The sequence below is a fragment of the Eschrichtius robustus genome, chromosome 13 (assembly GCF_028021215.1).
Source record: "Eschrichtius robustus isolate mEscRob2 chromosome 13, mEscRob2.pri, whole genome shotgun sequence".
NCBI classification, from domain to species: domain Eukaryota; kingdom Metazoa; phylum Chordata; class Mammalia; order Artiodactyla; family Eschrichtiidae; genus Eschrichtius; species Eschrichtius robustus.
In genome coordinates this window covers 103,045,032-103,168,200 of record NC_090836.1, presented here as the reverse complement: position 1 = coordinate 103,168,200, position 123,169 = coordinate 103,045,032, and the positions used below count along the sequence as shown (strand labels likewise).

The 123,169-nt window shown below is 57.6% G+C and overlaps 1 protein-coding gene across 1 annotated transcript; it reads right to left on the bottom strand.

Annotated features, from left to right (window-relative positions):
- Window positions 1-12,661: 12,661 nt before the first annotated feature.
- On the bottom strand, window positions 12,662-76,312 carry LOC137775878 (uncharacterized). The gene is made up of 10 exons (XM_068561992.1): window positions 76,186-76,312; window positions 75,692-75,761; window positions 75,525-75,591; window positions 75,168-75,319; window positions 69,948-70,111; window positions 25,882-26,009; window positions 23,583-23,655; window positions 19,726-19,788; window positions 14,020-14,074; window positions 12,662-13,656 (listed from the first exon to the last, which is right to left on the bottom strand). Exons 1-10 carry the CDS (start codon window positions 76,310-76,312, stop codon window positions 13,536-13,538), a joined length of 1,020 nt encoding a protein of 339 aa, XP_068418093.1. The 3' UTR covers window positions 12,662-13,535.
- Between the last annotated feature and the right edge of the window lie 46,857 nt (window positions 76,313-123,169).

The following is a 123,169-nucleotide window of genomic DNA, read 5'->3' as shown; positions in this document are numbered from 1 at the left end:
ATTCTGGCCGGTCTGCAGTTGAAGCTGCCCTGGACCCTGAATCACTCCCTCTCCACTGCCAGCTAGCCACAAGTGCCCGAGATGCCAGGACTTGGGGATGCCTGGGTACAAGTGTGGGAGCGGAGAGGAAAGAGGGCTGCCAGGAAGGTTCCCCAGAGGTGAGAGAGGCTGCACTCCTGCCTCCAGAGAGGGCTGGTGGAGGCGAGGCTCGGCGTGCTGGGGTTTGTGCAAGTCTGCCTGGGGCCCCGGGCACTCCTGAATGGGCGCCTTCCAGGCTCTGGGGGCTTGGGCAGGTTTCTCATCATTGAGATGGAGGGGAAAAAAATAACACCCACAGGAGGATCAGATGACAAGACAGTGCCAGGCACATAGTTGGTGGTTAACAGAAGTTGGGGTGGTGGCCCTAACGGAAGGCCCAGTGGGGGTGACTGGGATGAAGGGACAGCAGGAAGGGCGTGCCGGGCGGAGGCCTAGTGTGAGAAGAGGCTGGGTGCCATGTGCTCCAGGTGGCAGTGGCCTCCGGTGGCCGGAAGGAAGCTGGTGGGAGAGGGTTGCTCCTGCTGGGAGTGAGCCCCCCAGAGCAGGGGGAGATCAAGTCAAGGCTGTGACCCAGGTGGTGGAGGGCCGGGGGATGTCAGGCCCCAGGAGCTTGCTCTCTCTGGGCGGCAGGCCCTGTCTAGGACCCAGCCCTGTGCCAGGTGGGACAGCGGCCCAGGCTTGGCCTGCTCAGGACCACCTTGCTCAGGCCCAGCAAGGCTGCATGGCCCATGGCCTCCCAGACAAGCCTGCCTAGCTGAGCACCGCCCTGGCCACCAACCCAGGCCCGGCCCAACTCCCACCAGGCTCCCTTGAGGCCAGGCCAGCAGCCGTCCCCACCCTCTACCAACGGGGCAATCTCACCCGCTGGGCCGCCTGCCCCCCTCACTGGGTCACGGGTCAGCCAAGCTAAATAGCCCGTGGCTCCCATGCTCCGTGCGCCCGGCTCCCATCAGCTGCCAGGGACGGCGCCTGCTCGGCTGCCCAGGGGTAGTACCTGCCCACTTCTCCGTGCCCTTCCTATGCTCCCTGCCTACGCGGCCACTAGTCTGTCCTTGTGAGCCCAGAGCCTTGGGGGGCCTCCTTACGGCTGAGTGACACCCCCAGGACTGCTTTGGGGGTGGGGCTCCCTGAGGGTCTAGGAGGGTGCTGACTGCCCAGGGCCACTCAGCAGTGACTGTGCTGGTAACACCAGTCAGTGTTTACTGCCCACTCTACTCCCGTGGCTGGGCTCACAGGACACAGAGGCGCGTGAGGGAGGCCCCTGTCCCCAAGGGACACCGCTGTGTGACCCTGGACATGGTGCTGACCTCTTCGGGTCCAGGGTTCAGGGATGGGAAATCGGACTCAGCTCCTGTTGTGGGGTCAGATGAAACCACCGCTCCCCACCCCTGCCCCCGGGCCTCCTGCCGCCCGGCAAGTGGTGGACAGCCGGGGCTTTCATCCTGGGCCTTCTCCTGCAGTCCAGCCCCTGCGGGGTGTGACCTTGGCCACACAGCTTTCTGCAGCCTGGGACAGGTGGCACCCTCCACTTCACAGGGCGGCCCTGCTGGGGATACCCCCATCTGCAGGGGCTGGCACACGGGGCGGGGGGGAGGGGGCAGGGGCAGAGGGGAGGGGGAGAGGTGGTTCTTCTCTGTTTTACAGATGGGGAAACTGAGGCTCAGAGAGGAAGAGGTATGTGGTCCAATGCCACAGCGGGGGTGAGTGCGGACAGACGTGGGGTCGGACCCCAGCCCAGTAATCGGACCCCTGTCCAGTGCCTGGACGGGGCAAGGGGCAGCAGTCCTCCTGGTGGCCGAAAGGGGGGATGTCCTCCACCCCCCATAGCCACTAGAGCGCTGTATCCCCCCGGGGGATGTTGCGAGGGGAGAAGAGGCCGGGGCTCCTGCGGTGTTGGTGGGCTGATGCTGAACCCATCTGCTGCCCGCCCCCCTTGTTCTTGACCTCACAGGCTACTGGGCCTCGGGACTGCGGGGGTCCCATCCAGGCCTCATGAACCCCCGCCGCTGGTGACAGAGAGGGGGGTGATGGGGGGTCTGGGGTTCCACAGGCCGCCCTTCTCCAGCCACAGCTGCGCTTTTCATCTGGTGCAGGGCGCCACCTGGTGGTCACCCCAGGCCTCACCTCAGAGGCTGGACCAGAGCCGACCCATCCTGAGCACACAGCTGAAAGCGGTCTGGACCTTCAAGTTCAGGCCCATGGGGAAACTGAGGCTCACGGGGGGCCAGGAGCTCTGTGGGCCCCTCGGGGAGGCAGGGCTCCTGATGCCGGCCCAGTGCCCAATTTCTCTCTGGTTGTGCTCAGGGCCCCTGGCAGGGTGGCCAGGCTAAAGTGACTTAGGGCACATGGGGACCCAGGCCCAGCCCACAGGGATTCAAGTCACAGCTGGGCTTGTGCAGCCCCTGCCAGTGGGTCTGGTCTGTCTGCCCCGGCCAAGCCAAGACCCCACCCTGCTGTCCCTAGCACGCTTCTCAGAGCCCACTGTTGGCTGAGATGGAGGGGGAAACACCCCCCAGCTTGTGACCACAGGTGAATGGGACTGGTATTGCCCAGTCCTGAGGCCCAGCTGGCTTGGCCACCTGCCTGCCTTGCCCTCCCTGAGCACAGAAGCAGCAGGAACATCGGGTCCTGTCGCGCCTCGGGGCTTCTCAGAACATCGCGGCTCACCGCCCAGCTCTAAACCCTGTCCTGGGGCCCAGGGGGCCTGGGTCCTTGGGCGCTCCCCGCCCCCGCCCCTCTCAGGGCTCTGCCTCCATGGGGTTCTCTCCCCTCATGGCAGCCAGAGAGACCTCTGGCAAATGCAGAGCTGTTCTGTGGGACGGCCACTGGTGTGACTTGCCCAGCTGGGATGCTGTAGTCAGGCCGGTCTGGGAAACTGCGAGCTAAACCAAATCCAAGAGGTCTGTCTCCTCTCTGCAGGCCTTGTCAGAGCCTTTAATGGGCTCACCGCAGTGTGACTCCAGAAGAGGGCACTGTGGGCAGCAGCTCTGGACATATTCATCCGGAGTCCAAGAGCATCTCAAGATCTTTTCAGGGGACAGCCAGTCCTCTCCTCAGCCTGAGCCCTTAGGGTGCCCAGGTACTACCTCTCCTGCCAGCTTCCCTCGCGGCGCTGGGCTCCACCCCACCAGGCCCTGTGCTCACTCTAATTCATTTGTTCTTTCAGTGGGCATTTACTAAACACCCACTGCACCAGGTACTGGGCTAGGTGCTGGGGATACTGCAGGAACAAGATGACACAGGTCCCCGGAGCTCAGGGCCTCCTGGGGCGGGGGATGGACCACACCCGGATAGATGAGGAACACGGGAGTGGGGCTGGGTAGAGCTTAGAAGGAAAGGGGGCCTGGCAGCCGGGAGCAGCCTGGGACATCAGCTGGGCCTGGCCGTCCTCCCGTGGACATGAACAGCTTCACAAAACACCAACACCCCCCCGGGGAATCGGCGAACACAGACGGCAGTGCGGACCTCTTCCAGGCCACAACAATGCTCAGACCTCCCCCTTCCCGGCTGCAGGAGCGACCAGTGCTTCCCTGGTGAATCACAGCCCCCGCCAGCTCCAGGCTCCCCTCTGCCCACGACGCCCCTTTCTGAGCATCCGACCTGAAGCAAGGTCGCCTCCTCAGACCCCCCGGCACCCAGCGCACCTGTGGTTGAGACACCCCGTGGCTCTCCCCGGTTGCAAAGACCAGTGGCTGGAGGCTTATGACAGCTCAGTCAGAAAAGCAGAAAAGCAAAGTGGGTTGGAGGAGAGACAACAGAGAGACACAGGGAACAAGTGTGGGCACTGTTGGCCTGGGGGTCTGGGGAGCCTCTCGCACGTCTGGGGGAGGCCAGGCGTCGGGGGCTCCGTCCCGTCCAGCAGCGCTGGACCCTCATCTCCTCGTCCCACGGAGCCTGCCTGCTCTGCCCGCCTGGCCGGGACCCCGCAGTTCCTGCGAGGGCCAGTCTTCTAGTCCTCAGCCTGGGTGAGGAGATGGGCTCAGAGGGGGGCGGCCAGGGCTTTGCCCCTGCTCACACAGCTGGCGTGCGGCTGAGCCGGGACCCTTCTGCCGGCTGGTCTCCCGATCCTGTGCTCCTTCTGCCACACCCTGGGCCCCCTCCATGGTGGCAGGGGCCTCCCCAGTGCCACCCTCAGCTGTGGCACGTGGGCCCCTGGGGGGGTGCCTCCATCTGGGGGTGACCGCAGACCACCTGCAGCGTACCTCCCCCGATCGCCAGCCCCACGGGGGCCCCTGCTGGGTGCACCCCCCTCTGCGCGGTGGGCCACCTGGCTGGGTCCTCGGGTGCTGGGGTCCCTGGGCCTCTGGAGACCCCAGCAGACAGGGGCTTCCTCGCTCCTGGAACTGTCACACCCCACTTGCCCTGCCCCCGCCCTCTCTGAGCACATCCCACACTGAGAAGGGGGCTCCGCTCGCTCCTACCCAGTCCCCCATCTGCTGTGCTGCTGGGCACCCTTCTGCGGGCGCTTCCTCCTCCCGCGAGGGCCCCCGCCCGCCCAGGCTGGCCCCAGGGCCCTTCCTCCCCCGTGCCCTCCCTCCAGGTGGTTCCTGCCCTCCCTCCTCAGCCTGGCCATCAGGGGCTCCCAGGGCACCCCCCACCCCGCCCCCAAAACCCTCCCTGCTGAGGCGCCTTTCCTCTCTCCCCCTTTCCTCCCTGTCCTCCGCCCTGCAGGTCTTCACCTCCTTTCCACCAGCCACCGCCTGGGCCATGATGCCCTCAGAGCACAGGCCAACTGCTCGGGCCTCCCCGCCACACGTGCGGGGACAGAACACCCACGCGGAGCCACGGGGACCTCTCGGCTGACCCGGGAGAGATGTGAAGGAGGAGGAGGCCTCATGATGTGGAGGGCGCGACGAGGGGAGGAGGGGAAGTAGAGGGAGGGAGGGCAGGGAGGGGCTGAGGGCTTCTTCAGGACACACTGCCCTTTCCTGTTGCGCCCCTGGAGAGCACGGCCGGCAGCACGCCTTGCTCACCACGCTGGGCTGCACTGCCCCCCTGGGGCTTGGCCAGAGGCAGGACCAGACACCCAGGACTTGGGAAGGAGGTGGAGGGTTAGGGTCCAGGCCCGCCAGGAACTGGCCCCACCATCTTTGAGCCGAGGTCACGTGGGCGGGGACAGAGAGTCGCTTCCTTCTGAGGGGCCAGACGTCCGGTGCACAGGCGGCCACTTTGCTCTTGTTAGGGTGGACTCTCACGTGCGAGGCCGGTGGCCGAGACACCTGGGAGAGCCTGGGCCTGGCCTGCTTCCTTGGCTACAGGGAAGGGATTCCAGAACTCGTCTCTTCTCTGCACCTCCATTCCCCCTCCCCCACCACGGGCAGGAGACACCATGGGGGTGGCAGGACAGCTATAGGCCCTGGAGTAGACAAACTTGTCACCATTCCAGCTCTGCTCTGGCCTGCTGTGTGGCCTTGGGAAAGTCACTGTGTCTCTCCGAGCCTCAACGTCCACCTTTATGAAATGGGCTCAGGACAGCAGCCCCTCCCTGAGGACCAGAGACGTCGCCCTGGCACCTGGCGCCCCAGCGGGGGCTGACTCAAGATTACTTACACCAATGGCTGGAGCCCTCTGCTGCCCTCCCTGCAAAAGTCACCCCTTCCACAGAGTCCTGGTGGCCAAGTAGACACATAGCAGCTGGGGCCGCCTCTGCAACGGGCAGCCCAGGAGGCTACAGGAGCCTTGGGGTCAGGGGCACTTGCTGCTGTCAGTGTGGACGGTGAAGTTGGGCCACCAAGCAGGAAGCCTGAGGGAAGGAGACAGCCTCAGGCTCTGGAACAGCTGGGGCTATGGTGGGATTGGAGCCCCTTGAGCAGGCCAGGCCTGAAGGCCCTCCCCTCCTGGCCCATCTCAGTCCTCCAGCTGTCCAGGTCTGACACGTGTAACCTGGTGCCGCCCCCTCCCCTTCTAGAGAGAAACAGGCTGAGCTCAGCACCTCTAGCCTGCTGACACGGGGACGCCCCCAGGTCCCCAGGCCCCCAGCCCACCCTGGCCCCTCAGGCCCTGCCTGATCCAGGAGGGACAACATCAGGGAGACCCATCTCTGCTAAATGACACTGATGGGCATGAAGTCTCTGCCAGGTGGCCACGGGCCCGCAGCAAGAGCGAGACCCTGCCTTCTTCGCCTGGTGTCTGAGGCCTTCACTGCGGCCCCAGCTTCCCCTTCGGGCTCCTCTGCCCGGGCCACCCCCAGCTCGGGGTTTCCAGACTACCCAGCGCCCCATCCTCCCAGGCTTGGGGACCATCTCCCTTCCTGCAGAAAGCCTGGCCTTGGGCCAGCAGGCGGTGCCTGGGGACAGATGTGGGTCTAAAGCCCTGGCAGGGGGCCCTTGTCCTCATGGGTCTGCTGTGGGTGTGGCCATGAGGAGGGGGCGCTGATGGGGGGCAGTGGTGCTGGCAGTGAGCAGGAGGTTGCCAGCTGTGTCACCTGGGGCCATGGCAGGGGTACACCCGGAGCGTGGAGGAGCCGGCAGGGGGTGCGGGGTGAATGCCGCTCAGTTATTAGTCTGCAGTTCAGGCCCCGCACACCAGAGGAGCAGGAAGCGCTGCTGGGGCCCTCTCCTCTGGGCTGACCTTGAACCCGAGGCTTCCGGCCCAGGAGGGGTCATCCCCTTCCACCGCCCTGGCTGCGGGGGGGGGGGGGGTGGGGGGGGGGGTGGGGTGGGGTGGGGGGGGGTGGCGGCTCAGAGCTCACGGCCGCCTCTTCCCGCTGCCGCCACACGGTGTCGCTGTCGGGAAACGCAGAGCCCGATGGCAGGGGCCGCCCAGCTGGCCGTGGCCCAGGTCCCCCGCTGGCTGGCCAGGAAAGGGGGGACTAAGGGGGATGAGAGCAGGGCTGGGCCCAGGGCCAGTGAGGCTCCCAGGACACGGAACTGAAGGAGGCGCTCAGCCTCTCAGGGCGGCAGGACAGTGGCCACGTTCGTAGGCGGGGCCCAGGCTGACTCGTGGGGTGGGAGTTGGGGGCACTCTGCCTTCCTGGGTGTTTCTTCCATAAAACAGATTACAGAACATGTTTTATGACCAGGTGGTGCAAAAACGAATATAATCCAAGCTAGTTTCATTATTATGGATGCTATATGTTATATAGTACAAATTATTACATACATTCGCTACATATATTGTATATTACATGTAATATACAGTCAATATTGTTGTATTCATTTTTCCTTCAAACTTTGAAAGGAACTGAAGCGAAACTGCTTCATGGGCCCCTAATAGTATGTGGGTCTTGGCTCTGTGCCCACCGTGCTGATGGGCAGGCTGGAGGTGCCATGTCACCCTGAGACTGAGGGCCCCTGAGATGCTGGGCCTTTGCCACCTCGCCCTAGTCCTGGCCCTGGGTGACGGCCTGGTCACTCCGTGCCCACATGGCCAGGCGGGACCTGGCTCAGCCCCGGTCTGTAGGGTCTAGATGCTGGACTGGCTCTGCCATCCCTCCCCAGGGGTCCAAGGTCAGAGGTGGCCCTTGTGGACCTTAAGGCCCACGGCCTATCAAAGGCCCCACCTTGGACACCCCAGAAGTCCCTCGAGTCTCTCTGATGAGTCACCTCCCAGGAGGAGCAGGGACATGCAGACCTCTCTCCTGCAGAACACCAGCGGCACCTCGGTGGCCCGTCTCAGCTGGGAGGGGGCCGAGGGGGCCCGGCTTCTGCATGCCTGGGGACGGGGACCACCTCCAAGGTCTTGGACCCTCGCTCGCTCCCTGGCCTTGAGCTGAGCCGCTCTCAAGTTGACTCATCCACATCTCTGACCGTGGTCCTGGCCTGCCTGGGGAGCGCACAGTCTGGGGGTGCCGAGTCCTCAGGGCCCCCCAGCCTGCTCTCCACCCTGCTCACCTGCTGACCAGACCCAGGGCCCAAGCCGAGCCAGGAGCCACTCCCTGGCTAGGCAGCAGGTGGCACCAGGCGCCCAGCCTCGGGCCAGGGCTCAGGTCTGGCGGCCGGCTCCCCTGCCATTCTCGCGTTCCCTCCCAGTGCCTCCCACACACCCCTCCGCCCCCCAGCTGAGTTCTCTCAACCGCTATCTCCTGACACCCAACAGCCCCCTACGACGTAGGATGGGGAAATCGAGGCTTGGTGAGTAGAGCAACTGCCCCAGGCCTCTGCCCCCAAAGCTGGGCCTTTTCTGCCGCCTCGCAGGGCCCCGCAAACGAATTAGCTGCTTTGACCGTACTGACTTCATCCAGTTTGTTTTGGGATGAAACTGCTTCCGCACATCACTGGTGACCAGATGATGGGTAGCACCCTGCCCCCATGCCCCTCGGGCCCACATTTGGTGTCCTGTTGGTCTCTAGGGTCGGCCAGTTGGTGGCAGAGGAGAGGCTGGAAGTTGGTTGGCTGGAAGGTGGAGAGGGTCACAGGGTGAACCAGGTGTCACCTCCTCCAGGAAGCCACTCCCTGACTGCAGAGCTGGGTCCAGGACTCCTCGGGGCTCTTCTAGACCCTGGGTGGCCCCCATCATGGCACTGACCATGGCAGTGGCTGCTGTGTGTCCGGACTGCTCCCCACCAGGACATGAGCCCGATTACAGGGCCGGGCACTGTGGGAATGCCAGAGGAAAGGCTGAACTAGGGGTATAAACGGTCATGGTCAGCTCAGATAGACATGGGCTACCGTGGCCCAAGGCAGTGCTGAGCTGTGGGATTCAGAGGAGAGGGGCTGTGCGTTCAGAGCCATGATCAGCAGGAGGGGCGGGGAGGGGTCCAGGTGAGGGTGTACACAGGTGTGAGGGCAGGTCCGCTCACAGGGGGGCCCAGTGCCCCCTTGTGCCCAGAAGAATGGCAGAGGGGCTGCTCCAAGAGGCTCTGAGGTCTGGCATTGGGAGTGGGGATGGAGAGACGTGAGGGACAGAAATGATGTCCAGGGGACACAAGTGGCCAGATTCTGCCACTGACTGACCACAGGGCGAAGAAGAGCAGGTGGACAGTGCCCAAGTTTGTCACCTGCCTTGGTCCCAGAGGACGATGGGGGAGGAGAAGATGGGGCACTCCACTGCAAAGGTCTCTTCTTTATGACTTACACAGCCAGGAAACTGCAAGCTGCAAACTCCTACACAGCCGTCAAGACCCAGCTCAGATGGCCCCTGCTCTAGAAAGCTCTCCCTGCCCCTCGGGACCCCTGCTCTGGGCTCCCGTGGCCCCTGACCCACGGTGCAGCAGCAGCTCCTCAAGGGCAGGTGGGCCACGGATGGGTGTCAGGTTGGGGAGGGGGTGCTGGACTGCACAGGTGTGGCCATGCCGGGCTGGGTGGGCCTGCAGAACCCAGGCAGGAGGCTTGCGATGGGTGGGGGCTTGGGCAGAGATAGCAGCTTGGGGACAGTCATCATGGTGGGAGGGGAGGAGGGTCCCTCCAAAGCTTCAGGCTGCTGCACTCAGGGCTGAGAGGTGCCCAGCTCAGCCCACCTCTCCCCCCTCTGGGACCCTGGCTGCATCAGGAGCCTCCTCTGGCCTCTGTCACAGGGTCCCTGTCCCAGACCACTGCCTGGGACCTGGACCTGTCCGAGCCCTGTCTGTCCCCTCAGGCGGTGGGCACTTGGAGGCTGCAGTTGTGTTCCGTTCTGTGTAACCCGGGTCGTTGGCAAGAGCCAGCCTGGAGTTCCCTTCTGCAGGGGGTTGTGGGGTGACGGGGGGGGGGGGGCTGGCCCCAGCTGGGGCAGGTGGCACCTCATTGCGCTCTGTGGGCACAGGGACGGGGAGCGGACGCAGCCGTGGCAGCACCTCCCCCGGAGGGTGCTCTGGGCGCTGGGTCAGACACGGAGGGGTCTCTTCTGACAGCCAGGCTGTGACCGTGGGGACGGGCTTCAGCAGCCACCAGCACGAGAGCCTAAGACCCCCGGCAGAAACGTGGGTGAACATTTGGGATGGCGGTCAGCCCAGGATGGACACCCGAAATAAGGGCTACCCCGGACACTGTCCTAAGGGGGCTGGGCGTGGCAGGCGGGAACTTCCGGGCTCCGGTCAAGCACTGGGTCTGGGGTGGCCTCGGGGACCGCGCCCTGGACTGTGCTCTGAGCTGCTGACTGGGGTCCGCGCCACCTGCAAGGGGGCCTCTTCACCAGTGTGCGGGCCGAGTGACGCCTCTGGGGCCTGGGTCCCCCAGCTTGTGCGCAAAGCGGGTGTGAGTGGGGTGCAGGCTGCGCTGGGGGCCCGGGTCCAGGGCTGAATCCATCAGGAAGGCCCTAAGACTGCGGGGACAGCCGACTAGGGCGCGGTGACCCCCCGTGGCCCAGAGGCGGCTCCCCCGCCAGGCCACGCCCACGCCGCCCACGGCAGACGGCAGACGACGGCAGACGACGGCAGACGCGCCCGACACCGACAGGCACGCCCTCCATCGCCCCGCCCCTGGGCTCCCAGAACAAACGGGCAGACGCCAGATTCCCATGACAGCAGCTTTTATTGAGATCCGGGTGTGCACACGGCAGCCTCCCACCCGCCTGGCCTGGGCTCAGGCCCCCGAGTCATCTGCCGCGTCCCCTGCGGAGCGCGCGGGGGCGGCCCTCCCGTGGGACGTCGCTGGGCCCCTCAGGGAAGGCAGTAGGTTGTATAGTTATCTTCCGAGGGGGCAACATCACTGCCCTGAAACCACACAACCTACTACCTCACCCCGCCGGTGCCCGGGTTTGGGAGGGTCCGCCGTCCTGCCGCTGCCCCCGGCCCAGCCCCGGCCCCTCCTGGTGGTCTGCAGCCACCAGAGCCGAGCTGGAGGGCTGGGCAGGCGCAGGGGAGGAGGGACGTGCAGACGGCGCCTTGGTCCCCCCCGCTGGCCAGTCCCGCTGCGCTTGCTGGGGGTGGAGCGGGCTCGAGGACATTCCTCTCACTCCCTGCCTGGGAGAGGGGAGCCCTGGCCTCCGTCCCTCCGCTGACCAGAGGCCTGACGCTGAGCTGGGCAGGCCGTGGCCTCGGGGGACGTGCTGATCGAGGCCGACCCCGTGGGCTGCCCTGGGGTGCTGCCCTGCAACGCCAGCCAAGCCTCAGTTGGCCCAGTCCCCCTCGGGGCCCGAGGCTACTCCTCCTGGTGCCCAGTGCCGGCCACAGGAATGCATCTGAGGGCAAAGTCCAGGCTGGGGGCCGCCCAAGAGCCTGATGTGGGGGAGGGGGATGTGGACGGGGGAGGGGTGGGCTGCCCAAACTGCCCGTAGGGTCCGTCAGCGATCAGCACAGCGTGGGGAGAGGGAAAGGTCGACTCTGAGCCCTGCCCTCCTTGGACACTTCACACGGTACTGCCCTCAGCCCTCATCTGCCCCATTTCACAGATGAGGAAACTGAAGCCCAGAGAGGTCAAGGGACCCGCCCCAGGTCACACAGCAAGTGGAACCTAGGCCCGTCAGACTTCTTACCACCCGGCAGCCACTGTGCCCACCCTGCCGAGGCTGCGTCCCCACCCCCCCTGCCCACCGCACCCCCCTCCACCAGCCAGGGTCCTGGATGCTGTCCACTGTCGACATTACAGCCACTTCAGGAAAGACAGTAGATTGTATAGTTATCCCATAGCAGGGCAGAGCCCCAAACTATACAACCTACTACCTCACCCCAAAGGGCCGTCAGTCTCAGCGCCTGGAGGGACGTAGTGGCTCCCAGAGGCATCTCCTGGAGGGGGAAGGAGGAGAGCAGCAGGGGGACGGGGGTCAGGGTTGCGCTGGGGCGCTAAGGGCACGGACACTGGCAGGCGGGTCAGCAGAGGGCCCGCATACCCCGGGGAGCAGCCCCACAGGAGAAAACCACCAACCAGGGTGGGAAAAGGAAAGAGGGAAGAGGGAGGGAGGGAGAAGTGCAATGTGGCTTTTGGGAAAGCGTTACAGGTGATGGGATCGCTCCCATCTGGACAGGAGTGGACAGGAGTGGCCATGGTGTCCCCAAGGGACTTCTCCTGCACTGGTGACACTGGGAGGAAGGCTGTCATCTGTTAGAGGCCAACCCATGTCCAAAAGGGGCTACGCATGCCCACCTGGCCCCCACCTCTGACAGCACCGCCCACCCCCGGCTCCCTGCTGCCCCAGGACACACCTCCACCCACTGGACAGGTGTGGACTCCCTCCCCCGTGGGCTCTGTCCGATTGGTCTGGTCCCGCCATCCAGGGGGACCTGGGCTTTTCCCATCTCAGGAGAGGCTATAGAATATTCTTTCTTTCCAAAAGGGAACCTGGCTCCCAGGAAAGGCTGGTCTGTGCCATTTGGTCCTCACAGGCCTGGTGAAGCTAGGATCACTGATGCCATTTCGTAGTGAGGAAGCTGAGGCTCGGATGGGCCCCCGGCAGGGGGGCAGGGCTTGCTCTCGGGCTCTCCCCGGCGTGGCCTCACCCACCACTGCAGAGGGGGCCTCGTGCCCAGTCCCAATAAACAGGGCAGCTGCTGCTTCCTGAACCCCGAGGGGCACGAAATGGTCCCAGAACCCTCCGCTAGTGACGAGGACACCAGGGCCCACACCCAGCACGGGACACTGAAGTGCAGTCACCTGGGAGTGGGGCCAGCAACGCCCCAACGCAGCCTGCCTGCCCCCCAAGACCTGGCTGGCCTGGGCTCACTGGCACCCTGTCTGTCCCTGAGGCCCCAGAAGGAAATCTTCACGAGAGGGTCTTGAGGTCCCGTCTCCCGGCCTCCACTTGGACTCCTTGGCTGGCGGATAGGACCAGGGTGTCCCTAAGGACTCTCCAGGCAGAGCCAGCCAGCCTCTAGGACGGGGGGGGCGAGGAGAGGGTGACCAAGGGCCTTCCTTCGACGCACCCCCATCCTGGCAACGATGCGTGGTCCAGGCAGGCAGATTCTGGCTCGGTTTGGGGACGGGCAGCCTGGTGCAGCCGCCCTGTGGGGTGACCGGCTGCCGTGAGCCTCATCGCTGGGGAGGCCGAGGACACGGCGCCCAGCCCCGGGTGCTGCCGACTGTCTCAGAGTGACTCTGAGGAGGCCCCCTGAGCGCGGGCTCTGGCTCCCAACTTAGCCCCCGAGACCCCCAACGGCCTCAGGCTGCAGGGACCACCTGGCTCTGACCGCTGGCCCTAGCAGGCTGAGGGCGGCACGGGGCAGGACAGCCCAGCAAGTGGAGCTGGCTGCGAAGCCGGGCCGGCCTCCTCGCCGTGCTTCTCCGGACACCTCTTCTGCCCTCGTGGGCCTGGACTTCCTCACTGAGAGGCGGGGTCCATGCAGCAGCTGCTCCCAGGGGATCCGAGTGGCTGCCAGGCCGCCCGTAGTTAACACTGGGCTGGAACCCACGCGTGTGCCACTACTCAGACCCGCCTGCCCTCCCCTGGGCCGGGGCTTCAGCTCCAGAGCCTGCGGTGCTGACCCCACGAGGGCCCCAGCCCCGCCCCGGGCTGGGCTCCACGGGGTAGGGATGGGCAGGGAAAGAGAGGGGGGAGACAGACACACACACACACACACACACCCGGTCCTCCCTGGCTGTCACCACAAGCACCCCCGGACCCCCAGCCCAGCCTAGGAGAAGCAGATGTGACGGGTTCCCCTCATTCAGCCTTTCTGTTCCAGGCCAGACTCACCCGTGTGCATCTCAGGTCGATGGCAGCGGCCTGTGTATTAGGATCACAGCGGAGGGCTGGAGAAAAGGGGGCGACGGGTCCTCACGGTGCAGAGGGAGACAGGGCCCAGCGCTCCTCTTCCATCCAGACACCCTGCGGCAGACCATGGCTCCTTCAGGCCACGTCCAGCCTGAGGTCACAAGTGTATCGTGGGACACAGCTCTGACCACATCCCTCCCCATTATAAACTCCCCCATGACTCCCTACTTCCCAGAGAAAGGATGGTAGGAAAGGCATGCATTGCAGATGTCACCCGTGCTGTCGTGTGTCCTGTGACAGTCCTCTGGGCATTCAGCAGGGGTGGCCGTGCACCCACACCGAGGCCGGGGGTGGGCCTGTCTCCTGCAGAGGGCCCAGGGCGAGGCCTCCTGTGGGCTCTGGCTGGGCTGGGAAGAGTGGGGCGGCGGCGAGGTGCCCCCGCGAGTGGGGACGGCCCCGCCCTAACGCTCAGCTCACCGTTGAGTAAGGCTGGCCTCGGATAGAAGCTCCCATCTCAGTGCCACTTCTTGACCTGTTTGGGTTTTAGAAGAAAGTCACAGGCGTCAGGTTTGGAAGAGCCGCAGCTATGCCCCTCCGGCGGCTGCTCCGTGCCTCCTTCCCGGACTCGCCCGGCCGCCTGCTCCAGGTCCCGCATTTCAGCCCAGCCTGTCTCACCATGGCCTCTCGCCTGGGGACACACCCTGTGCGGAGGCCTGGAGAGAACGGCCCCTGTGGCTGCCTGTGCTGGACGATGCTGGGTCAGAGGTGAACAAGACCCAGGCCTCGTCCTTGAATGGCCAGGGCCGCCGGCGCTCCCGTGCTGGGTGGCCAGCGCCCCACCAGGCTCGCACCGACGCTCTGGGGCCTGGAGGACGGGGCGCCCAGGGGAGAAGGGACGTGTGCCCACCTCCTGGGCACCTGGCACTTAGTGGGACCCGGGAGGAGGAGCCAGACTCCCCACTTCACAGGAGGCTCCCGACAGGCTGAAGCTCCTGCCCCGGGGCAAGCGAGGCCTGGGATCGTCCCAAGAGCAGAAACCCCGGGGGAAGGGGCGCCCAGGACCCAGTCTCGGAGGCCTCAGCCAGCGCTCACTCAGTGAATTGCAACCCCACCTGGCTCCGGCCCATTCCGGCCAGGTGCCCTCCCGGGACCAGCACAAGGGAAGGGACACGGGTGTAAGACGAGCACACAGCCGGCCTGCTGGCCAGCTGCAGAGCCTCTGAGGCTGAGCCCGAGACGCTGGACTTGGAGCCAGACCTACTCGGGTCTGTCCAGCCCTGTCACGGGCCGAACACCGAGCCTCAGTGTTCCCGGCCACTAACAGGGACGGGAAGAGTAGCCCACCTGGCTGCGGTGGTCCTGTCCTGGCCCCTCTCCCTCAGCGCTCCAGAGGCCAGACTGTCCACGTCACCAGGGCTCACGTCTCTGTGCTGCCGCGCCTCTGCGCCCCGCCCAGCCTGGCTCCCCTCACGTCCCCCTCCAGCCTCCCGGAGCAGAAAAATGCCCTGGGCAGCCCTCCCCCACCCTCCCCACCCGTCTGCCGCCCCCCGCTCCCCGCACCTCTCGGCCCTTGCCCTGGCCTGTCCTGTGCCAGGAGGGACCGCCCCATTGTTCCTCTCCTTGCCATGAAGACCCTGTGCTCCCCACACACGTGCCCCTCTCTTACTGCCCATCAGGAGGCCTGGGGAGGGCAGTGGTGCCCAGACGAATCCTCGCTCTGCCCTGGTTCTGGGACTGGGCCTTGCGCTCCTAGGCTCCAGGCCTCACACCTGGACACCCGGACCCGCGGCAGGCATGTAGCTGACGTGAGCGGTGCCCGTGAAGGTGCCCACGGACGGTGGGGACTTCCTCTCTCCATGAGGGCCAGGCGGGCTCCTGCACATTCACAGCCTATCCAGGTGACCAGGAGGCAGATACCATACCCCCGGCAGGGTCCCCTGAACTCTGGCTTTATCCACCAAGGCACAGCTCCCACACAACCTGGCTCTTTCTTTAGCCAGCAACCCAGGTTTGGGGGGAAGGAGGAGCAATGACATTTCTGGGTCTGTGACCTGATCGTGGAGACATTTATGAGCTGGGAGGTGGCCCCAATTCCATGTGTCAGGGGACATAATTTGCTGGCCCTCCTGCCCCACAGTCTTAGAAGCGACCACGGGTCTTGGCCCAGGGAGGGACGGCAGAGACCTCCCCTCTTCCGGTGGGATGGCAGGGGTCTGAGAGCTCCAAAGGGACCCTTCCCAGTCAGCCTGGACAGGGCGGTGGCAGGAGCAGGCAATGCGGCGTGAAGAGGGCTCCCTGAGCAGGGCTGCGGGGAGTGAGCAGTCGGCAGTCGCCCTGCCATCTGCCACCGCCGGCTCAGCCCCAGTCCCCAGTGTCTGCCTGTGGGCAGGGCGCCGGGCAGGCCCGGGCTGGGAGGAGCCAGGCCAGCCGGGGACAGGTGTGTGGGAGGCCTCAGTGGGCAGGTGGCCTTTTCAGGGCCAGGCGGATGTCTGGAGCGAGCGAGGCAGACAGACGGTGTCACCCTGCAGTCACCTCGGGCTTGGCTTGGGGCCACCGGGAGCCGGGACCCCCCCGTGGCTGGCCCCCACTGCTGCCCCGATTAGGTTTCTCCCCATAAAGCGGCCGGTGTTTCTGCTCGGCAAGCCGTGCCAACAGTGGAGTCTGGGAAAAAGGCATGGGGGTGGCATCCGGGGGCCGGGTCTCCCTGCGAGCACGGCCCATAAAGTCAACGAGACGTGCGCACCGGGCAGAGGCCAGCTCGGGCCGGGCAGGGGCTGTGTGCCCGTCACGCCCCGGGCAGGGCCGGGCACACACTGAATGGGGCACCAAAACTCAGGAATCAAGACAAATGTTTCAATATAAAATTTTTTAAAAATGCAGAAAGGCCCATGATATAAGAATATCAAACTTAAATAAGGGCACAACGGATGGTTACTAACTCCTCCTTTTGCCTCAGGTTCCAACAGCTCAGCTGAGCACGGGGCCCAGTGGCTTCACTGCCTTCCAAGAGCACCCCTCAGAGACAGAGGGGCAAAACTAGAACCGGAATCCAGATTTCTGACCCCAGGCTCTTCCCATGGCCCTGCACACCTCTAGGCGGCGCAGGCCACGCAGGTGGGGAAGTGGGGCCTCCAGACAGGAGCCCCTGCCCCAGCCCCCTGGGGTCCACCCCAGGCCTGCCTTCCTTCCCAGGGGCCCAAGGTGCTCTTTTGTTGGTTCCCTTCCTGCCCAGCCTCCCCGAGACAGACGCCCATGTGCTCTGGGTCAGGGTCTCCCATCCCGGGAGTCTGTGCCCCGCCCTTGGCTCCCTGCTCTCCTGGTCCCCAGAGAGCTCCAAGCTCATAAGTGGAAGGTGGCCAGGCATGGGAAATGTCCACTCCCCAGGGAAGGGGCCAGACACGTACCTGGAGCCGAGTGTCACTGCCCACAGATGTGTGAGTCTGAAAGCCCACAAGAGTCCTAGCATCCAGGAAGCTGGGGGCCTGGTGCTGGCCGGGGAGGCCCGGATGGCCCAGGCAACGGGATCCAGCCCTGCTCTGCAGACATACCTGCACCCACGGGGGCCATGGGCATGGGGTGGGGGTGGGGATAGATGGTTCTGGGAGCTGCCAGGCCACAGTTCTGACCCCTGCTTTGGCCCCAACCAGCGATTGGCCTCGGGCAAAGTTAATCAGCACCTCTGGCCTCCACCGTTTCCTCTGTAAAGTAGGGCAAGGATGCCAGGGCTGTCGGGAGGAAGGTCCAGGTGCCTCTGTGCCCGGCGGGGGGAGGGGGGGAATCACCAGGGGAAGCTGCTCTTCACCGCTGCAGGGTTTGCTCAGAGTCTAAAGGGAAAAGCCAGAAGGCAGAGCCTTTCTGAGCCTGTGGGTGTGTCCATCTGGTGCTTAACCATTAGGCAACAGTTTTAACCTCAAAGGCGTGTATTTATCTGAAAATATTCTCAGTTCAAGCCGCATTCTGGGTCACAAGGCGAGGAGAGGGAGGGAGACAGGGGGGGACCAGATGCAACCACATCATTAAAAATGCCCGGCGTGAAACCGTGTTCTGGGGCAGCCCCACCTGGCAGCAGCCCCTCAGGAGGGCCCTTCTGTTGCGGGGCCCCCTGGCCCCCCGGGAGGCTCTGGGCCTGGCCTGGCGTGTGGACCCGTGACTCTGGTCTGGGCATTACACCATCCTGTCCTTGGCTGGGTTTCCCGGGGCCGGGGCCGGGGAGCCGAGCAAACCCCACTTCATGGTGACGGAATGTTCTCTCCGGGAACTGCGAGGCGAGGCTGTCTGGGAAAAACCTGGGCCTCGTCCCGTGACTGTCCCAGCCTGGAAGGCTTGGCTGGGCCGTAGGTGTCTGGGGAAGCCACCCCGCCGCTCCTGAGGCCCTACTGTGCGCTCTTCTACACGTCTGCTGTCCAGCGAGGACCTGACCTTGGTCACCCAGAGCACACAGGGCAGAACTTGCCCCCAGTCCACCTGGCGCGCCCCATGCTGCCAGAGAAACCGGCGCAGTCCCTGTGAACCCACGCACTTTCCTCAAAGCCCCTGCTTCTTTACGCGGACGTTTCCGCGAACACGGGTGGCCCTCGGAGGACCTTGTCGCGGGGCCCTGCCCTGCGCTGGCTCCTGGGGCAGTGGCGTCTCCTCTCGATCGCCCTCCAGGCCCTGCAGCCCAGGCTCCCTGGACGCCCCGGGGCTGCTCCGTGCACTGCTGCACTGCTTCCCCTGCGATCGCCGGGTGCTGTCGGGCGGCGCTGCTTCACGCCGTGCAGGCTCAAGAGCAGCGGGCGGGCGCGGCAGGAGGCAGAGGGCTCCGCCCTGACGGAGGGGATGGTGCTCCCAGCCTGGCCGGCGCTCTGGGGGCCTGAGGTCTCAGGGTCTGGTCTGCGCAGGCACCCCGATCTGCAGCCCAGGCCCCAGGGGAAGCGCAGCTGCAGAGCGCCGCCTCCCCCAGGAAGCCCCCGCCCCCGCTTCCTAAGGACAGGGGCCACTGGAAGCCCGACTGAACACCGTGAGCCCCGGAGCCCGGCCCGGAGCCCCGAGGCCCTCAGGCAGGAAAGGGGGTGCGAAGGCCGGCAGAGGCCCGGGGCTGCCTCCGTGCACGGCGTGTCCGGGGGCTCACTCCCCCCGCCCCGTCATTTCTAGAACTGTCCACACTGGCCGCCAGGGACTCCCTCCGGGGGTGTGGCTTTCACAACGGCTCTCCTGGGGGTGGTCTGCAGCGTCTCCGCCCGCTTGGCGGGGAGGTCTGGGGCGGCAGGGTGGGGGCTCCCAGACGCCTCACCGAGACGCCGGCGGGTGCCAAGCCCGGGGTGGCCACGGCCGAGGCCGCGCGGGGCCAGCGGGGAGCGGTCCCCTCCCCGCGCCGGCCCTCAGCCTCGCACACAAGAGGGCGGACGGCGCCGGGAAGACAAAGGCGGCGAGGAGGGCAGGGCGGCCCGGCAGGATGCGGAAGTCCACCTGGGAAGCAGCCCCGGCCTGGAGGGCAGGCCAGGGAGAGGGGCAGGCAGCACCCTCTTCAGAACCGTCCTCGCGCCCGAGCTGCCAGTCACCCGCTTGCCAGAAGCCCCGTCAGCCCTTCGGGGGGCTCCGGGCGGTCCCTAGGAAGGCTTATGCCCGAGGCACCGGCCCTGACGCCCTCCTGCCTGACGGGGTATGTGTCCTCACTGGCCTGAGAGCGGGGCAGCGTCCGACCAGGTGGCCCGAGGCGCCGTCCTGTGTTCTGGGGCCATCCCAGCACAGCCCACCCCGTGGCCCAGGCCGGCACCTCCTTTCTGTCCAGCAGTGCAGGGGGCACAGGGGCGGCTGCCGAGGGACACGGGGAAGACCCACCCCAGGGACGCAGGGCCGGAGCCCTCCCGACCCCCTGCAGCACCGGCCACTTCCCAAGCCTCAAGACTCCTGCCCTGCTTGCCCGCCTCACGTCCCCTTCTGGGGAGCCCCCTCCGCACGGCCCCAGCAGACAAACAGCATCTCACTCAGAACCCCAGATGTAAGGCGGAGACCAGAGACAATGCTCTGGGTCCAGCCACGGCCACCCCTCCCAGCCTGTGCAGGGCGAAAACCCAGGATCAAGACCAATTCCACTTGAAAGACGGGTAGACAGGCCCAGGGGGTCGCCGTGCACTGGCCCTGGCCGCGGGCAGCAGTGGGGCCCTTGAAAAGCAACCGTCAGCGGAGACGCTACTCACGCACCGGGGGGCACAGCTGGGCCTTGCGCTCTGACGGAGACGGGCAGGTCAGGAGCCGGTGCGGGGCCTGGGTCAAGGAACAAGAGAGTGGAATTAGGGGGGAGCCCATGCCTTTTCTACAGGGTGGGGGAGCCTTGGTGACACAGCATGGCATGGAGCGCTGGAGCCGCTGTCCCCCTCGCTTGTGTGACCACAGTTGTACTGACAACTCCCCAGGCACGAACCAAACAGCCGTCCTCACCCAAGACCTCTCCCAGGAGCGGCTGCTCCTTGCGGGCTGCCCCACGGGGTGGGGAGCTCAGTGGGGCAGAGCGAGCATCCCAGCCACAGGGCTCGGGGTTCGAATCCCTGTTGGCCCAATACTGCTGCAAATACACATAGCAGCACTTCCTGGGCACGCACTCCCCGTCGGAAACTGGGGAGGGGCAAACCCCCTGCCCCCTGGAACGCTCCACGCGCTGACCTGAGCCCGTCGCACTGGGTAGCTCCGTCAGTCCTCATTACAGCCTGATCTGGGGGTGAGGGAATGCACGCAGAGAGGCTAAGTTATTTCCCCACGGTCACACCGCCAGCACAGGCGTTATCGTCCTCCCTGGCGTTACAGGAATGAGGGAACGAAGACCCAGAGACGTCTCCATCTACCTGCCTGAGGTCACGCAGCTACTAGCTACTAGGAGAGACCAGAGCCCCCTGTCCTGGGTAACCCCAGGGAGCCCCCCATCTGAGACATTCAATTTCCCTTCCTCAGGGTGACGGCCAAGGGCCTTCTGGCTCCCCAGTTCTCCCAGGCCAGCCAGGCTGAGCGGGCACAGTGTTCCTGGAGAAGGGCAGCTCAGAGCCGGGCCCGGGGGACAGAGTGGGGAGCCTGCTCTCCCCACCCAGGGCTGGACACAGCTGAGCTTCCAGCTCAGTAACGTCTGGGGAACAAGGCCTCCGACAGGGGAAACGTCTGACGGCAAGCGCCCAGCTGAGCTCAGGCCGGGGCAGGAAACCCGGGCTGCAGCCCCGGTGTCGCTGGGTCTGAGGGCCTCTTGGCTTCACTCCAGCAGGGAGACCCCTTATAAACCCTCTGGTCCACGCCGGGGGCCATCCCAGCCCTCCCCCAGCCCCCGCTCAGCCTGCCCCCTAGGGAGGCGGCCTCTCAGGATGTGTGGCAGCCCCGACACCTCGGGGGCGCCACGCATTCCCAGAGCCCGGAGGTGTTTCCACCTCCCCTGTTGGGCGGCTCGCTCCTGGCTCAGCGGCCCGGGGCTGGCCCTTGACCTCCCTGAGCCTCAGGCCCCGTAGGAGAGTGGCACTGAAAGATGCCCGTCGGCGGGGCTGTCGTGAAGACTGTGACCTGCGTGGGAAGAGCGTGGGCGCGGGGCCCGGCCCACAGGACAGGAAGTGCTTCGCGAGAGACAACCAATCAAAGTCACCTCGTCCAGGTGTGGCTTTCAGGGTGGGCATCCCTGCCCCCGTCCGGGGTCCACTGCACCCAGCCAGAGAGCACTACTCAGAGCCAACAGGTAAGCCCTGAGCGAAAGCCATCCTTTTGCGTTTTGTCAGTATTCTCACCGGGACCACAAAGACCAAGTGCCAGGTATTTAAGGCCTTAATTTTTGTGTCTGGGTAAATAAAGAAAGGACACTTGGATGTTCGATGTTAGAACAAACTCCTGCCCCTTTGGGCTTGGGCTTGGAGGCCCCCTTTGTCCACGGGTGAAAAGATTAGGTACCACGTGTGTATCTGCAGAGCAGATGGGGGTCGCGTCTTGGCATCGCCGTGGGGCCCCTTCTCCAGGCTCTGGCCACACACACGGGGCCGTATTAGGCCCAGCAGATACAGCTTCTGAATGTGGCTCTGCCATGGGGCGATGGGCCCACCGCCCAAGCCTTGATTTCCCGTGAACCCACATTCGCGCCAACTCCTAAAGAACGAACGGGGTAGCCTCTATCCCAGGAACCCAGGGCGCCAGAGAGGACAGGGACCATTCCCTTCAGAAAACTGGCCAGCACGGGGTGCTGACTGGGCCCACGGGGCTCCCGTCTGCTGCCCAACGTGGGTGAGGCACCAGGGCACCGGGGCAGGGAAAGAGGCCGGGGCGCCGCCCAGGCCCAGACCTCTCCCGTCCTGGGCCGAGTCCGGGCGGGCTCACAGGAGAACAATCACGAGTCAGGGCAAAAACAAACCCCTCCAAGTGAGCCACTGTCCCCCTAACCCTTCACTGCTCCCCCAGCCCAAGCCAGCACCCCAAAGGGCTCGCCTGGCCCCCACAGAACCTCCAGAACCCCAGACGAGGCCGGAGCTGGGCTGCTCCCAGCCGCCGAGCTCCCCTTTCTGGATGCACAGGACGGTCCCGGGCGGGACGAGGACGGTGTGCATGCACGGAGGGGCGGCCCTCCCCGCCAGCCCCGGGCACGGCTCGGCCTCGCGGTGACCGGGCCGTGTGGTCGTCCTGGTGGTTCCTCCGGTGCTGCACGAGCCCTGAGTGAGCCCCAACCGTGCGCATCGGCCCCATCTCCCATCCGTCGCACAGCATGTCCTGGACCTCGGCCGCTTCACACAGCCACCATCGCCCTGGCCCGGGAGCCCCTCCCCACTCCTGGGGACGTGCCCTCGTGGCCTCCTGCGTGTGTCCGTCAGGGCCTGGGGCTTGGTCCCCGGTTCACGCTCGGGTGCCCGAGCCCGTGTGAGGGATGCACCTCTCAGTGCCTACGTTTCATCTGGACCCAGGAGGCTGCCACTGCTGCCCGTGGGACGTTGAGGGGATCTCCCGGTGGGCGCCGAGGAAAGCACCTGCGCTAGACGGCCTTGGGCAGAGCCCGGCAGGCCCTGTCTCCCCAGACACAGCCGCGCGGTCAGTCCCTGATTGCTCTGCTGGGTCTCCTTTCTCCCTGTGCCCAGCCCTGCTCTCTGCCTCTGCTCTGTTCTTCCTTTCCCATGCTATACCCCCTCATGTCCCCCTTTCCCCTCTGTCCCTGATGTCCCCGGGGGGGGGGGGGGACCTCCCCCCTCCCTACCCGCGTCCCACCCCACCCTCGGGCACCGGCTGGCGCATGCCCTGCATGCAGACACAAAAGCCCCGGGGCGGCGTCTGCGGAGTCTGGCGGGCAAGCTGGACCTGTAAACACATGAGACCCAGATGGCAGGGGGGTCCCGGTCCTCTCCACACAGCCCTGGGAGGCAGGCCTGCCCCTGGCCATGGCAACAGAGGGGAGGGAGACGCCGCCAGTCTGGCCCCAACCCTCACGGCCCCACAGACTCCCCAGGAGGCTGCAAGCAGCCAAGTGGGCCTGACAGTCTGCACCGGCGGGCTGGCGCTCGGGGGCGGGGCGGGGCGGGGCGTGGACGGGGGGCCCAGCAGACTCTGAGCACCGCAGCCCCATCAGGGCACGAGGCGGAGGGGCAGGCTGGGACCTCCTCACCTGCCGAGCCCCCGAGCTCTGCCCAGTAGTGACTGGTCCCCAGCGCTTGGCCCAAGCCCTCCCACCACGGAGCCCTGCGACGGCTGCCTCCTTGCAAAGGGGGGCTTCGTTCAACTTATGTGCAGGGGGAGCCGGGAAGACGTCATGGGTCCAGCTTCCCGGGGTGAGACCTGGGCGAGCCCCTGACTCCTTACTGACCCTGGTCCCTCGGCCGCAGAAAGAGGCTGGTGGGAGGGCAGAGCCGCGGGGGGAGCGCCTGCAGCTGAGCCCGAGCAAATGTGCGAGAAGTACCCGCCCAGCGATCCTCCAGAGGCCGTGTGGGCATGTGCACGTGTGTGCACATGTGTGTGCGACACATGTGCATGTGTCCTTTCAGGCATGCCCAGCCCAGGGTGGCGTCTGGAGGGAGGGGGTGGGGAGCTCTGATTTTCAACATTCGAAACGCTGCGCTGACCTGAGGGTGGCCCAGTCGTCCAAGCTCCAGATGTCAGCCAGGGACCAGGGTGGCCGGGAAGAAGGGGTGAGACCTGGGAGGAGAGAGTGATGCTGGTTAAGTCTTGGGAAGGAGCCCCCGGGTGTGTGCGGGGTGCACGCCCTGCATCTGTACCCTGCTGGCTCCGGCCCACCCTGCCCTAAGACTCCGTGAGGCCCAGCACAGCTCAGGGGCCCCTCAGAGCCTCGCAGGGGGACGTTACCGGCCAGGAGACCACTGCATCAATGCGACTTTGTGCCCAAAACACTGGGGCTGAAACACCCTGGTTTTCTGGGGTCACCTTCTCCAAGGGGCAGCAGCCGTGGCTGCAAGAATGTAGATCTCGGGGACGGAGAGACACAAGGTCAAAGTCAGGCTCAGAGAGGGCTGGGGGTCCTCACTGCCGCTCTCTCAACCTAGGTTCCTAGGGTTTGGGAGAACTAAATGAAACAAGGCGTGAGACGTGCAGGATGATGGAGGGGTGCAGCTGTGCTGAGCATGAGGGAGTTCCCTCCCTCTCTTTCTCCCCGGCCTCATCGGGGCCTCTGGGGTAACCCTGAGTGTCTGCACCAGGCAGCTCTCTCTCAGCATCACTATGGAAGACAGGACTCCCTAAACAGCACTTCCTGCAAGGGATAGTCTTTCCCTCTTTGCTTTGGCTGCTAGGAAGCTCAGAGCTGAACTGACAGAACTGGGAGGCGCCTACATGACATGGATTCTCTAGGCCTACCTGCGATTCTCCCTTTGCCCCAATTTCCTCGGCTGTTTATTTTTACCCTCCTGCATTGTCAATATTGCTCTAAGCTGCTTCACGTATATATTTCTAATGTGGCAAGACATAAACAAAAAAAAAACAAAAAACAAATAACGCCTTAGTTCCCTTCCTGCCTATACGACTGGTGAGGGCCGTGTGTGTAGCAGGCTTCATCTCTGCAAGTGGTGGGCTGTGATTGGTCCCGAGCCAGACCCCCGCTTCTCAGCCAGGTTTGGCATCCCCTTCTGCTCTTTGGTGTCTGGTAAGGAGGCAGGGAGAAGTAGGGACGCCCTTTTTGCAAACGAGAAAACAGAACCCCAGGCAGGGGCCATGGCTTCCCTACGATCACACGGCAGGGAAGGTGGGGTGAGGCTGGGGCCCGGCAGTCTGACCCTAGGCTGTGGCTTAGTCTTCTGCTACAGTGTGGTCATTCCCACGAGCCCTCGGATGCTGTCCCAGGAGATGCTTCGTAACACTGACAGAGGACCTCGGGGGTCTGGAATACCCCCTGGCGGGGGGGCACCTTGTCCCGGTGACGTGCAAACAGACGCACGACCACCCGTGGAGCTGCTAAGACCCTGAGGCCTCAGAGCGTTCGCCTCTCCCTACTCAGCCACCTCTGGCAGCGTCCTTGCTAACAGGGCCACCTCCATGCCCTCCCCAAGCCTGTGAAATTGACCCGAAGCCACGTGGCCACAGCAGGCCTGGGTTCCTGGGCCACTGAAACCCTCCTGGCTGCCTCAGAGATGCTGCCAAAAAAGCCCCCTAGCCACTTGGAGCGGAGGCTGCCCCAAGTCCCCATGCTGCATGGCGCAGGAGCTGGCTTTGCCTCGACCCACCCCTTCCTCTCACTCAGCACCCAGCACAGTAAACCCCAAGTAACGAACAGCAGGCCGGGCCCTGCTGAGCTCCGGCGAAGGGAGAGGAGGCCAGGAGAGCGCCACGTTGGGGAGTTTTCTGTCTTTCGGTGGATTACAAACCCCTGCTGCTTCTCGGGGGCAAAGACTGTGTCCCACCCCCAGGCCCTCACCGAAGCCACGGGTGTTCTACGCTGTGCACCCCCAAACTCTGCTAGGAGGTACTCCTGCCTAAGTCTTACAGATGGGTAAACCGAGGCTCAGGCCACCAAAGAAGCCCATCCAGCCGGACAGCTCGTCAGAGGGGGGCTGGGGGCCGTGGGCGCTGACAGCACCCTAGCACAGAGCTGGTTCAGGGGAGTCTCTGCGCCAACGAACTGGGTGGGGCCTCCCTGATTCCATCGGCTTCCAGGAGGCCAGCCGGCCGGCGCCGTAATCGGGCCACGGGGCAGGCGCGGGGCTTGGCGGGACCAGAGTGGACAGGGAATCCTTTGCTCCGGGTGGCGGAGCGGAATCTCTTCCACCTGCCGGGGGCCAGGCCGAGCCCGCCCCTTGGGAACTCTGGGCAGGGTGGGCCCGGCTGGCTGCAGGTTGGGGCCTGCGAGGAAGGGGCTGGTGCTGGGGTGTCCCCAGACCGGGTCCATGTTCCCCTCCCGGCCAGGCTGCTCACCTCCTGGGCTGCCTCACCACCCAGACGCAGGGCAAAGACCATCCACCTGGCCGTGTGGTCCTCGAGCGTCTTTTGAAGGCCACGACAGGTGTGCACTTTCTTGGGGGTGCTCTGGGACCAGCCATGTTCTGCAAGAAATAAAGTGACCAAGGAGTCAGCTCAGCAGGTCTGGTGGCTCACGGCCCGAGCACGGAGGGGGGCTCGGTGCAGCCTCTCCCCACACCTCTCATTTACCCCCTCGTGCTGCATCTGCAGATGGGCCTAGCCTGCTGCGTGCTGCCGCCGAGCTGCCTCGGCGCCCAGAGGTTAAGGGCCTTAGGGGCGAAGGACCGCAAAGAAAACCTTTTCTGACCATCTGGCTGCCCCACTGCCACCCCTGGTGCTGGACTTACACTCAAACCCCGACCGCTGGCTCCCCTGCAGCCCTGATTGCCACGCACATCCTCCAGCGTCTGCAGAGGAGGGGGGCTGGCGAGACTCGAGGTGCCTGCCTGCTCCTGGCAGAGCGAGGTCGCCGCTTCATGGCACCCCTGCCCCCTTCACTCCGGCCCTGCCTTGGCACCCACCGTTCCCTGGGGCCAGAATGTTGGCCTGCCATCAAAGGCCTAATTCCTACCCATCCTTTAGGTTACCTCCCCCACGGGGGCCTCCTGGATCGGGAGCAATAATAGGTCAGCTCTAGCGATAGGCTGGGGGTCCCTTGAAATCAGCTCACGGGTGCTCGCACTGCCTGTCTCCCCACAGGCAGGCAGCTCCGCGGCAGGGACCACCTCTTAGGCAGCGGCGTGACCCTCAGGGCTAGCACCGTGCCCGGCCCCCAGGAGGCATGGAAACGTCCCATTTGCTCTTCAAACAATGCCCAATACCTAGGAACAGAAGGTGCAAGCGTGACTTTGGGTCTTTCCCGAATGAGCCAGTGAGAGCACACCCTAGGACCGAGCAACCATGAACACCAAGGCCCCGAAGGCTAAGCGCAGGCCCAGAAGCCGGCACTCGGCCGACGGCAGCTCCCAGGCCTGGCCCGCTGCTCCTGCCCTGCCCCGGGCTCAGGCCGCCGAAGGCGCACAGGCTCTCCCAAAGCAGGGATGGCTCGTCCTTCGTGACAACGAAACAGCAAATCCAGACGGAGGTCTGACCCGCCACGACCGGGAATTCTGCTGGGCCTCGGCCTGACTCACAGGTCAGGGCAGCTACCCAGGCCCCGCTCCTTTCTCAGGCCTCTGCCCCAGGCCCCGCGTGACGGGGTGGCCGGGAGGAAGGTCGGTCCGGGCGCCAAGTCCCCGGGCGCGTGCTGGTGACCCCACGCTCTCCTGCCCGCGCCCAGGCGCAGGTGTGTGGCTCCCACAGACGCCGGTCCTCTCAGGAGCACGTCCCTGTCACCTGGGGACCGGGGCCGAGCTCCCTACGGACGGGTGAGAGCTGTGCGGGCGCCGGGCAGGGTCTCTGGGACACGCATGGGACTCGTAAGGTGCTCAGAGGCCAGAGGGGACCTGCTGGCGGCTTCCCAAGGATGTGCTCGAGCCCCCTGCCCCGGACGCTGGGTCGAGCTTGCAGCAAAACCCCATCTTCTGGAAACGGAGACGGGAACCTGGAAGCCCACTGCACCCTGTCTACACGCGGCGTGGGCTCAGGACCCCGAGTCACGCAGCTCGGGGTGCCTCCCCCTCACACGCTGCCCAGCGCCTCTCGCGGCCTCAGGTTCCCCGACTGTAGTACGGGGACCACCAGGTCTGCGGCCCAGAGCGCTGTGCAGGTTCCGAGCGAAGCTGGGGGCCAGGAGGTCAGCCCAGGCCTGGCTGCCACCACCGCACGGAGCCTGCATGGGCTTCCGGTGAGCACATCACCGTCCTGTTATATCGGGGGGGGAGCACCTACCCCCCGCCCTCCGGCCCATCAAGAAGGGACGGCCCTGAGGCTGCGCAGCCCCGCCTGGACGGCTGGACTCCCTCCCTGTCTCTCCTAACAGTGGCATGGGCTGAACAAACCCCCGCTGCCCGGTGAGGATCCCCCTGACGGCCCCGCACCTGGGTGACGGGGCAACAGCTCTGGGGCCCACCCAGGAGAGACCACAGACCAGGGACCCTCCAAAAGCACGGGGGAGCCGACGGCACCCTCACCCACTCTCCCCTCTGGACGGCGAGCACAGCCCGGCTGGCACTCAAGAGGGGCACCACTGGGCAGCACGCTGAACGCCCACAGGCCCAGCCGCTGAGGCCCCCCCTTTCACAAATAGCTTAGGTCAGTACTCCTCTAGCTGACGCTGGCGTCAGAAATCAGACTTCCAGGGCACAGGAGCGGGGGGAGCGGAAACAGCACAAGGCCACGCTCAGCAGAGGAGAGCCAGGGGAGATGGACGCCGGCCGCTCCGCAGGCCACCCCACGCCCGCTGCGCGCACGCGGCGGGGACGGGGTTTCTCTCCTGACGGGTGAGTGGAGCTCCGGCTGCAGGGGCAGGGGCGGCTCTGGGGCCCTGGCTGCATACCTGAAAGTCACAGGAGCCACACGTGGCCATGGCTGGAAAACTCACTGGGACAGCCGCCCACGGGACCGTTCTGGGGCCAGGGAGCACCCCCCATGTCTGACCTCACAGCAGCATTTACAGGATGTCCTCCCTCCGGGACACACAGTGCCCCCGGATCCTTTCACCCACTTGCCCAACAGCAACCACGGAACCACCAGGCTGAGTGCCCTCTGGGCTCCCTGGTCTGGCACCTGGCACAAAGAGGCGCCTGGGCAACACCAGCTCCCTCGGCCTGAGGTCTTCGCCCCCTGCCTGCCCCCAGTCCCTGCCTTTTCCGGTCAGACACGGCGCGTTACCTGCCCTCGGAGCCTTTAAAGCTCTCCTGAGAGGGCATCGCGCCACCGAGGGGCGGCTTGAGCCTCCCAAGGCCGCCCTCACTCGATGGGCCGGCCCACATGGTGTGCTGGAATGGTGACCAGGGGCCTCAGCCTGTCTCAGGGTCACTAGTGGACCCCGAACGGCAGCCCCCCATGTTCCAGGATCTATGAGGCAGGTTGTGGGGGAGTGGGAGTGATGGGGGAGTCAGCCAGACCCGCTGCCTCTGCTTGCTGTGTGGCTCCAGGCACAGGACCGCCCTCTCCGGCCCAGTTTCCTACCCTGTGATGTGGGGCAGCCTGTCCACCTCGTAGGGCTGTGACATCACAGGTGACAAGAATAGAAGTCCCAAACCCAAGGCTGGCTCATAACAACGCTCCCTTCTCCCAGCCCCAGAATCACCCAGGGGCCGGCACTGCTCAGAGCCCGTGCCCCATGATGTGGCCACTTGGATGGCAGGGCTGGCCCAGGCCATCTGGCGGTTCTTTGATCAGAGGCGGTTCTGTCCTCTGGAAGTTTCTGGCCCACTGAGGTTGGCCCCGGCACTGGGCCCAGCAGGATGCCCCGGAGGCTGATCCCCACCTCACCCCGGCCCCTCCTTGCCCCTGCCCTGTGGAACATTCCTGCGTCCATCTACAGCGTGGCCGGAGGCCGCTGGGTTCCCATCTCAGCTCTGTCCTGTGACCCTGGACAAGCCCCTTCACCCCTCTGAGCCGCAGTCTCCTCGTCTGTAATAAAGGGACAGCGATGCCACCTCCTCAGATTCACACGCATGATCACAGACGAGGCACGTGCCGTGCCCACGCGCAGTGGGGCTCAGCAGACGGTTGCGTCCACTGCCGGCCACCCCCCAGGGCACTTCGAGGACAGAAGACAAGTCATTGCACTCTGGTGCCTGGAGGCATTTCTCCCAGCCTCTTGTCTGACAGCTGGCCAACTTGCCAGGGCTGGGGCCTGCGTGGACACAGCTGAGGGCGGGCCTCGGGCAGGAGGCTCTGAGCCGCCAGCAGGAACTCTGATGTCAGCCAAGCTTCAGGGCCCAGGCCCACGGCACGCAGCCCACCCGCACCCCCAGAGGGCTCAGCCCTGCCTTGCCCACGCTGGTCTTCAGCATTCAACTTGGCCTCTCTCAGAGGTCGCACGTAGGAGAAACATCCCCCCTGCAAACGCCAGTTGCTAACGAATCGCGCACAGACCACCCCTCAATGTACGTGCAGAGACGCCGCGGGAACCACTGGGACCTGGCCCTGGGTGATGCCGTGCCGGGCCCCCAAGCCCTCCGAGGGGCCCGAGACAGGTCAGGAGGAGTCAGAAGTCGGCCAGCGAGCCTCTCTGGTCCACGTCCTCCAGCCTCCCTGAGTTGCCAGATGCACAAACCAGGGGTAGGTCCCCAGCTCTGCCACTTCACTTGGGCCAAAATAGCTCCAGTAGGGACTTGGGGAGCCGACGGCTACCAGGGCAGGCAGTGCAGTCAGGGTGCAGGTGAGCTCAAGTCGACACAGCCTCTAGTGGCAGACCTGCTAGCCCTGGGGAGAAGGCCGCGGTCCAGAGCCAAACAGGCCACAGAGAACCTTCCGGGCTGTGTGGTCTTCAGGAACCTGGCCTCTCTGAACCTCAGTTTCATATCTTAAAAAGGGGCCATTTACACCTACCGCCTGAAGCTGACATCAGAGCAAATGAATGAACGCGGAATTCCCAAGAGCTTGGCCGGCACACACAGTAGGTCCTCACAAAAGGCAACCGCCAACACCAGGCTAACCTCCAAGTCGGTTCTGGAAAAGCCAGCCATTGCCAGACGTGCATCTGCTACATGGGGTCTGTCACGGACGAGGACGGTGTCTGGAACGGCAAAATAACGGCCTGGCTCTAGCGTGACGACAAAACAGAGGCCTGCTTTCCCTACAGATTCGTTTCCAGGCATCAGACTCGGAACATCCCTGACGTGCGTCCAGATGTCCAGACGTAAGGACAGGCTCTGCCTCAGAGCCGCAGCCCCGCCGCCTCTCGGGGGGGGGGGACACACTGCGTCAGAGCACCACCTCCCCCCAAGTGGCCTCTACTCCTTTTAAATGGACAAAATGCACCAGGACGACGGTGCTGCCCCCACCGTGATGGCCTGTGCCTCGTGTAACATCTCTCTCTTGGGGAGAACATGCAGTGAGAATCTGGGCGGGTCAGTTTCACTCTGGCCAGGTGGTGAGTTTTGTACTTTAAATTTTGTTTTCCTGTTGCAAAAAGAATAGATGCTCGTTAAACATGATGCTGGAAAACTGAAAAAAAAGGAGGAAGAGGCAGCAAACATTTTTTGGCATTCTCTGGGAACCCAACACACGGCAAAGCTCCCTCCCGGAGGGGCCTCTGCCCTTCTGGAAACACTTCCGCCCCGGGGTGTCCTCCTGAAGGGCCACAGAACCTGCCACCAGGTGACCTCCTCACAAGGCGGAGGATCCCAACTCAAAAGCCCAGGAACACTTTCACACGCCCAAAGCAGCTACCCCAAACCTGGCCCCTCCGAACCTTCCAGAGACCCACCCGACGTTACAGGTGGAGATCAAAGAGACGGTGCAGCAGGTGGGGAAACCGGCTCACGGCGGGGGAGGGACTGGTCCGAGATCTCGCAGCGGGCCGACGACAGAGCTGCGGGTGCTACCGAGGCCCCTGCACGCCGGTCAGCCGTGATCTCCCCAAGGTACACTTTTAAAAGGGCTCAGTGGAAGCTGCTCCCGACCCTCCATAGCGGGACAGATGCCAGGCCCCTGGGAGGGTGCTGGGCACCGACACGCTTGCTCACCACCAACCCGTGGAGGTGACCGACGGGAAGACGAGGGCTGCAGCGGGTCCCACCCAGGGGCTGCAGGCCCAGGGCTGACCTGGAAGGAACCGGCCACCACCGGGGGCGGGGAGGTGAGAGGGCCCCGCACTTTGTCATCACCCCCTGGAGGAAGGGGACCCCTGTGAGCTGTGACAACGTAGGGGCAGGACCAGGCAGGATATCTGTGAATTGGAAATACCTACTCCTAACTGAACAGAATGTGCCGAGACCCACCGACGACGTCTGGATGGGCCGACAGACCCCTGCCTTTCCTACCCAGTGATCTTCGGGGAAGAGGCCCACAAGCCCCACGGGCACCGCTACCAGCTGGTCTTCCCAGCTGGAAGCCCCAGGAAGCAGTGTGGTTCCCCTCGGCCCCGCGTTACCCCGCAGTCCACCCTCCCGGCCATAAGGGTGCAGAGCTTGGGCCTGTCCATCCGGCGCCATCACACCCGTTTGTGACAAGGTGTGGTTTCACAAGCCCCGGATTTGACCTAAAAGGGAATGTATCTGGTGGAGGTGGAAAAGTAAACCCTGCCCGTTTGTTTCTCCGAGCGCCTTGACCCGCTGGCCGCAGTGGCGTGCTTGATGGCTTACGTGCAGCGCAGAACTCAGGGAGTTGGTGCACAGCCTTCTCTCCTTCTGTTTCAGTCTCTGGATCCTGTTTTGTTCATTCATGAGGTGTTCCCCAAGAGCCTGCCCTGTGCCGGGCCGGTGCTTTTGGCCTGTCCTTCTCAAGGCGCCCAGTCTCCCAGGGCAACGGGTCTGTAGGGCAGTGGGCATGTGGAGAGCAGGGAGGGCTTCCAAAAGGAGGTGATTCTGCACCACAGTCTGGAGAGGTGGGGGATAGCCCCGTGGAAGGGGGAGGGCAGGTTGCTGGGGGCCTCTCGAGTCCCATGAAGGGGAGGCTGGACTGCAGCCAGGAGCTGGAGGGGAGCCTGCAGGATGGGAGACGGGGCACAGGCCTCCGTGGGCAAGACCACGGGGCACCATCCGGCAGGTGGAGGAGGGCGTCGGGGAGATGCTGAAAGACAGCAGAACTGGAAGGACTTGGGACGGTCTGGGTGTGGCAGGGGGTTGAGGATGATTGGGCAGGTCAGCAGCTGTGGGGACATCCCCCGGGAATTTTGGCGGGGGCGGGGGGGGGGGATGGGTGTGGTCACAGCAGAGGAAAGTCCCCAGTGGAAGCCACCCAAGGTCAGGCCCAAAATGGTGCACTGTCCAGGCAGCCTGCCTGGAGTCTCTCATCTAGTTACAGGGCGGCCCCAGATCCAAGCCAGGAAACGCACCTTCTTACTTCTGCCCAACTCTGTGGTCTTGGCTGTCCCCCTCCTGTGGCACCGACAGTGATAGCTGCCACCCTGCTTTGACCTGTCACCTTTCTAATGGGCCGCCTCCCAGGCCCTGCCGTCCTGAGACCCCAAACGCAGCTGTGGGCAGAGGGAAGGGTCTGGGGTTTAGGACACTGGCTAGTCTGGCTTGGGCGCCACCATTTAGAGCTGCGTGAGGGGCTCAGCCTCCCAGATCTCAGCTTTCCAGGTGGGGGGCACATCAAGAGTTCCATGAGGTCGCCCCGATAACCGACGTCAGGGCCCAGCACACCGAGGGGCTCCATCCCTGTGACACACGGCCGAATTTGGGTGCTGGGAGGCGCCTGCTGGTCTCTGGGCACGAGGGGCTGAGACGGGAGGGGGCAGTGCTGCCGGCCAGGGGAGCCCGCCCGCCCGCCATAAATCACCATGCCAGGCTTTATAATTATCTGGGCACTTAAGCTCCTCTTTCTTCGCTTCCTTCTTTCCCTGGGGAAATTTCCATCATTTCCTACATTATCCCAGTCTCCCTGTGTGTCTAAATCAACCTCAGCCAGCGCAGCAGGCTGCTTCTCCGAGCTCACGCCCTCGGCCTACTTTATTGGGGAGGCCGGGCTGGGGTGCACAGAGGCAGTGGCTCCCGGGGCGCCGTCATTCAGACCAAAGTTCCATTCCTGCCCAGGACAGAAAACGGAAGATGCTACCAGCCTACCCTTTGAGCTGCAATGACGATGTCCCCAGGGCCCGTCGGCTGCTTCTCCTGCCACCACAACCTGTCAGCAAACCCAGGCGGCGTCCGGCAGGGGGATTCGTGCTCCCTGGGCTCAGATGAGGAAGAGGAAGCACCATCCATCGTGCTGGCTACCCAGGGCCTTCCAGCAGCGGGTTCCAGGTGACCTTGAGAAATGTCAGCCTGTCCCCACTTTCCCTGGAGACGGGCCGGGTGAGGGTCAGCCCCGCTGTGGGTCTGCGGCATCCTGGGATGTGCAAATTCACGATGGGGATGTGGGGTGGGTGCAGTCTGACACCATCACCTACCACGTATCCAGCCTTGACCCCAAGTCTCACCTCATTTCCACACTATCCTGGCAGGTCAGTGTCACTACCCCCATTTTACAGATGAGAAAACAGAGGCCCAGGGAGGAAAGCAATCTGCCCAAACCACCCAGCAAACCACTCCCTGCTGCTACGAAGGCCCGTCGCCCCTGAGGTTCTGCTCCTTGTCATAAGCTGGAAAGTGTCCCCAGTACAGCAGTTGCAGGGACCCAGCAGAAGCCAGCCCCCACGATACCTGTGACATTTCACAATAAGTGGGAGCTGAGGGTTCTCATGGGAGGAGCCAAAGCACCCACTGGGCAGGCTGGGCAAAAATGTCCCCTAGCGTCACCCGTCATCTCCTGTGAAAGGAGGAGTGGGGGAAGACGGCACCTCCACCAGGGCGTCGGGCTGGGTCTGCAGCAGCTGCCACGGACCAGCCCTGGGCGAGCTCTTCAAAGATAACCGAGCATCAGCGCTCCCCCAGGTCTCTCACAGGCTCCCGGTCTCCCTGGACCATGAGCCAGCTGGGTTTTTTTTTTTTTTTTAAAGCTGGATCTCATTTTCTGCCCACGTTTCTGACCTCCGGAAACCTCTCGGGTAGTTTTCCAGAGCCCTCTGGATTCCGTCAGGGGCACGGTGCATGCCTCTGCTCACTGCATTCACAGCCAGGTCACTGGGCACCCAACAGATGCCAAGCGGAGCCTGGCGGGCACAGCCGCCCACAGCCAAGCCCGGCCTTCCCCACTGTGGGTCTGCGGGATCTGGCTGGCTGTTGGCCTCTCAAATTTGATCTCCGGTCAAATTCCATGGCTCCTTCCTTTAAAGAAAAAAAATCCCTCTTTGAAAACAAAAATCCCTGAACTGAGACTCCAGAAGAGCTGGCGTTGCTGCAGCTTCATTTTCTTTCTCCTTCTTTTGTGGCGTTGTAAGGAACTGGAGAAACACTTCAACTCTCTCATTTTACAGAGGAGTAAACTGAGGCCAGGAGAGGGGAAGGGGCCCATTCAAGGTCCCCTAGTGACTCTATGGCACAGCTGGGACGGGAGACCGGGGCCCCTGACTCAGGTCCAGCGTGCGTGCCTCAGCAGCTGGTGGTCCTGGGTGAGAAGAGACGAGGTCTGAGCCTGTAGCCTGTTAAGATCAAGAGCAGCCACGGCCCTGGGTGGGACTCTGGGCACTCACCCCACTGAGGGATGTCAGCCAGGATGGGCAGGCCTAGACCACTGGGTGCCCTGGCACAGGAGAGGCCGGCGCTCAGTAAATGCAGGAAGAAACCCCTGGGAGGAGCCCTGAACTTCAGGGGCAAGTCTCAAGGAAAGCAGGCTGCCTCTAATGGAAACCAGTCAGCGGGCCAAATGCAGCAGGACCCCCAGTCCCCGTGGTTTCCATGGGGATGGAGGCGGAGCCCTGGCAGGGCTGCGGCAGCAGATGTGGCCTGTGCAGGGCTGGCGTGGGGCGGTGGGAGGGGCGGCGCCTGGCAGCACGGCCCTGGGACGTGGCAGGCCCGGGGCTGGATTCGCTAACAAGCTTGGGGCCGTGGGTCTGCCACCTCCAGGGGGCCTCCCGGATTCCTCGGGCACTCGCACTGACTGCTCCAGACTAACTTTCTGTTCCCCACCCATACCATCTCAGCCTGGGCCTGGGCCTCCTGGAGGGCACCCATGTTTGCTGAGTGACGCCCCCCGCGCCTGGGAGCTGGGGACAGACCCTAGCCCTCACGGCTCTAGCCCTCCAGCTGGGGGCCCGGCGCGCCACAAGGTCTGCCCCATCTGGTCGCTGGACAATGCCGCCAGTCCCCTCCCGCACCCCAAGCCGGGGCCGCCCTACCCTCTCTGAGAGGTGACCTGGAGAATCAAGTGGGCGCTGGGCCACCCTGCTATGCAAGGAAGCTGCAGGATCAGGGACAGAGTACCACACAGGGGGCTGGGCAGACGGGGACCGACAGCGGGGTCTCTAACACATGACGGGGCGCCTGTTCGCCGGCAGAAAGCCGCTTTCACAAGAGCTTATCCTGCCCTGCACACGGCACCCCGACACCTCTGTTCTGCCCTCACCTGTGGGAGCCCCCTCACCCTGGGACGCGGCCATGGAGCAGACCTCAGCAGGTGCCGCTGACACCCAACTCCCGGCCGGTCCACGGACCCCAAGATAAGGTGAGTGCGTCTCCACGGGACAGAGGTCAGGGTCCTTCAGACGCTGAATGGTGCCTGCAACAAGCCCCAAGGAGAAAAACCTGAGAAAACCCCTGGGCTCCTGGTCTACACAGCAGGCTCCCCGTACAACGGAAGGGTCTGGATTTGGCACAGAGCAGAAAGGACCGTTTTGAGAATGCTCAAGCCTGCAAAATGGTCTTGCCTGTTTTGGGTTTCCACAGCATCTCCCAAAGGTTTGACTCCTGGTGTCTGAGTGTTAAACTCTCTGTAGAGCTTCGGAGATCACCTGGGCCTACAACCTCGTACACTTTCCCACCCTGGGCCATAGGAACACTGAGAGGAAGGCTGACCCACGGCTCCCTCCTTGCCATCGCCTGCTGCCACACTGCGCGCTGTCCTCGCCTGGCTAGCACTCTGAGCACAAAGGCCTGGAGCCTTGCCCAGCAGGGCGCTAGGGGGCTTCAACAGCCCAACCGGCAGGCCCGAGATCCTAGAGAAACAGCAACCCAGGCAGAGACGGGTCCTGGGGGCCCCCAGAACCACCACAGTGTATGGTTCCTCAGGGGGGGATGGATGGAGGCAAATCCTGGCTCTCCCTTGGGGCAGAACTCCACGCCAAAGGGCAGGTCCTCCTGGTGATGGCGATGTGGGGAGAACGCGCCGAGGTCAGCATTTGTGAGAGGGACCCTGTGCGCGCTGTTCCCCGGCCGGCGGGGAGAGTGTGGGTCCTGCAGTCACGGACCTGGGTTTGGGTGCAGGCTGTGTCACCTGCTAGCTGTGTGACTCTGGCAACATTCCTTGGCATCTTTGAGCCTTGGTTTTCTCAGAGAGAGAACCGTTAACACCCACCTTCCACACGGGTGTCTCGTTTGTGCCCTAGTCCAGCACCAGAACAGCGCTGGCACGTGCTGGCTCTGATTGGATGTTGAAACAAAATGGAATTGGGCAGATTAAATTTAAAAATGGATGTTTAAAAAGAGTTGATTAAAGTACTCGGCCCTGGGGACTTCCCTGGTAGTCCAGTGGTTAGGACTCCGCACTTCCACTGCAGGGGGCACGGATTCGATCCCTGGTCGGGGAGCTAAGATCCCGCATGCCACGTGATGTGGCCAAAAAATAAAGAAAAAATTAAAACAGAAAAAAGTACTCAGCCCTGGGCCTGGCACTTAGTAGGTCAATGAAGGTCAGCTCCCCCCAACCCCAGGGAGCTGAGTCCTGTTTGCAACATCAGACATCGGCTGGCCTCCCATGGGGGAGACAAGTGCGGCCCCCGCCCCTCTCCAGTGGGCCAAGGCAGGGGATTTCTGCCACTCGGGTCCCCCCGCTGGTCCTGCCCCAGCCGGTCTCACTCACCCCTCCCCTGGCAGCTGGACACGGACTGCAGGACACGCCTGTCCCTCGTGGCACCGCCGAGGCTGGGGGCCGTGGTGGCCTGCCACGCTGCCGGGCCCAGGAGTCACCACCTGGAAGATGTTTCCCTGGGCCTCCCGCTGGCATTGGTCACGGGCCGGGCAGGAGCACCAGGCCCGAAGTTGAGACCCTCGAGGCACACCCACCCACCCAACCTGGTGCCGAGAGCCTCGGAAGTGCCGGCGACTTACTACTGCGCGTTCGCGGTGACAAAGGCGCCGGCCGGAGGGCACCCTCTCCACACCCCGAGCCCCCCACGCAGCCGCTGGAGGCCTCGGCCGCCACGGTGGGGGGCCGCTGGCCTGGACCCGGCGCGGCGGGCTCAGGTGGGACCCCTCGTCCCATCGAGTTGAAGGAAGCAGCACAACTTGGAGGCTCTGGCGGGCGGGACGGCGGGAACTGGCCGCCTGCCCCCAGGATCCCTCCACCCACGGCGGCCGGAAGCGCGGGCACACCCACCGCAGGAATCCCGGGGCAGGGCCGGCGCCCAGGAAACTGGGCCAGAGGTTCCCGCACACACGCTGCAGCAGCCAGGACCCCCGGAGCCACCCCGGCTCCCTTCTGGGGTTGGGGGCCCGGCTTCTGCCTCCCATCGAGTCCCCCGAGAGTCACAGGAACCCGAGGCAGGACCCTCTTCCCGGGCCCCCCAAACCTGCTCCCGTCAATGGCAGGTGACATCGTTTTCCTCCACAAGAAGCCTGTGGGTAGGACTTAACCTCTGCCTCACAGGCGGGGAAACCGAGGCTGAGAGGGGCAGGCAGCCCACCTGGGTGCCCAGGCCTCCGGGCTCTTCCCTCGAGGCCACAGCGAAGGACGAAACAGGCCAGCTGCCCGGCCTCCAGACAGGCTCCCACTTGCCACGCGTGACCGCGCCCCGAGGCCGATGCTGTCGCCCCACTTTAAAGATGAAGCGTCAAGGCCCGGCAGTAAGAACCATCCTTATCGAGGCCTTGTTTGTCCAAAGGTGGGCTGGGGGCTCACGCCGTCTCATCAAACCCCCCGCCCAGTCCCCGCCGTGTTCCTGGGGTGGGGGAAACGGCGTGCTCAGGCTCCCGGGTGTGCGGCTCAGGGGCCCGAGCCTGGCACGCAGGCGCACGCACACACAGGCACACACATGTGCACACACGTGCACACACACGCAGACCTGCGCGGAAGGCTGGCTCTGCCACCGGAGGAGGGTGCCGGCACGATGACGCGCCCACCCCAGGCCTTCCGGCCGCTCCCGCCCTCGGCCGCCTTCCCCGATCCCGTCCTGGGCCTGCCCCGCCGCCATTTCCTCTCCTGGGCTGGAGGCCCGATGCCAGTCCTCCGGGTCTGCAAATGGCCGGCATCCGGAATGGCCTGCCTCTCCGAGGAGAACGAGGGTGCCTGGCCGAGGCCCAGAGTGCAGCCGGCCCAGCTTCACGCCCCTGGGTGCCTGTCCACCCAGCGCTGGGAGACCGGCCCATCCAGCGGGCAGTGGAACGCCCGCCCAGGCATCTTCAGGGTGGCCCAGGGGCCAGGGAGCACAGGACACCCGTGTGTATGCACACGTGTTACAGTACCGTCAAGGTGCACACACACTGGCAAAGGCACGCCATCCACGTCGGGCTGCCGCGTAGACATGCGTGTCCACACTATCACTTAAGGCACAAGGCACACAGGCTTTGGAGGGCGGCTCGAATCCATCCCAACCATCATCAGCTGGTTGACCCTCTAAGGCTCAGTGCCTCCCCTGGAGGAATGGCGATGATGACCCCCACCTTGCGGGCATTTCTGAAGCTCAGAAATAAATCGAGGATGAACAGGATTTATGGGGTGCTCTCTATGAACTAAGTGTCGCTTCAAGCGCTTTATGTGTGTTACTGTGAGGTGGCGGCACTTGCTGTCCCCGTTTTACAGATGAGAAAACTGAGGCACAGAGGGGTGAAATGGCTCACCCTTGATCAGCACAGCCAGCAACTAAAAATGACTCAGCTTGAACCCCAGCCATGAGTTCTGGAGCTCATGCTTTCCTCCACCCACCCTTCTTTTCCAAACACGAAGAAGCCTGGCACGGTGCGAAGCACACGGTGGAGTATTGTCATGACTACCACTGCCACCACCACTGTCGTTACTATGACGCCATCGCTCTGAGGCTCTGACCCGGGAAGGCTGGGATCCTTCACTGTGCCTCATCTTTGAGAGCCCCAGAGCAGTGCCACATTCACGGGGCTGATAATAAACACATTTCTGATTCAGAGACAAGAGTCAAAGACCAACATCAGAAAGGATGAAATGGTTAAAAAATCCGAGAGCACAGCGGCTACAGAGAGCAGCTCCCAAACGGCTCTGGCAAATTTCATCAACATTTCACTTTTCCTATTATTCCCCAACATCTCCGCCAACAGGTACATTCCTTAAAATAAACAAGCCGCAACAAAGCACTTCTACTTTGGAAGTTCCACAATTGGAAGGGCGTCGGGCGCATTCAGGACACAGCAGAGGGAAGCACCCTTCTCTCATTCAGCACGGCAGACACTTGGGCGAGCTGCTCCTGGCCAGGAAGAGCCTTGGAGGCCGAGAGCTGCAGAGCCTGAATCCAGAATTTAGACACGCAGAAGTGACCATTTCAAGACAGGGAGGGGGAGGTAAAGGAACCCTCAGAACCGATTACCTCACAACGTGAGCAAATTCACAAAATAAACAGTTACCATCATTTGCAAATTATTGTGGCTGTAAAACTGCTCTGCCCTCACGTGTGTTGATATGGACCAATAAATTCTGCATTTTGTTATCTTGCGAGATAATTTTTTTTAAGTTTATAGCTAGTGTTTGTAGTTTACCTGTTGAATTTTTTTTTTTTTTTTTTTTTTTAGTTTGGACTTAAATGTACCTTGAGACCGTGCAAGATATTTATCATCTGATTTTTCAGAAGCTTCTCAAAATAATTTCATGAAAGTACATAGAACAAAAGGTTTAATGTCTCTTCTACAGAGATTATGAAGATATTAAAATCAGAAGTCCCAAACCCCATAATTTTTTAATATAAATCTAGTGTTAGGCTGTTCATGATGCAAAAAAGATAAAAATTGGTAATTAATTAAAACATTTAAGGTCCTTTGCCATAGGGCATTTGGAGTCTTAAAAAGATGCAGATGAAGACCAAATTTTAAATTAAACTTTAATAAAGGTGATGGTTGCTCTGCTATCAAATTTTTCAGGGGATCAGAAGATCATTTAATAAGACTGCTTTTAAACACAAATGCAACTTGTTTATTTTGACCTCAGTTCTTCGAAATTGTCGACTCCACAATTGAAATATGCTGTGTGTTCCAACAAGGACCCGGCAGTCATAATGACAGACCAGCCCATCTGTGCTGTGAGAATGTATAATTTCAGTCTATAGTGGAATTTATATAGAAGCGATGATGTGAAAACTGCTATGTGTGGTACTTTCTTAAAAAAAAAAAAATACTGCTGAGAAGTACTGGGTGCCATGGAGAATGCTGATATTTTTGCCAGATTTAAAAAAAAAAAAAAAAAAAGATTCTGTGGAATTTTACTGATTTGGGGGAGGTAAAGTATTATTACCAGAGTTAAAAAACGAAGATGATAATTGATCACATATAACTATCTCAACTGTATAAGGTGTATGCTGGAAAATGTGTTATCCATATACATTAAAACCATTAGATGAACATAATCTCGGTGGAAAATACTAATTTAGAATGAAAATGCTCACTTATGGAAATTAATTGATTTTATGCTGCTTGCCCCTACCTTTTCCAAAAATAAGATGAGTTAATGCTCAGGAAATCTGCCTATCATTTCAGGATTTAGGATTAAAGACCTATTCACCTACGTTAGTTATAATAAAACTATAATTTTATTATAATAAAAATTTTAAAAATGAGTGGGCAGCTATTAAAAGTATAAATTCTTTAAAAATGATGAACCTTCCTCCCTTCTCCCCGCCACCAACCTCCCTATCCTGTTGACTCTTTTGCCTTTAGAATTTATTACACTCTGTTTTTTTTCTATTACTTTTATTTGGCCACCAGTGTTTTATTTGGTGCTTGCTAAATATTTGGGTGGAGTGATCTTCCAGCTTGCAGCAGCAGAATGTGGCTGTCATAATCATGAAAATGTTTTAATTATCTCTGCTCTATACGCCTGTCTCTGCAGCCCCAAATCCTCCAGGATCGACTGCTGTCGAATCTAAGAACAAAAGCAGCCGCAGATACTCCTCGTGTGCGCTGAGCTCAGTTTCAATATTTGGTGGTGTCTGCTCCAGCCAGCTGCTCAGGCCTGCACAAACAGGACCCCAATGCCTCCGAATCAGGAAAACAAAAACGTATTCACGTGGGAATTTTCCCCTTAGTTGCAATTTAGAACTTTCGGGGCCTGATTTTCCATTTTCCATAAATCAAGACCCTGGCTGCTACCCTCAAAACGTGGGGAAACCGGGCCGTGTCTGCGGTGCTTTTGTCAGCCTGCCAGAGGGTGGAGGTGAGCTCGGAGCCGAACCCTGCAAAGCCCACCTTTTAAATGCAAAGGTTCTGGGACCAACAGAGAAACTCAGGCAGACACGGAACCCAGCTCTCGGACGGCAGCGGTGGCGTGGCCCAGGGACCCAAAGGTCTTCAAGGGACTCTACTCCCTGCCCCACTGGCCACGGTTCAGGCCCTGGATGGTCAGGATGTCTTGGGCCACAGCTCTGCAAATGCGAAACCAGGATGAGATCAGGGCACAGGCAGGCCCTGGGACCACTCAGGGCCCCCGAGGGTTGGTCTGGTGGACATGCCCATGTGCGCCCCATAAGCCGTCTGTGGGCAGGGGGGTTAGGAACCGGCACAGCAATGTTAGCTGGAACCCCCGGGCTTAAATAAGTGCTTAAAATACAAAGCCCAAAACAACCTAAACGATTTTCCCCACGCTAAGCTGAGAGCCGAGAAGAGCTTCCTTTTCTCCCCCCCTCCCAAAAAATAAAATAAAATAAAAGGGAGAAAGAAACTGGATCGCTCAACTGTGGACATGGCAGCATTAAAGATGCCGGACAAAATGAAAGGGCCTCTGTTTCTCAAAGCAGAATCCACCCTCCCGTGTGCCAGCCTGGCCCTGCCTGCCGAGGAGTTTGCTGGGAGGAGCATGGATGTTTCTGGTGTTTTTCCCCTCTGCCACTCCTGGCGTCGCCAAAAATTAAAATCATAATAATGATGATGATAATAATAATAAGACCTCCCCCCAAAAAACCGACATAACTGAGCACGAGAGAGTAGGCCGTGCCTATTAATGCCTCCTGAAACATTTGTTCAAATTATAATTGAACATGCAGCTACTGTGAAATAACAAACATTCATTTTTATTGTGATTTCTAAAGCCTATAGCTTTGGATCTTAAAAATAAATGGGTTTGGCTGCTGCATTTTCCCTGCAGTTTTTGGAAGGGCTCACTTCACTGAAGATGTGGGGGGCTGGGGGCGGTCTGAAATAGAATTTTGAATTTCGGATAACCAATTAGAGGGAAGGAAACGTAACAGGCACCGAGCACAAGATGGCAGAGCCCTCGGCTTATCTCCAGCACGAGAGAAGGGAAGAAGGAGACTTACCCGAGGTGCAGGAGGATGAGGAGCTTCTCAAAAGCAAGGAAGTGAAAACGGTGTCCCTCACCCGGCCGGCTGGTCACCGCGGCAAGCAGAGGAGGGCAGGGGCCGCTGGCCAGCAGGCCGTGCCCAGGTGCCAGCCCCCGTCCAACAGGCCCTCAGGCGCCTGGTCTCCGGCCGCCATCGTCCATTGGTTCCTCGGCCCTGGCCGGCGCGGCCTGGGCCTCGGCCACCCCGGCATCCAGAGGCAGGGCTGCCAGGAGCCAAGTGGTGCTGGGGAGGCCCCGCTGCCAGCCCAGGAGGACGAGGAAAATGCTACTTTTGTCTCCTGCTCTCATCTGGCACTGGCTGCCCGGGGAGGGGGGGCCAGAGGCGGCCGCTACGGCTCAGCCCCGCCCACCGGGAATTTTTGAAAGATGCTCATGGGTGCCGGGAGGATGGCAGACGTGGCAGAGGCGGGCGGGCCGGACCCCCAAACCCACCACCGGGGGAAGGGGGGTGGGGGGCGGCTGGCCAAGCGGGAGAGGGAGGGGGCAGCAGGAGCGTCTGGCCACTCAGCGGCCGGCCCGAGGAGGACGCCGGGAGCCGGGCCGGGCCCGGGCGCCAGCCCTCCCCGTGGACAGGCGGCGCGGCCCTGGGCGCCATGTTGCGAGGCGCCTGCCTGGCCGGGCTGCTCCGGGGATAGAGGCCACATTGTTCCCACGCCGGGCCCGGCCGAGGGGCAGGCGGCAGCCAGCGCCCCGGCTGTGCTCCCCGGGATCCCCTGGAGCGAGCCCACTCTAGCCGATGCCCTGGGAGGTCATGCCGTCAGGCTGAGAGCCGGACCACTGGCTTGAACCCAGCCTTGGGTCCAACTGGCCACCTAACCCCGGGCAAGCCACGCGACCTCTCCCGGCCTCAGTTTCCCCATCAGTACACGGGACAGGGGTCTCAGCTCCAGCCACTCAGGGCTGCTGTGACGACACAATGAAAAATGCACACAGCCAGGCCGCGGCGAGGGGCCCAGGGTCGGGCTCCAGGCCCATCACCACACCCTATTCAGACCGTCACAAATCCACCAGTTTCACCGAGGCAAATCCTCCACCACAGCGAGGAAAGGTGACCCGTGCCTGGCCTGGGTCAGTGGGCTTGAGCTTCTAACACGGGCACTCTCACTTGGAGATTTCTCAGACCTGGCGGCCCTCTCCTGCAGGCACGGGCCGTGGCCGCTTGGCCAGGCTGCCCAGGTCTCTCCATCGGCCCTTTCTGTGGCCAGGAGCTGAGGCGATGACTGCCAGGCTGTCCCTGTGCAGGGTGAGCCACAAGGCTGCCAGTGTGGGCAGGGTCCCCGGGCAGGCAGGGCCAGCTCTGGGGGTGGAAGGGACCGCGTGGAGGGACCGAGGCTGGGCCGCCGAGGCCGGAGTTCGCTCGTGGGCCCTGGGTTGCTCCCCGGCTTACGGGCCTTTCTGTGGCTGGGAGCTCCCCCCGCGCCCCGGCTGCCCAGAGTACGTTTTATTTTAATACTGCTTTATGCCTGTGCAGAGACGGCCGTGCCCAAAGCACAAGGCCCGGGGGTGGGGGGGGGAGCGAGAAGGAAGAGGCCGGGAGGAGCCCTCTGATCTTCGGGCTCTGGTCTCACGCACACGGCCACGTGACTAGCTCACCAGCTGATGCCAGAGACAAAGCAGGTAGGATTCCGATGCCACGCGCCCGACCAGGAACGCTGGGAATTCCATTCCAGGAACGGCTTGGCACGGCTGCCAACAGCCCGGCCCCGGGAGGAGAGGGTCCCCCATGCTCTGTGGGGAAAGCCACTGAAAACTGCGGGGCCGTTTGGGGGCCACCCTGAGAGGAGGAGGTGGGCACCATCCCTCACCCGGCCTCCCCGACACACACACACACACACACACACACACACACACACACAATCACCACGACCAGAAGTGGCCGCTGCTGTGCCCAGCTGGCTGCCCAGGAGATAAAGGCCTCCGCCCCAAGGCCTGCGGGCCAGCGTGGGGTCCGGGACACAAGACATCAGCCAGGGCGGATGGGCAGCCAGGCCCAAACCAGGCCCTTCTCGGATGCAACTGCATGCTGTGAGGTTTGGCAGTCACGCCACAGTGCCGGGGCCAGAATCCCCATCCACAAGCCCTTCTCCTCCTGGCAGGGCGGGGAGGGCTCTGCAGGTGACATGCATGGATCCTGACATGCTCAGGACACACATGTGGCCCTGCAGGCCAGCACCTGTGTGTCCGGTGCCTGCTCACGCCCGCTCGGAGCCCAGGGCTGGTGATGTGATATGCAACCCACCAGAGCGTCTCTTACTGTTAAAACATATGGAAGACTGAAGCCCCGGCTCCATCATTTCATTATAATTTAAAATGTAATTATAAAAGGCTGATTTGAATGTAAATATCGCTCTTAAACACATGAAAGACGAATCTAGATTTAAGAGCCCCAAATCAGCAGGTAAATATTTCAGCTAAATGCTCTTCATAACCATCTGAAATCCTAGAATTAAAGGAAGGGCGATTCACAGAAAAACCCAGCCCTGCCTTTAGAAACCGGGGCAACAGGGACAACATTCTTTTTTTTTTCATCTTAAGGGGAAATTCTATTACTCCAAAAACAGAAAAAGAAAATTTGGCCTTTACTTTGTATATCCCATGCACACATTTTCTCACCACAACTGCCAGGCTCATTTAGCAATAACCATCACCTCTGGGGTCATATATCTACTCAGAAAACCTCTTAGCCACTGATTCAACAGTGGGCCTGGCCGGCCGTTTGCAGAGGTGCCCCATTTATCCATCCACACAGATTCTGAGCCATCCCTAAAGGCAAGACTCCTGAATCGGACTGAAACAAGTTTCCCGTCCAAAATTTCACAGTGAGACTTTGCAGCATTTTACTTTCAAACCCTTCTCCATTAACACAAACAAACAAACAAAAAACCCAGTAAATAAAAGCTTTTGTTTTAGGGTTGTTCTGCCTCATGTCAGGAGATTTCAGTCTTTTCCATTTCAATTTTACCAGCTCTACTCGTGGCCTCAGAGACTGTTACGGTTACCCCCCAAAGAGAACTCTCTTCATAGCATTTTTTTTTTCTTTTGGGTTAATGCAGAAGGTGAAACAGACCACAGCTAAGAGGTTCCAGGATCTTTTTTTTTTTAAAGATGCAACAGCAATTTAAAAAAAAAAACAAAACCTCACTTTTGAAGCCAGATATTATAATCTGCCAACAAAGTCTTTGGGGTAAAGGGGAAGCCTGACAGGGAGGGGCCCCTCTTCATCCACCCTGATCGGGGCCACTCCCTCTTCTGTCCTCCACCTACCAGTCTGAGGACCCCCTAAGCTGGTGGGGGGGGGGGGTCCTCGGCCGATTGTCCACCACGGCCTTCCCAACGGCAGGAAGACTGATTCTCCGATGTTTCCATCACGTGCCCCAGCCTGATCTGTTCCTCCCGGAGTCCCTAACGTGAGCCTGGGATCCAGGCCTTGCTTCCCAGGGCGCCTTCCTGGCTGCACTGAAGCTGGACCTTGAGCAGGAACCAGGGTCGGCAGCTCTAGCCCACCGGCAGCCACAGAGCAGGGAAGATGGAGCTGGCTCCTGAGTAGGCCTCAGAGTAAAATCCTGTTCCTTCTATTTCTTCAGAAAATGTCCATCCGGCACAACTCTGGGCCGCCAGGCTTGTCCAGCCGGAAGGGTGTTTGAGAGACCATGTGCGGCTTCCCCAAGTCAGGCCAGATCCCAAGTTCATCGGAGAACGGGATTAGGGGAGGAGTGAAGGACACCAGAGAATCACAAATATTGTCCAAAATTGCTCTTGGTGGCTTTCCCCACACCCCCTGGGGACAGACCCTTCCTCTTCTTAAACTCAGACAAAGTGAGTTTGTCTCACTTCCATTCTGCGACCTCCCAGCAGACAAAGGCCGACAGGCCTGGCCCGAGGGAGGCTCCATCCAGCCCACGATCCAAAGCCTGGCTACCTTTCCAGTGCTTGCCAACATGCCCCTGTGGCCTTGCAGAAGAAATCACAGAGGAAGAAAAAATAAACTTGTGAAAGTTTAAACTCCACTCGATAAAAAAAAAAAAAAAAAAAGCCAGACATTCCCACTGAAATTTCCCAAGAACCACAGGTCAGGGGACTTTCTTTTTTTCCTTTTCTGTAAATCTCATCCCTGACTGAGTTCTCAGGACCTGTGATGCTCAGACACTGGCACTCCACTGGCCCAGCCAACGGGACACTGGTCAGCCCTGAAAATAAATATTTCATATAAAAGGTCCATTGTCTTTGCCCGGAGACAATTGTTGCTTTTTCTCCCTCCTCGGGTCCATAACATCAGAAAGCATGGCTGGTGCCATCTGGGGTTCTTTCTTGTTCCAACAAGATGTTTTGAGAAAGGGCAATCTTGCTGGGTCTTCCTGGATGATCAGCTAAGAGATAAAATTCTCCCAAAGCAAGCGTTTTGGTAAACGTTCGCTTGTATGGGGCCAAAGAACAATTAGCTCGTCAGAGTGGTGAAACCCTCCCATCCAACTGCTACCTGCATTGCCCGCAAGGAGGCTGGCGGCTGGGGTGGGCCACTCTGGACCCCTGAGTCAGGATGTCTTGCCCTTGTCTTTCCCTGGTCAGCCCCCTGGGGCCAGCGCCCAGGTGGGCTCCTCGGGTGCCATCAATGGGGAGGTCTCGACTTCCTAGGTGCCGAGGAAGGGGCACCTCCTCCGTAAGCACGTCCCTAAGCCAAGTCCCTGTGATAAGGGGAAGCCCTGGCTTTGCAAGTTCCTGACAGTCTACGTTGAAAATATCAAGGTTCACTTTCGCTACCACCTGGCGGGTGGGGATGGTAAACTCTCAGGTGTCCTTTCTAATGAAACCAAAACTAGGTTCCCTGCTTCTTAGAAACTCAAAAATATAATAATAACTAGCAATAAAAATGGCGATTACTACTTACAACGAAAACAATTACAACAGCCATTTATGGCGTCCCTGCCACGTGCCAGGAACCGTGGTTTGCGGAAATAATGTTGTCTGAACCTTCCGAATGACCCTCTGAGGTTGGGATTCTTATTCTTGCTCTAGAGCTTGGGGTGCAGTCCCGGGACGTGATGCCACTTGCCCAGGGTCCCATGGTGAGCCAGGGGTGGGGGCCGGATGGGAGCAGCCTGGACGTGAGCTAGGACACCCCCCCTTCATGGGATTTCTGCAAGGGCATTCTCTGTTCTCCCCAGACATGCAGATACACCCTCCCAGCCCGACAACAGCCAGGTGTGCTGCTTTTAAGATGTTTTCCTGCCCGGCCTCTGGGGCCTCCTTCCCTTCCCGAGCACCGTCCCTCGCTTGGGGCACACGTCGGTTTCCCCGGACACCAAGGAGCACCCACCCAGGTAGGGTGCCCGTCAGGGTGGGCAAAGCCCTCTGGCCCCTCCCTGGGCCCCACGGGCTGCCTTCCGGTCAGGCCTCGTCCACGCCGGGGTGAGGATGGGAGCAAGTGAGACCCGTGCACGGCGTCAGCCATGGTGACCACAGGGACCTGAAAGTAGCCCTGCCGCAAAGCTCCCTGCTGTTTCTGCGGAGCCAAGCAAGATGTTGTCTGCACCTGTTCAGGCAGCGTGTGAGACCTGGGCAGCCAGCTTCACCCACACCCTGGAGATGCCCAGGCCAGAATCGGGGGCCTCAAGTGGCCAGAGGCAGGGCACGGCAAGGCCCCAGTGCAGGCCAGGGGCCACGCCGGGCCCGGCCCTGGTTAAAAACAAAAACAAGAACACGAGGGCCATCCTCCCGCCAGCCCGCCACGGTCCATAAGACCCTGTCCCCTGCTTAGCACATTCTTCCCCTTAAATCCAGAGTGATAAAAACCAGACAGGCGCCAGTTTCATTTTCAGAACCTCGTCTTGTGTCCTCGTCCTCAAAAATACATTTTTATCTGGGTGAGACATCCCAACATAGTAAGAAGCCCCTGGCGGGACCCGGGTCTCCACCGGGAGTCTCCAGTGGAACTGGGCTGGCTCTAAGGACAAGGACAAAGGCAGGACAGGATGTCTTGGTGCCGGGGCAGGGCCTCCATCTGCGGGGCAGGCCCCGATGTTGGCAGTGGACTCTCAGCCCCGCCACATTCCCTTTGCCCGGGGCACACATGGGGCAGGCGATGGGCCTCTGGAGCTGTGACGAAAAGCAATCCCCCACTGAGTGGCCCTGGGGGTGGCTCCTCGGATGCTCAGGCCTTTCCCTGCTCCCAGTGTCTGGACCGTAGGCCCGTGGAGAGGGAGCAACCAATGCCCCTTGTTTCGGGGTCTGTTTTAATCCTGGGGGAATGCCCAACAGTCTGAGCAGAACGCCACACCATCCCTGCCCATCGTGTGCTACATTGCGGGTCATCTGTGGACCTGGGAAAACGTCTTCCGCATTTTACAGGCACGGCCCCGACAGAAGCTGGGCTTTCCGTAATTACTAACCCGTCACCGCCAATGCCACGGCAAGCAGCAGCTCCCGGCCGAACTGGCATGCCTTCCGCAGCTGCGCCCGGTTTCTGAGATCACTCCCCAATGTCCCACCCCCGGTTTCATGTCTGCTAACTGCCTCTGATAAAGTCATAAATACAAATGTAAAACAGGGGACCGAGGGAGCAGAGGATGGCCTAGCAAAAAAAGATGGCGAGGATAGCTCTACAGTACGAAGCAAACTTTCAGCCTCGCTGCCAGGTGGGCAAGACCTTATTGAAGTGGTCTCCTTGTCCCTCTGGGTTCTCCCCTCAGATCTGGAAACCAGAAAGCCCGGGGAGAGGGAGGCATGAGGCAAGCCTGGGCTACTCAGGCCTCTGTCCACGTTCCCGGAAACACGGCCTCCGAGTGCCAGCTCACACTCCGGGGTGTTATGGAAACAGGCCCCCCCCCCCATTATTTTGTGGTCAAGGCACCCAGCAAGGTTGTCCAAACCACATCAATAAGATGGGGGAGAGTAAAGGGGAAATCACACCTGCGATATGATCATATTAAAAACCGGGTTAATCCCCCCCAGTTACAGGTTTCATTTTAACAGGATAGGTACACGCAAGTACAAACAAGCATTTGAAAATCCCGAATAGCTAGAACCAACAAACTAAAATAAAATGAACATAGTGCTGGCCTGCAGAGACTGCCTTGGCCTCTGAAGCCCAACTTGGAAGAAATTAATTTCAGTGTTACCTTAAAACCCTGTAATTACGGCAAATGTGCATTCCTCCACCCCCTTTCTTGCTCCCCACAAATTCCCCAGGGCTGCCGGCTGGGCCCGTGTGTGACCCACCTATAAAGGGGGATTTATTATGAAAAGTTATGAGTTGTTTTTCGTTTTACGCCACCATAAACAGCAGCTTCCACGCACAGGGCTTTCACTCCACCGGCCCAATCGGCCAGTGCTTGACCGAGGGCCGCCCTAAGCCAGCTCTCCATAAATGCCTGACCAGCAGAAAAAAATAAGAAGCACTGCTGGACTGTAGCTTCCAAGTAACCTTTCCGAACACATCTAATCTAAAAACAGATGTGTTCTCTTTTCCTTCTATTCTATGTAAGATGCCTGCTAACGGTATTTTATGTGTTCAACAAAATTCTCTCTGGCAAATGGCCTGCACACACCTGAGATCAGAAGCTGTATTTCACAAATTCCAAGTTCCATAATTTTAATGACGGCCATGGAGTTCTTGCAAGCTGGTGCGGCTTCAGGTTCAAGAACAACCTCCTTCCCGGGTCCCCTGGTCTGTGGAAGGCCTGACCTACAGAAGGGCTCTTCTTAGAAATCCCTTCATTAATATTTAAATATCCACTAAGTAGCGAAAGTGAGAAATGCACTTACCGGCCTCAAGAATCGAGAGTGAACCCAATCGAGACAGGGGCGCTCTGCCCTTGCCGGAGGGACGCGCCCGGACGCAGCCGGCGCTGCGCTATCGTGCCCACGGCTGCACAGGCCCTCGGCCATCGGTCTGAGTCGTGGGTTCCAAGTGATTCTCTCCTTCACGCGGCGAAAGGGCAGAGAGCAAAGCGGTGTCATCTCCCACAACTCTTGGCAGGGTGGGACAGCTCCGGGACGGCGCGGGCGACGCGCACGGCCAGGCCCCACTCCCCTGGTCCCGCACCGCGCCTCGGACCGCGCTGCTCCACTTCTCCTGGCTCCGGCTTCCCTGTGTTGAACGACCGGACCTCCCCGCAGAGTGGCCCGCAGGACACGATCTCCACGTCCGCGACCTGCGCCGCGAGGGACCTTTGTCCCGGACGAAAACGAAAGCGCGCGGGGCCGGGGGCGCCCACGCCCTGCAGCGGAGGTCCGCGCCGGCGCGCCCCGCGACTTTCTCCAAGTTCACGTGCATCCCGGGGCGGGCGGCCGGGCTCCGCGGGCCCGAACTTCCAGCGCCGGGCCGTCGGGCGCGCTGCGGGGTGCGGACGGTCACCGGACGGCCGGGCGGCGCGGGCCCGGGGCACAATGAAAGCCGCCGGGCCGGCGGACCGGCGGGCGAGCGCGGGGACAACGCGGGCCCGGCCTCCGCGCGGCCGCTCGTCTAGTGCGGCCGGGGCGCCGAATGCGGCGGCGGCGGCTGGGCACAGACGCGCCGCGCGCCCGGTGCATGCTAATGGCCGGCGGCCGCGCCATGAATTATTCAGCAGCAGCGAGGAGAGGGCGAGCGCGGCGCGGAAGGCGGCCCGGCCCGTGTGTCCCCCGCCGCTGCGAAGCCGCCGCGGCGACTTCCCAAACTTTCCCGGGTCGGCACCGAGGATGCGGCCCCCGCGGCGCCTCCGTCCCCGCCCGAGCGCGCCGGCCGCGCTTCCCCCGTTGCCGCCTATTTTATGTCTTTTGTCTCGGAGTTGGCACCTGTCCCAGAGAGCGCGTTTCCCTGCCCACCCCTTCGCCGCCGGATCAGGGCGGGGGAGGGGGTACGGGGGACCTGGAGAGGAGGGGGACGGGTTGGGGGGGAGCAAGGCGCCTACCGCCCCGCAGCCCGGGGAGACCGCCCGGGGGCAGCGGCCGTGACGCGCTCCCGGGCGCCCCTGTTCCGCGGGGAGGTCAGGGCTTCGGCTGTGCCCGGAATACCAACAAGGCCGACCGGGGCCCCCGGCCGTGCCCGCTGCGGGTGAGGACCGGGCGCGGCCCCTCCCCGACTCCCCCCCTCCGCCGCGCACCCTCCTCCCGGGGCCGGCGCGCGCGGGCGGGGCGGGCGGCGCGAGCAGCGGATTCGCCGCCCGGGCCCCGCGCCTGGGCCCGCAGCCCCGCGTGCGCGCCCCCGCGGGCACTCCGCCCCAGGGGCTCCCCGCCCGCGCGGTCCCGGCCGCCTGCCCCCGCGGGGTAGGGGGCACCGTGCCGCGGGGACTCATCAGCTTTCTGCTTCGCGCCCGGCGGCCCGCACGCCCTGGCCGCGGCCCGCCCCCGCCGCCCTGGCACCGAGGCGGCTGCCGGAGCGCGCTCGGCGGCTGCGCTCCGAGGCGCCGGCTGCCATGATTGCGGGCAGCGGGGCGCGCGCGCGCACGCTCGGGCCCGGCTTGGGGACCCGGGGCGAACCCACGGCCCCTGGCCTGACCGCAGCCCCGTGCGCGCCGCGGAGTGCGGCCAGGTCTCCGGGCTCATCCCTGCGAGGCTAGTGTTCGCCGTGGAGTTCTAGACGAGGCTCCGGGGCAGGGCTTGGGGTCGACGGTGGCAGCGGGCTTCCCCCGGGGCAGGGCGCGCACCAGGAGGACCCCGCGGCGGCTCGTCCCAACACTGCCCGCCCGGCTGCGGGAGGGCCGCGGTGCCCAGTGGGATGGGAGGCGGGGTGCAGAGGATCCTGTGAAGTGGAGGGGGCAGCGCACTGTGCCCAGAGATGGGGGGGGCGCAAGGTGCCTGGTGGAGGGGGGGCCCTCACGGTGCCCGGGGAGGCATGGGATGGGCGGGGGCACCGTGCCCGGAGCTGCTGCCCGGCTCCAACCTCGCTCTCTTCCTTCCCCGCAGAAACAACTTCCTGCTCCCCCGGCCCAGGGCGCAGGAGCTGCGGGGAGAAGTTCTAGGCCGCAGCTTTGCTATCTTGGAGCCGGACGACGACACTGCTGCCCACGGGCCGCGCGGTTCCTTCCCGCGCCCTCTCCCGCGGTCGCGACCAGCCGGGCTCCAGGGTCCGGACACTGGTTAGAATGACAAGAAGGCCGCAGCTGCTTTTTCTGCCTGCTCCGCAGGAGCGCCTGAGTGGTTTCTGGCGCTTGGGGACGCCGACACGGGGTCGCTGTGCTCGGACCCCATCTCCCTGCCTGGGCATGCCCTCTCTCGGAGCCAGATGGACCTGGTTGTCCCCGGATGCCCGCGACAGGGGCCCGAGAGAAAGAAGGCCTCCTGGGCCCCATCCCAGTGTCTCTCTGTGCCTGTCTCCCCCCCCCCCCCAGCCGGCCTTGGCATTCTAACCAGTGTCCCTTGACGTCACATCTCGCCATTTCTGTCAACCAATTGAAACTTGCCCGTTGTCATAAAAATATATATACTTTTTATGCCATTGGTAAATTCAAAAGTTCCTCGTGTGCCCTGCTTCCCAGGAAACTTCATTCCACCTTGGATTGGATGGCCCAGGCAGGGGCACTGGCCATGGGGCGAGGCTGGGCTGGGGCAGCTGGAGCAGCTCGGCCAGGGCCTCTGTTGCCCACTGACCCACCCTGGAGGCTCTCTAGACCCCCATGACCTTGGCCTTAAATTGTGCTAGACACACACACACATCACTGCCACCACCGTATGACATACGATTTGGGGAGGGGGAAAAAACAGGATCCATTAAGAAATCTTCCAAAATTACTTTCCTGTGTGTTAGACTCTTACTGTGGCCTCTTCTTTCTAGGGATAGCTCCCCCCCCACCACCGCCCCCATGAGAAAATTCACTTTTAGAAAGTGGAGCAGAAAGGTTTTCTGGTTAATCTTTTCACCGAAATCCTGACCAACTTTCACTTTCCACGGCTGCTGACACCAAGGCGAGAGAGCCCAAGCAGGGGTGATTTCTCAAGGGGGTGGGTTTCACTCTTTCCCTGAGGAAGGTCCAGGGTGGCCCTCCCAGCTTCCAGGACTATGGGGTCCAGCTTGGGAAGCCCAGGAATTCTGTGCTCCTCCTTCCTCGGGAAAGGACTCCGAAAAGGACAGCCTGAGACTCAGGAATGCCGTACCCACGTTCTAGCAGTACGGCAGAGAAAACCAATCTCTCTTGTCCTTTATAATTTTCTTCGCTATTACAGTTCCCAGCCCTGACTAGGACGTGTGGAGTAAGAGGACACATTCCCACGAGATGATTATGTGCAGGGCAGTCCCCCAAAGCCACCCAGATCCTGCTATCACCCCCTCCTGCTCCGGCCACGCCAAGGAAGAACCCAACCACTAACTGCCATTATAAATTCCCCCTTTCCCCATCTTTACTGTATGGTTCAACTACTTTATAAAAAACATATTAAAGACATTTTGTGGTTTAGCAACGCTGGGGACTCTAAAACAACAGAAATGCTTCGCAGACAGGGCAGAAGGCAGAGATCTAAACACTATAAGTACCAGGCCCCTTTGATACCAAATCTTGTTTTTCCAAAATAATGAGCAAGCCTGGTAACAACCAAACGGGGATTTTGAAAATAAATATCTGGTTACTATTCTCATGTAAAACCATTCCCAAGTGCAAACTCTAGAAATGCTTCATACCTTTGAGATATGTTCACACACAAACACACAAATACTACAACCAATACACCCAACAACCACACTATATAATTACTTTCCTAAACACTATAAATATTATAACTAATGTGATATATGTTGTGTGATTAAATGGGTGGATTAAAACATTGAATTAAAAAAGCCACAAAGAAAAAGAGATTATCTTCCATTATGCCACTTACAACTTTTGTTCCATTGGCACAAATACAAATTTGACAACTGTATCATTACTGAAGGCAGTGACTAAATGCCAGGATATTAGCTTTGTAATTTTCACCTGAAATCATTGTATAATCATAGCGGCTTGCTAACCTTTTTATTAGCTGATTTTTTTTTTTTCTGGCTTTCACACACAGTAATAAGTTAATTTAATGCCTTTTTCCTCCTCCCAGTTTTTATTTGGTAAAACAAGAAATTGGGTGAGTCAGAATAATATTCAAGAACACACACTCTTTTTTATCCTCTCTCTACTTGGCAAGGATTTACATATAATTTGGTTGCAAATTCAGAAATCAAATTCTGCTTTATGCAAGGAAAATAATAGCACTCAGGTAATTCTATTGGGTATTTTTCAGGTTTCAGGTTTTTAAAGTCTCTTTCAACTCGCTATCACATTATATTATTCAAAGTAAATAATATTAAAAAGCGTGCTCACATTAGCAAAACGGAAGCCTGAGAACTGACTTTGTTGAAGAATATGCTGATGGACAGCTTTCCTAGAGGAAGAACTTGGTCTCTGCCTGTGGGCCGCACCATGCCCGCGGTCAGATATTTGAAAAATAAGTCCTAGGAAGGCTCTCGCTATACCAGGATGTTTATAGTATCAGCCTTATACAGTTATTTTTTCCTGATTTCTCCCAAGATTTGCCTAATGGGAATGCGGCCGGCCACTTCCTGCTATGCCCCGGCTCAGCCTTCGGCCGAAGCCCAGCCTCACAAGGATGGGGCACTTGAGTGTAGTTTCCCTTTTCTTAACCTAGCGACGTTTTAATAGTTTAAAATTTTCGGTATCCAAGACATTAAAAGGACTTAGTAAACAGATGCATTTAATCGAATTAAAGCAAGCAGGATGAGTGCGAGTGAAAACTTACACTTTCACTGGGGTTTTGGACATTCGACTTGCCCACCCAAGACTTTGATGCTTTTAAAACTAGCCCGGTAAACCGGAGATGGCCAGTTTGTGGCGGCTCGTGGGTGAGATGCCACTTCTTCAGTCATCCCAGACAATGTGCCCTTTTGAGCAGCCTCTAAGGAGCTCTGGGTACCGTGTGGAAAGGCAGAACAGGCTTATGATTTTTTTTTTTCTTCTTTTTGCCTTTGTCTCCAAGTAGTTTGTAGGTTTGGGATTCCATTTTGATACCTCTGTTTCGTAATAACTTGTACTCCTACTTTATGAAGCCTTCATTTTTACTCTCAATTATTTACCCAAAAACCTATTAATTAGTATCAATTTACCTTGGGTAAGCATTTTTTTTTCTTATGGAGAGAGTTGAGGAGAGCGGACAGAAGCCTTCAGAGCAGTTAAACTGTTTATAGGGTCTCAGGCTGGTTAAGGAAGAGTGAGCAAGCATCCGCAGAAAGGATTCTTTCCTTCCACACATAATGAAGCGTTTTTCAAAATCTTTTGCTTTAGTTTACTCAGTTTTTGAGTTAACTAGCAACAGAAATGAAACTCTGGCCATGGGACAAGCATATGTGAGGAACAGAGCACAGGGCAGGATACTGCATTACTAGCCAAGCCTCCCCCTGCAAAAAAAAAAAAAAAAAAAGCATGCTGGGAGAGCATTTCTATATCTTCTTTCTTTAAAAAAAAATGTAAATATATATATTGTGTGTATATATATATATATAAAATATATATACGCACAAAGAACAGACTTAGTGTGCCCGGAGCTGACGGTGATCAGTGGCGTGCCGGGTGGAGCTCCACACCCATGCAATCACCTGTCTTGTTTAGAAACCTTCTGTGAGCAGCTGTTTTATCATATTTAACACATTTTGGAAGTCCACACGTTCACTTTCCATGATGTTACCTGTGCATATGTATCAAAAAAAGTCTATCAACCCTGAGAGCATTCTTTAAGGAGTTAATTTATATTTTTCAATTAAAAGGGGAGCTTTAAACAACCAGAAGTCGAAATTAATGTGTTTGATCATGTATATAAATATGTGACTATACTGTATGTTTTACATACATGTTAGTATGAAAAATTTTCCCTTACAGATGAGGAATTACAATGAATATTTTTCATTCCAAACTAGTAACAACACGAATCAGAAAATATGAATTAAAGATGAACGGCCAATATCCCTGGTTATATATGCATATATCAAATGCCAAAGCTAGATTCTTGGCTTCATATAAGGAATGAGAAAAAGCACAGGACAAACTAAATTTTTTTAAAAAATCAATACTACCTTTCAAAAAGATGTGGGTGCTGAATTTATTTATTTAGGTTGCTCAATTCTGCAATTTCTAAAATGGAATCATCATAAATTGGGAAATTAACACTTTTCTGAAGAATCTATTGTATGGCTCATAGCAATTTTTTTTTAGCAATTAAAGATATATTAGAATTTGGACTTTAACAGCTTCTGGTAGAAGGAGGTACCAATTTCCACAAGTATTAAAAGACATCAGAAAATCTGAAGAGTTTCACTCCCTCAATTTTCAAGGAATGCCTTCTTTTCATAGTTGAAAAGCCTTGGTTTTCTGTGAAGAATTTTTTTGTATCTTATCAATCCTTTATAGGGGCCTGAAATAGTCATTATTCTTTTTGAATTATATCTAAGCAGAATTTAGCTATTAAGAATTTAAAACAATTTTAAACTTTAAAAACTGTTAAATGTTTATTTTTTAAAAATGTAAATAATGCCAAAATGCTAATGTAAGTCAGTTGAAATTTTTTCTTCTCCACAGATGAAATGGGAATTTTAGTATCATTTCTTAGCCCTTCAGTCAGCTAGGTAAATTATAAGCCCTCTAGAATAAAGAAAAAACAGAAAGGAAATAAACCCTGATTTAGAACTCATATGGTTCAGTGCTAAATTGCAAGGGACAGCAGGAACTTTTTTAAAAAACCAAGATTTCACAGATGACTTTAAAATGATTGCAACAAAACCTAAACTGCCTGCAAAATGAACCCATATAGAATGAGGGACTTTTGGGGGGGTGGGAGTGTCAATTACAAATTGTTTGAAATTTGACCACACTGGTCTTGTTTACTGAAATACTCCCATTTTATTTTTTAAAAATCTAACATGATTTCACACAACACAAGTAAGTACTTTGCTTTATGCATGATGACACTTTCATTTTCCCGACTACGTGTAAATATCATAGCTTTTAGAGCCGGTTAACAGAAAGACAAGGTTAAAGTTGGATCTTTTCACATACGCCCTTTCTACAGAAAGTGAAAAAATGTCTCACCTAAATTTATCACCACAAGACAAGATAATTTTTAAGGGCTGCAAAAAAAAAAAAAAATGCTAAAAAGGAAAGCCAATGCTTTTGTTCTGTTTTGTTTCTTGCTATTTATAGAGCAACTTTTGGTGTAATTCCTAATTTTAAAGGAACTTGAAGTTCATTTTTTTTTTTTAACCAAAAGAAAGTGATCATGTAAACAATCAGACAATAGGCGACATTAATCTTGAAAATGAGTCTATATAATTTTTACATGATGAACACATTTTTTTTTTTGAACACATATTTTTTAGATGTATTTGAAAATAATGAGAGACGTGGACAGGCATTTTCACTCCTGTGCTTGGCTTTCAACGATGCTCAGAAGCAGGGATTTTTAACTCTCATCAAGGATTTGTGCTTTTGCTAATATCTTAGCCATTGACCAGTTTTTCAGCTCTGTATTCTAAACAGGCTACAAGATCCTGCTTCCAAAGTCCTTCCCAGCCTCGGTGTCTGAGAGAAGACAGGGGATGCAGGCACCACCACCTCCTTCTTCCCTCACTCACAACTTCTCTGATATTGGCAGTCTCTCTCACACACACAACGCCGGAAATTTCGAGGAGGACCCCAAGGCTCACTGGGAAACTTCTTGTGCTTGGGAAAAAACTTCTCAACTCACACCTGGATCTACAGATTCGGAAAAATTAACCAGCTGTAGCCAAAAACCAAAACACTCAACCACCCGAACACAGCCTACAAGAAACACAGAGTTCTTTGACGTGACAAGAAGACTTATAAATAAAATAGCTCCAAGGCAGACAGGCTGAATGAGCCTTTCAAGACAGCCTGTTGGTGCCTCAAACTTGAATATCAGAACATTAAAATGCTGGCAACATGAGGATAATATCCTGGGATTTGTGTGTGTGTGTGTGTTTGTGTGTGTGTGTGTGCGCGTGTGTGTGCGTGCACTCCCATGTATGTTTGTGTGTCTGCATGTATGTGTTTGTATAGAAACACAAGTTTTGCTGCCCTTATGGTTTGGGGCCGACTTGAGGTCCTGGTGGTGAGCCCCGAGCCCAGAAGAAGGGCAGGCCCTACCTGTATTCTTTTGGGGTCACTCCCTTTTTCATGACACATGTGCAAACACCAAAAGTCAGTGAAAACATAACCTGCTGTAGATAACAAGGACCTACCTCAGACATAGAAAAACTTTCCCTGCAATAAAAAAAAAAAAAAAAAAAAAATTGTGTTTTGTGAATGGCAAACCAAGCTGACCTCATTCGGCGTCGTTAGGACCAAAGTGGCAAGGCCAGCTTTGGGGAGTGAGGCTAGGGCCCAGGGGCTGGGGAGGGGGTTGCTTTCGACCCTGCAGCTCTGGAAGCAGGGTAAGCCTGATCCCTCAGGAGAGGAGGTCAAATTTTGTGGACCGGGCTGGGGTTTGGGCCCCGCAGATCCCTACCCAAGCCAGGCTGGGCAAGGCGGCAGACAGAGCCTTGGACCCTGGGATACACATTCCAGGCTCTGGGTGTACATGCCAGGAGGAGGAGGGTCTCCAAAGCATCAAATCCAATCCCCCAAACTGGGAGCCATCTTGCTATCACGATCAAGGGCTTGAGGGCATGAGGATGCCCCGTATCTTGTCCAAATTCTCACCATGCTCAGCCCGCACCCTGCTTGTACCACTGCAGGAGGTTTCGATACAATTCAAGTCAACGGAAGCTCCCCAAGCATTTAGTCAGTGCCAGGTACCACTGAACATTTTCAGAAAGCAACGACTCACAGTGAAGGTTTTCCCTAAGGGAACAAGGATGGCATCTCGTGTGGGTGGAGAACAAGCGTTTTGTCACTTACGCGGCGTGTTCTGAGCCCTGTCTCATGTGATCCTCACAACCCGAGTGGAAGACAGAACAAGAACTGTCAGACCTCCTTAAAGACCAGAGAAACTGAGGCCCAAGTGGCTGCAACAGTGACTTGGGCACAATATTGCAGAGGCCTGGGATCCCCGAACCCCTGCACACACACACACACACCACTTTATTGTTTTTGCTTTTTGCTTTTTTTTTTTTTTTTTTTTTTTTACGGAAAACATCACCACCCACCCCTTTGCACTCATGCACACATAGGCTTATTTAAAGGTAAGAACAGTTCCCAAGAAAAACAGCACTCCATTGAAATCTGGGCCCCAGAACTGCCTTGAGCCGGCCAGCTTTGGCGATCCCCTACTCCCGCAGCCAGCTCTGGTCATCTGAGGCGTCCACCCTTCCCTGCCAGGTGCACCCTGATCACCCCCTCAAACATGGGCTGGACGAATCAACCTCCGGTGTAAAATCACAGACTTGAGCTCCCCGCGCTGGGCCTGCCAGAGTCTCGCAACAAAGCCGCCTCGCCAGAGCCAAGGGGTCACAATGCCCTCTGTCCACCACCCTTTCTGTTGGGGTCCCAACACCCTGCAACAAGGGGCTCCCCAGCCAAGCAGCCAGGGAAGCTCCGAGGCCCCACCTGAGTCTTCCCCGACTTTCAGCCCTCTGCGAACCTGCCAGGCCCCTGCCCGTGGTCTCAATATAAAAGGCCAAACAGGTGACAAGGAAGATCTGGGAAAACCTCAAAGTCTCGAGTCAGCAAGGATCCCTAATGACCGGCCCCCTGGGGAGAGGCTCCCGGTAGCAGTTCTCTCCTGGAGGGGTGGCCAAGGTCCTGGACCTGGACATCAGCATTCTGCAGGGGCAAATGCAGTCCGATCAGATAGCTATTGATCCTCAGAAACGAGAAAGGACAGGTGATGCTGCAGCCGTGGGGGGAGGGGACACGACAATGAGAAAGGGATAAAGAAAGAGGGAACCAGGTTATCTAGGAAATGGTTGTAGCGAAGGTGATGCTAGCAGGGCCCATCTCCCGAGGGTTTCCCTTTCCAGCAGAGATCTGCACCACACCGAGAAATTCCCAAAGCACCTGCCTCCCCACCCCCGGCTCACGGTACGCACCCCAGCTCATCCTCAGGGCAGCAAGGCACGACCCTACACTCCAGAACACCGCCTTCCGGAAGAGCCAAATTCCACATCAGAATATTCCACCGCCCCACAAACAACAAGCTCAGAAACAAACTTAACATTTTTAAAAGTCTTCCTGGCAAAGCCAGGTGAACAAAAACCATGAAATAAACGAGGCGCGGGCCAGAGGTCCTGCCTGGCTTGGCCAAGAACTTGAAGCCACCCTATTCATTTTCAAAGGCAAAGTCTTTCAAGACTCCTTCCTCTTGCTTCCTTTTTGCACCTAATTATAAGAGCACGGTGCTTTAAAAAACAAACAAAACAAAACAAAACAAAACAAAAAAACAGACAAAAACCTTAAGAAAAAAACAAGTTACAAGGAGCTAAGTCTCAAAAGCTGCTTGGGATAAAAATTACAACCTTGTCCAGCATTTGAGGAAAAAACAAAGAACGCAGAGGATGATGATCAAGGCTGAGTTTAGTGTCAACTGCCTTCATCACGTCGGGCCTGACGGGTCTCACCTAGAACTGCCCCCAGACTCTGGAAAGGTAGTGATTTGGAGGAAAAAGAAGGGCTGGGAGGGGTCGGAGGCGAAATCCCAGTGCAGAAGGGTTTGAAGGTTCCTGCTTTCCCTCTCAGGGGACTCTGGATTGTGCTTTCGTGCAGCACCTTTGCTTTCCGATCTGCAGGATTCCCACAGAAACGAGGAGCAGAGAAAGGAAATCAAGGCACAGCGGACCTCCCCTCTGCACCTCCGCCGGCGGCTCGCGGTCCCTAAGGGCCCTGCAGAGAGGCGCCTCCAGCCGGGCTCCCGGCCTGGGACGCGGGCAGCAGTGTCGTCGCGGCCCCCCACCCCTTTCCCCGGGTGACAGGCGCCCACGCGGCCGCGGTGGCCGCCTGGGGTCCGTCCTCGGACCAGCGCATCCGCGACCGGGCCGGGCGGCGGGGCCGAGGCTAGTCTGGTCCAGGCGGGTCCGGGCGGGGCAGGGGACTCGACTGGGTCCGCACCGGCTCTGGAGGCCGGGAGGCCTCGCGCGCCTCCTCCAGGCAGCCCCCCGGCTCCCAGCGGGGGCGAGGCCGAGGCAGGGCCAGGGCCGGGCCGGGTGGCATCAGGTCTGGAGCCTGGGGTCCGCATTGGGTGGGGAGCGGAGCCTGTGGCTGGGTCCACGTGGCCGGGGGTCCTGGAGTCTGAGCTTGATTCGGGGGCCGGGGCCGGGTCTGCAGCCAGGCAGGGATCGGGGTCCAAGCAAGGGTCCCGGTCCGGGGTCCGAGTCCGAGCCGGGGTCCGGATCCGCGCTGGGGTCGTAGGGTCCGCGGTGGGAGTCCCTGTCAGACTCCGGGTCCGAGGCGGGGCCGGGGTCCGCGGCGGCGGCGGCACGCGCCCCAATTAGCCGCGGGCGGGCGACGGAGCGGCCCCATTGAGGGCGAACAAAGGGCGCGACCCCGGGGTCAGGGAGTCGCGGGCCGGCGGCCGCCGCTTGGTGGGCCCGCCCTGTTTACTTTGCCCAAGCAAAGCGCACAATATAGTGACTAAAGCGGATTAGAGGGTCGCGCCCCGGAGGCCGCGGGACCTCCCAGCCGGGCGCCTCCCCGCCGGCCCGGCCAGCCGCGTGCGGACCCTTCCCCCGGGTCCCCGCCGGCCCGGCCGCCCCCGCCCGCGGAGCCAGCGGGGGAAACTGAGGCTGCGGGTCAGCCGCGCGCGCGCGCGGGCGGCGGGCGGAGGGGGTCCCCGCGTCCCGGCTCACCTGCGCCACGTGGCGTCCCGAGCGGGGGTCACTCTGGGAGACCCCCACGGGGCCTTTTAAACCAACCCCGGAGAGAGGTATTTCCCCAATCCCCGCATTTTAAAGATTCTACCCTTTCCAACACTGCTGGTCCTGGGGATTCATTTTACAGGAACGCAAATGGCACTTGCTTGAAGGCTGATATTTGAGATGGAAACATGGACATGATTTTCCAGGTCACAAAATCCTGTAGCATTACGGTTAAAAAAGAAAATTCCTGCCTCTTGTCTTGTCCCAAGAGATGCACCTCCCGGCTGTGAATCAGCAGGTGACTTAAGACTGCAGAATAAGATATATTTCTAAAATAATACTTTGAGATATAGAAATCCTGGGAAGTATAAGCTGGAAAAAAAATTATGTTTTCTTTCTTTCTTTTAAAAGAAGGCACATGAGAGTATAAATAAGCCACTAAGATTTCCACCCAAAGACCACAGTGTATCATCCGGCAGGCTGAATGCAAGATCTATGTTCTCCAGATATGAACTTGCAGGATCTTTTCAATTGCCCTTAAAAACCAAGCAGTAGAAGCAGAAAGCACAAACTCAAACTCAAGCAGAGTCTAACCATGGTGGGGAGAGTTGTGGGGGGTCATTGGACCAAATATCCAAGAAGAACAAGAATGCCTGTTTCTCCCCTTCTTGATGCTATTGTTTAGGGAACAAAAATACTTCTCCTTAAGTTCAAACAAAATCCTAGATGACATTTTTATGCCCTAGTTGTGCAAGTATATATGTTTGGCTAGGGAACCCATGTAGTGTTTGATTAATAAGCTATCAATGTACAAATCTTTTATAAGAGAACGAATAGTATTTACTGACTATACATATTTGTTGGCCTAACGAATATTTCTGCTACATGCCATCTATCCACAACTATTAAAGGGAAATATGCCATTTGTCTATATTTCTACTCACAAGACTTTAAAAATGATTTTTTCTTGCTTATAAAATACCATATGTTTAGAGAAGCACAGCATAATCTAAAGCATAAGTAATTTAAAAGTAAAATATGAAGATAGATATTTAAGAGCGAGATAATTTAAGTAGTAAGTATAAAGTATAAATAATTCAAGTCTAAAATACACAGAAAAAGGAAAATTCACCTATATGCCATTACCCAGAAAAAAATATTCGATTGCATTTCCTTCCCAACAGTGAACATATGCATACAATTATGTAATTTACATACATATTTATGGTTTGTGAAATATTGTATCCCATACGTCCCCATGCTGTTACAAACTCTGTCAACAGCATTTTAACAGTGACATAATATTCCATTATATTGTCGCGTGATAATTCAGCCCAGCATTCCCTGTTATTATTACAAATTTCTGTTCTTGCTAATATTTCTGTACTGTAGCTAACACTACGACCAATGACCTTGCCTGTGAAGTCTGTCTGCAATGTGGGTTGTTAATAAATCTCTCATGATCAATCGTTAATCTGGTGCAGAAGCCACTGCATTATCTAAGGGGGTTAAGGCAGAGCCTATAGACTCCATTTATGGTGGCAGAAACGAACTTAGAAAGTCTAGAATTCACTTCAGATCACAGTTACTCCAGAAACTAATATGGAAATCAGTTTGTTTCCCCCTCCAGAGGCCTGGTAAATGTGGAACTTTTGCCTGATGGATTTGTGGGACCAGCCGAGGAACATGCCTGATTGCAACACACAGCATTTGGGAATTGTGCCCTTGCACGAAAGTGCTGGCCTCTTTCTGCCTACCAAGTCACTTGGCACTAACCCTCAGCGGCTTGGTGGGTTTAAGTCAGGACCAGAGAGCTGAACACCTTGGAAACATCTCGACAGCTCTGACGAAACTTTGCTCATCTAAGGAGTGCTTTGGCCCAAGGGGCTTTCTGTGCCGAGAATTCAAACCTTAGGCCTGCTTTTCACCACCTCTCTCCTGCTGCAGGGTCCCTGCTGTCCTCCCACCTCCCGGCCCCGTCCTGCACGGAGAAGGCCTAGCCATGCTCTTCACCATCTCCATGGCTTGGGCACCGTGAGAGGCTGTGTTTTCTGCCGCTTGTCCCTCATCCCAGATGCCCTGAGTCAGCCTGGGCTCTGCCCTGGGGCCGCGCTGGCGGTTTGTCTGGCCTTCCCCTGACATGGCTCCCAGAAGGCAGGGGAAGGAGGCCAGGGACCATGGAGCCCGAGACGTTCTCCCCAAACGCCAGGGCCCGCCGTGCTGGGCCTGCTCGAAGGAGGCAGCCTGGGGGCCAGAGGGGAGGCGCTGCCACTGCAGAAAAGAAGCACAAAGAGGACAGGTGGCCCCAGCGATAAAGTGCCAAAAAGTGCCACGGAGTCATCCGAAAGTAGATGCTACGAGGCAGAGAAGAAAGCCTCGAAGGAAATTTGTGGACGTGTGGCCAGCACACATTCCCTTGAGTGGGAATGATGCCGAACAATTTTTCCCTTACATGCATTTTTCTGCATCATCCAAATTTCCTACAATGAGCATATATTGCTTTCAAAATCAGAAAGGAATCATATTCATGATTCAACCATATTTATTATAAGTCAAAGAGAATTCATTTTAAGAGTAAGATAAACGATTACTACTACTTATGAGTTAAACCTAAACAATAATAACCACATATTATGGCCAGGAAAGTTCGGTTGTTCACGTGTCTCTAGCACTTTACCCTTTGGAGAAACACTTTCAAATAGAAAATGAAACCGGGCAGCTTTGCTATGCAAATATTGGTGACTGTGGTGATATTCCTGCAACAACCCTTGACAGTGAGCTGGGAAGGACACTTTTTTTCTCCTCTTAAATCTGGGAAACTCAGGAGTGGAGGAGCCAAGTTAAGAGTCACAATATCTGAACGGAGGCTTTGAGTCTGCCCTGTCCCTGCGGCAGCTTCCAGACCTCTGTCCGTCCCAGAACCTTTCTGCAGGGGAGACATTTTCCCCAGGGATCTAGTGTGTTTCCCGTTTTTCCAATTTTTTCCCCCATTACTGGAGGTAGTGCCGATGGCCAGGGCGGAATTGCAATTAGTGAAGATGGTGCTGGCTTTGCTTGAGAACAGTGGTATTTGCACAGGGTCCGTTTATCTGTTGAGAGGTGTGCTACAGCAAAGTGGCCTGGCTGAGGCGTGACGGTGCCTCAGACAGGCAGGGGCTGCCTTTTTTTCACACGATGACACTACAGCTGAATGCCACCCTCCTCCTGGGAAGGAAAAACATGTCTGTGGCCCCTCTGGGGCTACAGTCTAACCCAGAAGGACTCTTTATGCTTGCTTGGGAACGAACACGCCTCTTCCTACCTTACTTTGTAAAAGTGAGCCATTTCCAGCTCCTGGATAACAACGGATGGGAACAAGTCTACGAATCAAATACATTTGATCTTCAGTGTCTTTCTTTTAAAGTGAGTTAAAAGGCGAACCAGCATGCCGTTTTCTACTCTAAAAGGCAATTTCTAAATTTGGATTTTGAAAGAAAAAAATTGTACTCCAGCTTGAAAACCCAGTGGCTCTCAGAATGTAAGATACACTACTCTTTGTGCTAAAATCATCTTAACTGGTTTAAAATAAATCAGAACGAAATGATACGAGCTGATCATAAGTCTTTCATCACTTATTTTCTGAAGGCAGAAGCGGGATGCACACAGACTGTGCTCTGGCCCGAGAGCCGACTGGGCCCAGATGCAGCGTTCAGTGATTTTTAACAGAGAGGCACGAACATCTCAGGGACCAAACAGACCCAGGCTTTTTATATTCCAAAGACATCCGCAATTTTAGATAAGGATTAAATTATAAAATAAATAATTATAAAAGGTAATCAACAGGTAAGGTGAATAAATTAGAGACATTTATTTCCTCCAAGGAAAAAATGTCTGGCTCTTGTCTTTTTAAGCTGTAAGTAGATGGGCAGATTTTCACAAGACCCTTTAGTTTACTTCCCCTCCTCACCCAGGGCACAGCAAACCATCTCTGCCTTCTAAAATAAAAACACATGCCACTTTAATTTAGCAAAGAAAAGCCAAAATGCAGAATCTCTGCACAGATAATTTTTAAATTAAAGAGAGAGGGGGAGACTGTTCACTGTTTTATACCTTTTGGGGGGCAGTTACCTTCTCCACGTGTTAATAATTTAACTGTCAAATCACAACAGACAGCTAATTCCATCTCTGAGATGCTAGGATTGCAACCTACAAGGGGAGATTTTAATTGTAACTGCTAAATAGCAAATGCTGACAGAAGTCTGCTTTCAATCCCCAGACAGGGCTGGGACATGACTAATTTATTTTATCTTATCCATCTATCTATGCGCAGGATTAAAATATTTATATCAGTCTGTTCACTTTAAAACATGCAGAGCCGGCACCAGCTTCAGGGCCACTCCTTAATTTTTCACAGTTTTGGCTTTTCATTGTTTCCAGAAATGCATAGCCCTTGAATGGCGAATACTCTCAAATGCTGATGGGATCTTTAAGCCACACGGAACTAGTCCTAGAGCTGCACAAATGCTGCCTGGCCACGGTGACGGCGTCGGAGCTGTTCCGACGTCCCTGTCCCCAGAGATGCCAGTGAAATCAGGCAGGCCTGAGCCCGGCTTCTAAAGGAAGCTTGCCTCTGGCCAGGTGGCTGATGGAAACCAGAGCCTGGTAAGGATGCCCCAGCCAGGTGGCCAGGTAGGCAGCGGGCAGCAGGGGGTTAAGCAGGGAGTGGGGAGGGGTGCAAACAAAAGGCCAGGGGCAGGGGAAATGGGGCTGCAGGGCCCAGCCCGAACAGGCGCAGACACAGGGAGCTCTGTCTGCCTGCCCGCTGCCCGGCACTGTGACTAACCGCCCCACTATTGTACCCTGAAGCCAGCCCTTTGTACCGTCCCCTGGCGTCTGGGAGCGCGGCCGAGGAACCCTCCTCGTCCTGGAAACTTGCAGTCTCAACACCCATTCTTTCACCACTCAGGGCTGCTGGGGGCTTGACTAGCCAGTGGAAGCATCCTTTCCCCTGGCCAAGAAGGGCCATCAGCAAAAAAGAAGCAGAAAAACCAGGCTTCCCAACTCTGGGGGAGGGGAGCCCTAGGGACCGCCAAAGCTGCCCTGCCCAATGCAGTGGTCCTTCCCTACGTGCGGCCACTGAGCCTCTGAAATTCAGAGAGTCCCTCCGAACTGAGATGTATGTGCAAAATACACTCTGGATTTCAAAGACTTAGTACAAAAGGAAAAAAAAAGGTAAAATATCTCAATAATTTCGTATTAATGACACATTGACATATACTATTTTGGATGTATAAAAGAAATAAAAAGATAAAAGAAATTGTATTATTAAAGTGAATTTCACCTATTTTTACTTTTTAAAAAATGTGGCTGCTGGAACATGTTAAATTACAGATGTGGCCGCGTTTGCGGCTGATGCGATGTTTCTGCCGGACACAGCTGTGCCAGGCTGTGGGTACTGGGGCCTGGGAACAGGCCTTGCACGCAGCCTGCTTTCTCCCAGGCAGACAATGGAAGATGCCACCGTATCTCCCCACCCAGTGACAACCCCTCACCCGACGGCCAGGAATACCAGGCCCTCACTGCCACGCCTGACCAGCCCTGTGTTCATTTGCCTCGAGGACTGGGTCTTGCACACTCAGGTGTCTGGGAATCGTTTGTAAAACACGTTAAGTGTGCACAGGAACATGCACACGCGTGCTCCAAGGCCCTGACTCTTCACTGCAAGCCATGTCAACCCGTCCTGGCTGGCGTTCGGAGAAGCCAGACTCACAGGGCGCCCAGACGGCCCCCAAAGGCCCCCCTGGAGCCGGACATTTGACCCTTTGCCCCGGGACAGACCGGACCCGCCCAGGGCCCCATCGTGACTTTTCTGGACCCAAGCACTTTTGTATTCATGGCTCCTTCCTCCATAAATATTAAAAATCATATTTTATGACTGCATTGGTATAAAGATGAATATAGTCCATGCTGAATTCTTTATTATATATTCATTATTATTATAGCCATGTTTTTTTCTTCTGATTTTAAAAGACGTTAGAATTAAAACATATTCCTGGGCCCTGGGCACTGTACTTCCCTGGACCATCCCTCCGAGCCCCACGACCACTCCCTGAACAGCATCCTCACCCGGACAGGTGCATGGGCCTCCCCTTCTGCATCTGGGACTTGCCTGCCGTTCCTCCAGTGACCAGATCACCCTCCTCACTCTAGAATTCATTCCTGAAGTCCTGCCCTGGATGAATGGCTTGCGAAGTCCCCACCAGACACCAGAAAACTTTCCACATTATTGTTTTTTAAAAAAATCGATCATGAGAAAGGCCCAGGATCCCAGCATGACGGAAGGCCCCAAGTCTGCGAGAACCATTCCCGCCCCCCACCTCCCACCCAGCTCAGTGCTGGGGTCCCCAACCGCATGCCCCAGCTGCCACGTTCACCGCCAAGAGATGAGCCCACCAAGCATGTTTGATGGTGACACAAGAGGAGACTGTTAGGGTGCCCAGCGCCCACCACGTGCCAGCTCTGTGCTGGCCCTGGGCACCCATGCCCTCCAGTCCTCACACCCCTGTGTTGGGCCCAGCTTCTGGACCGGGGGTGAGGAGGCCTGGCTGGCTTTCCAGCATCTCCCAGAAAGAGGCATCTGAAGCTCTCGCCATTCCCCCTCCCGTGGTGCCACCGTGCAGGGCCTGGGCCACCCTGCTGGGGAAGGACGGTGCAGGAGATGGTTAAAATTCTGCATCCTTTTTGCATCCGCCTCCAGAGGAAGCGCTGCTTTTTTTTTTTTTTTTTTCTCCCAAGCAGGAGGAGAAAAAAAAAAAAAAAAAAAAAAAAAGCTGAGAGCAGCAATTTGCAGGCCTTGGGATGTTTTTCTCCTTGACAGCCCCGGGCCCCGCCTCGCTGGGCCTTCCTCCGGCCAGAGCGGCCACAGCTCGGTCTGCAGCAACCGGCCGGCCCCGTGCACGCGCGGCCTCCCCGCGGAGCTGGGCCGGGAGGGCGGGAGGGAGGCCGGCCGGGCAGGCGGCAGCGATGCCTGGCACTGCGCTGCTTTGTGGCCGCGTCCTCCTCCGCCCGCCGCCCTTCCGCCTGCCCCAGGCCTGCTCCGGGCAGGCCGCACCGCCCGCTGCCCGCCGATCGGCCACCCTGCGCCCACCCGGTGTACCCTCACCTTCTGGGCCCCGGCCTCTGGGCCTCGGGTCCTGCTGGCGCCCGGGGTGCCCGGCCACGTCCTCGGCGCCGCCGCCGCTCGCCCCACCCGGCTGCCCGCGCTCGGCGGCGAGCCTGGCACGGTGCCAAGCTGCCTGGGAGCCCGGCCCGGGCTGGGGAACTTTCCTGCGAGGGTGTGTGTGGGGAGGGGTGCGGGATGCGGTGATGCCAGGGGAGGGTGAGGCCCAGATGCCCGGCGGCCGCCCCCCAGCCCCCAGCCGGCCTGCGGGGCCTCCCCCGCCTCCTGTCTCCTGAGTCCCATAAAGGCACAGACAACACGGGCGGTTTAGTCAAAACAGTCATGTGCAGGAGCCGGCAAACAAACAAAAGCCCTTATTTATTTATTTAGTTCACACACTCGGATACGGAGACGCCTTTTGTGCACATAATTTCACACACACCAGAAAGGGGGCGATGCCACCGTGCTCCCTGCAGCCGAGGGCCCGCATGGCCCGTCGGGCCTCGGGAATAATTGCATTGCCTGGCCTGGGCATTTCCATATTTAAATTGGGCAGCAGCCTATGATTAATTAAGAAGGAAAAAGGCAAAAAAGGAAGAAAAATGGTGGGGGTGGGGAGCCGGACGTTCTGGGCAGCGCAAGGTGCCAGGGTGCCCGCGGCGGCTTAACTCCTGCCCTGCCAGGCCCAGGCCCGGGAGCAGAGGCGGCTGGGAGGGGACGTGGCCTGCGCCCTCTGCAGAGTCCCCGGCCCTGGGGGGCACACCCTCGGCCCCTTCGTGCCTCGAGTGCCACGCCAGCTTCAAAGGCTGCCCCAGGAAGGTCCTCTACCTCACTTTCTCATTCAGAGTGGCTGGGCTTTGTGCCGGTGCTGGGGAAAGACACCCCAAAGCCTCTGGTGGGGTGCTGGCCTGGGAAGAGCTGCTGCCATTCTGGCTGGGATGACTCGTCCTTGGCCATTGACACCTTTACCCCACGACATGCAAGCTGCACTGAGGCCCTGCCCCAGGCGAGGCTCCCAGATCCCTCCGCACTCACACAAGCCCCCTGCCAAGGGCTGCCCCATGGCCCGCCCCATGGCCCTTCCGTCCCCTAGAGCAGCGGCCTGTTCTGGGAATGGGGCAGGAAGGCTTGCCACCCTTCTGGAAAGAATCAAGAGCTGTGGCTAAGTGAGAGCTGGGAAGGACCACATTCCTGGAAGCAGGTGGTGAGCCCCACGGAGCCCTGGATTTAGGGTCCAGCCATCACCAAGGTTCAGCCCTGCCCCTTGCCAGCTGTATGGCCCTGGGAGAGTTATCTGGCGTCTCTGGGCCTCAGTTTGCCCGCCTGTAAAATGGGGATGATAGCAGTGCCCACTGCACCTGCCCCACGGAGTTGAGGGGAGGAAGAGCAGCTCCCGGTTGAGCATAGAACCTGCCTGAGTTTCCAGAACCTCTGCCCTTGAGGTGGGCAAAGGCTGGAGCCAGTGGGGCCTCTGGCAGGGAGTTCCTCAGCCCAGGAACAAATCCACAACAGTTTGAATCCACTGTGCAAGCGGATGACGTTTAGGGCTTGGAGCTGGGAGAGCAGCTGGATTATCCAGGTGGGGCCAATCTAGTCACATGACTCCTTCCCAGCTATGATCAGAGAAAGAGACACGCCACTCTCTCTGAAGATGAAGGAAGGGGCCATGAGCCAAGGAATGTGGGCGCCTCTAGAAGCTGGAAAAGACCAGGAACTGATTCTCCCCGGGAGCCTCCAGAAGAAACCAGCCCTACCCACACCTAGATTTTAGCCCTGTGAGATATTTCAGATTTCCAACCTCCATAACCTTGATTGTTTGAGCCATTGGATCAGTGAACTTTGTTATGGCAGCAATAGGAAACTGACAACCCACCCTACCCCACCCCCGGCTCGCCCAGATGCCTGTGAAGGAGACCCTGGGAATGTGGCCCGCCGCCGACAGATTCACTCCACACATGGTGCTCCTCTGCGGTGGGCAGTGCCGGGCTGGGGTCAGCAGACCTCATCCCTGCCCTCAGGAGCCTTTGGTCAGGCGGCCAGATGCCCTACAGAGCCCTCCTCGCCCAAGGGGCTCTAACCTCACCTCTTGACCCAGCCCTCCGTCCTCCTCCTCCTCCTCCCCCTCCCCCTCCCCCTCGCCACCACTTACAGAGCATTGCCCATGAGTAGGCATCACGATAAAGCTTATCTCATTCCACCCCCGGCCTGACAGACTCAGTGGTCAAGGCAGCCTGGACCCCGAGATCCTATCAGCAGTTTAGTAGGACGAAGGCCCACTTCCTGTTTCGTAATCATTAATGTGTCCTTCTCACAATAGGACAGGCGGAAGGTCCTTGGGCCACCGCCTCTGGTCTTTGGGCCCAGCGTCCTCATCTGTAAAGGGGGCTGATTACAGCCCCGCCCGGGGTGGCTGCGGACGTGGCAGCCGGTGCTGTGTGTGCTCAAAACTGCCCGGTCAAGTCAGCTCTGGGGAGGGATGGGTTTTTCTCTAAAAGTCAAGAGGTGCCAGGCAGGCTATCGCCTCAGTACCGTCACCGTGCAGGGGGCTGGGGGCTGCGCCCCTGGCCGAGGTGGAATTTCAGACAACCTCCAAAGCCTTCTGGAACCTAAAGGTCTCTCCTAACAGCCCTCAATCCCTTAAGAAATAAGCAGGAATGTGCACACAGACGTTCCCCAAAATGTTGTTCACAACAGGGAAAACCGGAAATAATTGGGAATAACCTAAGCGTCCAATAATAAGGGGTTAGTTCAGGAGCTTCCTCAATGGAATATCAAACAGTCATTAAAAACCAACTTGCAGAATAGTATCTTCTGACTTAGGGCACGAGTTGTGATAAACTATTTAGTGAAACAAGAAGAAGATAAAATGATACATATAATCAGATGCTAAGATGCTAATTTTACTTAAAATTATGTTTTTATAGAAGCTAGGTAAAGTGTTCCCACTAGTTATTTCTGAGGGTGGTTTCACAGGTGATTGAAAACTTTCTTCTTTTATGAGGATTCAAAATGTTCTAAAATTAGCATGTAACATCAGTGATGGAAAAAAAAAAAAAAAAATCAATGCAGGAGAAGAGTCATGCTCCTTCCAGGGAGCTGCCCGCGGGTCCTCCCCAGACCTCGGCATGCGGCAGGAACACGTGCAGCGAGCAGGGCCAGCCGGGGCGGGGCTGGGGTGGGGGGCGGTCTGTAGCCTCTCCGCCACACAGGGCTCCACACTCAGCAAAGTCCTGCATTCAAGCCCTGCATTCACACTTGCTTTAATGCTCTGCTGTCACCATCCTGAAACTCTTAGTACTTTTTGAAGAAGCCCCCACCCCCCATTTTAATTTTGCACTGGGCTCTGCGTTGACGTAGCCATTCCCAGCAAGGAGCCCTGGGCCTCTGGATCCTGGACCTTACTCTCCGGTTTCCTGAGTGCAGCAGCCAGCTTTTCGCAGTCAGTTCGTCTTATTTCCCACTCCGTGACCCCTTCTCCCCTGCTTCTCCTTGCTACACGGACTGTGATTGCCGGCAGAAATGGGAAACGGGGCTCTGTTTTGTAAACACATGCATCCATCACTTGCAGTGCTTTCCCTGGAGACTGAAATCAGCACCTCACCAAGTTTTTAGGACCTTCTTACCAGCTGTGTATTTTCCCCGGGAAAACCAGATGCCTCAGACCCAGAACCACCGTTGCAGTCCCGTCCCACATCTGGTCCTACCAGTGAAGGCTCAGGGACACCTAGGAGGCTTCCTCCTACAGCTTCTGCAGAAACACTGCTAGAGACGTGGTAAGCTGCTCGTCCCAGGGGGCATTCAACAGAGACTGCACGGCCGGCAGCAGGAGCACTGCAGGAAACACCTTCTCTGGATGGAAAGTTAGCTCAGAGAGCCTCATCCTGGTGTTATAATTGCACAGGGCATCCGGCAGCTTCTCAAGGCAGGGTCAACGTCAGACTCACCTCTCGACCCCCTGTGCTCAGCATAGGCCTATAAACGCAGGGGAGGGGCTCGGTGATGGTTTCTTTTGGGATAAGAAAAGAAACACAAGACGTGGGGAGAGGCAAGCAGTTGAGAGTTGACATGAGATTTGAGAAAGTCAAGAGCTGCCCCAGAAGCAGGTGCTGTGTTAGAGAAGCCACGGACCCCTCGACTACAGTCAAATAGCAGCAGCTAGATTTCCTGAGTGCCTCTGCATGCGAGTGCCACGCTGAGTGTCCACACGGGTATCACAATTCTCCCCCAAGACTCCACTGAATCAGAACTCTTATTAAGCCCGTTTGATGAGTGAGGAAGTTGAGGTTCAGAGAGTTGAGGTTACTGGCCCAGGACCACCCAGGTAGCACAAGGCAAGGGTTTTGAGTGCACACCTGGCTCACAGAAGAGCCAACCCTTCAGTGCAACAATAAGCCCAAGCTTTCCAAACTAGCGGCGGCTCTACTGCCTGGGATGTGAAGAAAGTTCAAGTTCACTTTCTGCATCCTGCTCCTCCTCCGTTACTCACAGAGCACCTCAGGCACAGCCTGAGTGGACGGAGAGGTTCCCCAGAGGATGTGGGGCCAGGGCAAGTCGGGTACCTTGTTTTAGGGAGATTTTAACTTCAAATCAGCTCAGTTAAGCAGATCAGGGCTTACAGAGGCAAGCCAGCTTCAGCTGCCTGAAGGACTCAGTATGTGGAGGCCAACACCTCCCCGTGATTCCGTCATGATGAGGGGTAAACGAGGTGCAAACTCCCCTCCCTTTCTGCGCCCCAGATCTATAGGGCTTCCTTGTCAGAGCTTGGGCTGGGGCGGGGGTCACTAGGAAACCTGCCTCTCTTTTAACATTAAACAGCTCATGTTGGACTTCCCTGGTGGTCCAATGGTTAAGACTCCGCGCTTCCACTGCAGGGGTGCAGGTTTGATCCCTGGTCGGGGAACCAAGATCCTGCATGCCACGCAAAATTTAAAAAAAAATAAAAAATAAAAAACAGCTCACATGGACCCAGGGGTTGCAACCCGGGGGGCAACAGGCTGGGTTCAACCCAAGGATGTGTTTCCTCTGTCCTGCATTCAGGGTTTTCAAATTCTGGGCATTCTATGCACACATCTGGATTTCCTTCTCCTGAAGAGCCAGAAGCTCTGGAACCCTAGGCCTTTCCCCTCTTGGCAGCAACAGGAGGGAGCCGACATGAGTCCTCCCCTTAGGGCAGGCCTGGGCTCTCTGTTCCCCCAGTCCCCAAAGCTCTCCCCTGCACCCCACCTGACCCCTGTAGGCTGTCTGTTCAAGGCCCCTGCTGGAGCATCCAGGGTACAGAGGGCAGTGACCTGTCCAGCCTCCGGCTGGCCCAGGCCTTCTCCATCCATGGCCCCCCTGTAGCCTTTCGCTGAGGGGGACTTTGGGGTCCAGGTGCCCTAGGGATGGAGGCGAGGTTAGCGATGGCCTCTGGAAGATTGGGAACCTGTCCGTGACTGAGAGCAGGCCCAGCCAAGCACTCCCTGCTGTGTCTGGGGGGACCAGGGCTGGGACGGACTAGGGGGGGCAGTCAAACTCAAGGGGGCCTCCGAGGCCCTGCCACCGCCTACCCCGTAGGCACCCCCCAGGGATCAGGCCACTCACAGGCGGCCTTGTCTCAGGCAAAGGGAGGAGGAGGGTGCAGAGGAACTGGCCGGATGGGGTCCCGGGCCTGTGGGCAGAGGCAAGTGGAGGCGCCAGTGTCCCCAGCCCTGCTCCCCAGGGACAAGGCCCCAAAGGGCCCAGGCGCCCCCTCCTCCCCAGGCCCTGACCACAGCTGCCATGCTGTGTCCCTGAAGCTGCCATAGCAGCGTGGCACCGAGGCTGCCTTGGCACAGTGCCCTGGGCAGAGCAGAGAGGAGGTGGTGGCTAGGGGTGCCCCTGGGGAAGGTCCCCCTGGGGAAGGCCCCCCCGGATGGCCACAGGGAAGCCGCTCAGGCAGGGGGGGGAGGATCAGGAGCTGTAGCCGCCTGGAGCCCCCCGGGACCCGGTCGCACTGCAGCGGCGGGGGGGGGGCAACTGCGCAGGTGGGCCAGGGCTGCCTCCCCTGAGCTGTGGGGGTCGCTCACCCCACAGGCCCTGATCCGCGTGCAGCCCCTGGCAGGCCTGGGCCTGGGGCTTTAACACCTGAAAGCCGGAGTGGCACCGGTGCCCCCTCCTTCTTCCCTCCAGCCAAAGCGGGTGGGGGCCGCGCAAGGCCGAAGGGGAGAGAAAACCAGAGCGAGCTTCTTTCCCCTTTAAGAGCCCGGATGGCCGCCGCCCAGACCCAGCGGCCCGGGGACGAAAATGTCGCGAAAGATTCCCTTCCGAACTTCCCGAGTCTTTGTTCGGGAGGAGGCCGGGGCGGGCGGCTTCGCTGGGCGGAGGGCCGCGGGCTGAGCCGTGCGCTCCATGGCGGCCACGGTCACGGCGGCGGCGGCGGCGGCGCCCCCCGCGCTCGCCCCCCGGGGCGCCCCCTCCCGGCCCGAGCTCGGGCCCGGCCCCCGGCCCCGGACCCCGCCGGCCGCGGGGGGCGCCGAGGGCTAGGGCGGGAGAGCGGGCGCCGCTTACCAGGTCATCCCGGAGTGCCCCGCGGTCCCGCCGGAGTCAAGTTCACGTCCGGCCGGCGGACTGTCCGAGGTCCCGGCGCGGCCGCGCAGAGCGAGGCCGCGAGAGGCCGCCGGCCCGGGTCACGCTGCACGCGGCCCCGCGGCGCCGCTGTCACCCCGGTCCCGCGACCCCAACTTTCCGCACAGTCGCGGAGCGGGAAGTTTCCGGGCTTCGCGGGCGCTGGGCTGGGTTTCTGCAGTGTCGTCTGAGCTTGGCAACAAAGAGGGAAAGCAGGCCGGGAGAGGGGAGAAAAGAAAGAAATACGATGGGGAGAGGCCCGGCTACTGAGAAATCTCCAGGACTTGAAATTCCACCCGAAGCTTTTTTTGGATGTTTTTTCTTAAGTGGTAAACACCACCCGCAGCTCAGGATGGAGCCCCTTCTCTGGTCCCATGGCTGAGGCACCTTCCTCAGCACCTGCCTGTTTTATAACCCACTCCAAAGCGTCTTGGGCAAATTTTGGGGGTCGGGGGGGAGTGAGGTGGGCACGAGAGGCTTCCTGAAAGGTGGTTGACCCCAGTGCAGCTGCAGCAGGCCTGGGCTCCGAGGGGCTCCCTCTTGTCTTGTCCTCCCAGCAAACCAGCTTGGGTCAGCTGCTGCAAGCAGCTCCCCTGTGCTTCTGTCCTGGGAGCAGAGGGACAGCTGGGACCGCCCCCCGCCTCCACCGTGTCCAGGAGAGGACCTGGGCTCCGTACAGGGTCGAGGGCCCCGGGCCCACCTGCCCCCAGCCCGCAGGTGCCATAAACGTAGGACCCAGTCCTTGCCCTCTAGGCAGTTGTTCTATGTGTGAGGTGGGAGGACTCACAGTAACCTGGAAGCTCAGGCCTCCTCTTCTCGGGAGCTCCCCGGCTGCTGGCACCATTCTTTGCCCTTTTGGCTCTGCTTGGCAGGGTCCCGGGAACGTGTCTGGGCTGGAGGGGGAAGCTGAGTGTCCCCGGGCCTGGGAACCTTCTCAGTGGCCTAGCCCAGTCCCTTCAAGGGCCGTCTGAGCACTGGAACAGGAGCCGAGGGGCACAAAGCATCAGCTGTCACTCGGCCTTGGCATGCTCCTGCCCTGCCCTGTTCTTCGGTTTGTCTGTCCGTCCTTCCCTGCAAGACACGTTTACGGAGAAAACAGTCCCAGGCCTGCTATGCCAGAGCTCTGTGAAAGGCTGGGAGAATGGGGTTGTTTGTTTTTTTGTTTAAAGAAAAATGAGCAAGGGGGCCATGGAGACAGGTTGGGGGTTGGAATTGGGGGTGGGGGGGGCGGGTGGAATATGTTGTCTCTTGTCCCTCCAGGTGCCGGAGAGCTTCTCCCCTCAGTGGATATTTGCCCTTCCAATGATTTCTCTGATGTGATTCTTTCTGGAGTTGGTCCTGGCTGCCCACGTGTAGTTCACAGAAGAGGCTGCGCCTGGGGGCACCCGATGGATGCTGCTCATCCACTTGGAAACTTCAGAACTTACCATGGGGCTGAGACCACAGAAGGGGCAGAGGCGGGCAGGTCATCCTGGGGCTGGCTGGGGCAGCGTGCGGAGCGGGTGTTCAGAGCCGCAGATCTTTGTCAGCTTATGTACCTAGGCTGCCAGTTCATCCCCGGGGCCCCCAGTTCGCCTCATCTGGGGAAAAATCCACCTGCCAATGAAGTCCAAGATCCTTTCCCAGAAGGGGTATTTTCACAGGGACAAGCATTTATCCCCCAAACCCAGGCTGGTCAGCCATGCACACTCCAGCAAAGCATCGAAGATCCATCAGGGCTCAGCGCCAGGGCACCTCCTGCAGTAGGTGCCCCTCGTTGACACGAAAGCCCCTTGCTCAGAGGCCGGGCCCTTTCCACGGGAGGGAAGCTGCCCGTTCTCTCCCATGGCATCCTCACTGGGGGACTCCATTCGTGAGCTGCAATCACTTTGTATCTCCAGGACTGAAAAATGCATCCAGAACTGCACGTCTTCCTGAAGCTTGAACCCACCCATTTGCCTTCTGATGTGTGGTCACTGGTGCTCAGTTTGTCCCCAAAGGGGATGTCACCCTAGCTCCATCAAAAACCGCCAAGACCTTGTTCGGCCTGGCTTCGTGGGCACGTAGCCTATGCAGTCACCCCATGCTCTATGCTCTGCTGTCTCTGTCTTAAAGTTCTTTTTCTGTTAATCAATATTTTTATTTATCAATATATTTTTTATTTTCAACAATTTACAGTGTTACGTTAATTTCTGCTGTACAGCAAAGTGATTCAGTTATACATATATATATATATATATATATATACATTCTTTTTTAAAATATTCTTTTCCATTACGGTTTATCATAGAATATTGAATACAGTTCTCTGTGCTATACAGTAGGATCTTGTTTTTTAAAAAAATTCTTAATCCTTTTTGAACAAGGGGCCCTGCCTTTTCATTTTGCCCTGGGTCCTGTGCTGTTGCCTACTTTGGCTGTTGTTAACAGGGTCATAAATTTAAAAAAAAAAAACAAAAAAAACCCATGATTTTTATATTTCTTTTACTAAAGTCTGTTTACAGAAATAATTTCAGATTCTATCTAAACAAGATAAAATATTTGAATAAAAGATCAATGTATTTAGGAAACATGTTCACCTTGAAGGGGCAGGAAGTTGTTATGGAAATAGTACAGCTCTGAGAGTTGGAATCATCCACGTTCAGCCCCCCGCTCTGCCACGTGGGCACTGGGTACCAACTCAGGGTCTCGGCTCGAGTGTGCACGGGGTGACAGCTCCCACCTGTGGGGTGTTCTAAGGAGCCAGGATGGTGGGAGAATTCGGCAGAATATCTGGCACATACCAGATACTTAATAAAAATACTGTGGATTTTCATGTTATATTATTTGACATGAAGGCTTAGGTGAAGTTTGACTACTTTTAATAAGAGTGTATTTTGTCCCTTCTCGTTATAAAAGTAATACAGACTACACAATGTTATAGAAAGTTTGGAGATATATATATATATATATAGAGAGAGAGAGAGAGAGAGTTAGAGAGAGAGAAAGAGAAAGTAAGCATGTCCCTCTTAATCCAAAGCCACCTTTGGCCACTCACATTACAGTTTATTTCTTTATATAAAGAGGCATACAAATACATTTCATTTAAAAAACTTTTTCTTTTACCCCATGGACATTTTTAAATGGGAACCCTGGTGAGGCCCTGCAGGAGAATCCGAGCAGAACGAATGGCCCCTACATTGTGGACTAAATCCAGGCTGACCACAGTTCAGAGCAGCTTCACACACAGGTATAAACCCAGTCTCCGCTGCCACCTGCTCCCAAGGACCATAAATTGTGACATTTACAGTTACAAAAGCGCCAGGTGATAACAACCCTACATCACAAAATGTCCTTAACCTGCTGCTGCCTCATCTTTCCCATTTGTGACTTAGTTAAAAAAATATATTTTTAACAGTTTCGGGTTCTTATTTTTAATTTCCACAGTCTGTTGTAGAATCTGCTCAGTCAGGGAGGGGAAAGAAACCCAATCAATCAGGTCTCCTCGGCACCTTCGTGAGGCCAGCTGCTTGGAGGGAAGGGGCCTGATGGGGGAGGGGGGGTCCCAGCAGATCTAAACACAGGCAGAGCCCTGTTCTCAGAGAAACTCATGTTTAACCGCTAAGCCCAGCTGACGGGTCCACCGAATGAGCGGTAGATTATAAATTGTACAATAACCCGGAGCAGACAACAGGCACAGGAAAAACACAGCCCCTGACCCCCAAACCCATGCTGCATTAATGAGCTATTTGGGGCCCAGAAGCTCCTGGGAACTGAAGTTTCAAGGCAGTGAGAATCCAGGTGTGAGGTCAAGTCTGAACCGGCCAGGGCTGCTGGCCAGGTGACTCTGGGCAAGTCATTTCTCCGCTCAGTTTCCCCCAGTTTGGAGGGAGTGGTAGTGATAAACAATAGCCCCAACCTCCTAGGGCCGCAGGGACAGGAGACGTGCTACAGCTCAGTCACTGGCACCGGGTGTGCCACCCTCTTGCCCCTATCAGTCCCTGCAGGTCTCACCGAGGAGGGCCTTGTGCAGCAGGGAAAGTGGCACCGGGGCAGAGACCAGAACCCCCGCCCACCTTCGCCAGCAGGGGAGACTGGCATGTCCAGGGGGGGACCTTGGAGCCACAGGGTCCTGTCACTCCAAACAGGAGGGTCTGGCTTCCCAGCCACCCAAGCAAGCCCAGGGACCCCACTTCTCCCTGCATCCGTAGTGCCCAGTGGGCATGGCAGCCCTCAACAATAACCCAGCACAGAAACTGGGCCAAAGGACCGGGGCAGGGAGCTCCACCCTCACACGCCCATCATCCGCTACTGCCTTCCAGGCAGTTCCCTTTCGCTGGACCCGGGCATCGTCGTTGTTCTGTCCCAGAGCCCAGGCCCGCGTCCCTGGCCTGCTACAGCTGGAAGAGAGGAAAGGAGATCTGTTTGTTTTGATTCAATTTGTTTATAAAAAGGAAAGTGTTTGTTATAGAAAATTTGGAAATATAGAAAAGCACAAAAAAGAAACCAAAAATTACCCATAAGATAATTACCAGGTACATTTTGTTGAAAGTCATTCTGGTACATTTCCAAACCATATATGTATATGTACTCTGTGTACATATAGTGTGATCACACTATAGGTTATTTCTGAATCTTTTTGTTTAATATGTTTTGAGCATTTAATGTCATTAAATTTCATTCTTTTCAGGATTTGAAAAATAAAATCTAAATACCATTAATTTTAAAAATCAACTTTATTGAGGTATAATTTCCATGCAATAAGATCCCTTTCACTTTACTGTTCAATGAGTTTTGACAAATGTATTCAGCCCTGGGACCACCAGTACAATCAAGAAAGAAAATACCATCACCACAAAATGTCCCCTGGCAGGCAATCTTCTGAATCCTACCACTATAGATGTTTTACCTTTATTTAACATAAATGGGATCACAGAGTGTGGACTAGCCCAGCATAGGTGACATTCGTCTATGTCTATCAATATGTCCATCAACAGCTCACTCCTGTTTATTGTTTTATATTATCCCATTGTACGCCTATCACAGCTTGTTTACCTGTTTGGCTGTGGGTGGACAATAGAGTTGTTTCTGACGTTTTGGCTATTGTGAATAGACCTTGTGAACGCTAATTTTTTTTTTAACAATGTCACTGGCACAGGTTAAGTACCCATCATGTGGGCACGGCCTGTGTATTTCTTGCCTGGAGCACTCCCGAGAGCTGTGCCGTAGTCCATCCTATAATTTTTGCCACTATTGTTGGACATGTAGTTTCTTTAAAGCTTTTGCTACTATAAATAATGCTGCTGGGGGAATTCCCTGGTGGTCCAGTGATTAGGACTCCGAGCTTCCACTGCAGGGGGCATGGGTTCGATCCCTGGTCGGGGAACTAAGATCCCTCAAGCCGAGCAGTGCGGCCAAAAAAAAAAAAAAAAAAAAAAAAATGCCGCTGGAACATCTTTATAGTGACTGTTACATGTGTGGCTCTGCTGCTTTCCTGAAGATAAATTCCCAGAAGCAGGAGTGTTGTTAGGTCAAATGGTGTCCATGTTTTTAAGGCCCTTGCCACACAAGGTCAGGACTTTTAGGCACGTTCATATCCATTTTCCCCCCATTTACTTCTCATATTAAGGATAGGCATCACTATCCCCATTGTTCAGATGGGAAAACTGAGGACTGGAGAGATGAAATGATCAGCCAGAGGCCATGGAGCTGGTTAAGTACAGAGCTGGGAGGAAACACCAATCTCTGAGCCCTGTACTCTTCCAGGACCACTTCCTGCCTCACTCTCACGCATTTGCCTGTGTCAGAAACGCTTGGAATTTTCCCACAAAGATTTCCATGAAAATCAAATTGTGAGCTGAGAGATGAAAGGCAGCCTCGTGTTAATTAGTCTGGCTTTGGTTTGGTTCGTCCACCGAGCCTGGCTGTGTGTGACTATCTCCATTTTCATACACCCGCACGTTGGCACTCTCACACCCACCAACACCAGCAGCGGCGAGTCCAGACGATGGGTCCAGATTCTCCTGCCAAACTGCCTTTGGAGCTGGGAGCCACAGGTCTCCTGACTTTGCAGTCGTGGCACATTCTGGCACTGGACAGGGGGCCCTGGCTTGGCTTCCGTACATCTTCTCAGCCAACTTGGCCCAAAGGACATCTGGTTATTTCCCCAAATCAAATCTCCCCTGAGGACAAATATCAGGCTGCTGGGGTGATTCGAAAGAATGATCCGTTCCTGAGATGCCTGCTTCCAAAGAGGTGTCGCAGCTAGTCTGGGGGTAGCTGAGCCCTGGCGCTCATCCAGTGCCCGGAGGATGTGGAGGTGCTCTGTGAAGTATGGGAATTCTGGGTATTTGCAGAGGGTTCTCAGGCCACTCTGGGGGTTGTGGAAACAGCTCACCATCAAAACTGAGACATAGTTTGAGTTCTTTCACTTAATTGGTTTTGTGTCTGACAGGGCTATACTCATTATCTTATTGAATCCTCAATAACCAAATATTATCCCTATTTTACAGATGAGAAAACTAAGGCTCAGAGAGGTTAAGAAACTTGTTTGAGGTCACACAGCAGGTCGTACTCAGTCTCAGTGTGCCTACTCTTTGCAGACATCAGGCCCCAGCCTCTCTTCTGAGTTAGAGAGGTCTCTGCCCCCGTGTGTGGCTAGTAGGCCCCAAGAAACGCATGTTCATCTGAAGAGCCCAAGATGATTCTCAAGTACTTGGAAGATACAAACGGTCCAGACTCCTCCTCCCCCCACCCAAATCCTGTTCAGGTTCCTGAGGGGCTTCCTTCCTGGGACCACACCCTAGGCCGACCCCATTGCTGAGTGGATCCATTAACACCCCGTTCCTGCCCCCTTTTAAGAATGTGGGTGCTGTGCCCTGAGTTGGGGCAAAAAATAATCACCTCCTGTCAGCCCTGGGACTGAGGCCTCCCTGCTCTTGAAGCAAGGGGGCCTAAGAAGGCCTTTGTCCACGGGTGAAGAAACCAGGAAAGGAAGAGACCATTCTCTCAGAAAACATGTGTTTTCTGTTTACAGAGGGGCCTGTCCAGTTCCCATGCTTTGTTCTTTAATATGGAGCCAAAAAAAAAAAAAAAAATCAAATGTGCAGCTTCCTCTCTGAGGTACATTTGGAGGCTGGAAAATCTGGACTGCTGCAGGCGCGTTGTGCTGGGCTTTGAGCTGGCCCGGGCTGGGGCCTCGTGTCCTATCTGCTGCCAATGTCCAGCATCACGTGGCCTTCGTATACCAACCCAGAAGGCCACGTGGAAAACAAAATGCCCCCTCGGTGTCTCCCAGGAACCCGGTGGGTGGAGATGGGAGAGGCAGGCAGCCTTGGTGTAGCTGGGGGTTTGGTTTCTTCAACACTGAGTCTGTATGTGTGTGTGAATATCCTGGGGTGCCCTCACTCACACCTCCTGAACTTGTGCCACTGGCATGGCTGACCTGGTCCAACAAACCGACCATCCTGGAACCACCTGATTTTTCACACCCTCTTCTCAGCTGCTGGACAGAGCGTGTCCTTCCCAATACCTGAGGCAAAGAGACCCCGTGTAACAGGTGGGTGTTAACTTGGACGGAATCTCCGGGCTCCTGGGGCAAAGCTCGTGGGTGCTGGGCACCTTCAGAGTGGGTAGAGGGGCTTAGCTCTGGGTGGAGGGTCTTCCTGTTGGGGATGAGGCAGCAGTGAGCTAAGGAGCTGGCAGCCAGCTGTGCCCACTGTGAGGAAACTATCACAGGAGTCAGGTTAGCACAACGCGTGGAAGTCTGAGTTCCACAATCGGGGATCTGGGCCCCAATGCAGGCTGTGCCCCTTCTGCTGCGAGGCCTTAGACAAGCCTCCTCTCTGATCTCAGCCCCTCATCTGTGAAAGGTGACTGCTTACTAGCACTTAATGGAGCTGCTATGAGGAGTAATGAGATGCTACAAAGGCAAAGGGCTCAGGCCTGCCTGGCACTGGTTTTCAGTAACTGGCAGCTGCTATTATGACCGCTGGGCCTTCCATCTTTGCAGTGGCACTGCAAACTCAGCCTCGGCTGACACAGCTTAGGCCCAAGTCACGGCCAGCATGAGGGAGGGCGCTACAACCCCTGACGCGGAGCAGAGCCCGGAGGGGGCAGGAGTAAGTCGCCTTGCTGGGCCTGGCCTGCTCACTGCAGACACCGTAGTCTGCGTCCTGCCTAATCGCGCTTCGTCCCGGGCAGCCGCTCGGAAGGGCCAGTCGGGGCCGGCGCGCTTTGATCCACCCGCTGCGCGCGTCCCAGGGGCCCCGTCGGCCCCCCTCCGGCTTTGATCTCTGCCCCCCGCTGTGCGGCATCCACTGCGGCCTCCGCGACCCGCGCACCTGGGGGCAGGCGGGGGCAGGAAAGAGGTGGACAGAAGGAAGTGCGCGCGGGGGTTCCTCGGGGAACCGCGCCCTTCCACGGCGGGGCCTCGCGGCCCCGGCCTTGCCGGCCGCCCGCCCGCCCTTCCGTCCCGCTCCGGAAGCCAGAACACGCGCAACGGGCGGCGCGGACGCAGCGTGGCGGGAGGGGCGTGGCCTTACGTCCCCGGGGGCGGGGTCTCTGCGCGGCCGACTCCGGAAGCCCGGGCTAGGGCGCAGCCCGCTGGCGCTATGAACCAACGCAGCGGCGCGGCCGAGGGGGCGGGGCGGGATCTGGGGGCGTGGTCTCCACGCTGCTGGGGGCGTGGCTTCTGCGCGGTGGTCGCCGAGCACCGGGAGCAGCCGGCGGTGCGGACTTAACGTCGCAGTCAGGCGGCCGAGGTGTGGGCGGGGCCTCGCGCGGCCGGGGGCGGGGCCCGGGCGGGGCCTCCTTTCTGCTGCGGCGCTTGTGGCTCAGTTTACGCGTCCCGCCTACTGTCTTTGGCCCGGCTTTTGGTCGCGTATCCGAGATATTTGAGCTAAGTTTCATCTAATTCAGATTTTCATTTACTTTAGAATTTCATTTTTAAAAGAGTAACAATTTTCCCTTTTTCCCCCTTCCCTAAGCAGATAACGAAACAACCGGACAGTAGGGAATTTGGAAAACCTAGGAGAATACAAATAAAAATGAGAAATCTCAGAATCTCACAGCGCCTACCAGGGCGGCTGAGGGTTCCGCGTGGGACTCTGGTCTCGAGTCCTTTTTTTTTCTTGTAAATATATAGATTTTCACATAATCGGGGTAACACTGTACATGCATACACTTGTGGATGCCTTAAAAATAACTGACTTTTTCTTTCACTGTAAAGCCACACGTTTATTGCAGAAATTTGGAAATTTGAAAAAATACAATGAAGAAAATAAAAATAACCTGAGATTCCACCACACGAGATCACCAGTATTAACATACTGGCATTTTTCCTGCCTCTTTACAGAATTACACATATGCTTGAAACAAAATTGGGATCTCACTGTAAATATTGTTTTGCAACTTTCTCCTTTCATGCATAGCTAATTATAAATGTCCCCACATCAGGGAGTGTTCATCTCCAATGTTACTTGTAATCTCAGAGCATTGTGTAGGCTGACCCATGTTTTGTTTAACCTATATACCATGATTAGACATTAATCCTTGCTTCCTCCTTCTTTTATGATGAACATCCTTGTAGCTAAATCTTTGTGCATGTTCACAAAAATTCCTGATGACAAATCCCTAGATGTGGAATTGCTGAGTCAAAGAATATAATCACCACCGCTTCTTGTATCCCTCTTTTTTCTTTACGTGTTTTCCAAATTTAAAAAATAATAAACTAATGTTTTGACAAGTGATATGACCCAAGAATACTGTATATGCAAAGAATGATCGCCCATATCTAAAATATATAAAGAGCTCCTACAACTCAACAACAACAAACCTGATTTAAAAGCAGGCAAAGGACTTAAATAGACATTTCTGCCAAGGTGATACACAAATGGCCAATAAACACATGCAAAGATGCTCAACATCACTAATCATTAGGGAAATGCAAATCAAAACCACAATGAAATACCACCTCACACATATTACGATAGCTATTATTAAAATAATAATAATAACAGGCATTGGCGAGGATGTAAAGAAAATGGGACCCTTGTGCATTGCTAGTGGGAATGTGAAATGGTGCAGCTGCTGTGGAAAACCGTATGGCAGTGCCTCAAAAAATTAAACATAGAATTGCCATATGACCCAACACTTCCACTCCTAGGTATATACCCCAAAGAAGTGAAAGCAGGGACTCCAGCAGATAGTACACATCCATGTTCATAGTAGCATTATTCACAATAGACAAAAGGTGGAAACAACCAAAATGTCCACCAACAAATGAATGGATAAACAAAATGTTGTCTGTACATACAATGGAATATTATTCAGCCTTAAAAAGGAATGAACTTCTGACACATGCTGCAACATGGATGAAGATTGAGAACATAGCCTAAGTGAAATAAGCCAGACACAAAAGTGTAAATGCTGTACGATCCCACTATACGAGGCACCTAGAGCAGTCAAATTCCTAGAGACAGAAAGTAGAACTGTGGTTACCAGGGGCTGGTGGGGAGGGAAGAATGGCGAGTTATTATTTAATAGGTAGAGAGTTTCTGTTTGGGATGACGAGAAGTTCTGGAGATGGACAGTAGTGATAGTTGCACAACAGATGTGAATACTTAAAGACACTGAAATGGTAAATGGTAAATTTTATGTATATTTTACTACACACACACACAAAAAAGACATTTCTTGGGGGGAAAAAGGTCTCTCCCAGATTCTGGTTCTAAGATGTCTGGGTGGGACAAGGCCTGTACATGTCACAAGCTCCTGGTGGGTGACCCTGCCCAGGTGGTCAGGACAGCCCTTCTGGGGAGCTCTGTTCTAGGGAAGCAGGGGCCAAGCCCAGCCTTACACATCCAGCATTTTCCGTAATAATTTCCAAGCTGGGAGAGAGAAACCTGCTTTGGGAAAGTAGTGAGTCACTGTGGATCTTTATCTGAACTTGGTGTTTTCTTTCTGGGCCATTGAAACACACACATACACACACATACACACAAGTCTCTTTGTCTTGATTGTAAATATAATAAACATTTATTGTCATCAACAAACACAGAAAAGCACCCATGAGGAAATAACAAATACATAGAATCCCACCTCCGAGAAACCACAGTTGACGTTCGAGTGTATATTTGACCAGTCTTTCTTCTCTATTCATAATACATACCTAAAATCATTGTGGTGATATATCATGTTTTATAATCTGCACTTCAGCTAATACACACTGAACAATTCACTTTGTCTTTAAATATGTTTCTATAGCCCACTTTTTTAATGTTTGCAGAATGGTCCGTTGTTCAGACGTCCCCTGTATGTAACTTCTGTACCCAGTTCACTGTTTGGCTGTCTAGGTGATTTACAAATGTGCTGTGATGAACGTCTTCCCTGCACATCTTTAATAATTCCCAAGTTCTAAATTCCTTTATTTTTTTGAGCCTAAGCTGTGTTTTCTTTTTTTTTACTTTATTTTTTAAAAAATTGAAGTACAGTTGATTTAATGCTGTGTTAATTACTGCTGTACAGCAAGGTGATTCAGCTATCTATCTATACTCCTTTTTTATATTCTTTTCCATTATGATTTATCATAGGATATTTAACATAGTTCTCTGTGTTATACAGTAGGACCTTGTTGTTTATCCACCAAGTTCTAAATTCTAATAATTTAGGTACTCCTAGGAGAAGAATTGTCACTTCACAGAGGATGTGCTTTTTAAAGGCTCTTGAATATATTGCCAATTGGCCCTCCAGGGAGGATGAAAAGGTTATTCTAGCACCAGGAGCCCATGAGTGTTTGTGGGCGTGTTTTTTACGTAGAGATATCTTAGTTCTACCTGGCAGGGGATCTGTCACAGCAGGAACATCACAGCTCCAGGCGTGGGGAATCACTGTGAGCCCCTGTCTCTTGCTTTTGCTGAACAATCCCCAGGAGTCAGGCTCTGGGGAACTGGGCTCTGAGCTCTGCTGGGGCAGCGGCTCTGAACCCATGGCACCTGCAAGGTTAGACTGCTACTTGCACCCAGAGGCCACTGAGTACTTTTCACTGCTGGTTTGCTGGCACTGTCGCGACCACCTGGACCCAGGTGTGGGGTGTGGAAGGGGCTCCAACTCCCCACCAGGCTCACCCGGCTCTTCACTGTGGCTTGGAAGATGGCATCCTCCACTGTAGGGCCGACAGTCCTGGACACATGCCTGGTATGAAGCAGGACTCCTGTACTAAGTGGTCACCACCAGGGAACCGGACCCCCAGCCCTGCAGCCTCCCTCCATCAGGCCCCCCATCACGGCAGCACAGGGTGTCTTGTACAACCCTTGGGTGGTCACTGCTGTCAGCCCAGTCACGCCGGGGCTCAGCCCAAGACCCAGGGCTGGCCTGGGGCATGCCCTCCACATCTGTCCACCCCAGTTACGAGCAAGGCCACCAGGGACACTAGAGATACAGGTCCCGGCCATCCTTCCTCCCAGGCCCTGTCATCAGCCCATCCTCCCCTCCCCAGGGCCGCAACCTTCCCTCATCTGGACAGTCCCCGCTTCACTGCTGCTGCCTGGCAGTGCAGCTGCCAGAGTGGCTCCTCAAACACACAGCTCCCGTTCCCCCTTCTTAAGCAGGTGGTCTCCTGCTTCTCTCTCCCACCTCACCTCCCACCCTTTCCCCAACACCGCCTCCTCCCTTCTCCCGCCAGAGAGAACTGCCTGCGTCTTCTCTCAAGCTGTTCCCTCTGAAAGGGATGTTCTTCCCACCCACGTTGCCTTCCCAGCCCCTCCTCCCCTACTCCTACCGTGAATAACAATAGCAGCTAACGTTATTGGTTATCGAGCATGTACCGCGGACGAGGCTCAGCCCAGCTACCACCCCCTCCAGGAAGCTTTCTGGGGTGGATCCCGGGCTAGGACACGCCGCTCCAGCAGTGCGTGGGTCTTCCGGCCTTTGGTAACAAGCTCCACATCCCTGCCTTGGAACCCCACGAGGCTGTGAGTATTCAGAGAACAAGGACGTGGGTCCTCACTGCCCTCAGCGCCCAGCCCAGGGCCTGTCCCAGCTATCAAGTCACATCCTGTTTGGGGCAGCGAGTCCAGGACACCACAGCGGGTAAAAGCAAGCAGCCGAGCGCTCATACGCTGGGCAGCACTGGTCAGAAATTAATTCAGACCATCTAGTTTCAAACACACAACCATCTGGAAACACGAAAGCTTGATATTTGTTCTTGACAGAGGGATAAAAGGGAAAAGGAAAACTGGAAAAAAGATTACAAGTTCACGTCACCTAAGAGAGCAATGGTTTTTCCAGTGTAACCCTGCTGTGTGACCTTGGGGCAAGAGTTGTCCCTCTCTGGGCCTCAGCCCTCAGTGACCACCCTGGGCCTCCCAGCTCTGAGACTGGGTGCAGGATTTCTTTCTTCGTTTCTTTCTTTTTAAAAATATTTAATTTATTTATTTTTTAAAATAAATTTATTTATTTTATTTATTTATTTTTGGCTGCGTTGGGTCTTCATTGCTGCACGCGGGATCTCTCTAGTTGCGGCGAGCGGGGGCTACTCTTCGTTGCGGTGTGCGGGCTTCTTATTGTGGTGGCTTCTCTCGTTGCAGAGAACGGGCTCTAGGCGCACAGGCTTCAGTAGTTGTGGCTCGCGGGCTCTAGAGCACAGGCTCAGTAGTTGTGGCGCACGGGCTTAGTTGCACCACGGCATGTGGGATCTTCCTGGACCCACGCTCGAACCCGTGTCCCCTGCATTGGCAGGCGGATTCTTAACCACTGTGCCACCCGGCAAGCCTGGGTGCAGGATTTCAATGGTAATTACTGATGGTGACCACCCTGCAATCAGCAAAAGGTCCACGGTGCAGCCTGCCCCTGGAAGTGAGGATGACTCTCCTTCTAGAACGTTCCACAAGGTTCCGTGCCTCTGCTTCACTTGAGGTGGCCCTGCCCTACCCTCCCCCTCGAGTGGAGCCCCCCTGGCCTGTAGCAGGCCTTCTGCAGGCCACCCCTGGGGACCCTCTTCATGGTTCAGCTCTTCGCCCTGACTGACCCAGTACGCTGGATGGGTTTCTGAGGGCTGCCAGGTTAGAGGAACCCAGCAGAGTCAGGGGACCATCAGGAGACCCACCCGGTCCAACGGGGTCAGGAAAACAGTGGTCCAGAGAGGAGAAAATGCCACAAGGAGGACCCACCTCGGTGCGGGCCCAGCCATGACCAGGGCTGCAGGTAGTGTTCGGGTGAAATGACAAATATGAGGATGACGTGACAAGTTATTCAAAATGCCACGTTTGATCAGCATGAAGAGATGGACTTTATCTTGAGATTGACTTCCTATTTTTTGTTGTTGTTCAAAACTATCCTTTCAGAAAAGGGAATTATAATTAGTTATTTTTCTAAAGGTCCCAACATGGAAAAATAGAAAGTTGGCAATCTCCAGTAGAACGGCAATATTTCCTTTGAAATCTGACCGGTCTGTGAGTTCCAGATGTCTGAGAACCCCTTTCTGCATGCTCCCTGTTGAGGCCGCCGGGGAGGGTTGCCACTCTGTGCTTAAAGCCTGCAGTGGCTCCCTATTCCTTCAGGTTTGAAGCCAGATTCCTTAATGTGGCATGGAAAGTCTAGGAAGGCGGGAGACGGGCAGAGGGAAGTAGGAAAGCAAAGGTCAGGGGCAGCTTTCTGGAGGAAGTGGTAACTGAACCAAACCTTACAGGCTGAGCCAGTTGGCAAGGGGTAGATGGAGAAGAGGGGGCAGGAGGCTAGAGAGGAACTTCCATGCCTCTGGGAAGTATCACATCCTGGTTGAAAATAGCCACGAGTGGGTTGATCGGCTGAGCAGGGACGGGGTCAGGGAAGCGGGAGAGTCCAAAACAAGGTCCTGAGGAATGCTCAGAGCAGAGGAAAATATAGCCATGCCCATTTCATAGGCTTAGAGAGAAGGAGGGACCCACCCGGGGCACGTAGTGAGTGAATGCTGGGGAAGGGACTTGAACCTGGATCTATCTGACTCCCAAGGCCAGACTCTCCACCACCTGAGGGCCTGACTGGGGCTGGGAGTCCCCTCTCTGGTGCCCCATGCTACCACCCTACCCAGTCCCTCCTTCCTGGGCCTGGGCTTGGGCCTGGGCCTGGCTGGGGCGGACTGGCTACGAGGCTCAGCTCCCCCCAGGCTGCTGTTGGAGATGCCATGGAAATGCATCCAGAACATCACGTCTCCCAACCTGCAGGCCTCCGCTAGTGCCATGAGGACAGACGCTGCAGAAAGCTGAGGGCCCCTTGTTCTGCAGCACCGGCCTCTAGACCTCCTGACAGGCACCCCAGTGGGGCAGTGTGTGCCAGCTCGCAACCTCCTGCAGAGAGACAACTCCCAAGCCTCCCCGGAGGGTCAGACGTGGGCACACTCCCGGGGGATGGTGGGGCTCCCCTAAGAGAGGCCTGCTCCCGCCTCGCAAGAAGGTCTCTGTGCCTCTTTCCAAGTACTAAAAACGCTGAACGCCATGGCTCGCCCCCTCGACCACTGCACAGTGTAACCCATGCTGGCTGGCATTCATCCATCCGAGCATGAAGTCAATAAACACAGCCTGGGGGTGGAGCAGTTTCTGCCCACAAGAAACTAGGGGGGGCAGTTAGAACACCGGGTGACCAGGGCCTTGATGGGGAGTGATGGTCACGATGCCAAGCTACGACAGTGACGCTCGCGAGGGCAGCTCCCACACAGCCACACTGCCAGTCCTCAAAATGTCTCAGGCTTTGAGGAGGAGCGACTGTCGCAGGCCACCAGGCTGCCAGGCTGGGGGGCTGCAGAAGAGGCCAGACCCTGCGGGAGCGGTGTCTAACCACCCCATTCCCAGCAGCCTGCTGGAAGACATGGCCAGGTCCAGATGGGCCCCTGGAGACCATCCAGGGCAGCCTGCCCAACCGTTCCGGTGAAACTGAGGCCCGGAGAAGATGCTCTGGGCAGCACCAGCGTCCTGGCAGGGCAGGGGCAGCGTCCTAGGCCTCGCTCTGCTCCCCCGGCCAGTCTCTCCCCCAGATGTGGCGCTGCCTTTCGCATGGGGGCGGGGGTCCTCCTGGCGGCTGGAGGGGAGGGTCTCCTGGTAGGAGCGGTGGAGGTGGAGTGGGATGAAGGGCACCCGGCAGAGGAGTGGGGAGCGGGGGACCCCTGGCATGGGACCTGGGGGCCTCCGGGCAGGGAACGTGGGGGGCTCCCACCGGGCCGCCCGCCCGCTCGCGCTGCCAGGCTGATTAGCATGGGCGAGGGGCGCTGGCGCGGGGGCTCCGCCGGCCGAGCTGGCACGTCCCTCGCGGGCCCAGCTGGCCGGGCCGAGACACAAAGCGCCTCAGACGGCGGCGGCCCTCGGCCATTCACGCGTAGGGGCGGCCCGGGTGCGGGCGGCGAGGAATTCCCGCCGCCTGGGCGAAGAATAGCGCCTGGGCCAGGCGGGGCTCGGCCGCCCTGCGCTCCTGACCTTGAACCTTTGTGACTGGAGCGCATGCAAATCGCGGCGGGGCCGCGCCAAGCCCCGAGGGCGCTGCGCCGCCCGGGGTGTCCCGGCGAACAATGCGCCACTGTCCCCGCGCGGAGCCGCGGGCTGGGAACGGCGCGGGCACGCACCCGGCGGCTCGGCGCGGAATGCCAATGCGGATCCACCGGCGCGGCGGGGAGGCGCGGGCCCGCGGGCGGGCCGGCGGGGGCGGGGCGGGGCGGGGGAGGCGACCCCGGCCCGGAAGGAGGCCCGGCCCCGCGCCCGCCGCGCCCCCCGACCTCGGTGGCCACGTCCCAGAGATCTTAGGTTCTTCTAGGTGGCTCTCTCTCCCTCCCTCCCTCCCGCCCTTCCTGTCTTTCTCTGATTGGTTTTATTTTTTAAATCCTCTAAATGATCGGTAACAAAATAAAGGTGGCCCCAGTAACCGCCTCACCCAGAAGGTACTCCCCGGGGTGGGTTCCTGGCCCATTCCCTCTCCTCGGGGCATATTCCTTCTCCCCGTGGAGGGTGAACTCTTACAATTAAGCATCTTGCCTTTGTCACTGGGCATTTCCCTTTGTCGTCCACAGCCTTCACCGATGTCCCTTTTAAAGGGTGAACAGTATTGTTCTCCGTGGCTGAGCTGCAGTCCCTGCCCCCTGGGTGGGTGTCAACAGGGTCGTACCAGTGCATAAGGAGCCCTTCAGAGAGGGCAGACTGGGGGGAACTCTCCATGAGTCACTAAATTACAAGTTGCTAAATTGAACCCAGAAGGGTTGTACCAGGCCAGAGTGCGGGTCCTACAGCATCTCTCCTCAATGGCCTGGATGTTGTCCTTATTATGTGACTAAGTGGGTACCTTAGAAAGCACACGTACCACGTGGGAAGCTTAAGCTGGTTTTTAGGCACAGGTGCATGACCAGGTGATTCTAGTACTTTGAATTGGACACATTCTCAGTAGGAGACAGAGGCCCAGCCCAGAGTCAGATGTTGCAGCCCTGGAGCTGACTGCTGACTGGCACCTTGTTCTCCTGGGACTCTCCTGGGACTCTCCAGAGCAGGGCTCTGGCGCCTGCTTGCCCATCTCACAGAGGCAGTGGGTGTGAGGGCCGAGCCTGTGGGTTGCAGGAGGCTGCCCAGGTGTGAGGGAGGCCCCTGTGTGTGCGGGCAGCGTGCACGGGTCCGTTTCTACCCACCGAGGTGCCAGGGAGCCCAGTTCTGCGGCGGAGAGGGTCCATGGCAGGAGTGAGAGGCTCAGACGAGGTGACCTTGTCAAGACATTTTCTCTCTCGGCCTCAGCTTCCCCAAGTGATAAATAAGGGGGTTGTAGAGAGAATCTCTAAGGGTCGTTCCTGCTTTGTGACATACAGGAATAGGATCGCTTTTTAAAGGATGGAAATAGAGCACAGGGCCGCATCCTTCACAGCCAGGGCTCCCGAACATGCGGGCATTATTGGTTCCTAGCAGCTGACTCGTACACTGAGGCCTCTTTGGGCTGGACGCTAAGCAGACCCCCCAAAGGGCCTGAAACCCTGCCCCTGTCCTTGAGGGGCTCAAAGCCTGACTGGGGGCAGGAGGGGTGGGAAGGGATGGATTAGGAAGCAGACGGTGAGGGTGGTGAAGGAGGAAACTTGGTGGGTGGTGGGTGTGCTGGAGTGGGAGAACGCAGGAGGCAATGGGTGGGGGGGTGTCTAGGAAGGCTCTTGGGAGGGGGCTGTCTGAGCTAAGTCTTAAGGAGATGAGTAGCTTCTCATCAGGAGAAGAGAGTGGGGAGCGCTTCGGGCGGGGGAGCTCATAGGGCACAGAGGGAGCACTCCTGGCACGAGGAACATTCCAGGCGGAGGTAGCGTTCTAAAAGGCAAAGGACATGATGAATGCACTCCAGGAAGATCCCTTCCTCAGGCAAAATTTTCTATTTCTTTGCATTTATACACTCTGTCTCATGGGTGGCCAGCAGGACTAGAAACACCAAAATTAAAATAAAATCTAGGGCTTCCCTGGCGGTGCAGTGGTTAAGAATCCACCTGCCAATGCAGGGGACATGGGTTCGAGCCCTGGTCCAGGAAGATCCCACATGCCGCGGAACAACTAAGCCCGTGTGCCAGAACCAGTGAGCCCGCGTGCCATATCTACTGAAGCCTGTGCGCCATATCTACTGAAGCCTGCGCGCCACATCTACTGAAGCCTGCGCGCCTAGAGCCGGTGCTCCGCAGCAAGAGAAGCCACCGCAATGAGAAGCCCGCGCACCGCAAGGGAGAGTAGCCCCCGCTCGCCACGACTAGAGAAAGCCCACGTGCAGCAACGAAGTCCCAACGTAGCCAAAAATAAATAAATAAATAAATGTCATTTTTAAATAAATAAATAAATAAATAAATAAATAAAATCTAGGAGTGGGTCTGGCGAATGGAGGTGTCAGGGCAGGAGAATGAGATGGGGGAGGGGTGAGGTGGGTGAAAAACTCACACTCCCAAGGAGTCGCAGGTGGTGCCACCCTTGCCCTCAGAGCAAAAGATCTGGGGTGCTGGGGAGCAGCTGCGTGCACAGGAGCCCGGCAGTTGGACTCTGTCCCTGAAAACACGCACCAGGTCCTCACCTCATTCCTCTGACAAGCAGGGCAGCAAGCATCACAGGGCACGGTGCCAGGGGCCAGGGCTGCTGCTCTTAGCACGAGCACAGCTGGGAGGGGAGAGGAAGTCTCAACATGGTGGGACACACACTGGGTGGCACGGTCCACTTGGCTGGGGGGTGCCTGGCAGGGTGCCGGGGCAGGACTTGGAAGTCAGGGAAGGCTTCCTGGAGGAAGTGATGGCAAACGGTTGGTCTGATTCTGGCAGGGAGGTTAGCATGGCTGCAAAATGGCGATAATAATGGTACAAACCTCCCAGGTGGGCAAGGATGAAAATGAGCCTGGCGTTCGGTAAGCCCCGGGGGCAATAGGCACATCCTCTGTGTCCTCAGTTGGCTGAAAATCTGGCTGCTCCAGGGATAATGCTGAGACATCCAGAGGGCAGTGGTGGCGGGGTGGTGAGGGGGGTGGGTGGTGGGGGGAGCCACGTAAGACTGGTAAGTCACGGTTGACTGTTCTTCACTCCCAAAGACACATTTGAAAACAAACAAAACCCAGAAAGGCTGCTAGCCCCAGCTAGCAGTGCACCGGCTGCTGCCCTTGAAACTCCTGGGCCTCACGGACACCAGGGCATCTTGACGAGTCCAAACGGGAAAGGGCCCTGAGCATCACGACTCCTGGTTCCTTACCCACCGAAGGGGAGACTGAGGCCCTGGGGGCGCTTGTCTGAAGCCCAGACAGGGCCGGGGAGAGAACCAGTCTCCCGCCTTCTAGGTCTTTCCACTACTTCACCGGATTCCTCGGAAATTAGCCGTGGAAAAGCGATCCCACGCTGGGGGAAGAAGAGAGTCATATTTTCCGTCCTGGCTCCTAGCGAGCACCTGGGACGTGGTGGGTCCCCCCCCAGATCCCTTGCAGAGAGAGGAGCTGGCTTGTGTACCCCGGGGCAGTTAACGAGGAAGCCTTGGCAGTGCTGACATCACGGGCGGTGGTCCTGTGTGAAATCAGGCCCCCAGGCCTCCGGCTGGGGCAGTACCCGCTCCGCCAGGGCTGCCACCACCCTGGGGCTGGGTCACTGGCAGAGGGGATCAGGGTGGGTGGCTGGCTGACCCGAGGGTGATGGCAAGGTCTCAGAGCTTCTTGGGCCCAGGAGAGGGGGAAGGAAACGTGGACACTCGGCTCGGGTCCCCCAGCGCCGGCCTGCTCTTGTCCTGGGTGGGCCTAGAGGCACGGAAGACAGCACTGGAGCCGGCCTGCCTGGACTTGACCCTGGCTTGCTACTCACTGGTCCTGTGCCCCCAGACAGGCTGCTTCGCCTCCCCGGGCCTCAGTTTCCTTCTCTGTGAAATTGGATAACAAACCTAGCTTGGTGCCTGGCACATGGTGAGAACTCAATAAATGCCGGCATTTATCTGATGCTCGGCCTCACCCCCTCATCTCCCACCCCCCCAATCCTACACCCAGACGCGGTACCCTGTCAGTTTTGTCCTTTCTCCCCTACCTTCTGGTCCCCAGGTATGAGGTCCCAATCTGCTCCATGTGGAATAAACTGGGAGCTGGAAGGAAGGGGTCTGAGTGTCCAGCACCCATCACTGGTGTCCAGTCAAAGCTTTCTGGGCAGGGTTCTTCTGCGCCAGCCTGTCGGGAGAAGGGGTTCAGGCCTTAGGGGACAAACTGACTCAGACACTGAAGCTGGCAGCTTCATTGAGTGGCGTGAGGGCCATGAGGGAGGTGGCAAAGGAAGGCTTTGGTCCCAAACGGCTGGCGGGAAATCACCCTTTGTGTCCACTGCTAAGCTGGTCACCCACCCCCCTCCCTCCCTCCTTCCCTCCATCTCTCAGCTGTATTTCTATTTCTGTGCCTGTCCCTGTGCTCGTTGCTGGAAATAGAGGGCAAAACTGAGCAGATATTGACTCTGTCATTTCCATTCTTACAATCTGGAGCAAAGCAGCAGGTATCGTGCAAATAATCCAGAGAAACAGTGTCCAATAGAACTTTCTGTGATGGTCGAAATGTTCTATATCTGAACTGCCCAATACAGTAGCCTCTAGCCACATGTGACTATTGAGTTCTTGAACTGTGGCTAGTGCTACTGAGGAGTTGAATTTTAAATTTTATTTCATTTAAATTAATTCAAACGTAAATAGTCACCCGTGGCTAGGGGCTACTGTATCAGACAGCATGGATCTAGTCACAGCTCCATCTCACCAGGCTGTCATTTCTTCATACTACATATATTAATTCAAATGTGTGAGTTTACTTTTTTGTAATCTGTCTCTCTGCGATGGCATGTGCCTTAATCTTGTTTCCTTGAAAGCAGAGCCTGAGATAAAGGCTTGCCTGCCGACAGCTCAGTTGCGAATGAGATCCTAGGGGTAACCAAGAAAGGATGCTTTATCAGCCTCATCACTGCTACTGGGGGCTGGTACTTGATCCTACAGGAACTTCTGGGGTACTCATGAAATACCCCTCAGATCCGTCTACCCAGGGGATAAAAGGCAGGAGCATTTATCCACCAGCTCCAGCTCACCGTTGGTCCAGGATGGCTCCGTGAACGTTGACTTCCCAGCTCTCGTGGGTTGTGTGAGTGTGAGTGCAGAGTGGGTTCTCCCAGGTGTCCTAAGTCACATTCTCAGGCAAGCACCAGAACAGGAAGCAAGAGCTGTCCAGCATGGGCCCAAGGTAAGGTACTGTCTGGTTGGACCTGCCCAAAGCTGGCCAAAGCCACCGTGAAATGGACTGCAGGGCCCATGGCCGGAGTAAGAGGTGAGGTTGAGAGGACCCTGAAGTGGTACACCACAGATCAATACAGTCCACTCCTTGCATCACTCATATCTGCTTGGGCCTTTGATAAAGTCTATCCTGTCACAGAGTTCCCTTCACTTGATCTAAGCCAGAAGGCCTAGAAGTGATACACAGAGTTCCCTTCAAGTCGATGACCAGCCACAGCTCTATAACTTTTAAAACCAAGATTATTCGTGGGGCAAGATGCAGTCTCTACCACTGCAGCTGGTATGAGGCTGTGATTGTTCCCCATCGTCTCCATCCTGCATCACAAATTCCAGATGAGCGTCTCAACTGGTCTAGGTTGCCTGGCTGGTGAAGGGGCCCCAGACCTTCATCACTGAGGGACTCAAGCCCTTCGTGGCATCACCCTTGCTGGCCTGTGGTGGCTGCCATTGACAACTCATTGTTATCACCATCTTGGAAGCAACAAGAGGCATTGCTTCCAGTGAATTCTCTTGTTCTGAGAAATTCTCCTGCCCACCCCTCAAGCCTACCTCCTCCTGCTAGGTGGCTAATATTTTGCCTGTTAGTATGTGTGCTGACACGAGAAGCCAAAATGACCAATAGATAGTTGAGGCCTCAAGATCTGTGGAATCTTTAGTTTGTCCCCTGGTGGAAGAATCCCTCTGTGGGAACCAGGACCTCACACCTGACAAAGCCTAAGGCTGTGGGGATGGCAAAGGAGCCAGTTCTGCTTCTTGGGCCAGTGTATTTCCCTTGGTTCCTGGACCAATGTCTTCTCAATACTGGGGACACAGCACCATATGTCTAAGTTTATCTCCCACCTTCTGGCATTGAAAGTACCTGCCACTTACTGTTCACCAGATTTTGAAGGGATGAGCAATGGGTGTCTGAACAGAATGAAAGCTCCATGAAAACAAAATTCTTCTCTGTGTTGGTCATTGCTGTATTTCCAGTACCTAGAACAATGTTGGACTCAAAATAGGAATTCAACAAATATTAGCAGAGTAAATAAAGCAAAAAAAAAAAAAACCTCAAGTGGAATTTTATATCTGTAAAATGTATTATAAAGCAAACATTTTCAAAAATGTATAGGACTATCACTGGGGTGGGTGGATCAATAAAAAGAACAGAAAATCTAGAAAGAGATGAAGGTAGGGGATACAAGTTTCTCTAAGTATACCTAAAAAAAAAAAAAAAAAAGGGATGGAGCAATTGGCAGCATTCTGAAAAAAATGACCTGACAGTAGACCCATGTCTCTCTTTTTGCACCAAAATAAACTTAAGCTGGAGTAAGAATCTTAAGGTAAAACAGTGAAACCATAAATATACTGGGAGGAAATATATTTATTTATATAATTTTGAGGTGGATAAAAATCTCCCTAAACAATGCCACCCACACCAGGAGCCATAAAGGAAATAACGGAGATTTTTGCTATATAAACATAAAAATTCCCAGGACTTCCCTGGTGGCGGTCCAGTGGTTAAGGCTCTGTGCTTCCACTGCAGGGGGCACGGGTTCAATCCCTGGTCAGAGAACTAAGATCCTGCATGCTGCACAGCCAAAATAAATAAATAAATAAATAAATAAAATAAAATAAAATAAAATAAAATAAAATAAAAATTCCCATGTGAGGAAAAAAAGTATAAACAGAGTTGAAAGACAAAAAACAAACAGAAAAAATATGTACCAGGCAAAATAGTTCTAACTCAATATAAAAAAATCCCCTTGCAAATCAACAAGACAAAATATCTGCAAAGATATGGAAAGAAAACTTACAGAAGAGAAAGTTCAAATTTCCAATACCTCTGTGAAAAAGGTTTAATTTCAAAGGCTGCAAATTAATCTAAGATAAAATTTTCAGCCATTAGATGGAAAAAGCTTATAAAAAGATGAACGTACTTATAAAAGATTGTAAGCACCAGTGAGAGTTCAGGGAATGAACAATCTTATGCGTTGCTGGTGAGACAGCAAACTGGGAAAATATCCTGGAGGCAAAGTGGGCAACGTTCATTCATTAAACAAATATTTGTGGAGCTTCCCTGTGTGCCAGGCACGTGGCAAAAGCATACTGCTCAACCTTGCTCTCGTTTCCCTTCCAGTGTAGTGGGGGAGATAGACGTGGAAGAAGAAAGTATACAAACAAGTTTGTCATTACTGCAGTTGTAGAATGTACTTATAGATGTGTTTAACAAGTGGTCCTAACCTGGTCAGGATGACTGGGGAGACTTCCCAGGGGGGTGATTCTGTAGCCAAGTCTAGCACGATGAGAAGGATTTAGTGAGGAGAATAGAGAGGAAAACTGTTCTGGGCAGAATAAATGTAAAAGACAATGTAAAAGTTCTGATGAACTCTGGGACTGTCCCCTAACCCCCCACCTGTGATTCCTGGCATGCTACGGCCCTGGCTGATCTTTCCTGACTCAGCTCCTGATTCCAGAGCTGCTGCAATGTATTATATCCAATAGCCCATTTTCAACCCAAAATTATTAGACTATCCAGGGAAGTGTGCCTCACAAAGGAAGTCCATAGGTATGAACTCTGAGTGGGCTCAGATTTCAAATACTTAGCAGTCACATACGTCAAAGCAGCTACTGTAAATATGGTCAAAGAATTAAAGAAAAATATGTATAGAGAAAAACATGTTCAAGGAATTAAATGAAAATGTCATATCAATGAGTGAACAGATAGGGAATCTCCACAGACAAATGAGAACTTAATAGAAATTATAGAGTTGAAAAGGGCAATAACTGAAATTTAAAAAATTCACTAGATGGGCTCCAATTCTGGAGATGGCAGAAGAAAGGATCAGTAAACCCGAAGATAAATCATCGGAAGGTATTCGACTCAAAGAAAGGAGAGAAATAAGATTGGAGAAAAAAGAATAGAACTTCAGAGACCTGAGAGACAATATCGAGTGGCCCAAATGCATGTCTCCTCTCCAGAAAGAGAGGAGAGAGATATAGGGCAGAAAAGAAACTGATGAAATAATGATAGAAAACTTCTCAATATTAGTGGAAAACATTAACTGAAATATCCAAGAGGCTCAAAAACCCCAAGCAGGGTAAACACAAGTGAAAACACTTCTAGGCAAATCATAGTTAAACTGTGATAGCCAGAAAAAAGGGAAAATCTTGAAAAGTTTGGAGGAAAAAAAAAACCAGTGTGTTCTGTGAAGGGGAGCTATGATATATTTAATACCTGGCTTCTCATCAAGAAACAAAGGGATAAATCCAGAGGTTGCCTCATCTATCTATTAAGAGCCCCAAGAGTAGATACATTAGTGAGAAGGAAAAATAATTAATATTTAGTCACATACTAAACAGGAATTCCCTGAAACTGAAGGAAGATGTGAGGGCTCAGACTGAAAATGCTCAGTGAACACCAAGCCAAATAAATAAATGAACAAAAAGAAAAATCTCAACGTTCCACACTAAGGTACATCATGATGGAATTTCAGGACATCCAGGAGAGAGAAAAAAAAATCTAAAATTATATAAAAAAAAACTATAAATCACTATACTACTAGTTTTTTTATAATTATACAAAGATTACAAAAGTATTATGTATTACAAAAAGTACTTATAAAAATTTATAAGTGCCAGCTCTGTCAGAGTAGAAGTTAAGCTGTAGAAAACTGATTATAGGGCAAATGATTCTTATCCATAACAATGGAAATGAATTTTTTTACAGTAGAGCTATAATTATATCCTGCCTTATAGTAAAGATAATCCCAAACAGTACTTTGTTGCTCTATAGGCTATTAACCAGTTTTGCACCTATTAGCAAATTCATTTCAGCTTTTCTGATAGCCTACAAATATGTCTGTCCTTCAAATTCTCCTTTGAACTGTTTTTCGCATCTTACTGATTCCCATATTAATTAGTGAGTCAAGCAAAATCTTAGATGTGTTCATTTTCTATTTCCATGAGGATCGTGCTTTAACCTCTTTAAAAATTATTCTGTGTCCACAAGAATCTGAATTCATCATATATGATATATAAGTAGAAAAAGAGCTCCTATACATAAAAAAAGACACAAATCCAATTAAAAATGAGCAAAGTTGTTAAACAGAGAAGTAACCTCATTAGTAATCAGAGAAAGTAAACTTACAAGAGCAATTTATCATTTTTCACTCTCAGCAGTTTTCCACTGGCCTGAAATCATGGTCACTTCTGGGGAGAGGGGCCTGGGAGTGGTGAGGGGCTGGCCAGGGACAGACTTACCTGTGAGGTCTGAATATCTTAGAAAGAGCCTTTGGCTGCTGGGCGTGGGGGGTGGGGACTGTGGGGGACGTTGGCAGTAGCCCAGGTGAGGGATGATCTGGCTCAGATCCAGGTGGTGGCAGAGATAATGCACCGAGAAGTCTAGGGGATGTGGGGCATCTGCCTGAGATCTGGGAGTGACACCCCTAGGGGCTGACATCCGTCTCCACCCTGGGGCCTGAAGGAACAGAGTGAGTCAGAGGTCAGAAGTCACGGGGGTGGCTCCTGGTCCAGAAGTGGCTGGTACCCTGGCCCAGCCGCAGGAAGCCCTGATGTGGCGGGTTAGGACATCCGGGGAGGTATTGGGGATCCCAGGAGGGCAACCAGGTTTCCTCTGCCAGGGAGATGAGTGGAACCGCAGGAGACCAGAGGTGGGAGGGCCTGCCCATGACTGGACGAGTACCAGCCAGAGCTACGGCAGCCGCGGGAGCATCTCATAGCGTTAGGGACTCGTGGTCCAGGCCTCACTGCAGCTCACCTGATCCCCTCCGCCATTAGCCCCCAACCCCTGCCTCCTCTCTCTGCAGCTGGCACTGCAGAAACCTCAGAGGGGACTGGGGACTGGCGCAGGGCTGAAGGCGTGGACGTGGGAAGCCTCAGTGTGTTTTGGTCGTTGAAGTCTGGCAGTGGTTAAGGTCAACCAGGAGGCTGGCCAGCCACGGCGCAGAGAAGGAGTGTCCCGCAAGGCTGGAGAGGGCGCAGGCCCGAGGACAAGAGCTTCCGGGGGGAGGTGTGTCGGCTGCGTCCCTTGCCGTGAGATGGAATCGGAGGGGACCTTGGCTTTGGCAAGATGGAGCTCATTGTCTACCCCGTAAGAGCCATTTCGGGGGGTGGGGGGGGGGGACAGCACCTGACGGCAGGGGGCTGAGGAGCATGTGTTGGGGGATGCGATGGGGGTGGCGGTGGCAGAAACGTGGGTGTGGCGTCCACGGTGTCTTTTCCCCCTGGAAGAGGGAGAGACTTGAGAGTGCTGGGTGCTAGCGGGAAGGGAGCAGTGGGAGACGCAGCCGAGATAGGAAGCACTTGCCAAGGAGGCAGAGGGAACGGGCCGGGGCCTGGATGAGCAGGTGGGGACGTGGAGGGAAGGGCGCGGACTCGGCACAGCGGGTTTGGTGGCAGGAGGCGGGGGTGGGGGAGGCCACGGAGAAGCAGGTGGGCGAGGCAGCGACTTGCCCCGGGTCAAGGGACTGCCTTTTACCACCGCCTACCCGCCCCAGCACCTGGGACGATGACTTATCCGTGTGACAATCTGATGAACTGCGGCAGCACCGTGGGAAGGCAGCTGGAAGGACGTCAGTTCGGAAACGTACAAGTTCCAGCACAGAGCTCTGCTGAGCTGTGGCTCGGGCGGCCGGGCGCCCAGGGCTGCAGGGCTTGGCCGGCACCAGGATGCAGGGACGCAGATCCAAGCAGATCCCCACCGCGGGAGCAGGTGGGAAGGGGAGGCTGCCTCGGGCCCTGACGCAGCAGGGCTGCCACCAGGGTGAGGAAGGGGGTCCCGAGGGATCTGCCCTGTCCCCGAGCACCCTTTCCTGGGAATGTTCCAGAGTGCCTTTTTTTTTCTTTCTTCTTTTTTGGCCGCGCTGCGTGGCTTGTGGCATCTTAGTTCCCCTACCAGAGATCGAACGCGTGCCCTCGGCAGTGAAAGCGCCGAGTCCTAACCGCTGGACCGCCAGGGAAGTCCCCCAGAGTGCTTTTTGGTCCCGAGTGAAGGGTGGCTTCTTTCCTCCTCCCAGAGATCAAAGGCATTTTCTGAGCTGGTCCCGTGGCCTCTGAGCTCAAGGCTTGCCCCTCAAGGGGCTCTAAAGGAAATCCTTCACCATCTTCAGTGTGATAAAGCTGGTTCGCGGGCACCCCGATGTCATTCACCCATTCACGTGTCCGTTCCGTAGTTCCTTGCTTCCTTCCTTCCTTCCACGTGTTCGCTGCAGGCGTGCTGGGCCCTGGGACACCGCGTGGCAGAGACAGACATGTCCCTGCCCCAGAGCCCACGGAAGCTTCGTCCCTGCAGCAGCAAAGCCCGTAAGAGGCTGAGAATCCGGAGCTGGGAACGTGGGCCAGGGAAGGCCTCCTAAGACCTCAGCTGAGAGCGAAGGGGTGACTCAGGGAAAGGGCAGGGGAGGGTTTTAGGGGGCGAAGGTGGAGGCGAGTGGGATGCAGGGTCAAGCACTATAGGCCGTGTGGGCCGCAGAAGCAGGGGTGTGAGTGGAGGAGACCGAGGGCGGGGACTGTGCTTGGAGAGGCCTGGGCGGTGGAGCCTGGGGGCCTGTGAGGTCAGGGCCACGGGTAAGGGTGAGGGTGGAGAGGTGGGAAGGGGTGGTGAGAGCCAGGCTGGCACCACGGAAGTGCGGCTTCACCCAGACCCACGGCAGGAGGCAGCAGGAGCTTAGCTGGGGTTGGGGGGCTGAGGGTAAGGGGCTGGCAGGACAGCCAGGGGCAGCTGGACAGGACAGAGGCCCCAAGGCCGCACCTGCCTGGGGGTGCTCTGAGCCCCGCCCCGGCCAGCCCCCGAAGGTCTCCCCCCCGTGCACACAGCCCTGGGCCCTAGCCCCTTGGGTGCTGGCCTCAAGATGTGGAGCCCCGCCTAGCCCAATGTCATGGCCTCCCTGGGCCGGCCACATCCAGTGATACTTGGCAGGCAAGAGTATACGGACTGCCCGATTCCACCCAACTCAGGCCAGCTCTGGTGGCCCCTCTAGTTCCAGAGCTCCCACAGGGTCAGGCCTCCGCTCAGGCCTGCATCCGTCCCCTCCCGGCCACAGTGGCGACGCCAGGCCATCACTAACTGACATCCTGCTCCCTGAAGCCTGCCCCGAGTGGCCTCCTGGGAGCCCACACTACCCCACTCCGCCCCACTCAGCTGTGGAGCTAAGACCCCGGCAGGCAGGTGGCCCAGCCTTAAGTGGGGAGAGGGCAGGCGAGGGTTCAGGGAAGTCCCCCACCCCGGGGGAGGCACAGAGGAGGGGTCAGCAAGGGGCTTTGGTAGGCCTGAGAGCTGCGATTTGGGCAGACGGCTTGCTCGGAGCCCCTTCGCCATCTCCACAAACCCCAAGTCCCCTTCCCTGTAGTTGCAGCCCAGCATCCTCGGTTCACGCCTTCTGGGCCCTTCTGGCCTCCGTGTCCCTCCTCGGTGAGGCTGCCCGCTCTCCCCAGGGTCACAGTTATTGGGATGACATGGCACCCGCCCCCTCAGTCTCTGAGCTCCAGGACGGCAAAGCCCCTGTGACCGAAATTCTGGCAGAGACCCCTCTGCGAGCCCCTGGCTCTCTCTGGGTCTTCCCAGAAACCGGCCCGGAAGCGCCCATTCCGTGAGCCTGACTTACTTGGGAAGGGACCCCAGGAGACATGAGGAGGGCGTGAAGAGTGTGTCAGGGAGGGGACAGAGCCATTGCAGCCTGTGTCCTCAAGCAAGTCACCTCTGAGGCTGCTGGGGCTTGGCCCCCGTCCCCTGGGGAGTGCTGGGGGCCGGGGGGGAGCACAGCTCTGACAGGCCCCAGCTGAGGGGCAGCCGGTCACCTGCTCCATCCATGCTTGAGTGGGGGCCGCTCCTGGGTGCCCATACTCTGGCACTTCGGGTTTGTCTGGCTTGGGCCAGAGACAGCATCTGTCCGCAGAGACAGCAAAGACACACCCTTGGGGGCGCCCCATGGAGGGGCGGGAGGCCCGCTTGTATGTTGCCGCTGACGCCCTGGTCTCTTGGCTCCTCACCCCAGCGATGGAGGGGAAATCCTATTCCTTTATCCAAGGAACTTCTGCTGTCCTCAGTCTCCCGGGAGCCTCGGCCAGGGAACTGCGCGCCCGGAGGGCAGAGTTGGGGAGGGTGTCTGCCCCCCTGCCCTCCTTGCTGCCCCCAGCCCCAGCTTGTTCCCCAGGGGCCCAAGGCGCAGGTTGCGGGGCTGGCAGCTCGGCCCCGACTGGCCTGGTCTAAACCGATGTTCCGCCAGCCAGGCCCGGTTGGCTGCCATGGGCGCCTCACAGCCAGCCTTTGTCCCGTTGGCCGCGTGCTCTGTGCCCAGCTTGTTTTTCCCAGGCCAGGCTGGGCAGGCAGAAGCACTGAAGCCATGGAAACAGCACAGACCACCTGCCCCGCTCCAGCTCTTCCCTCCGCCCGGTTCCTTTCTTAGGCTCCGCAGACCTCCTGGTGTGCTGGCCCTGCCCCAGCCGGGTTCTGAGCAGGACGGCACTCACTGCCCTCCACCCCACCCACCCCGGCACCTCAGCTGGGCCAGGGAAGAGAGAGCCAAGGGTGTTCTGGAGCTCTGGGGTTCCCTCACCTGCCCCCGGCACTCATCAGATGCAGGCTCTGAGGACTGTGGGTACCGAGGGCTCCTTCCTTGACCATGTGCCCCTTCCTTCCTCCCCTGGGGCCCAGGAAGGAGGTCAGCTGAGGGCAATGCTCTCTGATCCAAGCTGCCCTAATATGAAACAGGCTATCTTGAAAGGTGATGAGCTCCCCGTCATGGGAAACATGCAAGAGTAGACTCCTGGAGCTGCTATAAGGGAATCCTGGTTGCGTGTGTGGAAAATTAATTGACTGAATGAATGAGCATGGGAAGAGTTCTTTCATTCATTAATTCATTGTCTCATTCTTTCATTCAGTAAACACCAGTGGTGTCCACCTTTGGGCTAGGTCCAGGGCCAGGGGCTAAGCATGTACGGGTGAGATTACAGTCATGATTCCTGCCTTCATGAGAGGTGGAATCATGTGGATAGAAGGACTTGGGGGGAGACACACATGCTCTGGCCCCACTCAGGCAGACCTGGGAGCCCAGAAGGACCCCAGAGGTTATGAGTTCAGTGCCCTATTCTGTGGGTGGGGAAACTGAGGCACGGGGGGCAAACATGCCACACAGAATCTGGATAACTCCCCAGAGCTTTGGGTCCATAGTTATCCAAGCTGCAAAGGCTCTTGGGAGTTCTGAGGAGGGGAGACCCTTTTCCAGATTTGGGGAGTGATTCAAGAACAGCTCTGTGAAGGATGCTGGACATTATTCATTTATTCAGTGAGCTTGCCCTGAGCACTGGTTACATGTCAGGCTGGGCTGAGGAACGCCGAGAGCATCTGGGGAGAATGTGTTCCTGGGACTGAATTCCAGGTTAGGACAATTTTGCTTCATGGGGCCACGTGGCTGGCTGAGCTTCTCACCTGTTGTAGTTAGCTAGGGCTGCATAACAAAGCACCCCAAAACAGTGGCATAAAACTACAGCCACTGTATTCTACTCATGAATTCTGTGGGTCAGTTATTCAGAAAGGGCACAGTGGGGACAATCCTGCTCTGCTCTGTGATGTCTGGTGCCTGGGCTAGGACAACCTGAAGGATGGAACTGTCACCCAGCACACCTCTGTGTGGCCTCTCCATGTAGCTTGGGCTTCCTCACAGCATGGAGGTCTCAGGGGAGTTGAAGTTCCTTCTTACATGGTGACTCAGGACTCCAGGGTAGCAACTGTGTAGCCTTTTATGACTCAGCCTTGGAAGTTACCCAGCAGCACTGTTGCCACACCCTGTTGATTGCAGTAGTCACAAACCTGCCCAGATTCAAGAGGAGAGGACATAGACCCCACCTCTCAATGAGAGGAGAACCAAGGAATCGGCAGCCATATTGAAAACTGCTGCACTACTGCCTCTTCCTAGCTTCCAATTTCTTCCTCTCGTCTTTGAAAATCTACCATCTGCCAAGGCTGGGCTTAAATCCCAAGCCAGAAAACCTTCCTGCTAACTCCCATCCCCAGTTGCACTTCCGGCTCACACATGTTTCTTTGGTTCTGACCTCTTTCTGATGAATAACAAGGACAGTCGTGAGCATGATACCCCTTACCTTTCCCCTGTGTTCACACATATATGTTCTTTTTTGGCTCTCAGAGCAACCCTGTGAGACATTTCAGAGAAGGGGGCATCTCACCTGGAGTTTTGAAGGATGAGTAGGAGTTCTCCAGACAGAATTTGAAAGAAGGTGTGGTGAACTTGGGCACATGCACAGTCAGGTGTGGCTGGAGGACAGTTTCACTTACCCTGGGGCAAGGAGCTTTTAGTGGGGACGTGCACCAAACAGACCTCTGTCTTAGGAGGACCCTTCTGGCCCCAGCAGCGTGAAGACTGGCAAGTGGCCCAGGAGGAGCTGGTGCTGGTGATTGCCCACACGCCCCCCACAAGAGCCTGTCTGCCTGTGCCTCCTATTCTCTGTTTTATGTGGTTTCAAGAGTCCTTCCAAGCATTCTCTGGGGTGGGTGGGAGGGTACTGTTAGCCCCATTTTGCAGATGAGAACAGTGAGGGTCTGAGAGGTTTCTCTGGACTCCAAGTTGGGTGGAAGGGCTGGGACCAGAGTTCTGAGCTCCTCTTGTCTGCCCCACACCCTCATCCCTCGGCACCCACCTCAGGCAGGGCGGGAAGTTCCTCCTCTTTCCCCAGCACCCCAGCTGCCCCTGCGGCTCCCCACCCCTCTCAGCCCTGACCACATGGCCCAGAAAGACTGATTCAGAGCCAGCTGCAGGCAGCCGGGCCTCTGGTTTAGATCAGCAGGCAGCAGGGAGCACGGTCATGTGCTCACTTATGTCCAGTGCTCCTTGGGGCCACAGGAGGGGGAGGGTAAGATCTCAGGGGGAGGGGTGCTGGACTGAGGGGAAACCAAGGCCCGGAATGGGGGAGGGCTCAGCTTCTGCCATTAGCTTGGGCCCGGCTGCCCCTCCTGTCCAGTCATTCAGTTCCGGCTCTTGAAAGCCATCCTCTGCCCACTGGGTAGCCAGCCGGCCGGGGCCAGTGCCCTGCTGCCTGCCTGCTTCAGACTGGCCCGGTCACCCCAAAAAGCTGACAAAAGCCAGCTGCCCTCCCAGTGGTCGCCCGGCAGGCAGACACCCAGAGGCGTGATGCCTGCCCTGGTCTGGCACGGGAGGCTGCCAGGAGGGCCCTTGGAAAGCTCCTCTCCACTCCCACTCCCAGGGGCTCTGCAGCTCCTTTCCGGAATGGCTTCCCGATGAGGTCATGCCGCTCAGAGCGAGGGAGGAGGCCGCAGGGAAACGCTGCTGGCCGGGCCCCAGTTCGCCTGGAAGATGGCTGCTCGCGGCCTCCAGGCCTGCCCGCCCAATGCTGCCAGACGGGGGCCACGGGGCCAAGCGGGGAGAGGACGCCGGGCCGGGACGCTTGGTGGCCTCGCTCTGGGGCGGCCCGGGGGACCCCGGATGTTGACTCGTCTCCCGGCCTCGATGGCGCGGCTCCCAGGCCCCCAGCCTCGGCCGCGGCCTCGCAGTGAGCCCAGAGCCCGGCCTGTGATCACAGCAGCACCCGCGGGGGACCGAGGCCCGGGCCGAGCGGCAGTGGACGCACGCTGGGCTGCAAGGGTGGCCTCGCAGCACGGTCGCCTCGGGAACTGCCCGACACGCTGCCTCCAACCTGCCAAGCTGCAGGTTCCTGGAACACGAGTCCTTTCCGGCCACAGAGCAGAGAGCTCGAGGCCGCCCGCCTTCCTGTGCCGGGGCCCGGAGGAAATGCTGAGCTGGCGCATGCGGAGGGCGGCCAGGGCCGTCGCCCGCGTCCCCGTCAGACCTCCCCTGCCCCATGCGAAGCCAGGCCCCGTTTCCCTGTCAAGCCTGGCACCTCTCCCTTCCTGGGGCTCTGGGCCAGGCTCCTCTGCAGGTGGGACCTGCCCAGAGAGTTGGGAACTGAGCAGGGAAGTGTCCCAAGGGGTGACTCACCTCCTTCCCCCACGGAGGCCACAGGAGCCAGCATGACCCAACAGCTCCCGGGCCTCCCAGCGGGGAGGAAGGGACACTGAGATTTGAAACTGCCCCATGAGGGCTGGTGGAGCAGGGCCCACGGAGGCCTCATCGGGTCCTCCCTGGGGCCTGGCAGCCAGAGGAGGGTCACCCCCACCCCCCGACCGAGGGTGGGCCCAGCTGGAGGTGCAGCAGGACCACTGCTCTTGGTGGCCTTTGGAACTGGTGGTGGGCAGAGCGAGCAGGGCAGGCCTTGGCCTCTGCAGGCCTGGCCAGTCCCGTCTCTGCCTCGAATTTGTGGTGTGACGTCGGCCAAGCCCCTGCTCCCCATCTGCAGCCCGGAGGCGTGGGGTCAGGGGCCCCCCAGGCCTGAAAGCCCAGGCCCAGGACCGCAGCTGTGTCGGGGGGGAAGCCTCTCTCTGGGCCTCGGCTCGCATTTCCGCATTGGAAGAGATCCAGCCACCGCTGGGTAGCACCCCGCGCACAGAGGAGGGCCGGGGTGCGGGAGTAAACGGCCCGGGCCGGGATCCGAGCCCAGACTCCTCTGCTGGCCCCGAGTGACCCCGCTGGGCCTCCTCGCCTCCCTCCCGCTCTCCCTGCCCGAAGCACAGGCTCCAGGAGGGCCCGACTCCGGCTCCCGGAGCAGAACTGCTCCCCTCTGCTGCCCCCTGGTGGCTGAAGTGACACATGGCGGCCCAATCCCCAAACCCCAGGCACCGCAGGACCGGGCGCCCTCACACCCAGAGACACCCACAGATGTGTGCACCCACGGGGACACAGATACCCTCACTAGGAGCCCTGGCTAAGAGCACCACCTGTGTTATTTCACTGACTCTCCCTGTCTGCCCATAGACGGTGTTGCCCCTTTACAGATAGGGAATCCAAGGTTCAGGGGCTCGGTGGGCAGACGGGCAGACCCTGCAGGGAGGTGATTTGCCAGGCGGCTGGCGATGTTTGTCATCAGATGCCTCAGGTGGAAAACTGCCCCCGACCCCAATCAGCAGCCACGGGGCTTGAGGCTGTGCGAGGGGAGGAGGAGTGGGGGAGCCCGGGGCTCCCTCTTCTGTAGGGGTGGAACGGCCACCCAACTGAGAAAGAGAAGGGCCCAGTTCATGGGAGCAGGAAGGCGTGTGTCTGGGACGCTGTCCCGGGGCCCTGGGTGTAGGGGCAGGAGTGGGGTGGTGCCACCATCCTGAGGCCCCCAGCCCTGGGGCAGAGGGGAGCTGGGACCCAGGCCCACACCTGGAGTCCCCAGAGCCATCACTACCCTCTCTGGCTTTTGGCTTCCAGGCCCAGGCTCTGCACTGGCTGAGTCCCCACCACTTGTTAGCTTTGCGCCAGGGGCTGCACGCCCCTCCCCTAGTCCTTACCGGTCACCGGGGGCTTTGACAGGGGAGGGAGATGTGCTCAGAGAGGTCCAGCAACCTGCCTAAGGCCACATGGTGGCCACAGTGGCGGGCTGCCTGAGGACCCACGTTCCCGACAGCGTCCTCGGGATGGGGGTGGGAAGGCTGGCGGGTCAGTAGCTAAGGACATGCTGGCCACTCCTCTCTGCAGGTGCTTGCTCACGTGGGCGCCCTCTCTGCTCCCTAAGGTCTGACTCCCTTCACCTCCCTGGCCTGCAGAAAGCACCGTCATGCTCTTCGGCTAGCCTCCACCCCAACCCCCGGTTCCCTGGCGCCTGCCTGGACACCCATCAGAGTGGGCACAATGCTGGTGCCAGGCCAGGCACAAGACAGGAACCCAGCAGGGCCATATGGCTTTAGGACGGGAAGGGTCATCACCCACTCAACCCGAGTGTCAACTGTTGCTGGTGGGGAAACTGAGGCCCAGAGAGAGGAAGGGCTTGACTAGGCCCAGGATGGGCCAGACACAGAGTTAGAGTGGGATCAGAGCCAGAATCCAGGGGTTCCCATCACTGGTCCCACGTCTGTGGCACTGAGTCCCAGGGGGAACAGCAGGGACAGAGGACAGGTGGGGTCTCCCAAGTCCCTCCACCCCTGTCTCCCCGAGTTTCCCACAGGAAAGGAGACAGGGAACGGCACCACTGTGCCTGTGTGACTGGTGATGGGCGGGCGTGAGGCTTGGCCGGGCCCCAGCGGGGGCAGGGAGGGGAGGCCGTGGGCACACCCTGTCTCCTGCTCCCTCTCGGGCGGTCCCCGGGGACCCAGCCTCGGAGGCGAGCGCCGCAGAGCCCGGCGAGGCGGCCAGTCTGGCTATGACCCCCAGTGTCATTTTGTGTGCGCTCCCCTCGGCCCCCACTGTTCTGGGAGACTGGCCTCTGAATGAACAGACCCTTGGGAGGTGGGCGTGTCACTTCCGCTGGTCCACTGGGGGCCAGGACCCCGATGGAATGATCTGACGGGAGGTGGGGAGAATGCTTACATAATCCAGGGGAGGCCATCTTGCTGTCCCGTGACCTACGCCTTCAGACCAAGCAGAGGTAACAAGGCCCAAGGTAGCCATGCCACAAACACGCCCAGGGCCTGCCCGTGTGCCCAGCCACTGGTCCTGTGGCAGCTCACCCGGGGTTCCTCAGGTAGGATGCAAAGTGTTCGGGCCAGGCTGCCCAGCTCCTTCCAGGTCCCTGCCTATCTGGCTGTGTGTCACTGGGCAGCTCACTCAACCTCTCTGTGCCGTGGTGGGTAATGACAGTGCTCACTTCACAAAGCACAGTGAACAAACACACAGAAGATGCTATAGCGCCTGGTGCAAGAGAAACACTGAGTGGATCTTGGGTGGCGTTGTTGATGTGATGGATCAAGGCCAGGGATTTGGAGGGGAACCAGAGGTGGCCCTGCTCTTGGGGTGTCCAAGTCTAGAGGCAGAACCTTGGCTGATGTCACCCTCCGGGCAGCCTGGGGCAGGGGAGAGTGACTCATTCCCTGGGACACGGGGTTTGGTAAGGAGGGTGGGGAGGGACCCGCCTGGCCCTGAAGAGGTGTGCTGCATCACAGGCAGAGGGGCTGGGGCCAGGGGTGCAGGAGGCGGGGGGTGCAGGGCGAGGTCAGTGCTAGGCAGGCAGGTTCTAGAAGGTCTGAGTTTGTGCCGTGAGTGGCCCTAGAGCCAATAGCTGGAAAAGCCATCCATTCGTCCCCGTGGCAATGGCCACGACGCCCCTGTGGGGAAGGCCGAGGTGAGCGCTGCCTCCACAGGGCCTGGGCAGACCGGAGGTACCTGCCCGCATCACCCCTGTGTCCTGGAGTCTCCGTCTCGGGGCCAGGCCGGGGCTGTTGAAGGCGGGCAGGGGCTGTGTGAGGCCTGCATGAGGCCCTGCACAGCTGGATGCGATTAGGAAAGCTGAGACGTTATTGTTTTGGGGTTTAATCGAAACTAATCTCCCCAAGGTGATGGCCAGACACCTCAAGGGTGTGTCCTCACGATGTAGCCCCTTGGGCTCCGGAAGCGGGGTCCCTGGATTCCAGGGATGTGTGGAAAGAGGACAGTGACGGCGCTGCCGCCCGCAGGCCTGGTCCAGCCGGAACGCGGTGGCGGTGGCGTAGGTTCCTCCCACCCCATCCCGCAAATCCCAGCTCCGTCCGCCTCCCACTGAGCCCGCCCCCTCCCACCCCGGCTCAGCTGCACCATTGGCCCAGCCCGGCCCCGCCTCCGCTGGCTCTCCCCGCACCTTTCCCCTCCACCTCCATTCGTTCACCACCTGGGCGGTTTTCTTAAACCTCCAGGTGGCCCAGTCCTGGCTCCCCACCCTTAGGGAGACCTCACTGCACCCCTCAAGGCTTCCCCACCCTGCACCCCAATTCCCATGGCTTTTGACACCCACTACCTTGTTTGTCCCATGACACTGGGGGGCATTTCAGTCTGATGGAGACATCAAGGCCAGGGAGCGGAAGGAACTGTCCAGAAGGTCCCGGGGTGAAAGCAGCCAAGCCAGGTCTGGAAAGCAGAGTCTGAACTCCCTCCCACTGACCACCAGACAGAGGGTGTGGGACCCAGGAGCTGGGAAACGGGGGTGGGGGGCTGCCGCCATCTCCACCGAGGGACACAGTCCCACTCTTGGCCTCCAGTGGCCTCCGGCGCGGGACAGCCAGGCCGCAAGGGGCTTGGAAACACGACCGTGGCTGTTTATTCAGCTGTCTGCGGTGGCGTGGGCTCCCCCTCTGGGGCCTGGTCTCTCTGGAGTTAAAATACCCAGCCCTGTCCCCACCACCGGGCAGTGACCTGCCCAAAGCAAGAGCTCTCTGCAGGAGGCTGGTGGGGAAAGCCACCGAGTGGAGGCCCGGGCCTCGGCCTGAGCCGCGTGGAGATGGCGGGACCCAGGGACCACCCTCTCCGAGCAGGAGTGCACATCTTCTCTCCCCAGCGTTTCTGTCGGGCAAGGTGTCTGTGAAAGGAAGCGGAGAGCGCCCTCGGTCTGGGTCATTTGAGGAGCGTTTCACGAAAGGACATGGCCGTGTCCAGAGCTAAGGACAAGCTGCCGGGGACGAGCAGTTCTCTGGGGCTGGTGGCGGAGGGTCGAGGGAGGGCTTGGGCCCCAAGCCTGGAGCCGGCCTTTGGTAGAGGCCCCCGTCCTCCCGCCAGGGCCTCCTACTGGCTGAGCCCAAGTGGACGTCCGCGCTCAGGAAGCCTGTACATGCGTCCCTCCGTCCAGGTCAGCCTCCGGGCGGCTGCAGCTGGCGGAGAGTGGGTCTGCAGATGCAAAGGGAAAGGGGGCGGCAAAGCCCCCGAAGAAGGGAGACTGTGGCTATAGAAAGTTCCTCGTCATGTGTAGGGGTGGGAGAAGCCACCGTACTTTCTTGCTACAGAAACGCAGAGAGACAGCGCCTGGAGCCAAACAAAAAGATGGAACTCTGTGGCCTTTCTTTAGAACCTTACTGATGCCGCCGTCCAGGGGCGGCATCTAATTTCCCTCCCCCTGGGTTTGGATGGGCCCGTGTCGGCCTGGGTGAGTAGAAGGTGTGGAAGGGCGCTGGGTGGGTTCGGGGGCTGGGCTGTGGCAGCTGGCACCTCCAGCTGGCCTTCTCGGGCACTGGCTCTAGGAACCCAGGGGGGTGAAGGGCAGCCACGTTGAGGGGTCACAGCTGACAGCCGGTACTGCCCGACGTGTGAGCGAGGCTCCTGCAGTGATTCCAGCCCCCGGACCCTGAGCCACCTCCAGCGAAGCCCCTGACCTGGTGCAGCAGCGATGGAGCGTTCCCGCTGCGCTCGGTTCAAATTCTGGACCCAGGGAGTCCATGAGGGTAATAAAACGGCCATGACAAGCCTCTGTCTTTCGGGCTGATCTGTTAGCAGCTAACCCAGCAACAGGGACAAACATCACGACACAGGTTGGCCCTGGCCTCTCTGTGCAGTCTCTCTGGACAGTGTTGGACCACCACCTTCTCTCTCTTTACTCTGAATGACACCTCCTGACCTTCATGGGCTGGCCCCCTGCTGGTCTGCAGAGAGGCAGGGAGAGGGCCCTGGCCTGGGCAGTGGCTGGGGAAGGGGGAGGACAGAGGTGGCAGTGCCCAGGAGTCAGGCAGAGGCAAGTCCTCCAGCACAGACCCAGCATCCAGAGGCACCTGGCTGGGAGGTCGGGGTGAGCAGGACATGCCCAGGGTTCAGTGTTCCCATCACAGGGTCACGGGGTCAGTCAAGGAGGAGAGAGCACACCAGGCTGTGGAGTGAAATCACTGCACAAAGCTGAGGGATTGCACCCCGAGGACACACAGACCCACCGGATCATGAAGACCGCTTGCATCTTTCCTTCATCTCCTTATTTGTACAGTGGGAGGAGTGACAGGCACTGGGCTGGGCTCTTGTCAGGTCGAAGCGAGTGGCAGTGATGGGCGTGTGCTGAGGGCCTGGCAGCTGGGGCCCCTGCGCCCGGCAGCCCGACTTGGGTTGAGACCTGACACCTGCCGACCCTAACCACAGAGGAATCACTTGTGGAAACCGCCACTTTCCCTTTTTGCCTTGGCTGCTGGGGAGCTTCGAACCAAAGCTGGGAGCTCACCTCTGGCTCCACTTAGACCTACCTTCTTGCCCTTGCTTTCCCTTCATCTTTTACCTCTACTTTTCATCCCACGTCCTGTGGCATCTTGGTTGTACCCCCAAATCCCTTCTGGGCGAGGTGACCCCTGACTCCTTCCTTCAGGCTCCTCAGCCCCCACCCCCGAATGACATGGAATTCTGCCCTCGGGAAAAATGCCAGCGGGGCACGGGACACTCACGCTCTCAGCTTGGGCTCAAATCCTTGCTCCTGGTCTCACAGCCATGTCAAGGCCGCACCTCCACCCGCACCCCTGCTTCCTCGGGGTCAGCGCCTCTTGTGAGGCTGCAGGATGGATGGACCGGCACCTGGCACACGTGGCAGCTGCCAGTGTCACTTTCTCCTCCTGTTTTGATTCTTGGCTGATCTCCTTCAGCCTGGCCCCCAGGCTCCTGAGTACAGGAGGCAGGAAGTACTCCCCGCTCCCCACCCCTGAGCTGTCGCCTCTCTTCGGAGAGAATGCCCTGCAGATGGCATCCCAGGCCTCTGTCCCAAGGAACTCAGTCTAGCCAAGAGGCGGGGGTGATGGAAAAAGTCCCGGGACTGTGAGAGCCTGGTGGGAGGGTGTGTGGGGGGTGGCGGAGGGCTATCCGGAGAGGCTGCCTGGAGGAGGGGGCCTCACAGGTGAGAGCTGAAGCTGAATAGGGTCAATCAGGGGAAGGTGGTGTAGGGGAGAACAGGTGGGAAGGAGGCCATGAGGAGCGGGCAGGACAGGTGGGTCCATGGCCCTTCTGAAGCCAAGGAGCTGAGAAGGTCGTTTGAAGCTGGCCCTGTGAATTTGTGTTGATGGGGCTCTGGGGCCTGTGTCAGCAGAGGCAGGGCTCCTGTGTGCCTGGGGAGGAGGGAGCAGGTGGGAGGCTTGGAGGGCAATGGGGAGCCACGGAAGGTTATGGGAGGAGAGTGTGCCAGGCTCTCAGACGCTCACTCGGAGCACAGTTCTGACCTGATCATTCAATCGGACCTGAAGACTTCTCTGACAAGTGAGCCTGGCCCTCCTTGCCTGGTGGGCGGGTGTTTCTCCCCAGCTTTGGCACTCCAACCCCCCACACCCTGCCAGGCAGCGGTAGAGAGAAGGGAGATCTCTCAGGGAAGGATAACGGATTCTGTCCAGCTTTTGACATTAAAATAGACTTTGAAAAGCATGGCTGAGACCACATTTTTGAAAGAAAAACAACAAAAGGAGCTTGTAGAAGCCAGAGCCCCAGCCAACAAGAGTTCACAGCCCAAACAATGGCTCTGGGGAGATGATGAGCCAGTGACCCTGACCTGGCACGGCGGCGGGCCTCCAGGGGGTTGGACCTTAAGGGGCTGCAGACCCTGAGGACAGGGCCGGGCTGGGCTCCGAGGGTTTGGCGAGGCTGGCCTGTGCCCGCTGCCCGGGGATCACAGTGGGTGGGGCCATGTGCTGCTCCCGGCTCTGGTGTAGGTGAGGTGGGGCGGTCCTGGAGTGGTCACGAGAGCAGGTCCACTCTTCCAGATGCCCCAAGAGGGATGTGCAGTGATCGAGGCATGGGTGGCCCAGGGGGACCCGGCTGGAAGGAGGACCCCGGAGGCTGCCTGCCTGGACAGAGGGTGTCCGAGGCTGGGCGCTGCTGACGGTGACATTGAAGGAGAGAGATGCCGCTGGAGAAAGAGGACTCTGAGCGGACTCAGTTTACCCTGTCGACCAAGATCACGGGTCTGCTAGAGCCGGAGCACTAGATACAAGTTCAGCTATGAACAAGTGGATTCCGTTTTGCCCGCTGGACGTAGCCATTTTTCCTCAAGGATGCTCGGCGAGGCGGGGTGTCTCGGCCCCTGAAACCCCAGCCCAGGGTGGGAGCCATGGGGTCCAGGGGACACTATGGCTTCCCAGGTTTGACTTCTGCACCGGCCCACCCACCAATCCCTGCGCCTGGAGTCTAAGGTCCAGTTCCCTTGGGGCCAGAAACCGAAGCGTCTGAGGCTACAGGGCCTTGGTGGGAACCGAAGAACAGGAGTATTTTCCTTTGGGGAGGAGGCGGGGGCCATCCCTGGAGTCGTTTCACTTGTAAATTAGGTCTTGGCTTTTCTCCCCTCTGGCTTTCTCCCCTTTGCCTTGGCTGAGAGGTGACCATCTGCAGTACCGGCCAATAATGGGGTGGTCACCCCCCAGCTGGGTGACTAGATGGTCGCGGGGAGAGCTGGGGGGATGCAGGGACAGGGAGGGGGCCCCAGCCTGGGAGGCCGTGCTAGAGGCAGGGCCCCCCGCCCGCCAGCCACGCCCAGCCTCCTCACTTTAGTCGGAGGCGGCCCTGGGTGGGAGCCGGGGTGGGTTGCCCTCCCCCAGCCCCGCTATCCAGGCCAGTGAGCAGAGGGTGATGGGGGCCAGGGCGGCCTCTGCGCAGACGCGGAGCCGGGTTCACAGTCCCCAAGCCCCCGCCTGCCCTGGGCAGGAGCCGCTTCCGGCCACAGGGCGGACAATGCGCTGGCCTGGGGAGGGGTGGCCCCGGGCCAGACCCCCCCACCCCGTCCCTGCCACACAGGAAGCCGGAACTCAGAAGACAGCGTGTCCTGGAGTGAACCCTCCACCAGGCGCTGTGATTCAGGGCGCCGCATTCCCAGAGGAGGTGCCTCCAGTTGAATCCGACTGATTCCTTTCAGCCTGAAAATGACGAGGGGCCCTGGGACCCTGCCTCGGGGGTGACCTGGGGGGACTTTAGAAAATCTCAGCCTCACATTTGCGCCTCTCTTGCAGCCTTGCCCTTGGGCTGTGCTGAGCTGCTTCCTACCGCAGGGCCTTTATGCTGGCTGTGTGCTCGCCTACAGGTCCCTTCAAGGCCACCTCCCCTTGGTCTCGGCTGCCGTGGCCTCCCGTGGGCTACACCCCTCTCTCTCCTGTCGGGGTGTTCCTGTGCCAGCCGTCCCTCTACGGCCACCCCACCCACACAGGCTCAGACCCGTGCTGGGACCTGCCTGTCTTGGTCCCGCTGTGGGACTGTGTGGGTCCTCCCCGCCCACCCCTCCAGGCATCCCCTCCCTGCAGGCGCAGCTCTCGCTGTCCCCCAGCCCCTGTGCACTTCCTTTAGTGCACACACCACACCCAGTGTGCTCATCTGCTGCTCTCTATCCGGCCCCAAGGCTGGGGTGAGGGTCCTGGCAGCTGGCGGCTGGGTACTCCAGTGACCGGTCGGGGTCGAAGCCGAAGCCGCTGATGATCCCCTCCCTCTATGATCCCCTCCCTCTGCGACCCCAGGGCTCGCTCTAGGAGACAGGACACGGCCCCGCCTCCAGGCCTGTGGACCAGGAGGCCAGCCCCCTGAACCGGATGCAAGGAGCTGAGAGCAAAAGTCTCAAGAGCGGAACTGCCCTTCCCTGAGCCCTGCTCACTGGGGAGACCTTCCTACCCTCCCCGCCCCCTGGCCGAGGACCAGCTCCCTCCCAGGCCTCGGGCCCTGCCCGCTGGCTGTTGTACCCACCGCCCTCAGCCCTCACCCAGGCCCCCAGCCACACAGCCTCCTTTAGGCTGAGAGTCACCCCAGGGCCTTGCATGCCCCATACCCGGCCGGCCGGGCTCCTCACCCCTCAGCCCACTCGGCCAGCAATGCTGCCTCAGGAAGTCCTCCGGGATCTGCCTGCCGGATCTGCCTGCCGTGCTCTCTGGTGTTGCCCTCTGGTGTTGCCCTCTGGTGTCCGAGCCCTTCCCAGCACTGAGAAGGGAGGTTTGTGCAGCTCCAGCTGGGTCTTATATCTCCTGCCAGACTTGGCTCCATTTTTTTTTTTCAAGGGGAAGGAGTTAAATTTTTGCTTATTTCTGTACCCCCCAAAACTTTTAGCACAAAACCTGGTACATAGTAGGCCTCAAAAGGATCCTTGTTGGTTGACATACGGCTGAGTGAGTGAGCTGTGATGAGAGCACAATCCTCAGAGGGTGACGGTGTGTGTCCGTGTGTGTCTGTGTGTCTGTCTCCGTGAGTGCGTGTCTGTGTGAGTGTGGGTGCGTGTGTGTCTGGGTGTGTGTCTGTACGTCTGTCTGCATGTGTCTGTGTCTGTGTGTGTGTGTCTCCGTGTGTGTGCGTGTCTGCGTGTGTGGGTGTGTCCGCGTGTCAGTCTGTGTGTGTGTGTCTCTGTGAGTGTCTGTGTGAGTGTCTGTGTGTCTGGGTGTGTGTCTGTGTCTGTGTGTGTCTCCGTGTGTGCGAGTGTGTGTGTCTGCGCGTGTGGGTGTGTCCGCGTGTCAGTCTGTGTGTGTGTGGTCCACCACCGCCCGGAGCACACTAGACTCCACACTTGCCGTGCTGGTCAGCGCGCCTTGTCCCTCTGGACGCTTCCTGGAAGTACGGATTTCTCCCCAACCCGCTGCCTCTGTGGCCGCCCTTGATGCCGGGGGTGTGGATTGGCTTTAGGGTGTCTCCCTCCTGACCCTGAGCTCCTGAGGGAAGAGCACAGGCTATTATACAGCCATAAAAATGCATGAAGCACAATGAACGAGATACCCCTTCACATCACTAGGGGGCTAAAAATAATAACAACAATAAAACAGAAGGGAAATAACAAGGAGGGGAAACTGGAACACGCCGGGGGAAGGCAGCCGGCGCCATCGCTGTGCACAACAGTTTGGTGGTTCCTCAAAAATGAAACATCGTATACGACCCGATAATCCCAGTCCTGGGTGTGTCCCAGGGACCTGAGAGCTGGGCCTCCCTCGGACGCCCGCACGCAGCACCGGTCACGGCGGCCAGACCGTGGGAACACGCCGGTGTCCACCAGCAATGAATGGCCGCACAGAATGCAATCCATCCTTCCCACGCTTACCCAGACCCTCGGCCCCGCTGGCCTCTGCTGTGTCCCATTCAGGGCCCTCGGCCCCCCAAGAGGGCAATTCTGGGGCCTTATGGAGCCCCTTAGCCTCACGGGGACCCTACATTCCAATGCTTTTCCCACCACTTCTCATGGCCATCTTGGCCTCAGTCTCCCCGCCTGGGGGGTGGTTGTGCCTGAGCCCTTCCCAGACCCTCAAATGTCCTCCTCGCAGCCCCCCAGGCAGCACCACCAGGGAGGGGCCTGCAGGGGTCACAGCTCTGCGGTGCCTGTCCCCCCAGCGCCCTTCTTTAAGCACTGCCAGTTCCATGGGCCCATCTTTTCCCGGCCGCAAAGCGCCCTCTGGTGGGAACACGGTGGGGTTGTCGGGGACTCTGGAGGAAGCCAGAATTGGGCGGACCCCCAAGGTCAAGGGCGGGAGGCCAGGGGCTGTCTGGGGACAAAGACCTGTCCACGTGAGTCCTGGGGGACGAGGGCGGGAAGCACATTGGGCGGGACGGGGGAGGGGACAGCGACCTCTGACTTCTCAGGAGTGAGTGTTGTGAACTGTCCCCATGGTGCAGATGAGGCCGGGAAGGCAGGTGTCACCAGGGCTCTCACCCCAGGGACCCACTTCCTCCCACCCGCCTCTGCCCCCAGGCCGGGGCCACCCTTCCAGGCCGGGCACGCTGGGGTTGCAGGCTCGGGCAGCCCTCCGTGCATAGGGGGTGCCAGGCCTCCCACCCCCCTGCCTGGCCCAGCGGCAGTCACCCAGCCCTGATCCTGACTCTACCCATGGAGGACGGCAAAGAGGCCCCGGCAGCCCAGAGCTGAGCGGTGGATCCGGGAAGGGAGATATTGGGATTTACTAGAAGAAATATATGTTTGGTCTTTGTCGAGTCCCCATTTCTGGCACGGAGCTCTTAAAACTTTTGGAATTTCCTGCATGCAGAGAGTGAGAAAGGTGTCTTTTGTTATGTTAATGAGGTGACTCCTGGTAAGCACCAAAGAATGGGGGCTGGTCACCAGAAGAACCAACCAAATGATTAAAGGCTTGGAACTTTTAGTCCCATCCCCCCATCCCCGACCTCTGGCGAAGGGAGAGAGGCTGGAGGTTGGCCCGATCGCCAGTGGCCAATAACTTAATCAATCGTGCCAAAGTAATAAAGCCTCCATAAAAACTCAGAAAGGACGGGGTTCTGAGAGCTTCTGGGCTGACGAAGCCACGGAGGTGCTGGGTGGGTGGCGAGGCTGGGGAGGGCGTGGAAATCTGTGCCTCTCCCCATACCTCGTGCCGTGCATCTCTTCCACCTGGATATTCTTGAGTTTTATCCTTTTATAATAAACCAGTAATCTAGTAAATGAAATGTTTCTCTGAGTCCTGGGAGCCGCACTAGCAAGTAAATCCAACCTGAGGAGGGGGTCGTCAGAACCTCCAATTTATAACCAGCAGGTCAGAAGCACAGGTGACAACCTGAACTTACAACTGGCCTCTGAAGGGTGGGAAGCAGTCTTGTAGGACTGAGCCCTTAACCCGGGGGGTCTGACACCATCTCTGGGTAGATAGTGTCAGAACTGAGTTGAACTGTGGGACCCCCAGCCTGTATCTGAGTAACTGAGACACCTAATTCCCCACCATGGAAAACTGAGGCTGAAGTGGGCAGGTCTTGTCCAGGGACTGTAACACGTAAGGGCAAATCCAAGTTCAAAACTGGATCCAGTGGGTGGAGAAGACACTTCCCCTCTTTTTAGTCTCTAAAATACCACCATCACCTCCACCATCGTCACCATCACCATCACCATCACCACCTCCACCTCCACTTGCCAAAGAAGGCTTCGCAGCGGTCACCACTGGGCAGCCCACAGTAGTCACGGCCCAGGCACCACTCTGGACTTGACAAGTGCAGAGTACAGACAAATCATCATCCCAGATCTGCCCAGAGGCTTCTCCTGGAGAAACAGAGACAGACAGCACAGCGGGATCCAGGTTGAGATGGGAGAGCAAAGGGGCCGTGGGGGGCCAAGGGGAGGGAGCATCTAAAGGCTACCTGGGACAACCAGGAGGGCTTCCTGGAGGAGGTGCCAGCCCCTTCACGGACTGACGAGGAGTTTCAGGAGTCTTCTGGTGAAGGTCTGAGGGCAGGAGATCTAGGCAGTGTGTTTAAAATAGAGCATGAGGGGTCCCTGAGGACCATCTGTGTGGCTGGAGGG

Excerpts from the sequence above, each read along its gene's own strand:
- LOC137775878 (XM_068561992.1), bottom strand. The coding sequence starts at position 76,312 with ATGGAGCGCACGGCTCAGCCCGCGGCCCTCCGCCCAGCGAAGCCGCCC. Across the intron at positions 75,762-76,185 it reads TTTCGTCCCCGGGCCGCTGG|GGCACTGTGCCAAGGCAGCC; the intron begins GTCTGGGCGGCG and ends TGCTCTGCCCAG. Across the intron at positions 23,656-25,881 it reads GTGGTGAGGCAGCCCAGGAG|GTCTCACCCCTTCTTCCCGG; the intron begins GTGAGCAGCCTG and ends CTCTCCTCCCAG.